Below are 144179 nucleotides of genomic sequence, written 5' to 3' on the forward strand. Positions count from 1 at the left end.
ATGTCACTATTTGTAGGATTATTTATACTTTTGTTACAATTGTAACTTTAAATACTTTATTTAAATCTGAGTTCCATGTTCAATCCAAAGTCCAGTGGTATCTTTTGCTTCCCTTTCTTTTTTTTTTTTTTTTTAGCAGCCTTGCTCTCTTCCACCTTTCCTCCCTTCCACATCCACACCCCATCCTTGGTGAACTCTTCTTTCTCACAGTCACAATACATGAATTTGTTTTGCAAACCTAAGCAAGTCTTACATGGTTTGTCCACTTTAAGGTAAAAAATAAACAAGATTTGAATTACATGACTATGTAAATATTGTTCACTACTGGCCAAAGAATAGACAAGGACTATATTTCCTTTTTATATGTTCCAATGTCACGAACCGTGGACGACGTAATGAAAATATTAGCAGGAATCATGTTTAAGACACTCTGAACTGTCTAAAAATCGCGCCACGTGTTAGTCTGCTTTATATTTGGAACAGAATTTACTTGTTTAGTCTTTTTCCCAGGTGTTTTTAATTGCTTTGTTTCCTACTACTTGCCTTTACGATATTTCAACATTTTTTTCTATCTTGCGATTATGTCATCATTTCCAGTGGTTCTCAAAAGTGTGGTCTGCAACACCCTGTGGTTCCTCAAGACACTTTTAGGGGCTTACAAGTCAAACCGGTTTTATAATGACACTTAGACAGTATTTGCCTTTTTCACTGTGTGCAAAAGCAACAGGTGGGTGACACTGCTGATGACAAACTACGCTAGGAATCAGTGTACTCGTCACCCCTGCACACTGGCAGGGCAAAACAGAAACAAAGAAACAGTGATTTAAACATGTCCTTGGATTCCCTGGTGGCACGGTGGATAAGAATCCACCTGCCAATGCAGGTGACACCGGATTCCTGGTCTGGAAAGATTCCATATGCCCAGGAGCAACCAAGCCAGTGTGCCACGGCTACTAAAGCCAGCGCCCTCTAGGACCCAGAAGGACGACTACCGAGCCCACACGCTGCAACTACAGAAGCCGGAAGCCTAGGGCCTGAGCTCTGCAGGGAGAGAAGCCACCTCAGAGACAAGTGCAGTGCAGAGTAGCCCCCACTCGCTGCATCTAGAGAAAGCCTGTGCAAAGCAACGAAGATCCAGCACAACGAAAAATAAATCAATAAATTAAAAAAAAAAAAAAAACCATGTCCTTGCTGATGCAATTAAAATTGTTAATTTCATTAAACCTCAACCCTGAGTGCACATCTTTTTAACATTCTGTGTGACAGGATGGGAGTGTTCTTCAAGCCTCACCTTTGCATTTTAAAGAACAATGGAAATCTTAAGAAAAAGCACTTTCATGATTGAGTTGTGAGCTTCACTTTCCACTTTTTTCATGGAAGTCATTTTGACATAAAAGAACAACCAACTACGGTTGCTCTGACTTTAGTACTTAGAGATATTTTCAAGAAACTGAAGTAAGTCTTCCAACTCGACAAAACATCTAGCTTTTGAATGAAAAATATCATCTTGGAAAATTTGTATAGGTCATCTTTAGTTTGACAGCATAATTCGGTGACAGTTATTTTCCAAATTACCACTGTATATCCTTCCAAAATCATACAAGGATAAAAGATTGATTCCAAGTGCAACCTGGATCAAAGTATTTTCAAACAGCTTTTTCAAGGTATAATTGACATACAACCAACTGTACATATTTAAAGTCCATTATTCACATATGTATGTATACATACATGGAACCATCACCATAATCAAGATAATGAACATATTTGTCACAACCGAAATTGCCTCACAGCATTTGTAATAATGCATACAGATGGTCCCTAACTTAATGAGGATTCAACTCATGATTTTTCAACTTTATAATGATTCTAAAAAGATATGCATCAATAGGAATGCTACTTCCAACTTTGAATTTTGGTCTTTTCCCATGCTTATGATATTGAAACTGTATGCCACTAAACCTCTGCTGAGTTTATGATTAACTCTCCATCCAAAACTTCACTTCTTTTCTTTCCCTAAACCCAATCCCCTCAAGACTGAGGAATATCAAAGAAAAGGGGGTATTGAAACCATGTACAAGCCCCTGTGGCCCTGTCCTTTAAGGTAAGAGGCTTTTGTTTTTGTCTCTCAGGCCTCTCCTGAAACATTCTGACTGGCTGACTCAAGAGTTAATGAGTTAATGACATAACTCAAGAGTTAATGCTTAAGAAATATGAAGATGTAGAATCAAAGAATAGTTAGGCTGGGAACCTGCTAACAATTTAGACTATCAATCCATCACACACAGTAGAATCACCCAACTCTTGGTTCCTTGAAACATATAAAGACCTGGCAAACATTCCTAAGTAGCTCTTACAGGAAGCAGATCCCCACCAGATGAACACTACTGACCACAAGAACACAGACCCTATTGTGTTTATGATCTTGGAGGGACAGCAGTGAGCAGGCCTGAAGAGATATCTTAGTTCCCTCCCCAGGGACTGAACATAGATAGGCTGGATGAAAACCCAGGAATCCTAGTCACCAGACCACCAGGGGCTAGAGCCTAGAAGCAAAGTGGCCTTAGTTCTTCCCCTCATTTGAAAGCAAGAATGTTTCAAGGACGCAAAAACTGTAAAAAAGGTACAAAGCTTATTATTAGAGATGTTGGTGATGGACAGGGAGGCCTGGCGTGCTGCGATTCATGGGGTCGCAAAGAGTCGAACACGACTGAGCGACTGAACTGAACTGAACTGATGGGAGAGCACACAGCAAAAGAGGTTGTTTATTTAAAATGGATGCAAAGCAGATAAACACCTCCAGAGAGAGAAAGGGTATGGGCCTCTTCTCTAATGAGGAGAAGAGCAGTCAAGTCAGAAGCTAGGCAGAGACACACATCTGGAGAGGAATATGGGTGTCCTAAGTGAGGAGGAGCGTGGCAAAAAAGTGACATAAATCACTTACATGGGGTAGTCCTTCCAGGTCTTTGTTTACCTTTAGTCAATTGTTTCTTTCTTCACACCTGACTAGCCCATGGACCCTCCCCAAGACGCATGCACAAATTTTTTCTAAAATGGATCCCACTGCAGAGGCCAATGGGTGCATGTACATACTTCCCTTTTCAACCCCCAAGAAGCCTTCCTGCACATGTGTAGACAGGGAAGAATTCCTTGACCTCGGGAGTGGGCACCTTATCTCTTTGCTTTAGCAGAGCCCAGTGTTTGCCACTAGATTTGTCCTTGGAGTCTCTGGGTGAGAACAGAGCTTGAATTTTACTCCCATTGACAAACAGCACTGTCTAGCCCAGTGAAGTGAAGTGAAGTGAAGTCGCTCAGTCGTGTCCGACTCTTTGCGACCCCATGGACTGTAGCCTATCAGGCTCCTCCATCCATGGGATTTTCCAGGCAAGAGTGCTGGAGTGGGTTGCCATTTCCTTCTCCAGGGGATCTTCCCGACCCAGGAATCGAACCTGGGTCTCCCGCATTGCAGGCAGATGCTTTACCATCTGAGCCACCAGGGAAGCCCGTCTAGCCCAGAGGCACACTATATCCTATGCCGGCTGTAACTACAAACTGGATGATGCTTGAAACTTCACCACGATGCCAATCCGAGGGCTGATCACAAGCTGATCACATACCCTGAGCCTCTTCCCCCATATTGTCTTTAAAACTACTTCCCTAAAGCCATCAAAGAGTTTGGCTCTTCTGAGCATGAGCTGCCCATTTTCCCTGCTTGACACTCTCTGATTAATTATGTACTTTCCTTCACTATAATCCAGTGTTAGCAGATTGGCTTTACTGTACATGGGTGAGTGGACTCGAGTTTGGGTTATTTTTCTTCTTTTTCTCCCTAATTAGGTATTGCTGGAGAATTCTTAACATAAATACAGCTTCGAAAGAAAGTAAAACTTTTGACATAATTATGGTTCTAGCAATTATTAGCAGAGGTTGCTATTACCATCTTTGTGAAGACATTTAATCATCCCATATAATTAATAAGGGTGCCAGTGAATTCATTCTAAATTTTTTGTAATCCTTATTAAATTGCCAGAGTATAGATACTGATATGAAAAAATTTTCAAGTGAACGCATTTCTAATTTCCAACAAAAATCTAAAGAGCATGCTTTTAATAACTCTTGCTGCAAACAAGTATTACATAACCGGTTTCTTCTTGATATAAAAATATAAATATCCTGAGAAACTTTGGATGAACTGAGATTCAACAGAGTATGACTTTCTGACTTTTACAGAACTTACTAATTTTTAAGAATCACCGCAAAGTACAAACCTATTTCAAAGCAAGTTAGAGGAAGCTGAAAGAAATACTGACATTGTGAACTCTGAAAATGGAGATACTTGGATGATTTCTGTTTTTAAGGCTTATGAGTTCTTAAAATAGGAAGGCCTGCTCCATAGATTTCACTGAGGCAAATTTGGCATAAACCCTGGCCTGCCTGGAAAAATTCCATTGTGCTAATGTATAAAGCAGAGTTAAAGGCCTGTCTCCTTGGCATAATATGGTCACATAGAAAAGGATGCATATGGCTCTAGTTTAAACAGTTCTTCCCCTCAAAGAGTTTCCTTGCTGCTTTGAGTACTAGAATTTTTCTCTGTAACTTTGCAAACACTTATTTAGAATAAGAAGACAATTTTTCTTTAAAAGGAATAGGCCCTAGAAGGTTTAGAAGGCAAATTCAATATGCCTAGAAAAATAATTAATAAAAATGCTGAATCCTAGAGCATACTCCAGTTTCTTACAAAAAATAAGATTTTTAATAAGCATTCTTGAATAAATAAACGTCAAAACATGCCACCTTGCCTTCAGAAGAGAAAACTCGTCTATACTATTTTGTCTCATGGACTTTCTCTGACTGCAAGGTTACTATTCAGTGCAGGACACATCACACCTCAGTGTATAAACTATGTCCATTATCTGAGCTGGAGACAGTAAACTCTCTTCATACCAAAAAGAACTTGCAATGGTGTTGTAGAAACAGGATATAAAAAGATGACTTAAAGGGAAATATAATAGTAAAGTCAATAAGAGTTACAGAAATTGAAAAGAGTGAGGTGGGAGATGAATCAGTTCAGTTCAGTCACTCAGTCATGTCTGACTCTTTGCGACCCCATGGACTACAGCATGCCAAATTTCCCTGTTCAACACCAACTCCTGGAGCTTGCTCAGACTCATGTCCATAGATTCTGTGATGCCATCCAACCATCTCATCCTCTGCCATCCCCTTCTGCTCCTGCCTTCATTCATCCCCAGCATCAGGGTCTTTTCCAGTGAGTCAGTTCTTCGCATCAGGTGGCCAAAGTATTGGAGTTTCAGCTTCAGCATCAGTCCTTTCAATGAATATTTAGGACTGATTTCCTTTAGGATGGACTGGTTGGATCTCCTTGCAGTCAAAGGGACTCTCAAGAGTCTTCTCCAACACCACAGTTCAAAAGCATCAATTCTTCAGCACTTAGCTTTCTTTATAGTCCAACTCTCACATCCATACATAACTACTGGAAAAACCATAGGTTTGACTAGATGGACCTTTGTTGGCAAAATAATATCTCTGCTTTTTAATACGCTGTCTAGGTTGGTCATAGCTTTTCTTCCAAGGAGCAAGCATCTTTTAATTCCATGACTGTAGTTGCCAACTGAAGTGATTTTGGAGCCAAAAAAAAAAAATAAAGTTTCTCACTGTTCCCCCATCTATTTGCCATGAAGTGATGGGACTGGATACCATGATCTAAGTTTCCTGAATGTTGAATTTTAAGGAACTTTTTCACTCTCCTCTTTCACTTTCATCAAGAGGTTCTTTAGCTCTTCTTCACTTTCTGCCATAAGGCTGGTGTCATCTGCATGTCTAAGGTTATGGATATTTCTTCTAGCAATCTTGATTCCAGCTTGTGCTCCATCCAGCCCAGCATTTTTCATGATATACTCTGCATATAAGTTAAATAAGCAGGGTGACAATACAGCCTTGACGTACTCCTTTCCTGATTTGGAACCAGTCTGTTGTTCCATGTCTAGTTCTAACTGTTGCTTCTAGACCTGCATACAGATTTCTCAGGACGCAGGTCAGGTGGTCTGTTATTCCCATCTCTTTAAGAATTTTCCACAGTTTGCTGTGATCCACACAACAAAGTTAAAGGCTTTGGCATAGTCAATAAAGCAGATGTTTTTCTGGTATTCTCTTGGTTTCTCAATGATCAAACGGATATTGGCAATAGAAGGTCGATATTTGGGTGAAAATACAAAGGGAATAAAATATGCTAATTGGGAATATGTGTCTGGAGACACACTCCTTTTGACAACCACTGGTCACTTTGATATTGTTTTGCCTTTTTTAGAATGTCATACATTTGTAATCATACATTATATAGCCTTTCAGAGCCACTCACCAATATGAATTTAAACTTCCTTTATATCTTTTTATGACTTCACAGTTCATTTATTCTTATCATTGAATAATATTTTATTGTATGGATATACAACACTTGGTTTATCCATTAACCTATCAAAGTAACCTCTTTAACCTCTAAGTTTTGGTACCTGTGAATAAAGCTGCCATAAACATTTTTGTGCAGGTTTTTATGTAGACTTAAAATTTCATGGGTTGGGTACATACTGAGGAGTTTGTGTTTGGATCATATGGTAACACTGTCTTCATAAGAAATTACCAAACTCTCTTTCAAAATGGTTATACTTTTGCATTCTCACCAGCAATAAACAACTCCTGTTGTTCTGCACTCTTGCCAAAATTTGGTATTCCCTTTTTAAAAATCTAATATATATATTCTAAGTCTAATGGTAGATAATATTGATACTATCTCATTATTTTACTTTTAAATTTCCTAATGACTTATAGTGTTGGAGAAGACTCTTAAAAGTCCCTTGGATAGCAAGGAGACCAAAGCAGTCAATCCTAAATGAAATCAACCCTGAATATTCATTAGAAGCACTGATGTTGAAGCTGAAGCTCCAATACTTTGGCCACCTGATGCAACAGCTGACTCACTGGAAAAGACCCTGATTCTGGGAAAGATTGAGGGCAGAAGGAGAAGGGGCCGACAGAGGAGGAGATGGTTGGATGGCATCACTGATTCAATGGACGTGAATTTGAGGAAACTCCAGGAGACTGTGAAGGACAAGGAAGCCAGGTGTATTACAGTCCATGGGGTTGCAAAGAATCAGACAGGACTTAGCAACTGAACAACAGCAATGATTTATGATGTTGGACATCTTTTTATATTTTTATTTGTCATCTGTATATCTTGTCAAGGGTCTTTTAATATATCTTACCCATTTTTAAAAAATTCAGATGCTTGCTTTCTTACTGTTAAATTTTATGATTTCTTTGTATGTTTTGGATAACAATCATTAACAGAAAAAAAGTCTTTATCAAGTATGTGTTTTGCAAATATTTTCTCCCAGGCTTTGACTTGTATTTTCTGTTTTAAAAGTGTCTTTCACAGAGCAAAAGTTTATAATTTAAAAAATACTGACATATCACATTTCTCTTTAATGGAGTACATTTTTGGTGTTCCATTTAAAAAGTTATTGCCAAACCCAACATTAAACAGATATTCTCTGAGGTTATCTTCTATAAAAGTTACAGTTTTGTATTTTATATTTAGGCCTATGACTTGAGTTAATCTTTGTGAAAGGTATAGGTCTATGTCTGATTAATTTTTAAAAATTGTACATGGATATCAAGTTGTTTCAGACTGAACCTGGGTCTCCTACATTGCAGGCAGACTCTCTACCTTCTGAGCCACCAGGGAAAGCCACATGAGGAGATTTAACGGGAAGTAAGTGCTTAATGGTTATGGGTTTGTTTTTTGGTTTTTTTTTTAGGGTGATAAAATGTTTTGGAAGTAGACAGAAATAGTGGCTGCACGACACTGTGAATTTACTAAATGCCGCTGGATTGGTCCTCTTTGAAAGGGTTAATTTTGTTATGTGAACTTTACCTCAAAAAAAATTTTTTTGAGCATCACTGTTTAAAGACATTAGGGAATGATCCAGGCAGGACTTGAAAAGGCCTTGTCCTGGGGAGAAAGGAAGTGAACTTTAGTGATTCTGCCATTTAGCACTGTTTCTGCATTAAACCATTTTGCTGACTCTAAGTATCAGCCAGAGGCTAAATAGTTTAAAGAAATGACTGACATAGAATCTCAGCAGAATTTTCAATAATTTGATGGGAGTAAGAGTGGCTGTAGCATGCAGGACAAAAGTTATAGTTTAGTTTCCAAAAATGAAGACAGGCTCAAACAACCTAGGATAAGGATGAATTAGAAATAAACCAGCCTCCATTTGCAGAGATGTGGATGGACCTACAGACTATCAGACAGTCAAGTAAGTCAAAAAGAGAAAAACAAGTATTGTATATGAATGCATACATATGGAATCTAGAAAAATGGTATAGATGATCTTCTTTACAAGGGAGAAATGGAGAAGACACACAGAATAAAACATGGATAACAAGAGTGGAAAGGGGAAGATAGGAAGAAGTGGGAGATTGGGATTGACCGATATACATTAGTCATACTATGTATAAAAATATATAACTAATGAGAACGGCCGAGTTTTCCAAATTTGCTGGCATATTGAATGCAGCACTTTCACAGCATCATCTTTCAGGATTTGAAACAGCTCAACTGGAATTCCATCACCTCCACTAGCTTTGTTCATAGTGATGCTTTCTAAAGCCCTCTTGACTTCACATTCCAAGACGTCTGGCTCTAGATTAGTGATCACATCATCATGATTATCTCGGTCATGAAAATCTTTTTTGTACAGTTCTTCTGTGTATTCTTGCCACCTCTTGTTAATATCTTCTGCTTCTGTTAGTTCCATACCATTTCTGTCCTTTATCGAGCCCACCTTTGCATGAAATGTTCCCTTGGTATCTCTAATTTTCTTGAAGAATAATGCTAAAGCTGAAGCTCCAGTACTTTGGCCACCTCATACGAAGAGTTGACTCATTGGAAAAGACTCTGATGCTGGGAGGGATTGTGGGCAGGAGGAGAAGGGGACGACCGAGGATGAGATGGCTGGATGGCATCACCGACTCGATGGACGTGAGTCTGAGTGAACTCTGGGAGATGGTGATGGACAGGGAGGCCTGGTGTGCTGCGATTCATGGGGTCGCGAGGAGTCAGACACGACTGAGCGACTGAACTGAACTGAACTGAACGAGAACTTACTATATAGCACACGGAGCTCTTCTCAATGTTCTGTGGTGACCTAAATGGGAAGGAAATCCAAAATAGAAAGGATATATATCTATATACACACACAACATTGTAAAACAACTATATTCATATAAAAATAATTAATTTGGAAAAGAAAAACAGATCAGCTCAAATAGACAAATTCAACTAAGAAAATACTTCATTCATAATTGAGTTAAGTTACGTGCTCCTACCCAGAAGAATGCTGGAAGCAAACCTGAATGAATCCTTTTTGGAGGAAGGTAAAATCATCTGGGTCTCTAATGAGTGTCTTGGTCAAGGTGATTAGAGCAAAGATGGAATGAAAGGGTTGGCTGTAACATGAAGTTCACTGAACTATCGACCATCACACTGAGTTTGAGAGCAGGGAAGGAATCAGAAGGAAGAGGCAGTTTTGATTCAGAATTACGATTTGACCATCTAGGAGGATGATAGTGGTATCAACTGAGTAGGATGTAATACAGGAGTCGGTGTAGGAAATTAAAGAGCTAATAAGTTTGGATGGCGATTTACTATGCTTTGAAATATCTGTGGATTTGTTCCAGGAGGAGATGTGCCCTGTTACAGGAAAAGTGTCTAGGAAAACAATATTTTTTACGCATCTGGACCTAACTCTTTGCATTTCCTGTCACCGGGCAGCCTGAATATACATGATGTGAATGCCACCTGTTAAAGTTCAACTGAAATAGCCTTGTGGTGAAAATCTAAGAAGTACAGATTGTCATGTTGGCAATGAACTGCTAAGAGCACAAAAGAAAAGTCAATTTATGAAAATGAAATGAAAGTATTACTTCACACATTTGAAACAGAATTCATAAACTTAGTCAATTTTTAAAACCTTTATCTCAATGTGTTGTGTTTTTTTTTTTCAATCAGCTGAGAACCTGATGCTACTGAAATATCAGTGTTTGCTGGAAATATATTCTCCTCTTCAGTCTGCAACTTTGCAAAAGACATTCTTGTCTCAATTCTGGGTTATACACAAAATTTTAATTATAGTATAAAACTGTATAACTAAAAGATGATCTACATTTTCAGTTGTTTGCAAATTTTCATCTAAATTGTATTTATCTGAACACACTAAATTCTGTTAGTTTCTTTCTCTCTTTCTTTCCCTGTCAGCATACTTCTCACAAAACTGCCTTTCCAAGGACTTACTTTCTTTCAATTGAGAAAACTGGTTTGTAAATCAGTTCTGGGCCTTAGAAGGAAACAACCAATGAATATTGATTAATCAATTTAGAAACATTATTAAAAGTAAAATATGAAATTATTGCATTCAATATAAACATATAAATATTTTATTTCAGTGAAGTGATCTAAAAAGAATGTCTACATTGGATACACAAGAAGAATGAATAAGAGGGGTTACAAAGCATTTCATGAGAGGAAAAGTTTATCCCTTTGTTTTGATAGAAAAAATCAAATAGTTGATTTGGGCAATTTTTAAAATTTGAATTATATCCATTTTCAGAAAAGTGGTGAAAGAGGATAAGAGCCAATCAATAACAATTGATCCAGGGTATCAGTTCATCTGCTTAGATTTCAGCTCACACTCATGCCCTGCTCTCAGAGAGCTCCTTATGGCAGAGCTCATATAAAGGTACTCCCAGACATTAAATGTCTATGATGACTCAAAGTACTCCCTGCAACTGCTTGCTGTAATGTCATAGGCAGGGATGCTCCTGAGTCGTCCATTCAGATGGAAGCCTGGTTTAATCCAATGAAAAGGACTGGGGCCAATAAAAGAAGGATGTGGGGTATTCTAACTATCTGATCTAAACCTCTAAAAAAATTTTTTTTTACAAACTTTTGGTTAACAATGAGCAAAGATAATATGAATTAATAGCAAAATTCAGACAGATGGAAAAACAGTGGAAACAATGACAGACTTTATTTTCTTTTTATTTTTTTTTTCAGACTTTATTTTCTTGGGCTCCAAAATAACTGCAGAGGGTGACTGCAGCCATGAAACTGAAAGAGGCTTGCTCCTTGGAAGGAAAGTTATGACCAACCTAGACAGCATATTAAAAAGCAGAGACATTATTTTGCCAACAAAGGTCCATCTAGTCAAAGCTATGGTTTTTCCAGAAGTCACGTATGGATGTGAGAGTTGGACTATAAAGAAAGCTGAGTGCTGAAGAATTGATGCTTTTGAACTGTGGTGTTGGAGAAGACTCTTGAGAGTCCCTTGAACTGAAAGGAGATCCAACCAGTTAATCCTAAAGGAAATCAGTCCCGAATATTGACTGGAAGGTCTGATGCTGAAGCTGAAACTCCGATCCTTTGGCCAGTCAGTTTAAGCTCAGTTCAGTTCAGTCGCTCATTTATGTCCAACTCTTTGCAACCCCATGGACTGCAGCACTGCAGGCTTTCCTGTTCAGCACTAACTCCTCAAGCTTGCTCAAACTCATGTCCACTGAGGCAATGATGCCATCCAACCATCTCATCCTCTGTCATCCCCTTCTCCTCTTGCCCTCAATCTTTCCCGGCATCAGGGTCTTTTCTAGTGAGTAAGTTCTTCACATCAGGTGGCCAAAGTATTGGAGTTTCAGCTTCAGCATCAGCCTTCTAATGAATATTCAGGACTGATTTCCTTTAGAATGGACTGGTTGGATCTCCTTGCAGTCCAAGGGACTCTCAAGAGTCTTCTCCAACACCACAGTTCAAAAGTACCAGTTCTTTGGTGCTCAGCTGTCTTTATAGTCCAACTCTCACATCCATACATGACCACTGGAAAAACCATAGCTTTGACTAGGCGGACCTTTGTTGGCAAAATAATGTCTCTGCTTTTTAATATGCTCTTTAGGTTGGTCATAACTTTTCGACCAAGGAGCAAGCGTCTTTCAATTTCATGACTGCAGTTGCCATCTGCCATGATTTTGGAGCCCAAGAAAATGAAGTATGTCACTGTTTCCACTGTTTCCCCATCTATTTGCAATGAAGTGATGGGACCAGATGTCATGATCTTAGTTTTCTGGATGTTGAGTTTTAAGTGAACTTTTTCACTCTACTCTTTTACTTTCATCAAGAGGCTCTTTAGTTCTTTGCTTTCTGCCATAAGGGTGGCATCACCTGCATATCTGAGGTTATTGATATTTCCCCTGGCAATTTTGATTCTAGCTTGTGCTTCATACAGCCCAGAATTTCTTATGATGTATTCTGCATAGAAGTTCAATAAGCAGTGTAACAATATACAGCCTTGATGTACTCCTTTCCTGATTTGGAACCAGTCTGTTGTTCCATGTCCAGTTCGAACTATTGCTTCTTGACTTGTATAGATTTTTCAGGAGGCAGGTCAGGTGGTTTGGTATTCCCATCTCTTGAAGAATTTTCCAGTTTGTTGTGATCCACACAGTCAAAGGCTTTAGCATAGTCAATAAAGCAGATTTTTTTTGGAACTCTCTTGCTTTTTTGATGATTCAGTGGATCTTGGCAATTTGACTTCTGGTTCCTCTGCTTTTTCTAAATCCAGCTTGACCATCTGGAAGTTCATAGTTCATGTATTGTTGAAGCCTGGCTTGGAGAATTTTGAGCATTACTTTACTAGCATGTGAGATGAGTGCAATTGTCTGGTAGTTTGAGCATTCTTTCGCATTGCCTTCCTTTGGGATTGGAGTGAAAACTGACCTTTTCCAGTCCTGTGACCACTGTTGAGTTTTCCAAATTTGCTGGCATATTGAGTGCAGCACTTTCACAGCATCATCTTTCAGGATTTGAAATTCAACTCGAATTCCATCACTTCCATTAGCTTTGATCATAGTGATGCTTTCTAATGTCCACTTGACTTCACATTCCAGGATGTCTGGCTCTAGGTGAGTGATCACACCATCGTAATTATCTGGGTCATGAAGATCTTTTTTTGTATAGTTCTTCTGTGTATTCTTTCCACCTCTTCTTAATATCTTCTGCTTCTGTTAGCTTCATACCAGAAGGAGGTTTAGGTACTGGTCAAAAGGATGGGTTGGCTTTGAATTGTTTCTAGAGCTACATTTCTTCTCTTCTCTCGTTTGTTTCTAATCCCTCAAAGAATTGGGTTGCAACCTGAATGACATCAAGAGACTTACCCAGCCATCCAACTACATTATCTTCCATTGCTTGTTTGTATCAGGGAGAAGACCTTCAACTAAGATAGAAATAAAAACTTTCTATGTTCTAGATTTGGAACTATGTATCTTTGGAATGCTTATATCTTTGGAATGTTTAAGTAAATCCTTCCACAAAAGTCTCAGAATCTGAGCACAGGGAAGAAGACCTAAAGAAAACATTCCTATTGGGCTCTGAATATCAGCTTTCAATCTCACCAATTTCTGACTAAAGAGCTACTAAAAAACAATCTTTTAGAAAAACTTATCGAATTTCAGCTAAGAATGGTAAATATTCCTGGCAGCACTGAACAATCCCATGGATGTAAGAAGCACCTTCAAAGAAAGTGAAGAACATACTACTTTCCTAAGATCCAGTGAAGGGAAAAGTATTAGTCATTCAATCATGTCCAACACTTTGCAACCCATGGACTGTAGCCCACCAGGCTCCTCTGTCCATGCGATTCTCCAGGCAAGAATACTGGAGTGGGTAGCCCTTCTCTTTGCCAGGGGATCGTCCCAATCCAGGGATCGATCCCAAGTCTCCTGCATTGTAGGCAGATTCTTTACCACCTGAGCCACTGAGGAGCCCCCTGAGATCCAGAGCCACACCCAAAAACAAACCAAAAGAAAGACTTAGACAATTTCCCTGAAAGTTGCCAACAGTTGGTAAGACCCTAGCCACAAATGGAGTGAAATCCAGACTTCTGTTCAGCCATTTTTTGGGGGTACTGAACCTGACAGTTAAGCTGCCCAAAGACGCAAAAGCCTGCATGCCCCAGTCCCCGGCAAAAAGTCAGATTCTTAGGACACAGACCAGGAAGCCAAATGGGAGGCAATAGTTGTCCCTGGAGAGGAAAGATCAATAACTGAAGAGTTGAAAGCAATTGAAAAGTCACAATTCAGAGATCCAATTTTACAAATTTTTTTTTTCTGGCCAACATGAAAGAAAGGGGGAATGTAAAATTTTGCCTTCCTCTCTCAGCCAGGCAAGAGGAGTAGAGATCTAGGAGAGCTTTGATAATAATTCTCACCCTTTTCCATCTTCTGTCAGTTTTCCTATTATCTTATCTACAGGCTCTGGGACAAGTAGGGTGTCCCAGAAAGCCTCTTCCTGTTCACTAGAAATTATTGAAGAGGAAAAAATCATTTCCCCCTCTATCCTTTATGGTGAATGTTTGGCTACAACCCCTTTCTCTTTGGGCTTCTAAGTGGCTTCACTGTAAAGAATCCACCTGCCAATGCAGGAGACGTGGGTACCATCCCTGAGTTGAGAAGATTCCCTGGAGTAAGAAATGGTAACCCACTCCAGTATTCTTGCCTGAAAAGTCCCATGGACAGAGGATCCTGGCAAGCTGCAGTCCATGGGGTTGCAGAGTCAGGAAGAACTTAGTGACTGAATATGTCCATGTACACACACGCCTTTTTCTCTAGAGCACCTGGTAAATAGATAAACTAACCTAGGTCCCATCACTTCAGTTCAGTTCAGTTCAGTCGCTCAGTCATGTCTGACTCTTTGTGACCCCATGAATCGCAGCACCCCAGGCCTCCCTGTCCATCACCAACTCCCTGAGTTCACTCAGACTCATGTCCATCGAGGCCGTGATGCCATCCAGCCATCTCATCCTCAGCCGTCCCCTTTTCCTCCTGCCCCCAATCCCTCCCAGCATCAGAGTCTTTTCCAAGGAGTCAACTCTTCGCATGAGGTGGCCAAAGTACTGGAGTTTCAGCTTTAGCATCAGTCCTTCCAAAGAACACCCAAGGCTGATCTCCTTCAGAGTGGACTGGTTGGATCTCCTCACAGTCCAAGGGACTCTCAAGAGTCTTCTCCAACACCACAGTTCAAAAGCACCAATTCTTTGGGGCTCAGCCTTCTTCACAGTCCAACTCTCACATCCATACATGACCACTGGAAAAACCATAGCCTTGACTAGACGGACCTTAGTTGGCAAAGTCATGTCTCTGCTTTTGAATATACTATCTAGGTTGGTCATAACTTTTCTTCCCATGAGTAAGCATCTTTTAATTTCATGGCTGCAATCACCATCTGCAGTGATTTTGGAGCCCCCAAAACTAAAGTCTGACACTGTTTCCACTGTTTCCGCGTCTATTTCCATGTAGTGATGGGAATGGACGCCATGATCTATGTTTTCTGAATGCTGAGCTTTAAGCCAACTTTTTCACTCTCTTCTTTCACTTTCATCAAGAGGCTTTTAGTTCCTCTTCATTTTCTGCCATAAGGGTGGTGTCATCTGCATATCTGAGGTGATTAATATTTCTCCCGGCAATCTTGATTCCAGCTTGTGTTTCTTCCAGGCCAGCATTTCTCATGATGTACTCTACGTATAAATTAAATAAGCAGGGTGACAATATACAGCCTTGACGTACTCCTTTTCCTATTTGGAACCAGTCTGTTGTTCCATGTCCAGTTCTAACTGTTGCTTCCTGACCTGCATACAGATTTCTCAAGAGGCAGGTCAGGTGGTCTGGTATTCCCATCTCTTTCAGAATTTTCCACAGTTTATTGTGATCCACACAGTCAAAGGCTTTGGCATAGTCAATAAAGCAGAAATAGATGTTTTTCTGGAACTCTCTTGCTATCACTTCATGGCAAATAGATGGGAAACAGTGGAAACAGTGGCTGACTTTATTTTCTGGGCTCCAAAATCGCTGCAGATGGTGATTGGATTCATGAAATTAAAAGACGCTTACTCCTTGGAAGGAAAGTTAAGACCAACCTAGATAGCATATTCAAAAGCAGAGACATTATTTTGCCAACTAAGGTCCATCTAGTCAAGGCTATATTTTTTCCTGTGGTCATGTATGGATGTGAGAGTTGAACTGTGAAGAAAGCTGAGTGCCAAAGAATTGGTGCTTTTGAACTGTGGTGTTGGAAAAGACTCTTGAGAGTCCCTTGGACTGCAAGGAGATCCAACCAGTCCATTCTAAAGGAGATCAGTCCTGGGTGTTCTTTGGAAGGACTGATGCTAAAGCTGAAACTCCAGTACTTCGGCCACCTCATGCGAAGAGTTGACTCACTGGAAAAGACCCTGATGCTGGGAGGGATTGGGGGCAGGAAGAGAAGGGGATGGCAGAGGATGAGATGGCTGGATGGCATCACCGACTCAATGGACATGAGTTTGGGTGAATTCCGGGAGTTGGTGATGGACAGGGAGGCCTGGGGTGCTGCGATTCATGGGGTCGCAAAGAGTTGGACACAACTGAGTGACTGAACTGAACTGAAAATATACATGATAGCCTATTCTCAAGGCATTGAGCTTTATGAGAATCCCCAGAACAGAAAATAATACTTGTCTCATTTCATGTTTATAGGAACATTGTTGTTGTGACCAGACCCTCATGGACAGCCACCATATTAAATGATTCCTACATCAAGAAGCCTGCAATGACCAGCTGCTCATGTCTCCATTCAGTATAAAAGAAGCCTGAACTGTAACTCGGGTAAAATGGCTACTTGGGACTAATCTACCACCTTGTCTGCTGACTTTCTGAATAAAGCTTCTATCAGTTCAGTTCAGTTCAGTCGCTCAGTCAGGGTCTTTTCAAATGAGTCAGTTCTTCACATCAGGTGGCCAAAGTATTGGAGTTTCAGCTTCAGCATCAGTCCTTCCAATGAATATTGCAGACTGATTAATTTTAGGATAGACTGGTTGGATCTCCTTGCAGTCCAAGGAACTCTCAAGAGTCTTCTTCAACACCACATGCTAAGTTGCTTCAGTTGTGTCAAACTCTTTGCAGCCTCATGGACCGTAATCCACCAAGCTCCACTATCCATGGGATTTTTCAGACAAGAGTATTGGAGTGGGTTGCCATTTCCTACTCCAGGGGATCTTCCCATCCCAGGGATGGAACCCACATCTCTTATGTCTCCTGCATTGGCAGGTGGGTTCTTTTTATCACTAGCACCACCTGGGAAGTCTTCAAGTTGCTCTTCTTCATCCAAACAACTTGTCTCTGTATTTAGTGGCCTGTCCTGTGGTGAGCAATTTGAGCTTGATGCACGCATGCTAAGCTGCTTCGTCCTGTCGGACTCTTTGGGACCCCATGAACTGTAGCCTGCCAGGCTCCTCTGTCCATGGGATTCTCTAGGCAAGAATACTGGAGTGGGTGGCCATGCCTCCTCCAGGGGATCTTCCCAACCCAGGGGTCAAATCTGCATCTTCTGCAACTCCTGCATTACAGGCTGATTCTTTATCTCTGAGCCACCAGGAAAGCCCTTCAAGCTTGGACTCAGTAATAAAACAGATAACTAAGCTAACTGGAATTGGATATAAGAAGAAGCTTCCTGCTTTAAGCCTCTAGACTCTTAAGAGACCCACTAGACTTATGGTAAAGGAAAGGCCTTTTAAACTTCCTGTTTATATCTCTATTAGATTTGGCTATAGTGACTGTGGCTGGAATTTCAGCTGAGATCTTTTGCTATGTAAATTTCAATATTTTGCTATACAGGTGACATTTCCTCTGTGATCAGTTAAGCTGATTAGCGAAATCCTTCTACTTAATATATCTGTTTTGTTGTTGTTGTTGTTTAGTTGCTATGTCCTATAGGAAGAGGCTATTTTTGGAGTGGTCAAAGCACAAGTTTTGGGGTTTAGATTTGACTATAAACCCCACTTAGTGGCATGTGGGTTTAGGCAAGATGCTTTAACTAGCTAAGCTTCAGTGATCTCATCTGTAGCCTAGGACAATACTGGACTCTAATAGGGTTGCTATCAGGATTAAATGATATAATGTATTAGTACAGTTCAGTATTAACCATATTGCAAAAGGGAAATAGATCACACATCATAAGCAATGACAAAGTTAGATTCTTATAATGATCATGACATTTTTTGTGTGTGTATTAGATACATTTATACCCGAACTTCAAAATTTGAGATGTTTTTCTATCTTATTTATATGAACTAGCACAGTATCAAATGAGTATGTCATTGTAAATCTATAGTCTAACTGTAAAAGCCTATAGTAATTCTATTTAAATAATATATTTAAGAAAAATAAATTGGTTATTTTGCCCCACAGGGGCCTAAAACATGCCAATGAGTCTATTTATTCTGATAATATAATAGGTTCCATTTAATTACCGTAAAATTTTAATTTTGACTAATTTTCCAAAATGTATTTACTTTGGAATTGGTAGTCATACTCTTCAGCTCACTGTTCCTCCTTCATATATTTTTCATAAAAAAATATAATTGGGACGTATTTCAGTGAGGAAATGTGTAACTTTGATGTAGTCTATATCATTTATTTAAATTAAAGCTTTATGCCATTGTTGATGGTGGAAGTAATTTGAAAGTTTTACAGCTTTGCTCTGCAATCTGACCTTTGCAACACCCCAAAAATGGAACACTTACATGTTATGCTTAAATTCCATTTTACAATATGCTTTGCCATTCTTTTTCAATATAGCATAGTCATTTTAGACAATTGTAAGCTTGACACCTGATTTCACTTTAACAGCACCTGCCTGGAGTATAATTAGCAGTCCATTTTTAAAAAAGGATTTCCATAGAGCACAGATGGCATTCCTCATACCAGACAAGCAATGATGTATGTTTGGAAACCAGCCAAAATGTCTGCAAAAAAATTGTGAGAATTTCAAGACAGGCATCTGAGCAAAAGGAAAATTTTCCCTTTTCTGTCCAAATGAACATCTGTTAAAGCCTATTCTCCTTAACTTTTCTTTCTAGTTTTTTTCTCATCCGACTTCACATATTTTTAGTACGATTTCAAAGACTATAACTACATTTTCGTTTTGAATTATGACACCCACAGACTGCCCCATTAGAAAGTGTTCCTGAGCGACATTTTAAACAAATTTAGATCTACAGGTATATCTTTGAATGGATGTCATGTCATTTCAGTCATGAATTAATTCAACCAATATTCTTGCTACAACTGAACCCTGCCCCACAGATTTAACAGAAGCTGATGGCTAACAGGAATTCTTGAGCTTGTCCTGCAGAGCAACAGATATAGTAACAGCCTGTAAAATCCCCTCTGCTCTTAAGAAGCCAGTGTTAGCTATTTTTCCTTTCTCTTTTCCTCTAATTGCCTACCAGCTCAGCTTCACGTAGCCCAGCTGTTCTATAAGAACTTGGAGTCAGCTCTTCTCCACCGTGAGCTGGCTAAGACCAGCTGGGACCGCTGATCCTAAAACTGACCTGAGTGGTGTCTCATGAGTGGCCTTTGGAAGGCAGAGGACTAGAAAACTCCACCCTCAGATCCTTCTGGGCACCTCTATTTAGAATATGCAGAGGCGAGCAACCCAATGCACCTGTGCAGATGACCTCATCTCTTTCTGCACGAATCATCTTTCCCCAATACTTTGGCCACTTCATGCAAAGAGTTGACTCATTGGAAAAGACTCTGATGCTGGGAGGGATTGGGGGCAGGAAGAGAAGGGGACAACAGAGGATGAGATGGCTGGATGGCATCACCGACTCGATCGACATGAGTTTGAGTAGACTCCGGTAGCTGGTGATGGACAGGGAGGCCTGGCGTGCTGCGATTCATGGGGTCGCAGAGTCGGGCACGACTGAGGGACTGAACTGAACTGAACTGAGGACACCCTGCTCATTCCATAAACATTCCAACCCTCTTGGCTTCAGGGAAGCAGAGCTAAGTCTTGTTTTCTGTTTCCGTGTTTGACTGCCTTGTATATAAACTCTTTCTCGATTGTAAACCTTGGTCTCTCAGCATTTGCCTTGTTGCGTGTAGGGCAAAGGAAACTAGTAACCTTGTCAGCTTAGGGGCGATGTTATATAATGGAGCAAATCATGCTCCCAGGTTGCCTGCCACCCGAGGATGTCACTTACTTCACAATTACCAAGCAGTTTTACAATGAACACTCTGGTCACAGGTGTTGACTATCTAATAATTTGAGGCAGGAGTGTCCTTTCTAATTCACGTGGATTCAGGGTATAGGCTGGTAGCCGGGCTTCCAAGGACAGTTGAAGGTGCTGGAGACAGAGTAATGAATCCAAAAAACAGTCCTTGCTCTCAGGAAGCCTGTAGTCAATAAGGGTGAAAACTCAGTAGATATTTACCTAACAGCTGAAAAACAAACAAACCAAACCAAACCTGGGGACACCCCTTGGCGGTCCAATGGCTAAAACTCTGTACTCCCGATGCAGAGGGCCCGGGTTCAATCCCTGGTCAGGGAGCTAGATCCCACATGCTGCAACTAAGAGTTCCCATGCCAGAACTAAGGAACTGGCCTGTTGCAAGGAAGATCCCTTGTGATGCAACTATGATCCATCACAGATAAATATTTTTTAAATAAAGAAAAAATAATACTATTTAAAGGGGTAGAATGTTGATGGGTGGTGCCATTTTATTTAAGATCAGGGATTGCCTATATAAGGAAGTGGAGGTCTAAAGGAAGTGAGGGAGTAAGTCTAAGACGTATGTGGTCAGAGCATTCCAGGCAGAGGGATTAGGGAATGCAGGCCTCAATGGGAGAAGCATGAACTCAGTGTGGTCAAGGGTAGGCAGGTAGCCAAGAGTGCTTGGAGCTGAGGCTGTGCAGAAAAAGTATTGGCAGACAAGTCACCAGTTTGTAGTCAGATTTGACTGTCTGGAGCCCAGGTAGAGGCTTTGGTATTGTATGCAAAATGGGGACATGGTCTGATTTGCCTTTTAAAAACATCTGCAAAGGTTTCATTATGGACTACAGCTTTCACTTGAAATTTTATATTTGCAAGAGTCTCCATGAGCCACTTATTAATCTTATTTGCATTTTAAAAGGACTGCAGTGTGGAGAATTGAATATAGCGAAATAATACAAATGAGAAGGACAACCATTTTCATGTGTTTAATTTCCCTAAATAGTTTGTAATTGACTTCAGCGTAGGACCACTGCATTCTTCTGTCTTTCTGCCCAGAGAAACACCTGTATCTTCAAATTCTGTTTGGAAAAGAGTAACTATTTTATAGGAACTTATTAGTGAAATGATTTTGTTTTAATTGTGAGTAAACTTTCTTTAAATAAGTTCATCAAAATTACTTTGAATATCTTTAAAAGTCACCTTTAAATTAATTTAAATAATTTGATTATTCATTGGAGAATGACAAAGGAAACTGTAGCTACCCTCAAATATCTAAAAGAAGTAAAAGGAACAAATTTTTTATGTGCTCTAATAAAGTTCCATGTAATGGTCTAACAAACTTAAAAAAAAATTATATTTTGAGTACGAAGCAGGAATAAAATAAATGATTAAAGTGAATTTCAATATATAGAGCATTAATGGTCATGTTCATCATTGGTTTTGCTACAGTTCTTGAAAAATCTGTTGGAAGAAATACAATGATAGTTGTGCATGTGCTTAGTCATGTCCAGCTCTTCCTGATTCCATGGACTGTAGCCCAGGCTCCTCTGTCCAGGCAAGAATACTGGACTGGGTTGCCATTTCCTTCCCCAGGGATCAAACCGGCATCTCTTGCATTGGTGGGTGGGCTCTTTACCACTGGGGCACCTAGGAAACCCATAATGATAGTAAAATACATAGAAATGATGAATAATAGATGTCAGCCAGCCCTCGTCAAGTGCTTCCTCTCTTAAAGACACCTTGACTGTCCTTACCTAGCACTCAAGGGATGTAAATAGGTTTCTGCATTAACCAAATGCAGTTAAGTATATAGAAGTGTGGACTGAGTAAATATATAGAAGTGTTAAATACACAGTCATTTCAAATGTGCTCTAAGATGAAGGAATATAGGAACAGAAATCAACAACAATATATAAAATGATGCCGCAGAGCACTACATGTAATTAGTATACACATATTTATTGACTGAGTGAATTGAATTGACTAATAATCAAATATTAACTAAGAAACCTTGGGAAAAAACAAAGAAAATTTAAGCCAAAATAGTTTTGAGTAAGTTCTTTGGTTTACAGTATCAGAAGGGTACCTAGGTTTCTCCATAAGGGTATTCTTTAATAATTTAAATTTTGCCATTAGGTTTAATATGCTTTAAAAAAAATTGAATGACGAATGAGAAATGATTTCTATTTGGCTCTCATAGCAACTTCTGTAATGCCTTGCAAGCACTAGGAAAATTTTAATAAATAATTTTATTTATTAAAAATTACAATTAATTATCACCAGTAATTTCATAAATAATGTTGGCAATCACACAGGCTCTTTAATATATCTGTAAGTCAGTTTTGATGGCTCTTTTTAAAAAATAATTAAAGATCAAGAAAAAGTTTTTCTTAAAATTACTGTTTCTTCTTCTTAGGGGCTCAGTTCACATTCCCCTCTCCTCCCTGTCTGTTTTCATTGCAATCAAGGAAAGTTTACTGCATTCGTACTTCTTAAAGGTATATTTTTAATCTTTGCAATTGTATCATCCAGTGTTTTATCAATGGCTATGTGACTCGCTTAGAAGACATGACTGGTAACTTCTAGAAGAACTTTTATTTCTAAAGTATTTCTCATTAGAAAATACTTGTCATTATGTAGAGTTTAAATTTTCCTATTTTTTAAGAGAGAAAAATGGTGTTTATTGTATATTTTCATAAGCATATTACTGCCAGTAGAGGGAGAAAATGTTTTAATGGAAATGTTGAGATTTGTTTTTGTTATTGCTATTTTCCTTAAGCCCAAAGTCTAAAAATTTTTAATAATAATTATATTTGTTAATATTAAGATATCATATGCACAGTCTCCTATTACATGGAACAGTGTAACTATTTTGTATTTAAAATGATGCTTTAATAAAGGCAAAAATATTGACTGTGATTTTTAATTTAAAATTTTAATTAAATTTTTAATGTTTAATTTTTAATTAAAATGTTTAATTTTTAATAAAGGTGAAAATTTTGACTTCCCTGGTGGCTCAGACAGTAAAGTCTCTGCCTACAATGTGAGAGACCTGGGTTTGATCCCTAGGTCGGGAAGATCCTCTGCAGAAGAAAATGGCAACCCATTTCAGTACTCTTGCCTGGAAAATCCCATGGACGAAGGAACCTGGTAGGCTACAGTCCATGGGACTGCAAAGAGTCGAACATGACTGAGTGACTTCACTTTCACTTTCACTGACTGTGAATAAAATAAAATATACATTCATTTGGTCTATGGTTTTTTATAAGAAATGAGGCTTTTTTCCTTATATTAATTACTGTTTTTGCAACTGAAATAGTAAAATTGAGAATTTTTCATTTCGTAATTTTATAGGCATCTAATATATGACAGAAAATTAATACATTTAATATGTAAAACCTTATCAATTCATTACAAAACAAACAGACCAATTAAAAAGTACTAGGGATCCAAGCAATGATTTTAAAAATATAATTGTCAATAAACACAATAAGATGTTCAACATTATTAGAAATTAAAAGCAAATTAAAACATGCTTTTCCTTCAGCTTAAAAGTAATAATAACTATGATGGTAATTATTGACATAAATATAGTGAAATAAGTGTAGTAGGTATGTAAGTGGATATTTTTAGGTGGGATATCAGCAATCTGTATAAAAATTCCTAACAACAAGCACACTTCCTTGTCCCAAATAACCTACATCGTATAAAATCACTTCATGGGAAAAATCAGATTTTGCAAAGAGGAATGTAAAAAGTAGTTCATTTCAATATTATGTAGGGAATACTTGGGGGGGCAGTAAATATTCACTATAAGGTATTTATGAAATATTGCATATGCATCCACTTAAGGGAATACTATTTAGGTATTAAATAAGCTTATATTATTAAAACCAAACCAAACAGTTTACAGAGCAGAGTGTATGCTATGTTTCAACTGTTACTCAAAATATACATTTTTACTGATAAATACTTTCTAAAATTTGTGTAATAAAAACTTTCTGTTACCTATGTATATTCGGAGAACACATGCACAGCATTTCTCCTCAGGAAACATCTACACATGATTTAAACATTGCTAAGTAAGCCTAAATCCAGTTAAAGAGGCCTGCACAATTTCATGTCACTAATACATTTTAGTAATCAGGGTAACAGTAAGAGTTCTGCTAGAGTCTTCATGAGGCTACCAGATAAGAGTGTGGTCACAATTAAGCACCATTTCATTTAATCAATCTGACCTGTGGTGGTCTGTTGTCAAACTGAACATTTCACAAGTCATTCCCACACTTACTTTATGTAATGTCCTTCAGGAGTATATTAAAACTGTGAACATGAACGTGAAGTCGCTCAGTCATGTCCGACTCTTTGAGAGTCCCCATGGACTGTAGCCTACCAAGCTCCTCTGTCCAAGGGATTTTCCAGGCAATAGTACTGGAGTGGATTGCCATTTTCTTCTCCAAGGGATCTTCCCAACCCAGGGATCGAACCTGGGTCTCCCGCATCATAGACAGACGCTTTACCATCTGAGCCACCAGGGATGTCTATTAAAACTGTGGTTGGGGTTATTTTAAATGAGTTTAGTTTTTTTTTTTTTTTTTTAAAGGCAAGCTTGGTTCTCAAGCCTCTGCAGAGGAACATATAGGCTAACAACCATACGTGAGTATGGGAAGTAGGAAGTAATTGGGGTCATATTAGTAATAGGGTAAAAATACGTGGATCAGTTTTTGGAAAAGCTTTGTAGTGTTTGTCCCTCTAAATCTTGTGGGAAAAATCACTCTAACTATGACTCCATACTATTTTCAGAGAAAGGTACTTTCATGCCATTATAAATTTCTATGGAGTTACAAAGTCTGCCACCGAATTATATGGAAAGGGCTATTATGTGAAAAGATACCATGGAAAGCTAGGATCCTAGTGGAGAATTAAAACAAGTGAAAGTTCTTTTAAATGCTGTCATTTCTGGAATAAATTAAACCTGATACTATGTGAGAATGTCTTAAGTTCCCTTACAGCAAGGATGTTGAGTTATTGTCTAGCAAACAGGCACCTCTTTTAAGACAACACAAAATATTCTAAAAAGACAGAGTTTTTCCAATTAAAATTAATCTAGCTTGCTTGCTTACCTATCAGTGTGCCGTTATTTTGCTCAAGTGTTCAAGCATCTTATGTGGTATACCATTTTAATACACTGTGAATAAAAATGATGTCCCCTTTTGGTCAGCCAGTGGCCTATCCTGTCTGGTGATTCTTAATGTTCTCTGTAGTCAAATTTCATTACATCATTTTAGAACAGCTCACAACTCCCTAATAAAGGCATGGTCCACAATACAAATGCTTCACATTTCCTAAATGTCATATCAATTCAGAATTACTTTTTCCTATTTCATTTATCATGCTAAATTGTAATTTCTATTTGGCCATAGTCCTTAACTTTCCTTTTAGCTACTCCTAAGCTGTACTTTCCTCTTATTTCTGGAAATTATTTTCCTGCTGAAATGAATTATTCTCCACTTTGTCCCTACAGAACTCAATTTAATTTTTATCTTTCCACTTCTCCAATTTGTCAAGATGCTTTGAATTTAAATTCTACAATAAGAAAGTCAATCCCCTCAAGTAGATGTCGTCGGTACAAATGTAATGTGTATTCATTCAAATAATTGATAGAAGAGTGTCTATTTTCTGCCTGGAAGATGTTAATCTGAGCCCTGCCCTCTCCAGTTAATTTAGAAATATTGTCAACTGCTATGATAAAATTTATTATGCAAAGGGAAAAATGTGATATAAATAATCAAATCATTTTATTTCTTGAATGCTTTGTATATATCATACTAGACTAAGCAAATTAAAATCAACCAAATGTATTTTTTATCAGTCTCACATTTCTAAAGCAGATGAAATCAAATAATAAGGTTTTGGGAAATTTCTACAGATTAGTGTTCTTTATTTTTATTTCTAATTAATCAGGGGGTAGGAGGAACTGCTGGATATTTCCAAGTATTTGTGGTTAAAATATGGGACACATGAAGAGCAGTATGTAGGTATCCAATGTATGCACAATCCGCATGATACCAAGCACATTAAGTCAGTATAGCCCTGGACTTCTTACATTGGTAATTTCCTCTAGGGCTGAGAATTCGGATTAGGTTATGGAGCTTATTTTCACATGAAAAACTCTGGGTATTTTTGTGTAAAAACAATCATTGGATGAATTCATGTCCATTATACATAAGCTTAAAAATATATGACTGGTTTCTCTCATTGTGGTGAATAATATTACTTTTCTCCTTTTATTTCATAAAACACAAATCTATTTGGCATACTCTTCAATTCAGGGAAATGGGCTTACCATATGCTTATTCTCAGATGCTTTTTTATTACACAAGGATTTTTTCATAATAAAAAATTTCAGAAATAAAAATGTAGATGATTCACTAATTATGATCATCTGCTTTTACACAAGTGCACATGAATTGGGGATTTTCTTAAGTATTTACATTAACGCTTGTAAACACAGGAAATCACAGTAGGAAGACCAAGATTATTTACAAAGGATCATTTATTTAACATTTTTTTTTTTTACAAAATACAAAAATTGTTGTTCGGCATGAATACATCATATATGAAAAAAATGTGTTTTTACTGAACTTAATTTGAAGACATTCAGAATTTTACCTTCTACAGACTTGAGGAATCAATTTTGTTTTGCAAGTTGTCTATTATCACCAATCGGGGGAAAACCCTTTTTCTTGTTAATTAAATCATATTCACAACAGGTAACATTTTATAGAAATAAAATCAGACAATGTCTGTCATACAAAAGCTCTTTCTGCAAGTAACTGATTTGCCTATGATCCTAAATTTTTTTTTCCAAGCTATAGATAGGAAGAATTGAGGAGCTAGGTAAGTTTTATAATAATGTATTAGCAGCAGTTGATAGAAAATGCAACATAAGATTTGTTTTGTCTGTGGTACAAGAATATTCCCTATCAGACTCTAATGTATTTTTCTCTACTTGAACACAAGTAAGCATGTGCTGATTGTTTCTGGGATGACAAAATGTATAAAAATACAAGAAGCTGGTTCTGTTTGTCATCGTGAGTGGCTATTTTTATCAGCTAATATGAATGCATTGCTAAACGTAGTGAAGACAGGAAAATGACTTAAGGGTAATATATACAGAGTTAAAATACATTTTTTTAACCCACTTAAGAATGATTTCAGGCACTGTGGCTGTTTGAGATAAAAATGGTTCATGGTTTATTCTTGAATAGTAATGTAATTGTCAGTGCAAGCGAGAGCAAATACCTGCCCACTGTCACACCCATGACCTCGGACATCTGCAATGTTCAAAGCCAATTCATCTTCTGCATCTTCACTCTGGAGGCACCTTCAATACAAATGCTTCATAGTTTGCTCTTGATAGCAATTTAATTTTCAGTGCAAGCAAAAGCAAACACAAAGGCTGCTCACTGTCATACACACGACCAACACCTCTGGAATATTCACCTCCATCTTCTCTGTGGAAGCATCCTTCTTAAGTGGCACTTAGTGTAAACCCTCTATAAATCATGAAAAACAGACTCGGGATGCCTGAACTTAATAATATTAAAAATCAAGGTCATAGTCCTTTCTCTGTGTAAACGATGTTCGAGTAAGGCTTGCCATCACCACATTTCTTTCCTGAGAATGGAGCTGGTCCCCTCTGTCTGTATCATAAGTGTGCATGCTCAGAGCTGTGGTCACTATCGTGGCTGTCTTCGTTTGCTAGCGAGTCCCCTGTTTGCTGGAGGGTGGCTGCACCGATTCCCGAGAGCTCTGAAGGGAGGAGTGTTCCCTTTTTCACATTGACCAGTTCCTTTTCTCGAGCGGCAGCGCCTTGCTGTCCTCCTTTTACCCTCTTCCACTTCATTCGCCTGTTCTGGAACCACACTTTCACCTTTAACAAAGAAAGGGAACAAGTGAAAGAAAGAAAGGGAAATGGACAAAATGTTTTCTTCCATTTCGGTCATAAATGGAAAAAAAAGGCTTTTCAAAAGCTTTTACAAATACACTGTGAAGTAATGAATATGAAAATAAGTCACCATTGAATTTAATCAAGGCCTATGTTCATAATAATTTTAAAACATTCAGAAGGTACCAAGTCCTGTATTTTGTATTTTATGACATCTGCTAAGTCACTTCAAAAGACCCTGATGCTTGGAAAGACTGAAGGCAGGAGGAGAAGGGAACAATAGAAGACAAGATGGTTGGATGGCCTCACTGATTCAATTGATGTGAGTTTGAGCAAGCTCCGGGAAATGGTGAAGGACAGGGAAGCCTGGCCAGCTGCAGTCTATGGGGTCGCAAAGATTGGGACACGACTGAGTGACTGAAGAACAACAAAGCAGCTTCAGTCGTGTCCAACTCTGTGTGACCCACAGGACCGGAGCCCTGCAAGCTCCTCTGTCCATGGGATCCTCCAGGCAAGAGTACTGAAGTGTGTGATCAAAACCCCATCATTTACATCTCCTGCACTAGCAGGCAGGGTCTTTACCACTAGCCCACCTGGGAAGCCCATTTTATGACACACCATGTAAAAGAATAGATGGGGAAAGTGCTGTATCATTTTAGGCTGTTCAAAGGTGTTTAGTTTATGAAGAGTTTCTGTGCATTAGAACGACCATTCAGTAATTGTTTTGGTCAAACAACACCCACTTTGCCCCCTCCCCCTGCTGTCAGTCCCTGGACCAATCTAAAATATACTCAGGGAGCCACTGATGAAGCTCCGTCTAGCACGCCATTCTGTGCCCCCGCGGTCCACTGCTTCACTCACAGAGCTTTATTTGGCCATTTCACCTCAGAGTGAGTCCATCTTCTTTTGAACTATGCTTTTGCTCCTCCCTTAATACTTTGATTTTACATTACAAATATGTGGTTCTGATTTCCTCAAAACAAGATCAAAAATTTTCCCTGGTACTGTTGTTTAATTGCTCAGTTGTGTTTGACTCTGTGACCACATGGACTGCAGCACACCAGGCTTCCCTGTCCTTCAACATCTCCCAGAGCTTGCTCAAACTCATGTCCACTGAGTCAATGATTCCCCCCAACCATCTCATCCTGTTGTCCCCTTCTCCTCCTGCCCTCAATCTTGTCCAGCATCAGGGTCTTTTTTCAATGAGTCAGTTCTTCGCATCAGGTGGCCAAAGTATTGGAGTTTCAGCTTCAGCATCAGGCCTTCCAATGAATATTCAGGGTTGAATTCCTTTAGGATTGACTGGTTTGATCTTGCTGTCCAAAATTTTCACTAATACTTGTTAAATGCTAATACTGAGTTTGTATATTATGTTAATCACATCAGCTTTGTAGAGATATATTTTCCTTCTAAAATCTTAATTGAAGTTACCTAATATATGGCATCTGGTCCCATGACTTCATGGGAAATAGATGGGGAAACAGTAGAAACAGTGTCAGACTTTATTTTGGGGGGTTCCAAAATCACTGCAGATGGTGACTGCAGCCATGAAATTAAAAGACGATTACTCCTTGGAAGGAAAGTTAAGACCAACCTAGATAGCATATTGAAAAGCAGAGACATTACTTTGCCAACAAAGGTCCGTCTAGTCAAGGCTATGGTTTTCCAGTGGTCATGTATGGATGTGAGACTTGGACTGTGAAGAAAGCTGAGTGCCAAAGAACTGATGCTTTTGAACTGTGGTGTTGGAGAAGACTCTTGAGAGTCCCTTGGACTGCAAGGAGATCCAACCAGTCCATTGGAAAGGAGATCAGCCCTGGGATTTCTTTGGAAGGACTGATGCTGAAGCTGAAACTCCAGTACTTTAGCCACCTCATGCGAAAAGTTGACTCATTGGAAAAGACTCTGATGCTGGGAGGGATTGGGGGCAGGAGGAGAAGGGGATGACAGAGGATGAGATGGCTAGATGGCATCACCGACTCAATGGACATGAGTTTGGGTGAATTCTGGGAGTTGGTGATGGACAGGGAGGCTTGCTGCGATTTATGGGGTTGCAAAGAGTAGGACACGACTGAGCGACTGAACTGAACTGAACTGAATATATGACAGAGTCTTCCCTGGTGGTTCAGATGGTAAAGCATCTGCAGTGTGGGAGACCCGGGTTGGATCCCTGGGTTGGGAAGATCTTCAGTGATTTAGCATGCATGCATATAATAAAACAAAAATTGTACGTATGCATTAAATGGCCATCCATGGCCACAACCGTAATAATGGCATCATTTCATTTTCTTGTTTAGGAAGAAATTAGTTCCTCTCCTATTGCACTTCTCATCTTTGTATATTCTTATTAAGCTAAGTAAGCTAAGTGTTCCTTTTACACTGCATTTCTCTGCCTACTCCACTCAAAGTTACCACAAGCCTGAACTTTGTGTTTATCATCCCTAAGCCTTTATTTGGGCTTCCTCGATGGCTCAGTGGGTAGAGAATCTGCCTGCAATGCAGGAGACAGGAACGTGGGTTTGATCCCTGGGTCAGCAAGATCCCCTGGAGGAGGAAATGGCAACCCACTCCAGTATTCCTGACTGGGATATCCCACGGACACAGGAGCCTGGTGGGCCACAGTGAAAAGTGTTGCAAACAGTCTGACACAACTGATCACACAGAGTACAAGCCTTTATTTGAAACAAGCAGAGACAACAGCTTTTTTCGCCACACATGGACCCTGAAAAGTACTGTTTAATTCTTCTTGTCTTTTAGGTTTATCAAAATGGAATGCTTTTAACCATAAGACATGTTTTTTTTCTTTTTTTAATATTGTCCCATTTTATTTGGTTTCTTTTTTTTTTTTCTTTTTTATTGAAGTACAGACCCTGATTCTGAGAAAGACTGAGGGCAGGAAGAGAAGGGGACGACAGAGGATGAGACGGCTGGATGGCATCACTGACTCGATGGACGTGAGTTTGAGTGAACTCTGGGAGTTGGTGATGGACAGGGAGGCCTGGCGTGCTGCGGTTCATGGGGTCACAAAGAGTCAGACATGATTGAGCAACTGAACTGACTGACAGATAGCTGTTTTACAATGTTGTATTTTTGCTGCTACATAGCAAAGTGACTCAGTTACACATTCTTTTTCATATTCTTTTCCATTATAGTTTATCACATGATATTGAATATAGTTCCCTGTGCTATACAGTAGGACCTTGTTGTTTATCTATACTATACATACCATTAACTCTAGGTTTCTTGCCTAATCCATGTTGATTCAAGACATGGTGTTCTTTTTTTTTTTTTTTTTTTAGTTTTTTATTTTTTAAATTTTAAAATCTTTAATTCTTACATGCGTTCCCAAACATGAACCCCCTCCCACCTCCCTCCCCATAACATCTCTCTGGGTCATCCCCATGCACCAGCCCCAAGCATGCTGCATCCTGCGTCAGACATAGACAAGACATGGTGTTCTTTTTTTATGATTGTGTGTGATTTCACTCTGTGAATATATCACTGTGTACCCACCCATTCCCCTGTTCATCGACACTTGAACTATTTTGTTTTTTCTTTTATAATTGATATTGTTATAAATATTCTTATAGTTATGCTGTGATAAATGTGTGATAGAACTTCTCTGAGTATACATCCAGGAGTTGCCATCAGTGGGCCACAGGGTATATGAATGTTGAATTTAATGTGATAATATAGAAAAATTATTTTCTAAAGTTACATTAATTTTCACAGTCCAAAGTGTAAGAGTTCTTATTGATCCACATCTTAGTGTCACTATTTGGATTTACAATTAGTTTTTTTCCAATATAATGAACATAAATGTTATCTCACCATGTTCTAATTTTCCATTTCCTGATTACTAACAAGGTAAAGCATCTTTAAGTGTTTACGGTCCATTTGTATCTCTTCTTTTGTGAAATGCCTCCACATCTGTGGGTTACAGTGAATGTTTTTTGATTTAATTTCATTCCTTATTTTGTTGTTCAGCTGCATTCCTTATGGCCTCATAAAATATGCTCCAGACGCTAACTTAATGCTTTGGGGTTATATGGCTGTTATTACAAGCTATCAGTTTACAGCGTGTCCTCTTCCTTTCCTTGGGTATCTTTTGATGATCAGAAACTCTAAAATTTATTATATTCAAATTTATCAAATGTTTCTGTTATGACTATCTTTTTCATGTCTTAATTAAAAATCTTTCTTCTGAGACCATTAAGATACTCTATGTCTTCTTTTAAAAAGTTTTAAGGTTTGCATTTCAAATCGAAGTAAGTGCTTAACTCTGACTATTGATTTTAGTATATACTGCAAAAACAATTTCTAAATTTACTTTATTCCAGTTGTATAATAAGTTGTTCCAAGACCACTTAACAAATAGTCCACCCTTTTCCCAGAAATTATTATTTTCAACACTGTCATATGTCAAGTTTCCACGCATGCATAGCTTTACTGATGTACTCGGCTGTTCTCTCCTTTTGACAAAACCATCATCTTAATTATTATAATTTCATAGGAAGTCTTCATATTTGACACAGTTCTGTTTTATTCTACTCCAGGAATATTTTGAATATTCTCCATTTTCATTTTATAAACAATCTCAATTTCTGTAAATTCAAAGTACTAAGAGAAGCTAAAGAGAAAGATACTATATTTCTAAAGATGTATTTATTTCAGTGGTCTTCAAATCACAATAAATCACAATACTCCATCAAAATTAATACAGTTTTCTCAGCTGCTGGCACGAAAACAATCTTTAAACCATGTCATTTCTCAATTCTGCATTTTCATTGTTCTATCAGACTATAATTGAAATCTTGTATTATACATTCCCTGGTTGCTCAGATGTTAAAGTGTCTGCCTCCAGTGCTGGAGACCTGAGTTCGATCCCTGGGTTGGGAAGATCCCCTGGAGAAGGAAATGGCAACCCACTCCAGTATTCTTGCCTGGAGAATCCCATGGACGGAGGAGCCTGGTAGGCTACAGTCCACGGGGTCACAAAGAATCGGACACGACTGAGTGACTTCACCTTACCTTATGCATATATTATCCACTTAATTATAAAAAAATAAGAAAATGTAGAAACTCAGAATTTGTACTAAAATAGATTGATTAAAAACAAGTGGATTGGTATTCTTGTATTATTGTTACTTAATAGCCAAATGATAAGTTGTGATTTTTAATCACATATCTACTTAGGGCTAAGCAACTATACCGATAGGTGCTACATATGCATTTTCCAAACACGAATTTTTATAGATGAGGAAGTTGAGACTTAAAGGTTAAACGACTTGGCTAAGAACACAAAATAGGTAAATGTGGTGCCAGAATTTAAACCTGGGGTTGGTTTGGCTTCAAATTGATCTTATTTTGTTTTGTTCCTGTTATATTTCAAGCTCATACTTTTTAAGCCTTCAGGTTAGAGAAGTAAAGCATATAAAGTATGTGAATGCCATCCATATGATTAGCATCATTCAGGTAATTCTACTCAATATAATTAGGTTTGTAAATATGACACTATCTTCCTGTACTGTAATTTAGGTAATTATACTACTCAATTTAATTACCACTGTAAGCTTGACATCGCATGTTTCATTAGATCTTTTCCACATGAATTGGGCTCTACTTCTGGCTTCACTTCTGTGTGAATTTGAGAAAATTATACTTCTCTCTGCCTCAATTTTCATATTTGTACTGTTGGAATAATGAGCCTTTCAAGATTCTCCATAGAGACATTTTCTCCGTGGACAAATCCAGATGGAAGAAACACATCATCATCATTGTCACTGAAGAGTGAAACATCCAGCCAAAATAATCTTGGCAGAAAATGGGAGGAATAGATTTTGTTAAATCTACACTTATTTCCTTTTTTAGGAGAAGGGGTGCAGTAATTCTGTAATACCAGTATAAAACCTGTTATGTGCAATTCTACATGAGAAAAATGTAAGAAGATGGTATGGATTTTAGAAACAGCATAGGCTATTTTGTGATGTTTCCTGTGTCTACCATGTGAAATTCTGCCATTTCATTTTCTTAAACAGACTAATGCAAGATTTCATTAGTTGCCTCAATAGTAGTTACGTAACCAATCATAAAGGGCTTCCCAAGGGGCTCAATGGGAAAGAATTCTGCCAGTGTGAGAGACGCAAGAGTCATGGGTTCAATCTCTGGATTAGGAAGATCCCCTGGAGGAGGATCTTGCACTAGTGGAATGGCTGTCCACTCCAGAATGTTTGCCTGGGGAGTCCCATGTGTATAGGAGCCTGATGGGCTACAGTCCATGGGGTCACAAGAGTCGAACAAGCCTAACTGAGCACACACACACATCATACATATATGTGGTTTATAGATATGTGCATGTAGGTGAAAGCATTTGATGATTATATAATAAATCTAATAATTCTAACACCTTTACGTATTTTCTCAAGGGATCAGGCTACATATTTCATATGGGAACTCCATGAATTTAGTAATGAAACAAAACAGCAATACATGCAATGATGAGTGCACCTTGTAAATTGTGAAGAAAAAGTACAGAAATTCAATAGTGAGTGTGTCCAGATGTATTTTCAAACATACTATGAAATATTGGGACAAATTAAAATAAGGAGAGGAAGATCTGGGGGAAAAGCATATATTTTTATACAAGCATCACAATATTAAAAACAAATCTATAAAAGTAATTTCAAACTATGTCAATATTGCCATTAGAATAACAACACCATGGTTTTATAAATAAAGAAGCTTTATAGTTTAATTTATTATCACTTAATAATCCAGTTTTGTTGACTAGATTGAAAAAATACTTTTGTAAGACAGCTAAAGAATAATCATTCAAATGCTTGACAATTTTTAAAATAAGAAAATTATTTTGATTAAAGTTTACAAGTTTGTTTCATATAAAAATCTGTATTTACAAACTAAGTACAGTTAAACTAATCTCATGCTTTCTTGGTGACTTGGAATCTCTATTTATTCACTCATTCATACACTCAGTATTATTGCATGCTTAGTAATAGGTAAGAGGAGTTAGACCAAGGAATGCATACAGATAAATAAGATATAATTCCAGCCCTCAAGGGCAGTTTGCTGACTGTATGTGAGGTCTTTGGCATATACTGAGATGCAGAAAGATTAGTTTCATCTTTTACAGAATATCCTTAAATTGCTTGCAGTTGTAGTTGGTGTCATTGCTAATCCCCTAATAAGAGATTCCCCGAATGGTCCATAAGATGGCATGAACTCTACCCCTACATTGAATGTCACACACTGCTTTGTTGCCACACAATTATTATAGAAAATGATTTTCTTCCTCTGGGAATCTCATGATGTTATTGCTACTGGCATCCTGTGTGCCTCTGCTTTTTTCGTCCTAGTAACCTAGAGTAGTACCTTAGGAGCTGGAACACTGTATCGTCAAATATTTTGCATACAACTAAAATAAATCTGCCCATCTTGGAGTATGATATATAAATTTTGCAAACCTTTATTGCTTTATTTGGGCTTAAAGTCAATTTATGTCATATCTGCAATTTCTTTGGAAATGCTGGTTAATTAATTTTTTATTATTCCTTTTTAAAAATTTGGCTCTAAGGCAAGATCCCATATAAAGTATATTTTGTTACATAGTATGATGAACAACTCAGATAAAAATTTCTCCCATAAAAATCTGAGTAATGAAAAAATACTATTTTTCATGAAATCGAAGTAGTATAAACTAGACTTGTAGACTCTCAATGACTGCATGAAGATAATATTTTTTCAACAAAATCTTCATAATAAAAGATAAAAATGAAATAGCAGCCTATAATATTAGTTGTAAACATTTAAGGTGCTCAGTTATAAACCTTGCTGTTCAGAATATCTGATTATTATGAAATCTCACTTTTTATCCCTTAGTTAATAAAGTATTTTGTATTCACATTGCCTGCATGATCAAACTACTATATAAATAAATATAAAAACATTTATTCACGTATCAGTAAAGAAAACAGCTCAGAGAATCTTATTGTCACTAATTTGCTTAAATGATGTATTTCAGAATCTAGAAATCTAATTTTTCCCTTTAATAAAAATACTGTAAGTCAGAATCATTCTTGATATTTGTTAAACATTCATTTTATCTCTTTAATTTATTCAGTCATTCACATATGGCCTTCTATGTATAAGTTCATTTGAGGGTTCACAATACATCAGGAGAACACAAATGAAATATGTATCTGGATTGTCATACAATTTCCTAAAATGGCCTGAGGCGAAATGCTGATAGAAAGTAGAATCTGCATGATGCTACAACCCATATTTATAGAATACCATAAATGTCTGTCTTTTGAAGAAACAATCATAACACATAACATCTGGATGAAAATAAATATTTCAGTGACATATCTAGATGTCTCTAAACATCTGGAATTTGTAGATTTAATATTCCAACTGTTTCTATTTGTATATGAACACTTGAAATACTGTAGACACTGTCTAACAAATATTTATTCACATCTTTAACATGTGAAAGCATGCAAAGGAGTAACTGTATAAATACAATTTGGAAATTTCATCACACCTGTGTGATTAAATTGATCATGGCTGCTGATGTAGTAAACCTAATGTAAACAGACTCTAGTAAGATATATCCAAGTAATTCAGTGGCAAAGTCAGTAGATGAGCTGAAGAATTAGAGCCCAGATTGCTCTCTAAGGTAGGGATGAAAAATGGGGGAAAAGAAAGCTTCCTTACTCTTCCTGCCTGAATAGATTTATATCTGGTTAAGAGAAGGAATCCCTTGGCTGTTTCCAAGAAGTTCATGGGAGCTGCCAGTGGGCTCTCCTGTTCGACAGCAGTGCAACATGGGGTTGGGAGGTAGTGTGCATGCATGTGTGTGTGTGTGTGTGTGTGTGTGTGTGTGTGTTTCTGGGGGGTGGGATTGGAGGGTGAAGGGGGTTAGAACATATTCCATGACTAGAGACTGAATTCCTGTGTAGAGGGCTGCCTCTCACCTTTCTCCTCTATTTTAAAACAATGTTTATTACCAGGAAATCACTTCCTGGCCTCTATAATTTTCGGTTTCAAAGGCTCTTTTTTTTTTTTTTTTTTTTGGTCCTTAGAATGCCTGAGAACCAGGTTCACTAATGTAGTCATAAAACATTTACTATTTCACATGTTTTTGGACAAACTGAATACACATTAGCCATTGGTAGTCATGGGCAAATAACATGTTGAACAAGAAATAAACTTTTTTTTAGGAAACAAATGAAATTCTCCATAATAAACAGTAATGCAATGAGTACTATTACAAGACAATCGTACGTATTACATTCTCCTTTCCCAAAATGCAGCCAGACTAATAATTCACACGATGAGCAAAATTCTTAGAGGACTGATTACTTTTATTTTGACCCTTTAGAAATGTAGCAGTACTAAATGCTAACAATTATACCTCTTTCTGTCAAACATGATGAAATTCAACTCAAATGACCCATTTATGAGTAAAAATTTACAGTGAAGTTTTACTACTCCTAATCCTATTTCTAGACAAGATTTAAAAAATGGATATGAGTTTTACTTAAGTGAAATCTTGTCACCTCAGTAGATCATGAACAAAAGACTTCAGCAAATCTGAGTGGAAATATCAAAACTAAATTAGGCACTTTTCTCCATTACTGTGTTCAAAATTTCCTAAATAGCAGTTTTGAATACATGGAATTTATGTATTCTGATCCACTGCTGGTACTTACCTTGTTTAAACTACTAAGATCAACTAGAATGATGGCCTTTGTTCTCAACATCTTGTCTAATCTCTGGCTTAAGGTTTAACAATAGCAACACATCACAACCAGTGCATACTATTTTAAGAAATGACCTCTTCCCTAGCCACTGTCTAATTCTGTGAAATATGTCAAATATAAATATTTGATTGAAACACATAAACTCATCATTCTTATAAGAACAGTACAACACAAGCAATTCTTAAGATTCAATCTAATTAAATATTCTGATTATTTCTTGACGAGCAAGTTTAGTATCAGAATATATGTAAGCCCTCATTGCACTTTTATTAGATTTAGGGGCTGTCTCCAAAATTATTCTAACAACTTGTAATGGCAATTGCTACTGTCATAAGAATATATATTGACACAAATGTATTCAGTAATTTCAGTAACTGGAAAAATTTGTTAAATAGAAAAACATCAGTCTTGCATAAAATCTATAAGTGCTAAAGAGAAATGAAGTTAAAATCCTAAATTGTCTATGTTTCTGAGGTTTTTCATGACAAGTCATAGAAATAAGGAGATAAACTTGTAGCAAGTCTCCTATAGCCAAATTCTCTAGAAACTGTCCTTTATTAGACTTGTGTTTATTCTTGTATAGATGTCATTGAACATATGCAGTGCTGTATATACATATTTAGACAACAGAACATCTCTTTAAAGTTGAACATATCAACATGAAAGTTGAATCGGCTCCTCAAAATTTTCAGGAACTTCTTAGTAAGGCTTTACCTTACATTATATGAAAAAAAAAAAAAGATTATATGACTGCAAGGATAATGTGAAAAAGGAGTGATCTTTCACAGCAGAAGATGTTTTTCTTTAACATTACACTTTAAATGATGATCTGTGTTGCAACACATGATATGTTTCAAAATGTTACTGTTGATTTGCTGATTAAATATAAATTAATTGTTTCTTTATTGAGCAATTCCCCAAATTAAAGCTTATTTTATATTCCACCATCAACTCATTCACTCTGTTCTATACCCCCACTTTTCTGGTCCGAGCCCAGTCATATTTAATCACTCAAAATAGCAGTCATACCATGGTGTAAGCGAAAGAAACATCTAACTGTTACTCTAGATGACTGTTAAAAACTAAAGATAGGAGGAAATATCTAAAATCATGGACTACACAAGAATACCTTGAATAGACAATATGTCTGACCTTGCAGATGTAAATTCTTAGCTAAATAACTAAAAGTACTCATATAAACGTATAGAAATTAACCTAAAAAGGAGAAGGGTTGTGTAAAATGCTCAGTACAAGACAAAACCACTATTTACTTGGCCCAGGAAAAATTCTCCTTCATAGTCATCCAAAAAATTGATGTCTATTTGGAAAACACTTGGCAATGAGCCATTTAATGATTTATGAGTAACAAACAAAACATAATCCCTCTCATTTCCACTAATGGAATGTGATCCAACTAGGTGGGATTTTTCCATTTATCTTGGCAGCAGAATCATTAATTCAGTCTGTTTATTCTGGTCAGTTAGCTTACAAATCTGCAACATCGCACAAAAAAATGATTTTGTGACATGGAAGAAGCTCTCATTCTTTCTATATCTGGCAGTGTTGACTCTATAAATATGTCCATTTTTGACACTCCTATAGTTTTATGCAACTGCCTTCCCTCTTCATCCCACTGTGAGATATTAAAACTTTGGCATGAGTTTTTTCCAAGTGCGTCTGGATGGATGAAAAAGCCAGAATAAGCTTGTCAAACTTAAAAATACCTTGGGACAGGAGGGTCTTTAGACTGACTGGCTCTTCAAAGTATTCCAAGTGACTCTGCCAATTAAGGATTATTAGCTGTTGATTGAGAACAGTATAGAAGAATACGTTGTACCTGTGAAGGTGTAAATTAGAAGCTGGAGGGTTACTACAGTGGTAACTGTTACACAAAACAGCATTGGGCTTTCCTGGTGGCTCAGACATTAAAAGAATCCACCTGCAATGCAGGAGACCTGGATTCAATCCCTGGATTGGGAAAATTCCCTGGAGGAGGGCATGGAAACCCCCACTCCAGTATTCTTGCCTGGAGAATCCCCATAGACAGTGGAGTCTGACAGGCTACAATCCATGGGGTCGAAAAGAGTCAGACACGACTGAGTGACTAAGCACATAATTAAAATATTTAAAACTTAACTTCGTCCCAGTGTCTCCACTTTTACTGAACATAAAACAATTTTATTTAAGTGCTAACATGGAATTACTTTGCAGGATAAGCCTCTTTTCTCTTTACCCTTCTTCTTCCTCTTTGGCCAGATGGAACTCAAAGGGGATAATAGATGTCCCCGACCTGTACAGGCATTGCCGTGTGGGAGACACAAACATAAAAGTCCAATTTCTTTGGAGATTGCAGAGTTGTTCCTCCAGATTTGAAAATTTGAGTCCTGAGTAATAGTCAAGGATTTAGCATATATTATTTTTTTCTAAAAGGAAATCTAATCATTATTTCAAATATTTAAATCACATGTATAGCCCATTGTAGAATATGTGGCAGGTATATTGATTGGGACATGAGTTTGAGCAAGCTCCGGGAGTTGGTGATGGACAGGGAAGCCTGGCATGCTATAGTTCATGGGGTTGCAAAGAGTCAGACACCACTGAATGACTGAACTGATGTTGCTTGGGTGATATAAACAAAGGAGCAGTATCTACAAGTAACATATCAGTTATACATACTTTATAGGCAACTATGTAAGTTTTCTAAATAAAAGTACATTTAAAACTGCTTCTGTTTATAAATTAAGTTTCATTTAGGAGAAAGTTATTTCTGTGAAATAATTTTGCTGCTCATGGAAATGATTCAATATTTGCTGCTTTTTCCCTTCACATTATATACAACATATCTGTTCTTTCTCTGTATTTGAATCTTGGAAGGCTTTTAAAAAATAGAGAAAAGATAGTTTAGGAGATTAAACATCCTATTAAAGTTTAGGGAAACACTGAACAATATGGGAGTAGATATAATATTCTTTGGTATATACATTTAAGTTACTTTAATAAATCCCATGTTATTTTAAAGTATGGAAAAAATATATCTTTCAGTAAAATGGAATTGAAAAATTACAAATCTAGAATTAGAATATTTTACAGGTGGAAACCCTATAAAGGGATGCTATTTAATATTTTAAATCAAGACATAGATTACATAGATAAGTATGAATGACATTAATGCAAAATCAAAGAAATGGAATAGCTGCATCTCAATTAAAAGAAGATGAATGAAAGGCTTCAATTGATAACTCTATGTTTATAATTTTAAAAGCCCAACCATGAGAAAATTAACTGAAAATATCTCCCTGGGATGAGAGGTATTTGTATTACAAAAGGATTAACTCACTAAGCCTTTCATAGCAAGGAAGATTTCCCCCTCTGAGTAATAGATTTGTTTTATAGTTTATGCTAAAAGTTCTTTCACATTCAGTGTAACATATAAACCTGAGTAAAAGAAAGAGAAGGTAGTTTTAATTTCCACTTTATGCCTTGGGGAGATTGTTACTTGTCTAAGAATACACAATTCCATCTGGCAAATACAGGGTTTTTGTTCTGATTTTTTCTCATAACAACTGAATTTTTCTTAGTAACAAAAACTACACACATAATTTTGATTTGGAATTTAGGTTCCACATATATCCATTATATCTTTTATTAACTTGACAAACTAATTAATAGAGATATAGGATTAAAAAAACTTCTGAATAATACCAAATTTGCAATTATTTGAAAACCTAATTATCTCAGGATTTACTTTTGTTGTTGTAATTTTTCCCTTTATGAGGCTATATTTGGATTGTTTCCCTAATGACCTCCAAAAATTTTTGCCTTCCTTCCATGTATCCACTCCCGTAGGTGGTGCTCTGTTACAGAGCTTGGTCATATGATTTGCTTTAGACAATGGGACATTAGGAAACATGATCTGAGCAGAGGCTTTGAACACCTACACACACTGATGTTTTTTCTCTAAATACTCCTGGGAATACTTCTACCACTATTTGAAGAATGTCAGGGAGCCTATTAGAAGATGAAATCACGCATGCAACAGAGAGAGAGACAAGCTGTCCCAGGTGAGGCTGCCTAGAACAACCAGTTCTTAGTCACCCACCAGCTGAACAGAGTTGCAAAAGGTCTCTAGGTAAGGCCAGAAGTAGAACTGTCCAACTGAGCTCAGATACAAATTTTTGATCCTCTAAACTTTGAGGAAATTAAGCGCTGGTTATTATTTAAAGCCATTAAGACTTTTAAGAGGTTTGTTACACAGCAAAGTCTAAGTGATACAGAATTTTAAAGAGATTCTTAAAAAAAGATTAAAACTGGGTATGTGTGTGTGTACAGTATGAAAAGTGAAGTGAAAGTTTTAGTCACTCAGTCGTGTTTGACTCTTTGAGACCCCATGGACTGTAGCCCACCAGGCTCCTCTGTTCATAAAATTCTTCAGGCAAGAATACTGGAATGGGCAGCCATTCCTATATCCAGGGGATATTCCCCACCCAGGGATCCAACCTGGGTTTCCTCCATTGCAGGCAGATTCTCTACCATCTGAGTCAGCACGGAAGCCCTGTGTATATAGTGTGTGTACATATACATATAATATAATTTTTCATATAATTGCTTATAATTCTTTTCCAAGAATGGCAAGTCAGGAAGAAAGAAGAAATACTCAAAATGCCTTCAAAATTTCCAAACAAAATTTACAGAATTCCTCCTAAAAAGAAATTCTTGCCCAAAGGGAAACCTCTACTCTATGATCAGATAATGACAGGGAACCATAGGACATCTCCAGCAAAGAAAGCACAGATTTTGACTTTTCTCTTAATTAAGAGCAGAGTTATAAATCCCACATTTCTGTAGATTACAAGCAAACTCTAGTTTCTTATTTCCTTTATGTATCACTTTAAATACAGTTACATTTCCTAGAATTCACATTCTCTTTACAAAAACATTAATGTGTAATTCCATCCCTCCATCATATTTTTTCTGTTCCCGGTTTTAAAAAAAAAAAAAAAGAGAGCAAAAAAGCAGATGTCTGATGATGTAGATTTTGGATCCTGCTTTCCATCATGCCAAATGTTGTACACTTATGGAGAGAACTTTGTATGTGAAGTTCAAGGGAAGGAAAATGTTGTGCTCCATAACTTAGGTACTAGTCATAATATTTAATAAAATATAAACTGCCAATAAATAGAACCACATAAAAGTGTTCCTCTGTATATTTTCACTACCCAAAATGATCCTACTAAAAGCTGAAATATAGAAATTAACAGAAGGAAAGCAAATGATTTAAGAAGTTGGATAAAATAACTTGCTCTCCTAAGATAGTATTCATTTGTCCACACCCTGTTGATATTTCTTTGGTTCCAATGGGATCCCTGGAGGAGGTGCACACAGTGAAAGAGGAAATGAGACTCTGCTCCTAAGAGTGCCAATCATAACTGCACTGTCCATAAAGATGTTTGCGTTTGCCTTTCAGGAATGTTTTTCTAAAGATTAGCAACTATTAACCATCAGTAGGCTAGATTCTTCTAGGGAAAATCAGAACCCATATATAAAAGAGTGCTCAGGGAAACTATTCGAGCAAATCATTTGCCATTCAAATAAAATCCAAGAAAGGATCTAAAATGTAATTAATTAAAATATTATTTATGTCTTATTAACTGGTGTTCACAGATCGCTAATCATTTCAAAGTTTCTCTAAATGAGTGGGTACCAGAATTTTTAATTTCTGAGACAAATACACTTTCAAAAGTATTTTGAGCAGTGGGGTAGATATTTACCAATGATGTATGTGCCCTTGTGCCTACCATGTCTCAGTGCCCTTAAATTTAAGTGGTACCATTGAATATTTCCAGACATTAGGGTGAAAATGAAAGCGACATGGGTCATTTCCAGGTGAAAACATTTAGAGGTCAATGCCTGAACCTCCAGCTCTTTCTTACCTCTTGCAGTTACCAAGGACACCACATGTCAGGATGCTAGAAGGTCAGACTGGGTCCTGAGTGATTATTTGGAAAGCTGGACTTGCAAAGTTAGTAGGGAGAGTGACCAAACAGTAAACTTTATGCTTATGTCATTCAGATTTGAGGGTTAATGTATTACTGTGACATAAACCCTATCCTGAGCAGTAAACGAAACTAACATGGGGTTTCCAAATTTCTAGTATGTGAAATAAGGAGATTTTAAAAATAAACAAGATGAATGGAGAGAGTAACATGGAAGCATATACACTGACTTATGTAAATAAACAGCCAATGGGAACTTGCTGTAGGACTCAGGGAACACACACTGGGGCTCTGTAACAACCTAGAGAGTGGGACAGGGTGGGAGGTGGAAGGGAGGTTAAAAAGGGAGGGGACATATGTACACCTATGGTTAATATATGTTGATGTATGACAGAAAGCAAACCAATATTGTAAAGCAATCATAAATCAATTAAAAATAAATGAATATAAAAAATAAACAAAAGTCCTCTCCATATGCCATCATTATATAAAAGACATAATACTTTAGAAACAAAAAATATAAGATACAATCACAGAACAAAGGATGATTCCATAAACTGAATAAACCCAGAGGGATGGGATGGGGAGGGAGGTGGGAGAGGGGTTCAGGATGGGGAACACATGTACCCCCGTGGCAGATTTATGTCAATGTGTGGCAAAACCAATACAATATTGTAAAGTAAAATAAATAGATATGACTATTTTATTCTTCAGGGAGCCCTTGGTAGCTCAGACAGTAAAAAGTCTGCCTGCAGTACGGGAGACCTGGGTTTGATCCCTGTGTTGGGAAGATCCTCTGGAGAAGGAAATGGCAACCCACTCCAATATTCTTGCCTGGAGAATCCCAAGGACATGGGATCGCAAAGAGTCAGACACGACTGAGTGACTTCACTTCACTTTATTTTATTCTTCCTTAATTATATCATTATGCTGGGCAAAAGCTTCATCATGAAAGAGAAAATTGATCTTCCCAATGATATTTGAGAATCACAGATCCAGATATCTAGAATTACAGATCATGATAACCACGCCACGGTGTGATCACTCACCTAGAGCCAGACATCCTAGAATGGAAGTGAAGTGGGCCTTAGGAAGCATCACTATGAACAAAGCTAGTCAAGGTGATGGAATTTCAGCTGAGCTATTTCAACTCCTAAAAGATGATGCTCTTAAGGTGCCAGCAAGTTTCGTAACTCAGCAGTGACCACAGGACTGGGAAAGATCAGTGTTCATTCCAATCCCAAAGAGAGGCAATGCCAAAGAATGCTCAAACTACTGCACAATTGCATTCATCTCACATGCTAGGAAACTAATGCTCAAAATTCTCCAAGCTAGGCCTCAACAATATGTGAACCAGGAACTTCCAGATGTTCAAGATGGATTTAGAAAAGGCAGAGGAACCAGAGATCAAATTGCCAACACCCATTAGATCAAATTCTAGAAAAACATTCACTTCTGCTTTATTGACTAAACCAAAGCCTTTGTCTGTGTGGATCACAGCAAACTGGAAAATTCTTCAAGAGATGGGACTACCAGACCCTGTCTCCTGAGAAATCTATATGCAGGTCAAGAAGCAACAGTAAGAATCGGGCATAGAACAACAGACTGGTTCCAAATTGGGAAAGGAGTACGTCAAGACTATATATCATCGCCTTGTTTATTTAACTTCTATGCATCGTAAGAAATTCTGGGCTGTATGAAGCACAAGCTGGAATCAAGATGGCCAGGAGAAATATCAAAACCCCAGATATGCAGATGATACCACGCTTATGGCAGAAAGTGAAAAGGAACTAAAGAACCTCTTGATGAAAGTGAAAGGGGAGAGTGAAAAAGCTGACTTAAAACTCAACATTAAAAAATCAAAGATCATGGTATCCAGTCCCATCCCTTCACGGCAAATGGATGGGGAAACAATGGAAACAGTGAGAGAATTTATCTTCTTGGGCTCCAAAATCACTGCAGATGGTGACTGCAGCCATAGTAAAAGATGCTGGATCCTCGGAAGAAAAGCTATGACCAACCTAGACAGCATATTAAAAAGCAGAGACATTACTTTGCCAACAAAGGTCCGCATAGTCAAAGCTATGGTTTTTCCAGTACTCCTGTATGGATGTTAAGAGTTGGATCGTAAAGAAAGCTGAGCAACGAAGAACTGATGCTTTTGAGCTGTGGTGTTGCAGAAGACCAGAGAAGGCAAAGGTACCCCACTCCAGTACTCTTGCTTGGAAGAGTCAGACACGACTGAACGACTTCACTTTCACTTTTCACTTTCATGCATTGGAGAAGGACATAGCAACCTACTCCAGTGTTCTTGCCTGGAGAATCCCAGGGATGGGGGAGCCTGGTGGGCTGCCGTCTAAGGGGTCGCATAGGGTCAGACATGACTGAAGCGACTTAGCAGCAGCAGCAGCAGCAGTTGGAGAAGACTCTTGAGAGTCTTGGACTGCAAGGAGATCCAACCAGTCAATCCTAAAGGAGATCAGTCCTGAATATTCATTAGAAGGACTGAAGCTGAAGCTGAAATTCCAATACTTTGGCCACCTGATGGAAGAACTGACTCATTTGAAAAGACCCTGAAGTTGGGAAAGACTGAAGGCAGGAGGAGAAGGGGACAGCAGAGGATGGGATGGTTGGATGGCATCACCGACTGGGTGGACATGAGTTTGAGTAAACTCCAGGAGTTGGTGATGGACAGGGAGGCCTTGAGTGCTGCAGTCCATGGGGTCACAAAGAGTCTTAGACTACTGACAGACTGAATTGAACTGATCTAGATATTTTTTAAATGGTGAGAGAAGACTGTTGACCCAAAGCAACTAAAAATATATAATGACAATGTCCAACATTACCTGTCTTTCAGTGAGATCCAGATTCACTGCTATCTCATATCGCCTCAGTCTGGTCAGATAATTATGATGGGCAAATTCTGCTTCAAGTTCTCTGATTTGCTCTTTGGTAAAAGCTGTTCTTTCCTTTCTGGGTTTGCTGTTGACTTCTGACTTGTAATTTCCTTCCTGGGAGTCTGGTGAAAAAAAGTAAAAGAATTAGATTTAGTTCATTCACTCAAACACATTCAATCATTTAATTTAGAACAGAAACATTTACTGAATAACTACTTTTCCAGGTACTCTATTAAACACAGTAAAAATAGAGAGAAACCAAAGACAGTAAGATTTATCTTGACAGGGTGAGATAAATTGCATTTTTTTCCTATGCGCCCTGAGGTGACTCACAGCCTAACTGGGGCTGTGTCTAGTTTTCTTCTTTTGAAATATCAATATACACACAAAAAATTAACTGTTCTTAATATGCTTCCCTGGTGGCACAAATGGTAAAGAATCTGCCTTCAATGCAGAAAACACTGGTTCAGTCCCTAGGTTGGGAAGACCCACTGGAGAAGGGAATGACAACCCACTCCAATACTTGCCTGAGAATTCCAAGGACAGAGGAGCCTGGCAGGCCCCAGTCAGTGGAGTTGCAAAGAGTCAGACATGACTAAGTGACTAACACTTTCACTTAATATGCTATTGTAATATTAATAACAAGAAAAAACAAAGCCTCTCTATTAAACAAGTTGTTATCTAAAACTATTCAGACACAAGATTTCTTCTAATAAGTTTTTCAACATAAATTCTTGACTTCTAAGTTTAATTGAACAGATGATCCTAAAAATAGTGGTGACTCAGTATGTGATTATTTGAGAAATTCAAATTTAGCAACTAGACCACAAAAGTCAGTTCAAGCTCGGACTAAGCATGCATAAGTGTGTATACTTAAGTGTGTGAGTGTGTGTATGAGTGTGTCTGTGTGAATTTATTGCCTTTTTAATTTTTATTGAAGTGCAATCTCCTTAAAGGCAATAACAATGCTCTATTCTTGCATAATTCTTAGGGCAAAGTGGAATCTATAAATAAAATTTTGCTCATTTAACTCAAAATATGAAAAGAATTTTAAATGATTTTTCACTATATATGAGATAAACATAAGATGCATAACATCTAACATAGCTAGCCAAACACAACATCTTATAATGTCCTATAAAAATGATAATTTATAGTATATCATGGCATTTTTTCCCCTAAGAGTTCAAGACATAATTAACGTAGACTATTTTCTTTATCAGACTTCCCCTGTGGCTCAGCAGTAAAGAATCTTCCTGCAATGCAGAAGATGGGGGTTCGATCCCTGGGTCAGAAAGATCCCTTGGAGAAGGAGCAACCCAGTCCAGTTTTCTTGCCTGGGAAACTGCAAGGTCAGAAAAGCCTGGCAGGCTACAATTCATGGGGTTGCAAAAGAGCTGAACATGACCAAGTGACTAAACAACAAAATCAAATCTTACTTGTCCATATAATATCCCTGATATGTAGGTTAGAAGATATTCTTAATACTCATGCATATCTATAGTGAAAAAAATTCCACATATACCAAGTAATATATAATCATACCAGCTCTAATAATTCATGTCAAATTTATCCTCAGTGAAATATAAACATAATCAAGATAAAGTAGCATGTCTGTATACTCTCGAAAATTCAGTTTTCTAGTTATTTTTGAGCATCTACATATAAATACTAATGCTTTAATCACACAGGGATACAATGAACTCTTCTATGAAGCCAAATGAGATAAATGATATAGAAAAAATAATGGATCAATCGTATTACCATCAGATTACCTAAAAGGGGACATTTTTTTAAAAACTGACAAATGTAGTAAGGTAAAGCTTTATGATTTCCTAAAGGAAATCAGTCCTGAATATTCACTGGAAGGACTGATGCTGAAGCTGAAACTCCAATACTTTGCCACCTGATGTGAAGAACTGACTCATTTGAAAAGACCCTGACACTGGGAAAGACTGAAGGCAGGAGAAGGGGACAACAGAGGATGAGATGGTTCGATGGCATCACCGACTCAATGGACATGAGTCTGAGTAAACTCAGAGTTGGTGATGGACAGGGAGGCCTCGCATGCTGCAGTCCATGGGGTTGCAAAGAGTCGGACAGGACTGACTGACTGAACTGAACTGAACAGCTTTATGAAGGGTCTTTTAAAGCAATATTTGCTTCTTCATCTAATGATACTTAAATATGCTATGGGCAAAGATGTTGGGTTTTTTTTTAGTGCTCTTTTCCTGTCTGGCTGAGGGAAGTCTAACTGAAGTTAAGAGGGGCCTGCATAATGGAAATCCACTAGACAAGGTGGCCTAAGCTAAACAGTTTTGATTTGATTCTTACCAGGATCAAAGCTGGCCAAATGCAAAGTTTTCTAGGTCTAAGTAGCAGCCCTGGGTTGGAAAGATCCCCTGGAGAAGAAAATGGCAACCCATTCCAATATTCTTGCCTGGAAAATTCCATGGACCAAGGAGCCTGGCAGGCTACAGTCCATGGGGTCGCAAAGAGTCTGATATGACTGAGCGACTAACACACACACACACAAGTAAGCAGCAGTGGCAAGAGGTCAAGACTTTGGCATGCAGGACCATTATTTTTTCTCTGCGGATCATGGGCGTGCTTCACTGAGTGGTACGGTGGCGCTGTCGGAAATTCTTCAGACTCATAGATCGCATTTCTGGGCTTGTCACATAACCCTATACTGACTGGCTCCCTACCTTAGCAGGGCAGGCAAGCTTTATCCAGTGTGAAAAGTGGTTTGCGACATGTCAGACACAGGCTGACTGTATTTTACTCTAAGCTACTGGGACCGGATGAGTTAGTTATTATGTGATGTGTGAGCTCTCAGGTCGGCTGTGTTTACACAATGCCAATTTACCTGGCTCTAAGTGGAACCTGCTGTCCATAATCCACTCTTCTAGCTACAGATTTGCAAACTTTCACATCTTCCGTGCATTTTGCTACTCTGGTAACGTGTGAACAAAACTTTCCGATGATTGCTTTCTTTTTTTTCCCCCTTAACTTTTCCATGGGCTGTTCTGGCAGAAGCAAACTCAGTCACAGCCCAGAATATTCAGATAGGTCCCTCTCACAAGGATGCTTGTTCTCACGTGAATCAAAAGTATTTTCGCCAATTTGGAGCCACATTCAGTTTGAAATCTGTGGCTAATTATTCTTTATGAGGGGACAATGCTTTACTCCCTTCAGTAATATAAGTCTGGAAACTGACAGCAAAGCCAGAGCATTTTTTCTCATGAGCAATTCAATTTGAATGATTCATGGTTAACACATTCCCTTATATAAGCATGAATGAACAAACTCACATTGAGGAAAGCCTATTAAGTGGTGTTTATTTTTGAAACCAATTTCTTTTAACTTCTCAGTATTCAACAGTACTTCAAAAATACCACAGACACACACAAACATACAAAACTTGGGCCAGTACTTGGAAGAAGGGTTACATGCAGTGTATCTATCTATATGCATGCCCCCTGAAACTAGAAATATACAAGAAGATGGTTTATACACCCCATGACTGAATTTGAACAAAAGTCTGGCTATAATTCAACATTTATATCCAAAAGCAACTTAACCAAGTGCCTGAATTCCAAATCTAAGTAGCTCACAAAGTGAAATCCAATGACTAAAACCACATGAATTCTGCACAGTTACATTTACAATGATCACCCAGGAATCATTACATTGTAATTTACATGACAAAGAGTGGGTATGTGCATCTTGACTTCATTACCTAAAAGAGACTGTCAATGCAATTTAAGTAGAATAGGACCAATGTCAATTAATTCTGTGGGCACTTACACTCTTGGATCTATGATTCTGTTGTGGTTTCCACCCATGATGCTCCCACTTTTTCCTTCCTATTAAAAACATGCTCCTTGGGATTGCATTTCTGGATTTCTATAATCTTGAATTTCAAACATCTTTTTGGACGTTTCTTGCCTGCACTTTCCAAAGTCCATCATTTGCTGACCCTTCAGCTCCTTCTGCCTTCACCTGACTACCTCTTCCTTGGTGGAAAATGGGTGGGAGCCTTGGATGAGGCTTTTGGCAAATGGCAATTTAGCTTCCATCTGTTTCCCAGCTGTTTCAACTGAGGCAAAACTCCCTCCGTTTTCTTCAGCCTCTCCCATATCCTACGCCAAATGGTAGGTGTTGAGGGAGGGGAGTCTGGAAACTGCCTTCCTTTCTTCCCTACAACCACAAACAAAATGTCACCATCTGTACAGTACATTGCAGTGTAAAATATTACAATTGTTATTTCTCGTCTCAGATACTTTAATGCACATGTGGGCGCACTCTCACACTCCCTCGTCGCTTGGAGGAAATGTTGACTTATGTGTTCAGGTAGAGCTGGCAGCCCCAGATCTCTAACCTTTTGCTCCCTGGGACTATGCTAATGGACGAAGTCTGCTATACTTCCGTGGAGGATAAAAATTGCCCTCCAAGGATCGTTTCTGTCTAGCATTTAGAACTTCTCCACATGTGACTTTTTATTTCCCCTAGTGCAAGAGGATGCCAAAAGATAATAATGTTTTATGGAAGACAAGTAATGTAAGGGCTAGGTTTGTTCACTAGTGGCACAGAATACCTCTTAGCAAAAGAGAAATAATAAAAGTCTGATTGAGTATATTTTTGGCTACCCTGAGTCAACTTATTAACTCGTTTAAATGAAGAACATAATTTACCAATGTCTGTAAAAATATCAAAATGTAAAGGAATGCTCTTATAGCTCAGACTAAAATGAATCCTTATTTCATATTCTGAAGAAAGAATGAATGTTAAGCCATAGTCTATAGTTCTTTGCAACTTTTTGTATTAATGTTTTGTAGGCTATTCAAAATGAGAGATGCTCTGCTATTAACAAAGCTCCACAAATAGCAGATATTGGAAGCTAATAATTATATTTACAGAGACATAAGAATTGTGGATAGAGGTAGGGAACTTAATAGAATAATCCTATTGATGCTAGTAATTTTCACATTTAAACGGGAAATCGCCTGTCTTATGAGAAACTTATCCAACTTGCTACTCAAGAGTTTTAATGAGTGGGCATTTCAAACTTTCCAGGGGTTTTTTTCAGGGTAAGCGATCTTCCCCAGGGGTTTTTTAATCCTCTAGCTGATTCACTCTCCAGATCTGAGAACCACAGCCATGCTAAGCTTCTATTACTAATGAATGCGTCTCATACATTAAGTGAAAAGAAAAAGGGGGGGAGGTTGAAAATTACTGTGCTAAATCTAGAATAGAAATTAGCATTGAAACTATCCACTATTTCTTACAGCACTGATATGAAAAATCTATAGCCATTATAACAGTTTCTCTTTACTTATGAAGAAGTGAAAGTGAAAGTCACTCAGTCGTGTCAGACTCTTTATAACCACATGAACTGTATAGTCCAAGGAATTCTCCAGGCCCAAATACTGGAGTGGGTGATCTTTCCCTTCTCCAGGGGATCTTCCCAACCCAGGGATGGAACCCAGGTCTCCTGCATTGTAAGTGGATTCTTTACCAAGCCTAATTATCAAAGATTAAAAAAAAAGAAATTTCTATTTTTGATAACAGTTTAGTTTTGATAATAGTAATAGTTGTATTTAACATGCAAAAGTCATCCTATGGGCTGGACCAGTGATTATCAACTGGTGGATATACTCTTTCATCATCCAGTCTCCCTGCTCATTGCCTCCTTGATTATTCATGGGGTTGTCTAGCTATGCTTTCAGGAATGAAATAAGTCAGATAAATCTCACATTATGAAACAGAAGATATATTTATTTTTCTAACATTTGTGTTGCCAATTGTATGTTTTGAACAGATAATTTTTAAAGAACATCCTATTTATTTCTGTTAAAGGCATTTAGGCTTTTACTTGCTAGGAGATAATTGAAAGATTAACCATATATAGCTGAAACTTTTATGAAATAGAATAGTTACTATTATATTACAGTAAATTTTAGTTTACAGATTTGACTTTTTTCCAATACATTTGGGGCATGTTTTGTACAACTAATTCTGAAAGTGAGAAGAATCAAAATTCAGTATATATGACCATGTCAATATTTAGCAGTAGCTACCCACATAAACAAGTATTACAACTGACAACATTACACAATCATCCAAAATTACATGATGTAATTGCATAAAGGGAAAGAATATGAAGACCTGAGATACTTTTTAAAATCTGTACACTTTTAGATTACATTTTAGAATGAGAGAAAAAGAGAGACTGATAATACCATAGAATTATTCTTAAATTGTTACCTATTTAATAACTTACTATGAATATGGATATAAATAATATGAAAACAAATATCTCAGAATTTCCTTAAAAATAGGTTATTTGGGTCTCTAAAGTCATCCATACCTTATATGTAGATGATTTCTCACAGTAGGTAATAATCTTACCTTAGCATTGCATTGCATTCCTAGAATAAACTGGCAGATACTACAACTAAGTCCTTCTCTTTGCTTCCTTCTTCCTCCATAATTTTAAGATAACAGCTGCTGCTGCTGCTAAGTCGCTTCAGTCGTGTCCGACTCTGTGCGACCCCATGGATGGCAGCCCACCAGGCTCCCCAGTCGCTGGGATTCTCCAGGCAAGAACACTGGAGTGGGTTGCCATTTCCTCCTCCAATGCATGAGAGCGAAAAGTGAAAGTGAAGTCGCTCAGTAGCAGTTAAAGGAATTTTAGCCAATTTAAATCAGATATGGGCATTTGAACAGTCTTACTTCTAATCCATGAATACGAATGCCTTTCCATTTATTTGTGTTTTCTTCAATTTCTCTCATCAATATCCTAAGTTTTTCATGTACAGGTCTTTCACCTTTTTGATTAAATTTATTCTTAAATACTTTATTCTTTTTGATATGATTGTAAATGAGGTTGTTTGTTTTCTTGAGTTCTCTTTCTGATAACTTATTACTAGTGTATATCACTGCTCTGCGGTAGCCTAAATGAGTGCCATGCTGCGCTAAGTCGCTTCAGTCGCGTCCGACTCTTTGCGACCCCATGGACTGTAGCCCATCAGGCTCCTCTGTTCATGGGAATCTCCAGGCAAGAATACTGGAGTGGGTTGTTGTGCCCTTCTCCAGGGGATCTTTCCGACTCAGGGATTGAACCCATGTCTCCTGTGGCTCCCGCATTGTAGGTGAATTCTTTATTGCTGAGCCACCTGGGAAGCCCAACCTAAATGAGAAGGAAGTCCTAAAAAAGACAGGATATATTTGCCATAGAGCAGAAACTAATACAACATTGTAAAGTCACTATACTCCAACAAAATTTAACTTAGAAATGCAACATATGTTTCGTATATTAATTTTGTGTCCTGCAACTTCCCTGAATTTATTTGTTAGTTCCAACAGTACTTTGGTAGAGTCCTTGGGGGTTTTCCATATACAGTATCAGGTCATCTGAAATAGTGACAGTTTTCACTTCTTTTGGTCCCATGCAATACTTGGGGTATACTTAAACTAAAATGCTATTCATTGTTTATCTGGATTTTAAATTAAACTGGGAGTCCTGTGCAATATCCGACAACACTAAAGTGGAGCTGGGGCTTGCTCTAGCATCTGGTGAGTAGAAGGCAGGGATGCTGCTAAACATCTTACAATGCCCAGGATAGCCATCACCACCCATTTATCTTGAATGGGTTCGTATTTCCCTGCATATAAATATAGTAAGAATTATCCAGTCCAAAATCTCAGTAGTGCTAAGGGTAGGAATTATGAACTATGTGCAGTCTGTTCCTTCACTTGGTATACCATTTAATCTCTTGGGTTTTAAATTTTAAAATCCTAACACTGATTTGGTACTTTTTTATCTGAATGTGTATAACCATGGCATTATAGAAATAAATTGGAGTTAATATTACTTGTCTTCATCTGCCATCAATTACGTGATAGACGTGTGCTTTGAAAAATTAGTTAATATAAAGCAATATTTAGTGGCACTTTCTGTTTTGTTTTTTTTTTTTAAGCTGAGGGTCATTCAAATTTTTATAACAGATGAAGGCCCCTTAGGGTTATCATGGAAATCACAATCCATGATTTCAGCATGAAAATCAAAGATCCAGAAGAGATTCAAAAAATTAGGTGCTTAGCATTGGGAATATGAAGATGAATTAAGGCAAATATCTTACTGTTAAATTACCTAGAGTCTAGAATCCAGAGGTGCAAAGCAGACATGAAGATAAATAAAAAGCTCAATAATTTATAAGAGTTACTGCTATAAAAATATATTAAAGTCACTTGCCAAAAAATATACAGTGAATTGCCAAAAGAAAAAAAAGGGCTCAGAACAACAGTGTAAGTACAATCCCTTACACCCTTAGAAGATACAGACTTGTCTTCTATAATATAAAATAAACTTTATGGAAGTTCTGTTGTTGTATGTCCGAGGGATTTATCAAGCTGCTAGCAGAATTGGTGCTGAGTTTTCTGGGCCCTCATTGCAAAAACTGTATGGTGCTGTCCAATATAAAAAGGGATCTCAGTGCTTTTTGCCCCATTGACAGATGTAAATTAGAGATGTCACAATTCTTCCGGCCACCGTCAAGTTACCTAGATTTCTGATTTCTGAAAAGCACTTCTTTCCTTCCTCATCCTCTCAGGGACACAGTAAGACCATGTAACTCCAAGTCATTTGCTGACATAAGAGCCGAACAGGAGGTGAATGGGGAGTGGATCTGGAGGTTTGCACCTGCTTGCTCACCCCCAATTACTAAATAAATGAGAACAATGCTGCTGCTGCTGCTCTTAAGTCGCTTCAGTCATGTCCGACTCTGTGCGACCCCATGGACTGCAGCCCACCAGGCTCCTCCGTCCATGAGAACAATAGTTGACATCAAACATTTATATTCTAGTAGGGGAAATAAGGGTTTCCCTGTTAGCTCAGACAGTAAAGACTCTGCCTGCAATGCAGGAGACTTGGATTTGATCCCTGGGTTGGGAAGATCACCTGGAGAAGGGAACGGCTACCCACTCCAGTATTCTTGCCTGTAGAATTCCATAGACAGAGGAGCCTTGCAGGCTACAACTGAGTGACTTTCACTTTCCCTTTCAGAAGAAATAAATAGCAGCAGAATGTGGTAAGCATTGTATTTAAGAAACAAGATCATTTCTTGGGATCCCAGAGGAGCGGTGCACTTTTAGACTAATAAGATGGGGGAAAATATAATGGAAAGCTGTATGTCAAAAACTCTTCCCTAAGGCTCCTGCTCCCATTGAAGGTACAATGTTAATTCTTGTGAAAGCCATTGCTATCAAGTGCAATCCAAGTAGGTGCATGAGCCTGATTCTGTTGCATTCCCTTGTTCTAGGATGTAGCTAGAGGCACAAAATTAGTTCTGGGCTTCTGTAACTAAGCCTAGAAGTGTATAGCAAAATTGGAGAAAATTACATTTACCCTGAAGACGTGTGCTGATTTTGTTTTTGTGTTAAATACCTGAATTTGGTGCATGCTAACTCACTTCAGTCGTGTCTGACTCTTTGCAACCTCATGGACTATAGCCTGCCAGGCTCCTCTATCCTTGGAATTCTCCAGGCACGAATACTGGAGTGGGTTGCCATGCCCTCCTCCAGAGGATCTTCCTGACTCAAGTATCGAACCCGTGTCTCTTGCATTTGCAAGTGGGCTCTTTACCACTAGCACAACCTGGAAAGCTCTTCAATTTGGTGTGAGAACTAAATCTATGTTAGATTTGACTCAAGATAAGTTGCATTATATTTCCATTTAGTATGTCTTTGGATTCTTTTGAAATTTTTAGCAAAAATACTGTCTTTATTAAATATATTTGGAATTTACAATGTCAATCATATTAGTTTCATCAAAGTTTATTAGTTCTTTGATATTTCACCCTGTATTTATGCCACAAAGGAAGAACCATTTGATTGCACCTTACTATCAGACAGGGCTATACAGTAAATAAATAATTGAAAAGGCAAGGTAGTGAATTTAAAATAAAATCAACTGTTCACATCTCATTACTTAAAAACAAAGGGACTCCATTTAGAAGAAGTTGTAAGGTAAAACTGGATTCATATATTGACAGGCACAAAAAGTGGGAACTGAAATGAGTTATTGCTGATATCTATTATATTTTATTTTTATTAATATACTTTTACTGAGGAAAACAGACATAATATTATAGCAGTTTCAGATATACAACATAGTGATTCAGCATATATATATATATATATATATATATATATATATATACACACACACTGTGGAATGATTCCTACAATGATTCTAGTTATTTTCTGTAACCACACAATTTTAATACAATATTATTGACTTTATTCCCATATTTTACATCCCCAGGACTTGTTTATTTTATAACCAGAAGTTTGTACTTGTTGATCTCCTTCACCCATTCCGTGGACCCCAGACCTATGACTTCCCTCTGGCAAACACCAATATGTTCTCTGTATCTGTGAGATAACATATTCATAAATGCAAGTTATACATCTCTCTCTAGGGATGACCAACTTGAATCAGAAGTTACTGTAAATGCCTTATGTATAAACAACACCACCTTTATACCACAGCCAAGCCTTTTTCTCTTCCCAGCCAATGACTAGACTGCTCATGAAGTGTTTTTCTTAATTCCATGTTTCAATGATACATTAAAGCCCATAAGAGCTATGATAAATTCATTATTTTAGTAAATATATATCATTAAATTAATGAAGTTGGCTTAATTAATAAATCTTGAATTAAAATGCATGTATTTTAGAACTTGAACAGATTCCCACAAATCTTTTAGTTCCACTTCCTGTAGTTATGGAGGAGAAATAAAAAGACTCAGAATGACTAAATGTCCTCATCAGAGATCACATACTATTAGGTGATGTTTTTAGGGCTCAAGTGTCATTCAGCTATAGAAAGAGACACGAAAGCATTCTTTCAGATCCCTAAATATCCTTACCTATTGCATGGCCTCTTCACAAGAACAAGGATTCAAGAAACATCATTATTTAATTGTGATGTTAAATATAGCTATCCCTTCCCAGGTATCACTAGTGGTAAAGACTCTGCCTACCAGCGTAGGAGATGTAAGAGACATGGGTTCAATCCCTGAGTCGGGAAGATCCTCTGGAGAAGGACAAGGCACTCCAGTACTCTTGCCTGCAGGATCCATGGACAGAGAAGCCTGGTGGCCTACGGTCTATAGAGTCACAAAGAGTCAAACGCAACTGAACCACTGAATCGACTTAGAACAAACATGGCTGTGAAAACTACGCAGAATATTTATGACCCAAGATGCCAAATGAGCAGATGTGAAGAGCACAGTTTCTGCCATTTGTCTGCTTATTCAACCATGAACTTGCCTTTTCCTCATATTTAACACAGAATTAAAGTGAACAGGATTAAATTAAGTAAATCACTTAGCACCGTAACTGCATACTCTAGGCACTGCAAGCTCTAGCGATTATTAGTGGGGACTGGGCTCTAAGAACCTCAGCAACTGAAAATGATAGATTCGATAGAATTAGGAGTTAGACATTTTTTTCAAGCATATGAAAATTTAGTTCTAGAAACAAGTCTACCCAAAACCCAGGAAGTTTAGGATTTACACAGTAACTAGCAGAGTTTTATTTTACATTGAAAACTGGACAAATCTTTAAAGGGACTTTTGGCTAGTCTACATATGAAGCTGCAGGTTAGTTGTGATATTTCCAATGAAATTGTTGAGATGACACTTCACAAGGCCCAGTGGGATAACTATGAATTTTTGTCTCCTCTGAAGGTTAAAAACTGGAGTCAAATTATGTGTGCGTGTGTGTGTGTGTGTGTGTGTGTGTGTGTGTATAACTGTGTGTGCTTCTTCTCCTGCAAAGAATCCTAGTAGCCAGGTATATAGTTTTAGGTAAAGAAGAGTCATTTTCTGCCTTGATATCTGAGTACATAAAATGTATAACTAACATTCTTAAATGGGTTAAAAAATAAGATCATGTGTTTACTGAACAACATTATGAACCCATTATATTGTCCACTCACAACTTTCTTCATATAGAAAGTTTGAGAAGTAAATCACATAAGTATTTTTTAACCACAATAGTAATTATAGAAATAATTATATGGGAATATTAATAGCAAATGACTTATAAACTGATTTGCTTTAATTTCCAAGTATAAAAAACAGATATAAAATATTAAGTAATAGATAACAGTAATAAAATAAAAAAGATTGAAAAATCCCAATCAACTCAGGATTCTAGCCCAGGCACCAAGCAGTAGTTGGTTTCCTCTTGATTGCTGCTGGTAGAGTTCAGTGCTTTGTGATGTATTTCTCTACTGCAGCTGTCTTGGCAAGAAGGAAAACCATCTCAGGGTAACCAATCTGTATTAAGTCAATTTGTGACTGCTTCCATAAAGGAATTTTCCCAATTGGGATAAGGCTAAGAATTTAGGACTTACATTCAAGGAACATTACTTATATACACTCAACAGGCAGAATTCTGTTTGCACTAGAGTAGTACATGCTTTCTAAAAAAATAAAAAATACAATAAAAATAAAATCAGTGCTCTGTGATTAAGTCAACTTGTGATTTAGTAATTTTCCAAAATACAATGAAAAATTCTGATGCGAGTATGTTTGAACATAATAATATTAAAAAGACAAGGAAGTGCTGCTGAAGGTTCCCAACATATACAACTCATATATCATCATCTTTCTCCCCATAATTATTACCAGTATTTACTATCTAATATGTATTTTGAGCTGGGAAAACCTGCAACAAAATTTACTTTGAAAAATATCTGAAACATGAGCTCTAACCAAAAAGATGAAACAATTTAAAAGAGTTTCTGATGGTAACATGTGAAGAACTACTGGGTTATGCGATAAAGAATATGTACACAAAGTTGGTTGCTGACAGAGACCAGTGAAACCAGAATAGCTGCAATGAATAAGAAAAAAAGATGAGAGTCTATTTACTATATAAACGTTATTCTGAGAGATGAGGAAGAGATTGACATCAGAGACACTGGATATAGAGTTACACATTTTGGACAAAAGAAGGCAGGAATGATGGTCAGGTCTGGGATCTGCTGGTCTGTGAAGAAAGGAGTATTAGAAATTAACAATCTTGTTGAGCTCTGAGGCTCAATAATAAAGCGGCATTTGCATACCAATTTATGCTATAATCCATCTCTGAATCAGGCTGTTACTGCTACTGCTAAGTCACTTCAGTCGTGTTCGACTCTGTGCGACCCCATAGACGGCAGCCCACCAGGCTCCCCCGTCCCTGGGATTCTCCAGGCAAGAACACTGGAGTGGGTTGCCATTTCCTTCTCCAATGCATGAAAATGAAAAGTGAAAGGGAAGTCGCTCAGTCATGTCCGACTCTTAGCGACCCCATAGCCTACCAGGCTCCTCCATCCATGGGATTTTCCAGGCAAGAGTACTGGAGTGGGGTGCCATTGCCTTCTCCGCTGAATCAGGCATCCATAGCCAAATACTATATGATGAGAGTGTGGTTTGTTAGACATAAACATGAAAAGCTCATTATGTAATGTGCTCGGACATAGAACAATATGACATAGTGCTTATCCTAAGGTAGATTACAGACAAGTTGGGGATGAAATCGGCTTAAGATAAATCCACAGGTAATTAAAAGTAATCATTTTGGGTATACTATCATGGCAGTTTGATGTTTGCTGTCAAAAGTTGGTATTTTGGAAAGCATAATCTGTGCTTTTGTTAAGAGTAACTTGTGAGAAATACCTGGATAATATTATTATTTGTCCCTTTCATGGGGGGGGAGCAATTTTAGAAAGATACATATGTATATTTGCATATTAACTTGTGATAAACATCTACCCATGGAGCCTTCCTTTATTCCCACCTGTGGCATAAAACATTTTGTCAAGCCTTAAGAATTGCTAACTACATAAGGAGCTTCTAAAATTTTACTGTGTGTATGTGCGTGTGTACTAAGTTTCATCTGATTCTTTGTAACCCTTTGGACCTTAGCCTGCCAGGATCCTCTGTCCATGGGATTTTTCCAGCAAGAAATACTGAAGTGGGTTGCCATTTCCCCGTCCAGGGGATCTTTCCGACACAGGGATCAAACTTGCGTCTCCTGTGTCTCCTACATTGCAAGCAGTTTTTTTTTGTTGTTGTTTTTTTTTACCAGCTGAGCCACTGGGGAAGCCCCAAAATACTTTTTAGAAGTCCTAAATGAAATTACACTTATACAGAAACTTAAGAACTTAAATGCAATTATCTATGCATTCAGAATATTTTCAAGACTAACGTGAAGGTAACACAGTTAAGAATTTCACTAGGAAATTCACTTTCACTGAAGTCTGAAAAATAAAAATGATCATAATTACTTTTTATATTAGATTTGCAAAATTTTCTACACTTATTTTGAATGTCTACAAAGACAGCATATAAATGATATAAGATAAATTCTGTGACAAAGTAAAGATTTCATCTGGGTCCTGCGGACAATTCATGGCTTGTAATTTTACACTGAGTTAAGGCATTCTGTCAAAACTCAGAATTTAATAATTTTCTTACATGTCACAGAGCAGAGCTCATAATTTTTGGAATGAAAGTTAGGTATTAAATAGCATTCAGTATTTCACTACTATGTGGAGGGAGAGGGGCTTGAAGTATAAACATGTTTGTTGTACTTAATACTTGTGGGTCAACACCTGTGTTGTACAACAGGAGTATAAAATTTACTCCTAAAATGTAATTTTCCAACACCCACACACATATAAAGTGTATCCTCTGCTTTCTTGCAATAATTTTCAATCAGTGGAAAAAAGTCTTAATCGTATACATTTTAAAAACTTTTGCATTGATTAAACAGAATTATGATTATAATTAAAGGTATGTACATTTTACAGTTTTACATATTATTTATAAATTTTATATATTTAGGAAGGAAGAATGACCGAGAGAAAGTAGCAGGAGCTTTGAAACCAGCCAATCTGAATTAGAAATCCACTATAGCTAGTTACAACCTGTGTGGTCGTAAGTCTTTTGAAATTCAGAGTCCCCATTTACAGAATTCACATATGATTGCTGCACAGAGGAAAATGAGCAAATTTACAGTGTGTATATCTGAGATGTATTATGAATCCAATAATATACACCTATTATTAATAACATTATTAAACTTAAAATGTATCATGAGATTTAACTGAAATTTTACTAAATCACATTTATTAGTCTTTTAATTTTATTTGAATCACTTAGCTGTCACTTCCCACCTAACTTCTAGTTAAATACATCTTGATTTGTTTTTTAAAAATGATATTGATTTCAAAAGAAGGTAATAATATTTTCTAGCTCTTTCAACCAGCATACATTTTAAAAGACCCAGCTGTGCTCATAATTTCTTTGGCCAATCAACAAGGTTTAATTATGTTTCCTTTTTAAAAATAAATGGGTTTTGCAAGTCTGTATGATTTTATTTCTTTCATACTTCGTTTTTACAGTTTTGCTACTAAAAACTGTAGTCAAAATTAAAGCGTACATTTTTCCTGAGTGTAATTAAATGTCATTGTCTTTTCTTTTTTTTTTTTCAAAGTGGTGGTGGTTTAGTCGCTAAGTCATGTCTAACCCTTGCAGTCCCATGGACCTGTCAGGCTCCTCTGTCCATGGGATTCTTCGGGCAAAAATACTGGTGTGGGTTGCCATTTCCTTCTCCAGGGGATCTTCCCAACCCAGGGATCAAACCCAGGTCTCCTGCATTGCAGGCAGATGATCTACCAACTGAGCTATGAGGGAAGACCTCATATTTTCAAAGTAAGCCCCCCCAAAAGTGTATATATGTTTGTGTGTGCGCATAGATATATATTTATACTCTAGATATTTAAACTATTTTGTTTTATCTAGTCATCATTTTCTGCATAAGCAAATTTTGGCAGATATGTGAAGCATGTCTAGATTTTTAAAATTTCAATTATTTATGCAATATTTGAATCCTCTTTTTGAATGATTGCAAATGAATTTTATCCAATTTACCACTTTCATGTTGTATATATTCTTACCATAGGGTGATGTCAACTAGCTCTGAAACCTCCTGAAAATTTAACATTGCCTTTCTAGAGCTACTACTAACTGGCTCTCTAGCACACTGTTGTGACACCTCACTATTCCATAAAGCTAGATTCTGGTATTTAGAAGCTGTCATAAGAGCACGGATAAGAGTCAGACACGACTGAGCGACTTCACTTTCATGCATTGGACAAGGAAATGGTAACCCACTCCAGTGTTCTTGCCTGGAGAATCCCAGGGACGGGGGAGCCTGGTGGGCTGCCGTCTCTGGGGTCGCACAGAGTTGGACATGACTGAAGTGACTTAGCAGCAGCAGCAGCAGCAGCAGCAGCAACCATCTATAGTTAGAACCTTCTAGAAAAGAAAGAGTAGGTTTATCTATTCTTAGTCTAATCTAACATAATTCTTCTGGCTATGGTGATCTGGCAATTCATCAAGACAGGTAAATCACAAAGGCTAAGCTCATGTCACTGTGACAGAGAAAGAGCTAGAAGTTGCTATAAATCTTTCATCCTGTGCAACACACAGGGAGCTGATGCTAATCATAGATTACTGAGGTATGCAGCAACGGCCACCACATCTGAGTGTTTTGTTGTTTAAATGAAACAATAGCTGTGCCAAATCCAAAGCACAGAATGAAAGATGTAAAGAAGAAAAAGACCGTTTTCAACACCTGAGTAATGGAAACTACAAGCACAGACAACTAAAAGTACTGAAAACTAAAAAACCTCCAAATTTACTGCCATTGAAATAATAACTTCATTTAAAGATGGATGTTGATATTTTCTCTTAAAGAAATTTCCACATTGAAATTACTTAAGCAACTTGTGACCTAAAACAAAGAAAAATATAAACAATTGTTTGGAAGACAACAGAGTATCTAAAATGTCAGGACTGGCAAGAAAGGAAAAAAAAAAAAAAACCATTTCTTCACTGCTTTCTTGGTTATCATGCTATTTTAAGTAGCAGAAAATGTAAGTAAACCGTACAGTGTACCTAGTTTCTAGAAAGAGTTGGCTTACAAATAGCAAACAGAAGGAAAATAAATAAGCTTTGCAGTATTCTGAGACATAGGTATGTGTATTTTTGTGGCCTGTGCATTTTGCTCCACATATATTAAGTGTGTGCTTATAGATATGTACTTGCGGCAGTACTAAGGGAAAATTTTCCTATTTTTAAGCATATATTTAATTACAACATCAAATTACACTTATTCCATAATGACTGCTTTTTAAAAAAAAATACTGTAAATTAAAAAGAATGTGCTTATAATTAAGCTCCATGTGAGTAGCCACACAATAAATGTCAATTAATCTACACGAAACACCAAGTTTTCTGGCAATAGCTTTGGAAATGGAAATGGCAGTACATTTGATGTGAAAATCTCAGTGGTGTGAAAGAAACCCTGTTCATTTATTTAATAGTTGTAATCCTTTTATTTTCAATTTACTGCCAGCCTCGTAGATTTATTAAATGAACACATGAGATAATATACATGAAAGTACTTTATAAACATCCCCATAAATAAATAGAACGTTCTACCTGGGAGAAAATTTCTATAGCACTTTGAAAATATATTTTTACAATATAATTGTATTTCTTCCTCCCTAGCGACTTCACTTTTCACTTTCATGCATTGGAGAAGGAAATGGCAACCCACTCCAGTGTTCTTGCCTGGAAAATCCCAGGGACAGGGGAGCCTGGTGGGCTGCCTTCTATGGGGTTGCACAGAGTCGGACACCACTGAAGTGACTTAGCAGCAGTAGCAGACACTAAATAAAGTGATACTGATTTTCTATTACTGTCTCATTCAAATACCTGTACATTTCCTTCTGTCAACTCTGGAATACACTATTTCTCAACGGAAGAAGAGACTATCTTTGCAACACAGAAAAGTTTTCCACTTGAGTTTGAAGTATGTCAAACTCAGTAAAACCCATGATATGAAAGATGTAGGCTGTTAGAAATACTGTACTGAAGTGTTTATAATTTAATTGCTTATTATATTACAGAGCTCCTAGTGTGCTTAATTAGCTATAAAGCAATGACTTATTAAAATAAAATACTCCATGGAACCTAAGTTTTTTCTAATGAAAAGAGAACGCTCCATAATTCATAATTACAGTTAAACATCAATTTGAGAAAAGCACTAGCGTTTTTCACTTAAATAAATCACACTGACCTAAAATTAACAACCAGATTGTCTGTCTGTCTGTCTGCTCAGTCATGCTCGACTCTTTGAGACCCCCAGACTGTAGCTGGCCAGGCTCCTCTGTCCATGGCATTTTCCAGGCAAGAATACTGAGTTGTTTGCCATTTCCTCATCCAGGGGCAGGAATCTAACCTACCTTTCGGTGTCTCCTGCACTGGCAGATTCTTTACCACTAACGCCACCTGGGAAGACCTAATATCCATATTTGTGGCTTAGTAAATGTTTTATTGACTCTGTACTGGTCTTCCTTTCTAGGATAATAATTGATTTTAATAAGTGTTTTCTCTTTATTAATAGCTCATTATCGTCAAGGAACTGTACTGAATATGATGTGTATATCTCAAAATGTATTTGCCACACTAAATACAACTTACATGCAGTTTTAACTACACATTCTCTGTATTTACATAGACAAGTATACACAACCAAGAAACAAATGTAACAAATATATTTATTATGTGAAACAAACCCTAGCTAAAGCTAAAATTGTCTAATGTTAATAAATAAGTCTAATAGAAAAAGTTGTTTTAGGTATTACAATAGTTCTATAAGAAGAAAGGTTTTATTAGCTTAAGTAAAGTCTCTGCTGAGAAAAATAAACCATCATACAATTTCCTTAAACCTATGATAACTTGAATATACATGAAATGAGTTTTAGAAGAATAGTTTCACTGCCCGATTTTACCGATAATTCAGATTTGCCTCATGAACTCATCATAACAGTATCTTGCTGAGGCCTCTGTGCTTTCCACATTAAAGTGGTAAGACATTTCCAGACATATGGCTCAAAGATATGTTTTAGTAAATGCTATCGCTAAGTTCAACAAGCACCAAGATTCTGCTTATTATGGAAAAGTCTACTTTGATGGTTCAATTTCTTTGTCTTCTCATGTTACACTATTTCCTTTCCTCAGCAATTGTATGCATTAACACAGCAAAAGCTCAAGGATCATGATCTAGCTTCTAAAATGTAAAGACAGGAAGCTCAATTTTATGGAACATGAAACTAAAGCTGCTGTGAACAGTCATTATATTCTAGTGGCAACTCTACAAGATTTAAACATTATAATTGCTTTTAATAGCAAAAAAGAACTACAAACCATGGAAAGTTTATTATTGCTATTTTCCTGAAATGGCTAGAACGTAATTTCTCATTTTAAAAGATGACCATTAACAAAACAAGACGACTTTTAAATTTTAGTTAACTGAAAAGAACAATCACTTTTTCGAGGATTAGTATGCCTACATTAGCTCATCTTCTTTCAAAGACTTGACTTCAGAACTTTCTTTCAGTTTTAAATTCCTCAATTTACAAATCATGTTTTGGAGGGTTCACAAGACAAACTCAAATAATGGAAACATAATAATCTCAGAAGAATTTCCTTTATCCATTCATTGAAGTGGGAAAATATGGCCTTGGAAATGTTGAATGTTAACATGTTGATCCTATCATGCTAGAGATATTCCCAAAGGATTCAAATCCATCCTTATGACATGTGTTTTTTAATTAAGTTAATACAGATTTGGAAAAAATATCAAGACTAGGCAAGCTTTGTCTTTCATATCTAAAAAGCCTTCAAGACCTAATGTAATATTTTCTTTTCTGAATTATCATTAGCAGCATGAATAATAAATGTTTACAAAGTACAGCTACTTTAAAAGTTGACTTAAATAGCATTATTTAATTAAATAACAAGACAATTAAGAACCATATAATGTAGTGGGGGATTTCTTTCTTTTCTTTAAAAATGTAACCCACTACACATAAAAAAAATAATTTGATGCTTCTGTAAATGAGGAAAAAAATAAAAGTAGGAAAGTGAAGATCACAGAAAATAAATGTGATCACACAGAAAATAAATGATAGATTTCCTTTGGAAGTTTTAAGATAGCCCTCTTTTGGAGGCTGTGTAATCACGGCTGTACTAGAGCGGGAAGGATAGCGGGCCAGAGAAGGGGATCTGTGTCCTTTATTGTTACCATTAAAGTCATACATAAAACTGTCTCCACATTCCATAAAAATGCCATGGTGCTTCAGGAAAAATATAGACCTGAGACAATAGTTTATTTTGGCTGCAACTAAAGTTCCAGAACTGAAGAGTTACTGCCAGAAATAGGAACCAGCTTTGAGAAGAATTTAACTGAACTAGGATGCTAAGAAAGTGCTGCAGCCTTAATGCCCTAGTGCTTTAGGATATGAATCAAGGGTCCTTTGTTAAGAAGCTTGCGGCATAATTAATCATCCAAAGGAAGTGAAGAGGTTTGAGGTTGCAGCCCAGTTACCCAGGGAATTCCCTTTTCCTCTGGCACCCACTTGCTAGCACAGCTATAAAACAGGAGCAGAAATGTCTCACTCTGGGAATGATTAATAAGAGCCGATTTACATGAAATCGAGTTGTTCTCTAGCTAAGCCTCAGCTGACCTGGGTTCTAGGGAGGCCCTCCGACAACTCCCTGAATAACCAAAGAAAGTCACCCTGTCTGGGCTTCCTCATCTCTGTTCCCCTTATTCTCTCCTCCCAAAACAAAGAATTCTCCAAAAGTCTATGCTTCATCCGCTATCTTCCATTATGAATTTTCATATCTTAACAGTTCTCCATCTTCAAGCTGTCAATTACCATATAAATTCCACTCAAAGAATATTTATTGAAGACGTACTAACTGGTAAGTAATAGATCATGTAACTTCATTACGTTACTGAGCAACTAAGCACACACACATAGAGGAAGTATATGTCATATTTCATCTATAAATACCAAAATCAGACCCTCAAAATGAATCAGTCACTTATTGTGTGTGTATGTGTGTGTGTGTGTGTGTGTGTGTGTGTGTGTGTGTTGGGTGAAGATATTAAGAAAAGGGATATTTTTAAAAATTTAAAAACGATTCAAAACATCAAAGAACAGGCTTAGTGCCAGAACAGAGATACAAACACCCATGGTAAATCAAACAAGAAACAAAATCACATGAAATTGAAGAATCATGGAAGTTTCATGAACAGATTATATTTATGCTAGTATTTTAAAATACAGCAGGGCTTCTACAGTGGGAGGTGGCAGAAGACACCTTTCCAGGTAACAGGGAAATTAAGAGTAAAAAGTAAGGTTAGAGACTGACAGTGAGTACAAACTATAGGAAGTACCCAGAGTATACGTACATGTGGACTAGATGACAAAATCACCCTCAAAAAATAGGTTGAGGACATGTGGTGCCTTGAGTGACAGGCTGAGTTAGTAATGTGTTTTTGAAAGAAAAAAAAAACAACAAAAAAAGTTCTATCACAGTGGGAAAGAAGGGGATATAGCAGAAGTGCAGGTGCCGAGCTCATGGGCTCACAGGACAAGGAAAGATGGAGCAGGACACCATGCTGCTGACGAGCCATCTGGAACGCAGGGCAGGCTTTAGTTCAGCAGAGAGCCTGCTATGTCATGGAAAAGTAAAAGAAAAGGCTTTCAAATTGAGACACCACCATAGAGACTACGGGCTTCCCCGACAGCTCAGACAGTAAAGAGTCTGCCTGCAATGTGGGAGACATGGTTTTGATCCCTGGGTTGGGAAGATCCCCTGGAGGAGGGCATGGCAACCCACTCCAGTATTCTTGCCTGGAGAATCCCATGGACAGAGGAGTCTGGCAGGCTACAGTCCACAGGGCTGCAAAGAGTGGGGCACAACTGAAGCGACTTAGCAAGCACACGTGAGTCACCAGATTCCTGTTAAGTTCTCAGAACTAAACTAGCTATCTTTTCTAAACTGTCAGTGACACAACAGTTTTCTCAATTCCAGGTTCAAAATCCTTAAAGGATTGTGATTCCGTTTTTCTTCATTCCACACAACCCACTAGTCACATGCTTTGTGTAATTTTCCTCTGAGAAGGCAAATAACGCTCTGAGTCAGGTTTGGCATTTCACACTGATTACCACAACAACCAATTAGCTTAACACACTAGATAAGTATCTGAATTTGCTTTTACTCTGCCTATAAAACTATGTTCCTATTTTGTCAAGCTAGGGACCATATGTTCAAATGATACTGATCTCAGTATTCTATCCCAAGAACATTTTAAACTAGTTCCATCTCTTGTGAATGCAATTATTCATAAGACATTTGCTGAATGCTTCCTATGTGCCAGTAACTGTGCTGGGGACAGTAGAGAACAGGAAGATGAGTAAAAATTCTTCCTGCCCCTGAGGAGTTCACAGCATTGGGGAGGGTTGGGCCGCAGAGGGTGGAGAGAGAGAGGGAGATGGAGAGGAAAAACAAAAAAATAAAAAATGGATGCCAATTATACTCTTCTTTGTACTTTATTGTAGTTATAAACTTTGAAATACAAAATCAATCATTCTGAAAAAAATAAGACAATACAGTGAAGAGGGTAGGGCATAGGTATTTCCACAGTGATCTGAAAAGAGAAGAGAAGCGTTCAGTCTGTTTGATTTTAGTTAAGCGGGAGCCCATAGAAGGCAGAGGTGAGCCAAATTTGGAAATGGGGAAGAGTTTGCCTAAAGAGAAACTGAGAATTACATTAGGATCAGAGTGGACAAAGGACTGAGAAGGAGGACGTTGAATGTGCTAGGAACACTCTCAAAGTGCTAGAAATGAGTATGTGAGGAAAGAGGGGATTTGAGACCAGGCCCTGTGAGAGACTTTAATTTTTATGCTGAGTGTTTTCCCTTAATGAAAGCCACTAATGGTTTTAAAACAGCGGGAGTAAAAGATTTGTTTTGAATGTCTAATTTCGGTATTTATAAATGAAATATGACATACATGTCCTCTACGTGTGTGTATGCATGTACGCTCACTCATGTATGATGCTTTGGAACCATATGAACTGTAGCCCACCAGGCTCCTCTGTCCATAGGATTTTCCAGGCAAGGATACTGGAGTGGATTGCTGCTTCCTCCTCCAGGGGATCTTCCTGACCCAGGGATTGAGCCCACATCTGTGAAAATCTTCATGCTCCTGTTCAGAGCAATGAAAATCAGGGATGATTTAATACACCCCCATTAATGGTAGTGTGTGGTAGGCACTGAACAAAAACCAATCAATTAATTTTACCATGAATTTGGTGATCAAAGATGGTAAGTTATTGTCTCTGGTAAAATTCCAATACAATATCATTTCTAATCACTAAAAAAGAGAAATTATTTAAGAATATAATGTAATTTTACACATTCTTGATGTTGATATAATAGTAATGGCTACCTTAAGTTGTGCTTAGTAAGTACCAGGCTGTATTCTAAGCACCTACATTTATTGATTTAATTAATCCTTCAAGAACAAAGAAACTGAGGCACAGAGAGCTCCAATAACACATGCAAGGTCACATGGCCAACAAGGCCAAAGCTAGGGTTTAATCCTGATGATTCTTCCTCCAGATTCTGTGCATTTAGCCATTGTACAAAACAATCCTGTCCAAATACTCCATTTTGAACCCATATCAAAAGAGGTCCTACTGAAAGAAATGCAAAATAAAGAGGAGAAAAAAAAAAACACATGAGCAACATCTAGTGACTTAAACCTTTCCCATATAAAAACTCCAAAGCCAAACAGTTTCAAAATTCTCAAGGTTTTCAATTACAGAGGACCACACTGTTAATAAACTGACATGATTACTAGGTAATTTTGCTGCCCCAACATAAGGCCACTAGACACTAACAAGCATATCTTGGGAAGAAGGAATGATCTAGAATCCATCCACTGATAAACTCAGCAGGTTTTCAGTCTTAGATTCTGCCAACAAGAGACCTAAACAGCTTGCAAAATACTATGTTTAGCAGTGTGATGTCTCAATCCCTGGGTCAGGAAGATCCTCTGGAAGTGGAAATGGCAACCCACTCCAGTATTCTTGCCTGGGAAATCCCATGGACAGGAGCCTGGTGGGCTATAGTCCAAACGGTTGCAAAAAGTCAGACACGACTAAGTGTGCCTGCATGGGTGCATTTACTATTAAGTATGATGATAGGATATCAGGCTTTCACTTTGAACATAAAGGCATCTCAGCAATTGATTCATTTTCTTTTGATTTTTTCTGAAAATTTGTTTTCAAATGCAGTTTTTTTTTTTTTTTCTTTTTAACTGCTTAAAAGAAACTATGGTAGGTGAAACTAGTTGTAACAGGGTATTCTTAGGATGGCTCTTTAGAACCTTGCCACTCATTGTAAAACTCCTATGGAATTACTCATGTTCCCCAAATACTCTCACTAAGCAATTTACAATATTTTCAACAAAATGTATGTGGCATAAAAGCATAGAACTTATGTTGTGACATCTTTTGTAAACACCAGTCATGTAAGCACAACTTCTATCCTCAGCCAAAAGAAGTAGCTCCTATTTGGAAAGCAGCACTGACAACTCCTCTTTGGAAAAGAAAATATATACCGTGAATATAAACTGTATCATGGCCTGTATAAAAAGTTAAATAAACATATTTTTTAATATAATAAGATATCCTAAAGAACTCCTAAGCCACTGTGATGTTTTATTAAATTAACTGATTACTGATTCACATTCAGGCATAAATAACACTAGGAAATTCCACGTAGTCTTTACCCAGTTTTGCCAAATGGTAATCCTGCAAAAGTAGAGCACAGAATCACAATCAGGATGTTGGCACTGAAACAATCAAGATTCAGAATATTTCCATCTCGCATATTACTCTTTTGCAGCCACACCCAATGCTCTCTGGGCTCCATCCCCTCTTTATTTCTAGCAACCAATAATCTGGCCAACTGCTGCGAAGAGCTGACTTATTGAAAAAGACCCTGATGCTGATAAAGACTGAGGGCAGGAGGAGAAGGGGGAGACAGAGGAGATGGTTAGATGGCATCACTAACTCAATGGACATGAGTCTGAGCAAGCTCCAGGAGATGGTGAAGCATCTAGAGATGGACATGAGTTTGAGCAAGCTCCAGGAGATGGTGAAGGACAGGGAAGCAGCGTGAGCTGCATTCCATGGGGTTGCAAAGAGTTGGAGACGACGACTTAGTGAATAAACAACAAATCTCCTCTATTTCTATAAATTTGCCTTTCAAGTATATTATATAATTGAAATAATACAATATATAACCTTTGGGATTGACTGTTTCATTCACCATCATTCTCTGTAGATTTATCCAACTAGGTGAAATTCATCAATACCTCCTCTTTAAGTGCCGACCCTTTTAATAGGGGCTTTCACAGAGCAAAAGTTTTTTCACTTGAGTACAGCAGTTGCTGTATTGAAGTATTTTGCTCTGTGAGGCTACCCCTTTTCTGAACCTTTGCCCAGAGACAGCAGACTTTTGTCAGAGCTATTTTTTTGTTTGTTTGTGTTTGTTGCGGTTTTGAGATTGTTGTCTTCTTCAACTCCATACGTGGGACAGAGAAGGCAAATGCCAACTCAGGGACCTGAATATCATGTCATTTCTTGGTGTCAAAGTCTCTAGCCATTCTGCCTTCCTTTCTCGACCTTTCAGAATCTTCTGAGGTTTGTTTTTATCTACAGAGTCCAGTATTTTCAGCTGTACTTAATGGAAGGAATTGACAAAACTGCATCTAGTGTATCTTTCTGGAAAGAAGCCCCCAAATTTACTTTTAATCTATGAACTTATTTAGAAACGATGTATGCAACGTTATTTTTAAATGTGAGTGGTATAGAAGCCATAAAATTGCGTCTTTTCTGCCAACAATTTCCGTGTGTTTATTTTCAAGTATAGGGATTAGTAGTAGGAGAAAAGGAAAAGAGCTCTTACTCTCCTGCGTGGAATGCAGATTTCATACTTATGTCTGTTAGCTGTCAAAGGATGAATAATGTCTAGACTCAGAATTTTTAATTCGGAGTAAAGCGAATCAAGTTTATTTATTTTTAGAAGTTTTGTGCAGTTTAGGCCTTTCATTCTCTTTCTACAGTTGATTCAGGTATTTATTTTACACTTTCATCAAATACTTAAAATAGAAGCTCTGTGTCAGATGCTATGCTGTGCACACTTGAAGCTCATGGCTCAATTTCTGCCATTAAGGTTAGGAGATATGGGTTAATACATAATTTTAATGCAAATAATTAATTCAAAAATAAAGGGTGCGCAATACGGTACAAGACTATTGAGAGGAAGGGAGTAAATACTGTTTCTAGGCTGAGTTAAGGATGACTTGAAGGAGGAAGTGACTTCTAGGGTGAGTCCTAAAGAATGAGTGGAATTTCTGTAGATGTAGAAATATGAGTATTTCAAAGAAAACAGCAAGAACCAAAGTTTACAAACAAACAAGAGCACAGAATACCCTTCCCTTCGGAAAGTAATGCTCTTCTGGGACTGAAGCCTAGCACATGCAGAATGCTGAAATGATGGTGAAAAAACATTGGCAAGACACTGTGGGCTGGAAGTGTATTATATTAATTTGAGGGTTGTAATCAGGGCAGGATTAGGTTGCTGTGACTTTTGAGCAAGAACCTGACCTTATTCTTTAGATTCTCCTCATCCTTCTGACCCTACCCTTTTGCCCCAAGGATTTCTCAACTTAGGCAGTAGTGACCTTTGGACCAGGTAATTCTTTGTTGTGGGCACTGTCCTATGCATTGGGAGATGTTTAGTAGTATCCTCGGCTGCTAAGAGATACCAATAACATTTCACCTTCCTTCAAGTTGTGACAGCTATATTTCTCTCTGTATTGCCAACTGACTCCTTGAGGATAAAAATGAGCCTGGTTTGAAAACAACTAATTCCATTGTACAGGAGACAGGGATCAAGACCATCTCCATGAAAAAGAAATGCAAAACAAGCAAAATGGCTGTCTGAGGAGGCCTCACAAATAGCTGTGAAAAGAGAAGCAAAAAGCAAAGGAGAAAAGGAAACATATAAGCATCTGAATGCAGAGTTCCAAAGAACAGCAAGGAGAGATAAAAAAGCCTTCCTCAGCGATCAACACAAAGAAATAGAGGAAAACAACAGAATGGGACAGACTAGAGATCTTTTCAAGAAAATTAGAGATACCAAGGGAACACTTCATGCAAAGATGGGCTTGATAAAGGACAGAAATGGTATGGACCTAACAGAAGCAGAAGATATTAAGAAGAGGTGGCAAGAATACATAGGAGAACTGTACAAAAGAGATCTTCATGACCCAGATAATCATGATGATGTGATCACTCACCTAGAGCCAGACATCCTGGAATGTGAAGTCAAGTGGCTCTTAGGAAGCATCACTACGAACAAAGCAAGTGGAGGTGATGGAATTCCAGTGGAGCTATTTCAAATCCTGAAAGATGATGCTGTGAAAGTGCTGGGCTCAATATGCCAGCGAATTTGGAAAACTCAGTGGTGGCCTCAGGACCAGAAAAGGTCAGTTTTCATTCCAATCCCAAAGAAAGGCAATGCCAAAGAATGCTCCAACTACCGCACAATTGCACTCATCTCACATGCTAGTAAAGTAATGTTCAAAATTCTCCAAGCCAGTCTTCAACAATACATGAACCATGAACTTCCAGATATTCAAGCTGGTTTTAGAAAAGGCAGAGGAACCAGAGATCAAATTGCCAACATCTGCTGGATCACTGAAAAAGCAAGAGAGTTCCAGAAAAACATCTATTTCTGCTTTCTTGACTATGCCAAAGCCTTTGACTGTGTGGATCACAATAAACTGTGGAGAATTCTGAAAGAGATGGGAATGCCAGACCACCTGACCTGCCTCTTGAGAAACCTATATGCAGGTCAGGAAGCAACAGTTAGAAGTGGACATGGAACAACAGACTGGTTCCAAATAGGAAAAGGAGTACATCAAGGCTGTATATTGTCACCCTGCTTATTTAACTTATATACAAGTGCATCATGAGAATCGCTGGGCTGGAAGAAGCAAAAGCTGGAATCAAGATGGCAGGAGAAATATCAATAACCTCAGATATGCAGATGATACCACCCTTTTGGCAGAAAGTGAAGAGGAACTAAAAAGCCTCCTGATGAAAGTGAAAGAGGAGAGTTAAAGAGTTGGCTTAGGCTCAACATTCAGAAAACGAAGATCATGGCATCTGGTCCCATCACTTCATGGGAAATAGATGGGGAAACAGTGGAAACAGTGTCAGACCTTATTTTTTAGGGCTCCAAAATCACTGCAGATGGTGATTGGATTCATGAATTTAAAAGATGCTTACTCCTTGGAAGGAAAGTTATGACCAACCTAGATAGCATATTGAAAAGCAGAGACATTACTTTGCCAACAAAGGTCCATCTAGTTAAGGCTATGGTTTTCCAGTGATCATGTATGGATGTGAGAGTTGGACTGTGAAGAAAGCTGAGCACTGAAGAACTGATGCTTCTGAACTGTGGTAATGGAGAAGACTCTTGAGAGAATCCCCTGGACTGCAAGCAGACCCAACCAGTCCATTCTGTAGGAGATGAGTCCTGGGTGTTGTTTGGAAGGACTGATGCTAAAGCTGAAACTCCAATACTTTGGCTACCTCGTGTGAAGTGTTGATTCATTGGGAAAGACTCTGATGCTTGGAGGGATTGGGGGCAGGAGGAGAAGGGGACCACAGAGGATGAGATGGCTGGATGGCATCACCAACTTGATGGACATGAGTTTGAGTGAACTCCAGGAGTTGGTGATGGACAGGGAGGCCTGGCATGCTGCAGTTCATGGAGTCACAAAGAGCTGGACACAACTGAGCGACTGAACTGAATCCCATTTTAAAGTTCTAGTACCGTGCCTGATACATTGTCAGTACTCACTGAAGAATACTTAAATCAATGTTCATACTTGCGTCTTAAAAATGAGTAAGGAAACATTGGGATAAACTGGAAAGGAATTATTTTTAGGTACTGGTGGAAAAAAACAGAATTTTTAAGCTAAGAAATTAGATTAAGGAATAGATAAGCAATTGCTCAGAATGTAAAATTGATAGCCTTTGTTAACTAATATAGGAATGATTCTCCTATAGTAAGTGGTTTATCTTCTTTCCTTATCAGACTTTCAAATCTGTAGCTGAGATTTTGGAACTAAGCTATTAACATGATTTGAGAGAGGAATATTCAAATTATTTCAATTTTACTCTTAATTGATGAGTACATTAACACATTCATTAAATTGACTCGGTCAAATAGGCACCTACATAATATATATGGGACCTGGGCTTTAGACTTTTCCCTTTAAAATCAACCACGAGCTCAATTGTTCAGTTGTATCCAACTCTTTGTGACCCCATGGACTGTAGCCCAACAGGTTCCTCTGTCCATAGGATTTCCCAGGCAAGAATAGTGGAGTGGGTTGCCATTTCCTTCTCCACAGGATCTTCCTGACCCAAGGATCAAACCCCTGTCTCTTGAATCCCCTGCACTGGTAGGCGGATTTTTTACCACTGAGCCACCTTGGAAGCCCCATTTTTCTTTCTTTTTTTTTTTTTTTTAAGTACAGCACTTTGCCAATGGGAGGCACTCAATATGCACATTATAAATGACCAAACGACTATACAACTCAGGGAGATGTATCAATCATCCTAAAAATATGATCAACCATTTCAAAGTGGCTTCCTTGAATGGGTTTTCCATTTATAGCTGAGCAAACACACATGGTTCCCTGTGTAACACAGAATGCATTTACTATATGGCTGCCAACGATTAGGGCAGTGCTCTATAGCCACAAAAGTTGTTCTCTAAAAGAAGCTAATGTCACAAAACCTGAGCCTATGGTTTTGGCATCATTAGCACTCTATCCACTTCAGCTAACTGACAAATTTTACAGTAACAGATAATGACTGGCTGGGGTAGCAGATATAGGTGCTACTACCACCGTAATTATATTTAATCATATAATATGAGATAGCACTATGCAATGGAAAGAGTCACATTCAATGCAGTAAAATCAAATAATCTTGTAGTTAGAATTTTGCATACTTAACCATTTCATATTTATTTTAGGCAAAACAGTCCTTACACCCTGGAATTAAAATGGATAGCATGACTGCCTCCACACTAAACTTCAGTAGCCTCTTGTTTGGTGTTGACTAAGGAAATCTGGAACGGAAAATCAACACCACTACTGCTATTTGCCTTTTGGATTATTTTTGAAAAGGAAAAGTAAAGTCAACCAAAGACTATTATTTAGAAAATTCTATATCTAGCAACTTTGAGTTCTTCAAGAAAGAGTGCCATATTAATACATAATACTCATTCCTTAAGGAAAGGCTTGACTTTTAGTGTTCTTCAGTTCTCCAGTTTCTTAAATTAAAAGCAATTAAGCAGACATGGAAAGAAATCTTGAATCAACTCTATAATCGATAAGGTGGATATATTAGATCGTTCCTACAGCATGAGGAGAATATCAGCTGTACAATATTCCAATGAGAGTTTAACTGTCAGCAGAACAGAACTGGAGAATGATACTGGATTCAAAATAAAGGAGTAAAGATAGGATTGGAAATTAAACATATTTTGTAGTTGCCAGGCAATATAATTTTTCAAGGTTGAGTAATGCATTAATTCCCTATAGGAATAAGCAGACTTTTAGTTTCCATAGTCTTATAAGCCAAATTTTGATATTTTTGGCTTAAAACAATTGGAGCAAGCCCCCATTCCTTCAACATTTTTCCACATCCTATTTAATATCCACACAGCGCAGGAACTGAGTATTTTTGGTCATTTATTTGTATTTCATCCTGAGATTTATAAAGAATGAAATGACTCCAAGAGATTTATGATTTAATGTCCTGCATATGAAAATATAAAAACACAGTTCCATTAAACCAATCAATAATTCCTATAATTAGAAAGTAATAGCCTAACAGACAATGAATTCTTCACCTTCTGGAGGTGAAGGTATTATCTTCTAAAAGGTAATATCAATACCGCATGAGTAGAAGCCCTAGAATTAAAAGGCCTCTATACCTTCTTATCAAATAATTTGAGAAATATAAATTACTCAAGCCTTGGATATACTCACGCAGTGTTCATTTCCACATTTATAAATAACCAAAAGCTAAACTTGTGGATAGAAAATCAACTTTCCTATTGCAATTCTCAATAAATGAGATTGCACAGAGCATAGTGGTATGGCACTCTTTCATAGCTAGAAACTGTGTTTTGTTTAAAAGTATCAGGACTCTCTGAAAACCAATGTAATTTTAAATTTATTGATAACAAGGTGATAAGTAGAAAGATTCAATTTTAAAAACAATGAAATGAAAGAAGAACTCTCATCTTGGTGCCAAATCTGCTTGATGTCAATCAAGAGAAATGTCTACAGTAACCTTAAAAATACCTGATTGGCATAGCACTAAATTTATTTCTAAAAGGTAAAATAAATGTGCACGTTTTCTGGAGGCAGAGCCATTATAAATAACTGCACAGTGTGCTGCTGCTGCTGCTAAGTCGCTTCAGTCATGTCCGACTCTGTGTGACCCCAGAGATGGCAGCCCACTAGGCTCCCCTCATCCCCGGGATTCTCCAGGCAAGAACACTGGAGTGGGTTTCCATTTCCTTCTCCAGTGCATGAAAGTGAAACGTGAAAGAGAAGTTGCTCAGTCATGTCCAACTCTTCGCGACCCCATGGACTGCAGCCTACCAGGCTCCCCAGTCCATGGGATTTTCCAGGCAAGAGTCCTGGAGTGGGGTGCCACTGCCTTCTCCGTGGGCATCCTTAAATTAGTCGCAGATTAGTGGGAGGAAGGCAATGAGAAGAGTGAGAAGCCTGAGCAATGGCACAATTTCAGTCACTGGGCTATTGGCACACACAAAGCAACTCACTGTCTTGACAGGCCCAGTTATACTATTGGCCCTTATCTATTTGAAATCTGTGTGTATGTATTTATATGTATGTATGCATCTACCTATCTATCTCCTACCTGAGTTAAGAGGTTACTCAACCTTGAAATAAATGTTTTTAGTTCAAACAAAAAAATGTAATCTGGATCAAGCGTGTCTTGCTGCTTCTTTTTTTCTCTTTCAGTATTATAATTGCTAAAACAAATATCAACCACAGCAATTTGTGCTCACAGAGCTACACATAAATGACACAAATTAAAAGAGATTTGTTGTTACTGGGACTTCCTTGGTGGTCCAATGGTTATGAATTCACTTTGCCATGCAGAGGACGAGGGTTTGATCCCCGGTTGGGGATCTAATATCCCACAGGCTGCAGGCGACTGAGTCCACGTCCTAACTACTAAACCCATGTGCCACAGCAAGAGAGCCCCTGCTGCAATGAAAGACCTGGCTGCTGCTGCTGCTGCTAAGTCGCTTCCGTCATATCCGACTCTTAGTGATCCCATGGACTGTAGCCTACCAGGCTCCTCCGTCCCTGGGATTCTCCAGGCAAGAATACTGGAGAGGGCAGCTCTCAGCAAAGATCACATGTGATACAGCTAAGACCCTATGCAGCCAAATACATAAATACTCTTTTTTAAAAGAGAGAAATTTGCTGTTCCTGAGACTAATTTCTTGACTATAAATAATGAACACAAAATTTAAGGGAAATAGCAATGTATAACCCTTTTAAATTTAATCTGTAAATACACTTGGGTTTTCTTATCTCCTTTGTATTTTATTTGCTTTTTGATCTCTCTAAGGAGCTCTAAAATTTTGCTTCTTTTGTTCTGCCTCTCACGTGACTTCATATTTTCCTAGTGATTTCCTTGTTAGACTCCATGTGCATTTACTTTAAAGAAACGCATTCATTTTGACTGAGATAAACAAGAATAAAATACAGGTCTGGATTTCTCTGAAATGAAATACACAAGCAAACAAACAGAAACGCCCTCAGTGATGGATGCCTGATGTTTACTCTTTAACCAAGACCCTGACTTTCTAATATACATTCTTACACAAGGATCAATTGCCATTTGATTTAAAGTAGAAAATAAAATAGTCTAAAGAAAAAATAACAATAGGGCCAATTCAGTTGAGGGTCATGGACCTCCAGATTCCTCAATTCTCCTCTTCTGATTTCCTAGGATTCCACAGTTCATGCTTTCAACTTATGAAGTTTTCAAGGGCCTTACAGAGTTTATTCTTGGCTTCATCTCTGCACTTCTGCTGAACATCAGGTCTGAAGTTTGTTTGAATTCCTGCTCTGTGGAGACCTGCTGGACTTTCTAGCAGGTGTGAAGACCCCATGGCTCCTTCTGTTGCATCTCATTTCCACTTATTAAATACTTTATCTTGGAGGATGAAGCAAAAGTGACTTTCGTGTTTCCTGGCAGTCTCCTGCTTCAAAGAACTTAATAGTGATTTGTTTATTTCGAAGGAAATGGAGACCAGTCAGTGATGACAGATTTATTAGTTAAGTGGACATCACACACAAAAAATCCTTTTCTTACAGTTCAGGCTTTCTTCTAAGTACACTCTGAATGTTGAAGACAGTGTCATACACTTTGGCAAATCAAACCCATGTGATTCAATAATAGTCAAATTTGTGAATTGATATGACTTTTTCCACATACATTTCCAGAATAACTTAGAGAAAAGAAAATGAGCAAAGAAAGCTAATATTACCCTAAACTAAGAGGGGAAAAAAGCACCCTGATGAATTGGTAACAATGCATATGTTTTGGAGGATAACTAAAGGAATATTAAAGCAAAATGTGATGAAATAAAAGGATTCAAATAAGACGTCTGGAACTGAGAAAGAGCACTTGAACCACTGCTGCTGCTGCTGCTGCTGCTGCTGCTGCTGCTGCTGCTGCTGCTGCTGCTGCTGAGTCGCTTCAGTCGTGTTCGACTCTGTGCGACCCCATAGAGGGCAGCCCACGAGGCTCCTCTGTCCCTGGGATTCTCCAGGCAAGAACACTGGAGTCGGCTGCCATTTCCTTCTCTAATGCATGAAAGTGAAAAGTGAAAGTGAAGTTGCTCAGTCGTGCCCGACTCTTAGCGACCCCATGGACTGCAGCCTGCCAGGCTCCTCCGTCCATGGGATTTTCCAGGCAAGAGTACTGCAGTGGGTAGCCACTGCCTTCTCCGCTTGAAACACTGGGAAACCCTCAAATGCCAGGTCAGGAAGTCAATTCAAGTATAACAACACTATAGATTTAATTCTTACATTAACCACTGATAAAATATATAGTAATATTTAAAGTTTCAGGGTAAATATGAAGAATAGGCATCAACTTCAGAATGGCCCAAGTTGTTCTTCTTCCATGAATGACAAATTTTACCAGGAAATAAATGTCAAGTAAGGCAGATACTGGGATCCCATTGATGGAAATTCTATTCCTTCTAGATTCAAGTAAAAGAAATCAGCTGACTAACACATAGTATTTATTCAAAACAAAAATAGACAGTGGTAATTAAATGGTAATATTGCCAGTCTGGAGAAGATTATAGCAATAAGAAAAAGTTACTGAGTTGGAAGTTGTTAGCCCCAGCTCTGCATACATAATTTTAGGGGTGCCACTTTCTGAGCCTCAGTTTTCTCATCTTTGCTCACAAAGGTCTGTATAGTCAAAGCTCTGGCTTTTCCACTCGTCACGTATGGATGTGAGAGTCAGCACATAATGAAGGCTGAGCACTGAGGAATCAATGCTTTCAAACTGTGGTGCTGGAGGAGACCCTGGAGAGTCTCTTGGACAGCAAGGAGATCGAACCAGTCAATCTTAAAGGAAATCAACCCTAAACATTCAATGAAAGGACTGATGCTGAAGCTGAAACTACAATACTTTGGCCACCTGATGCAAAGAGCTGACTCTTTGGAAAAGACCCCAAAGCTGGGAAAGGTTAAGGGCAGGAGAAGAAGGTGACAACAGAGGATGAGATGGTTGGATGGCATCATCGACTCAATGGACATGAGTTTGAACAAACTCTGAGTGATGGTGAAGGATAGGGAAGCCTGGCATGCTGCAGTCCATGGGGTCACAAAGAGTCAGACACAATTAAACAACCAAACAACAACAAGACTGAAAGGATGGTTTTGATAAATTCTATAATCCCTTCCAAGTCTAACATTCTGTGAAGTTACTGAATACGGTCTGCAGGGAAGTCTTTAGCGCTTTCAAGATAAAGATGGAGAGAAATGCCAAGAAGCCCAAAGAAGGAAAACCAAGGAAGGACCAAAAGTCATTTCACATGTTCACAATATTCTACTAAAGTGAGCCTTTGAAATATGGGACAGCTAACAGTATCACAGTCCTGCCTAAAAATGTATTCTACAATGTCCTCCATGGACTTAATCCTTTCTTGCCTTATTAAGATAACATTAATATCCTGCCAAATATACTCCCAAATATATAGTCAGCCAGCTAGCAAAATCTTATACCTTTCACTGTGATTTTATCAAACAACGTCCTGGGAATAAAATTTTTGAATTGTAAAATCTAGCTATCTACAATCAATTACTACCTCTTGGTGCATAAAACAAAGGAATCCTTGAATCATAAAAATTAAGGATTTGGTTAAGAATGTCCTAGGGGCAGGTTTTGTGCATGATCCCAGGGGCCCAAAACCTGCTTTGCTTTTCATAGCTCATTATTCATATTTTTCTCCCAGGATGATTTGATCCAGGTCATTGTTTAATAGATTTTCATATGCTCATAACTTCAGAGGGAGAAGTTAAGAAGGGAGAAGGAACAAGGGAGATGCATACATTTTCAGAAACCTTCCTGGACTTCTCCAAATATTTTCATCATCTTTGCTACACTATTATTTCTTCTATCATATTGTTGCATCTGGTTGTTTCCATCATTGCCTTCCATGCTATGTTGTGGAACCTTCCAGAAGCCTCAAGGTGTTCTATTCACCTGAGTGTACCCACAGCACAGAACTAAGTCCCTAGCACAGAGTACCCATTTAGCAAATTATGTCTGAGTTTGTGAATTATGAGGCTACTGAAATACCTAAGGCATTGTGTGTGTCCTGTGTATTTCTGGGACCAGGGGGAGGATAGGCTATAATTTCATACTAATTACCATTTATTTTGTGTCTCTGTGGTGCAATCAGTTATCATGTTCAGCTGTTAACTGAAAGATTGACGGTTCGAGCCCACCCAGGGATGCATCTCACACTTTTGGGGTCCCTATGGCTCTGCAGTAAAGAATCTGCCTGCCAATGCAGGAGAACCAGGTTCTATCCCAGAGTCAGGAAGACCCCCTGGAGGTGAAAATAGCAACTCACTCTAGTATTATGCCTGGAGAATCCCATGGACAGAGGAACCCAGCAGGCTACAGTTCATGAGGTGGCAAAAAAGTAGGACATGACTTAGTGACTAAACAACACCACCACCATTTATTCAGTCATCCTGATGAATGTGAAAATGACTCTGAGTCATTTTTTTTTAAAGGAATTCAGCTTTATCTAAAATACTAATACAGCTTCCTTACCAGGCACTAGAAAATGAATTGTAATTATACTAGAAAAGGTAAAATGAGAATTTTTTGCATTTTGTTTTTAGTATTATAAGAAGGGTAGAGAAAATATGAAAGTATTTATGTCTGATCACAATAAACTGTGGAAAGTTCTAAAAGAGATGGGAATACCAGACCACCTGACCTGCCTTTTGAGAAACCTATATGCAGGTCAGGAAGCAACAGTTAGAACTGGACATGGAATAACAGATTGGTTCCAAATAGGAAAAGGAGTATGTCAAGGCTGTATATTGTCACCCTGCTTATTTAACTTATATGCAGAGTACATTATGAGAAACGCTGGGCTAGAAGAAGCACAAGCTGGAATCAATTGCCGCGAGAAATATCAATAACCTCAGATATGCAGATGACACCACCCTTATGGCAGAAAGTGAAGAGGAACTAAAAAGCTTCTTGATGAAAGTGAAAGAGGAGAATGAAAAAGTTGGCTTAAAGCTCAACATTCAGCAAACAAAGATCATGGCATCTGGTCCCATCACTTCATGGGAAATAGAAGGGGAAACAGTGGAAACAGTGTCAGACTTTATTTTGGGGGGCTCCAAAATCACTGCAGATGGTGATTCGATTCATGAAATTAAAAGATGCCTACTCCTTGGAAGAAAAGTTATGACCAACCTAGATAGCATATTAAAAAACAGAGATATTACTTTGCCAACAATGGTCCGTCTAGTGAAGGCTATGGTTTTTCCAGTGGTCATGTTGGACTGTGAAGAAAGCTGAGCGCCAAAGAATTGATGCTTTTGAACAGTGGTGTTGGAGAAGACTCTTGAGAGTCCCTTGGACTGCAAGGAGATCCAACCAGTCCATTCTGAAGGAGATCAGCCCTAGGATTTCTTTGGAAGGAATGCTGCTAAAGCTGAAACTCCAGTACTTTGGCCACCTCATGTGAAGAGTTGACTCATTGGTAAAGAGTCTGATGCTGAGAGGGATTGGGGGCAGGAGGAGAAGGGGATGACAGAGGATGAGATGGCTGGATGGCATCACTGACTCAATGGACATGAATCTGAGTGAACTCTGGGAGTTGGTGATGGATAGGGAGGCCTGGTGTGCTGCAATTCATGGGGTCGCAAAGAGTTGGAGACGACTGAGCGACTGAACTGAACTGAACTGAGACAGATACGAGACACAGAAGTGAGGCACAACTACCTCATGAAGAAAATCCCTTTCTCTGTGACTCTTATTTAAAGCAGTCTCTCTCTCATTCAGCACCTCTTTAGGACACAGTTAAATTGTGGAGCCTCTTTATTCCATCCACTTTGAATAACATATTTAAATTTTCCGTAGGTTTATTTTGACTTTCTCACAACCTGAATTTTCAAGGTAAAACCATCCAACTTGGAAATCACCTATTTCTACTGGGTACTAACATCCATTCAACTACCTTATTGCATTTAACTAGCATACTTTAATTAGAGATGTTTTATTAAAAAAAAAAGAGAGAGAGAGAGAGAGAGAGAGATGCTTTGCCTGTGCAGACTATTTATTCTAACTGGTTTTTATAAAAAATACAACCCATCATTACTGTGTCCATGGTAAAAGCACACTGTTTTTTAAACTGGGGGAAAAAGTTTAAAAAAAAATGCTATTAGTAATAGAGATTACCACATCCACACATTTGCACACCAATGGCCACCAACATCTTATGAGCAAATTTTCAATATAAAAGCAAACTCATAAATTTCACTCACTGAAAATTACTAAAATGTTTTCCTTACTCGTCTTCCACACTGCCAATAAAACTTTATTACAAATTACATTTGGTCTGGCCTGATTCTGTTCCAAAACCTCTCAAAAAACAATGAGAGTTGCCTGGACACTTACATATGCTTGGCCCAGTACTGTAATGTGTGTGTTTGTTTTTTTTTCGCGTTTCTAAGATGGTCTGAACACAATTGCTAATGTTTTTCTATACTTTCCTACATGAACATACACTCTCAACTCATAAATTCTAATGTGAAATTATCCCGTGGTATCCTGGCTTAATATGTAGTGTTAATATTGCCTTTTCTCCCACAGATCACTAGCAGTTCAAGTATCAATTAGTTACCAATCAATCTCTGTTAAAAATGAATCCACTGATGAATAGTCCTGCTTTCCACATATTCAGAACTCTGCGGTTGGCAGCTTCATTGTGTAATGTATGGCTGCAGCCAAGCAGACCCAGATGGTTCACAGGACAGCTGTGAGTCTCCTTATACTTCACTTTTCCTTGCATGTGCTCTTTTCAAACGCCAAGATGAATACTTTATCCTCATTTTCTTCCCCCCAAAAGTCTTGCCTAATATGCTCTTTCAGTTTGTCAGCTACCTGACTTGAAATTCTGGAATTCATACCAGGGACTGTAAAAGATCAGATCTTATGAGAGGCTTTGAAAGTCAATAACTCTTTGTCATTAATTGCCACTGTCTGATTCTATTAAGTTTTCGTACTTTCCCCCTGGAAAATCTAGCCTAATTCCTGGCATGTTCCCCACCCTTTCCCAGAAAAATGTTCTCCTCCCTATTCCTCAAGAGGCCTTCTGAAGAATCTCCCTAGTTGACCTTACATTTTTTAATATGCTTTCATTGTTTGTCTTCCCACTTCCAAAATTCTATTATTTTTTACATTTACATTCATCATATGTTGTAATTTGCTTCTTTAATTCTTCATTTACTTCATTTTAATTTACCACTGAACAGTTGAATTGATTACTCTTTCAGTAGCTGAACAGAGTAGTAAAGCTGTCTAGATGCACTGTTCAATTAGACTTTTTAACAGATCAAAATGTTCTATGTCTGCACTGTTCAATACATTAGCCAGTGTCCATATATGGCTAGTGAGTATTTGGAATGTGTTTACTAATACAAAGGAACTGATTTTTAAATTTAATTAATTTTAATTAATCAAAGTTTAAATAGTCTTATATGGCTAGTACTACCATACTACACAGCACAGGAGAGTAATATGATTATTGGTGATAAACACAGATATACGAATGGGCATTTCTAGTAATTTTGTAATCTTTTATTGAGCAACCATGTCTAACAATGCTCTCCATGTGAAGGAAAGGATAAGATTTAGAATACAGAGTCTCTGCTTCTCATAAAATTTTCAACCTAGAAACAAGAATGTTCCATTGGTAGTTCTCAGTCTTGGCTATAAGCTAGAATCACTTGAGAGCTTTTTAAAAGTATCAATGTTCAGATGAAATAACAAGCTACCTGAAATATGTTTCAAAGTAATTGGGACAAGGTAAGGGAGGAATGGAATGGCATAAATGAGTTAAGATATGCCATGTGGTGACATATATTGAACATGATGGGCACCTGAGTGTTCATTATATTATTATCTCTACTCTTTTATAATTTTCTATTATAAAAGTTTTTTAATTCCAGATCTACTCGAGAGTAACATAATCATAATCTATGAAGTATTAGAATTTTTTGAGAGTTCCCAGACCATTCCAATGTAACATGAGTATTGAGAGTTACTGGTCTGACTAAATTAACCTTATGCATGTGTGTGTGCTAAGTTCCTTCAGTCATGTCCAGCTCTTTGCCACCCTATGGACTGTAGCCCACCAGGTTTCTCTGTCCATGGGATTCTCCAGGCAAGAACACTGGAGTGGGTTGCCACGCCCTCCTGCAGGGGATCTTCCCGAGCCAGGGATCAAACCCTGTCTCTTACATCTCCTGCATTGGCAGGTTGGTTCTTTACCAATCGTGCCACCTGGGAAGCCCTAAGTTAAGCTTATGATACCAAGTTATCAAAAAGGTCCAGAAGCATGTAAAATCTGAGAGTTATTTTTGAGTTGAATGAATTACTAAAATAGAATCAGTGTCAGAGTCACGGATAATAGAATCTTAAAAAATTATTACAATGTTTTGCAATATGGATTAATTTTACCTTTTTATAGAAATAAATGCTAATTTACTTGGACAAGTAGTCCGGTTGCAAACTTTCTTTTCATGAGACAGTTCATGTGATACACGACTAAACTCAAAACAAGTGAGATGATTTTTATTTAGCTTTCCCATTCCTCTGTCACTGTCCTTTTCCTTAATAGCCAGGCCACCTCATGTGTGGTCATTTGTCAGTGTCTTGGATCCAAATTCTCTAATCACATACCATTGTGTGATCTGGTTAACCAGTTATACTCAAAGCAGAATGATACAGACTGAGGCATCATAGATTGAATCAGCATCACTATATCAGGGTGCTCAGAAAAGGGACCTTACATTTGTTTTTTAAAATTCAGTCTACTTGAAAAATTAGAAAATAATCTATCTTCTTTTTCAAATCACCAACTATCTGTGCCACTATTCAATACTACAATATATGGATTAATACTCCATATTTTCCCCAGTTGCCTGCTAATTTCAAGTTCAATTTAATTTTTTGGCTTTGTTAAACAGATATTTTAAGTACTATGATTACTTGGCTGTATTTAATGTGCAAAAGCTCAACAATTCATAGCATAGCTGCACAGAAGGTTCAGAGAATCTCACATCTTACTCGCAAATAATGGAATGAGAAATTCCTATGTATTAGTTAACAGGAAATTGGCTTGATAATCACTGAATTATCAAAAATAAATGCATCTTACCTCTTAAAAGGTGGATGATTTTTGATGATTTATAAAGTTTCTAACAAAGGTATGTTTCTATGCCCCATCAGTTCACAAACGGCAAATATATGCCATGTCATCAAAGGTATTTCACTTTAGAAAGCATCCATAAAAATCATTCAGAAACAAATACAGATAATTACTTCAAGTCGATATTCATTCAACTCCCTTATGGACTGGCCAACAATCTTCTGAATTTGCCAACTACTAGAGTCCTGGAACTGAGAATTTCAGAAAACCCCTCATACAGACAATTCATTCAATATTACTGAAAATGGGATCTACCAAGCACTTCTGTGCACCTATCCTAATGCAAAATGCCACATTAAAAGATAAAGCAGGCAGACTTTTTCTTTGTGGATACATGTAATGCAAATCACAGACTAGAGACATGTGGAACAGGAACAGCAACGAGAACCATGAGGCAAAATTCAACTGTGCTGCTATGCAGTATACAGACATTAAGGTGGTAAGAGAAATGCAACCATTAACTTAAGAGTAGTGTTGACCTGGGAAGTTGTCACAAGCTGTATTTCAATGAAAATAGTAAATATGTATAGAAAAAAGATCTTATAGGCGGCTGCTGCTGCTGCTAAGTCGCTTCAGTCATGTCTGACTCTGTACGACCCCATAGACGGCAGCCCACCAGGCTCCCCCATCCCTGGGATTCTCTAGGCAAGAATACTGGAGTGGGTTGCCATTTCCTTCTCCAATGCATGAAAGTGAAAAGTCAAAGTGAAGTCGCTCAGTCGTGTCTGACTCTTCACGACCCCATGGACTGCAGCCTACCAGGCTCCTCCGTCCATGGGATTTTCCAGGCTACAGGATCAAAATTAAAAATAAATCTGGCAGGCAGCACAGAGCTAAATACACACGCACATGCATAAATATACACAGGAGTACAATAGAACTGGTGAAATCCGAGTAAGATTAGCAAATTTTATCAAGATCATTTTCTGGTTATATTATTGTATTATAATATTAACCCTGGGGAATACTAAGTAAAGCACATTGAGATCCTTCTTTATTATTTCTTATAACTATATGTGATTATGCAATTTTCTCAAAATAATAAACTTCTAAAAAGAGGCAGACATAAACAAGTTTATTGAGGAAATACTGGTTTTAAAAAAACAAAAGCAGAATCAGTATCAGACCAATTGGCCCAGCTGGTCAATAAAGCCTTAAATGACTGGGTTGGGAGACTGTTAGATGGAATCCAATTAACATATATCCCTAAATCCTAAGCAAACAAAATAAACATTGGATGGTAAGTAATATTAGCATGTCTCGACAAACAGAAGATGCAGAAAATCTTGTGGGAAAGATTCTTGAATGAAACTATGACTATATGTATTTAGGTACTCACATTAGGAATTATCAGAAGATAGTCTTAAACCAACTAAAGACTGTATTTCGAAGACTAAATGAAAGATGACTTTGACAGAAAAAAAACTGATCTAAGTGTATCTATCTGATTATGTATATATTATGTGTATGAGATTATGTTACATTTAATTGCAGGTGATACATAATTTATATTAGATATATATGATATTAAACAAAACGTGACTGCACACAAGAAGCAGTGCAAGTAAAATCTAGTGTTGTATCATTGGCAACTACTGGCCACTCCATGCATACTCATCAAAGCCTATAATTAAACATTCGTACTGTAAGTATAGAATACTTTCAGTTTAATGCAGAATTTCAAGAAGAGGAATGGCAAAGTCCGATTATTATTATTTGTTGAATAAAGGATTTCATTAGGGAAGAATGAACAGAAGTAAATACACTGAGAAGAGAGAGGTGCATCAGAAATCCTGGGGGCAGGGGAACAAAATTAAGTGCAAGAAACATCAAAGTAGGAATATGAAGAAAATATGGAATGGTAAGCAACAGAATGGATTTGGGCTTAGCTGTGCAGGAAAAAGCAGCATGACTGAGTTTTGAAGTTAAGTCTGCTGGAAAAGGAGTGGAAAATCATCAAACTAGGTAGGAGAATAATTATTTATTTTATTTTGGAAACAGAGTTGTGTGTAAACAAAAAAGGGTAAAAAATTTTCTCGGAAGAACCAACTGTGTATTTTATGTTTAATTTTGTTTTTCAGAGTCTAGTAAGAACCAAGGATCTGGAATTACCATGTGAGTTCAGTGTTAGAGAGTGTTCCAGAGGTTATGGTTCTCTGCACTGGGGATAAGCAGATGGGTCTGGTGTTTACAGACTGTGGGGAAGACGAGTGTGGGCAGAATCAGAGGAGAAACAGGGAAGGTATGCCTGCTTAGCAAAGGCAAAAAATGGCCAATTATTAACATTCCTTAGCATATTCTGGGCAAAAAGATTGCATTCAATTAAAAAATAAGATCAATACTTATTTTAAAATGAAGTTAGATTTAAGACTTGAGACAAGGGAAAGTCATGTGGTGTCTACTTGTAGTTATTTATGACTTTCAATACAAAATGCAAATATAGGTAAAGTCCAGCTAAATAAAATCTATTAAACATTAAACATTAAACATTAAACATTTTTAAACAGGAAACAGAGTCTTCAGTGCACAAATGGCTACCCAAAATATGATTCCATTTACATACATACCTATTACTTATAAACATCATATAACAAAGTTCATCGGCACATCCAGTTCAGTTCAGTTCAGTCGCTCAGTCGTGTCCAACTCTTTGCGACCCCATGAATCGCAGCACGCCAGCACCCCCCCCCCCCTGTCCATTACCAACTCCCGGAGCTCACTCAGACTCCCGTCCATCGAGTCGGTGATGCCATCCAGCCATCTCATCCTCGGTCGTCCCCTTTTCCTCCTGCCCCCAATCCCTCCCAGCATCAAAGTCTTTTCCAATGAGTCCACGAATTAAGCTTTAGTATGCTATGGTTCATTGTATGAAGTATCAAAAATATACAAGGATAATGGTAACTCATAGCAAGAACTATGCCATCAGAAAACTAAGAAGCTAAAAAAGGATCACAGTATTCATATTCATAAAACAGTGAATAATGACCGAGGTAATCATAAATTCAGATTCAGAGACAGGCAGCTTACACGCAGGTAAAGCATTTTGTCAAATACACTTTTATTAGCTCAAAAGCAGTAGCCAACATTTTAAATGATGCTGTAATTTACTTTTATTGGGAAAACTAAAAACTTAAGGTTTCAAAATAGGATAGATTTCCCTTTTAAGGGCACTAGGCTGAAGTCAGGATATGGAAGTTCAGCTGGCACTACTTGGATGAACTGACAGACATTACTTCACTTCTCTGGGTGCACTCTCTCATCAAAAAATACACTCATTGAACTGGGTGGTGGCTCGGGTCTCTTCCAGTGCCTTGATAATTCTAATCATCTGTTGAAGCATTATAGATTATAAGTCAGTAAGAAGACTGACAAATCAAGCCTACCCTGAAAGCCAAAAGGAGCGAAATAGCTGATGCAGTCAGCCCTTTCTTGTCGCCTCTGTGCATTACTGAACATTTAATGTTTTGTTCTTCTCCGTGTACCTGCTCTCTGCCCTTCCACGATCTAGAAGAGAAGCAATCACTAGTCCTTTGAGACTCTCATTTTAGGAATTAAACTGCTGTCAGTCTAACAACTTTGAGAGTTAGCTCTGGACATTTAGAATTTTAATACAGTATCTGATTCCACTATTTATTCAGAGGCAACTGCCACAGACCATCATATATAATAATATAAAATTTCTCTGAAATATATTTCTGAATTTTCCCACATTAAACTCAGGCCTAGAAGAGGTGAGCAAGCTGTATAGAATGAAACTAGCTAATCCCCCACAACTTTCAACTTGGGGCGAGTTCTGCACTCTATTGCCTCAACCTAAGCAATAGTTCTCAACAATTTACTAGATATAAGTAAATTCACAAACAAACAAATATTTGCTTTGAAAAAAGAACTTACCACCATTATAAAACTGTCCTTTTGTATTTAATGTGAGATATAATACAGCTTTAGGGGTTTTTTTTAAGTATTTGCATATTTGTCATTCATGAGGGTCTCCGAATGGAACCACTCAAAGTAACAACAGGCTTATTAACATTAACATATTGTAATATGTAATATTAACAATATGTAAGTTCTCAAAGCAATGAACTTTATAGCTCAGCAGAAAAATGTTCTGTCCAACTTCCTAGTTAACAACGGCAACAGAGACCTGACATTTCACGGTCATATTTAAAAAACCTTTTGGTTTAAGTTCTGTTCCCTCTTGACTAAATACCTCTTTGTACCTTCCTCTTGAAAACAAGTGTTTGATGGAGAAGTGAAGACATTTGAGAAAGGTTAAGAGATATCCAGTCAAAAAAGGCAATGGAATGAGAATCTTAGGGGTTATTAAGTGAAGGCCTCTTGAGTTTCTCATAAAGGTTGGTTTAAAACTCACTCTGCCTTTCAGGAAAATGGCACACGATGGATATACAATTCTAAGGATAGTTGAAGATTATTTAAAATAATCTTTCAGGCAAGTAACATTTCCTACAGCAATATTACTAGTAAAACACAAATAAACAGGCAACATAAGACAGAGATTGTTTTTTGACGGTGAATACCCACAACAGAATTGTACCTACATTGATAGAAGACAAAAACAACAATACTTACTGAGCCAGACACTGTCTTAAGTACTTTATGTTTATTGACTCACTTTAATTTTTAGGAAACTACACTACAGAGACTTGGGAAATAGATGGAGAAATAGTGGAAACAGTGTCAGACTTTATTTTTGGGGGGCTCCAAAATCACTGCAGATGGTGACTGCAGCCATGAAATTAAAAGACGCTTACTCCTTGGAAGAAAAGTTATGACCAACCTAGATAGTATATTCAAAAGCAGAGATATTACTCTGCTGACTAAGGTCCATCTAGTCAAGGCTATGGTTTTTCCAGTAGTCATGTATGGATGTGAGAGTTGGACTGTGAAGAAGGCTGAGCGCTGAAGAACTGATGCTTTTGAACTGTGGTGTTGGAAAAGACTCTTGAGAGTCCCTTGGCCTGCAAGGAGATCCAACCAGTCCATTCTGAAGGAGATCAGCCCTGGGATTTCTTTTGGAAGGAATGATGCTAAAGCTGACGCTCCAGTACTTTGGCCACCTCATGCAAAGAGTTGACTCATTGGAAAAGACTCTGATGCTGGGAGGGATTGGGGGCAGGAGGAGAAGAGGACGACCGAGGATGAGATGGCTGGATGACATCACTGACTCGATGGACACGAGTCTGAGTGAACTCGGGGAGTTGGTGATGGACAGGGAGGCCTGGCGTGCTGCGATTCATGGGATCGCAAAGTCGGACACGACTGAGCAACTGAACTGAACTGAACTGAACACTACAGAGAAGTTAAATCATAGTTAGCAAGAGACAGAGGCAAAACAACTCTTGACATTTCTCTTCTGTGGCCTGCGTTCCTTTAGGTTGCTATCTAAGGATTTTATCCACCAAGACCTGAGTGATCTGCTTGTCTATCTTGATTGTGGTGATGGTTTAGTTGCTCAGTTGTGTCCATCTTTTTGTGACCCCATTGACTGTAGCCTGCCAGGCTCCTCTATCCATGCAATCTCCCAGGCAAGAATACTGGAACTGCCTAGAAGGGAATTGTCATTCCCTTCTCCAAGAGCTCTTCCTGACCCAGGGATCAAACCCATGTCTCCTGCACTGGAGGCAGATTCCTTACCGGCTGAGCCAACAGGGAAGCCCCATCTTCTGAATACACCCTGACAAAGGGATGCAACAGAAGCAGATTGGAATGCATGAAGGGAGGCTATTGCAAGACATTTGAGATGGGCTGCAAATTCCACCTAAGGTCCCAACTTTGCTGGAAGGCTTCTGTTCTGCCGCTCTCACTGGATTCCAGTGTAAAAGCTCCCTCTCTTCGCCCTATCATGTATAGAGGTGCTAATATTTTCCAGTTGTGGGCAGACCCTGGGTAGTCTCCATCCTGTTGCTTCCCAACACACTGCCCACCATCAGATAGTCAGCATCAAACTCTCTTCAATCATCCCTATGAGTGTGCCCCCAATTTTCCTAAGAGGATGACAAAGAAATTACATAAATACTTTGTGATCTATCAACTACTGACTAAAACTGTAAAAAAAAAAAAAAAGTGCTGTTCCTTCTTATTTTCCCAAATATTTGGGTATCCAAGAAAAAATGTGGTGCTCTTCTTCTAGGAACAAAGGATAATTAGGGAAGAAAAGGCATGCAGGATTCCTTGAATTTTGAAGGCGTACATTCAAAAGATCATAATCTTGGAAATGCATGTGGCAGCAGCCCCTAAATTTAGGTGTCTAACAGCTGGTTTTCATGCCATTTTGGTCTTTCTTAGCAATTTACATCTAGATGCTCTCTAGTTTAATATATCCACACCCGTTTATACTACAAATAAGGAGAAAAAAAAATCCAAAGTAAACATAGCATCTAGTTGGGGAGACTTACATTGTCAGGCAGAAAAATACCTGAAAATTCATTTTATTTTTGAAAAATATTAAAGAAGAGAGATATCACTTAATGTCAATCCATGCAATTAGGAGTAAATCTCTCTTTGTATGGTTCTTAAAAGGTGAAAGCCATTCAATAAATTACTGGCATCCTAAAAAAAATCAAAGCTACTTTTCATCAATTTAGCTCCCACTAAGTTTTTGATGGCACAATTCTATTTTCCTGAACTGTGGGTTCTCACTACCACAATAAAATCAATCATTTGTAAAATTTACTTGGTATTCATTATTTCTTTGATGAGAGTCACTGCCCATTTTACACCTTTTTTTTTTTTTTTAACTAATAATATACTTCAGTTTAATTTGCTACTTTTTCAGGAGGCTAAGAATCGAAAAGTTTTCTATGCAGTCCAGAAAGTTGTAAGAAGCCGCCTCTACAGACACTGAATGTATTTCGCCAGTACACTTGCAAATAACTATCATTTACAAAAATAAGTTTTTATTTGGGTGTCACTTCTGGCAGAGCATTAAAGCTGTATTTTCAAAGAGCAAAATTCTCAGCCTTTAAAATTCTACTGGCATCCACCAACCGAAGCTGGACCCTCCACTAGGTTTCCACACAGTCTGAGAGAGAGATGACTTCATCTTAATCATTTTCTTGCCCACAGTCATGTAAGATAACTAGGATTTTTAATTTTTTTTCTTGTAGCATTATGGAAATCTCTTGAACTGTAGGCAAAATAAAGAGCCAGAGGAAGAGAAAGACAAAAGAAAAACTGCAGGGAGTTGGCAGATTTGATTTTATGAGTATCATCGATTATCAGGTTCAGTCTTTAGGACTCTCCACATAGCCGTATATATGCTCCAAGTTTAATATTTTATTTTGTAACTGCAACATTTAACATCACATTATACTCTTTAATATGGATACTTTCGTTCAGATGATCTGGTATGAAGAAATTAAATTTGAGATTCTATTAGTGTATATACATACATTTATATAAATAGATTATTTTAAAATGTGCTTTAAGTGTAGCCACCATGTGCGAGTTCAGCATCTTCCCTGTCTTTTATGCCATTAACCTTTCTACTAAAATACAGTAGGGACTAAAAACTATAAAAACGAAACATCTTATATTTACAATTTCAACCAATATAGGCTATCCAGCTTCAAGAAACATACCTAAAACATCTTAGAAAGAAGACGTACCAAAAAAAAAAAAAAAAAACCCAACCACAATGCTAGGATGTTTAAATACATTTGAAATATTCTAATTAAATTGATTCTAAGAGCAATGATTTCTGAATTTGTCTTTAAACAAAACCCTAATGTTTTTCACTACCACGAGTTATTACCTACTAAACTTACATCTGCTGTAAAAGTAAAAACTCCAAGGCTGTAAGAATTAAGTCACCAAAAAATACAAGTATTTTAGAATTAAAAAATGTTAAGGAGATGCTAACTTTGAAAAGTACCATGACTATGGTATTAGATAAGCTGAAGTTCCAATTTCTTAATTTTTAAATCTATATAGGATAAGACAGTAATTATTTTTGAAAGAATTTTCTTCACATAAACCCCTTCCAAAAATGTATACACATTAATACATATTTTACCTGATTTTTCTTTTTCATAGGTGCATGGAAGAGATCAAAAAACATATCATACAATAATTTCAGAGCCCTAAAAAATCAATATTCTAATACACCGTATCAAATATGCAGACAGTAATGTAATACATTCAGAAACATTATATTGCTGTGGAAAATGTGACAGTATAAAAAGTTTTTCATGAATAAGCGGATTTTAATTATCTAATTCATATTCCAAATATAGACGAGTATTAATAATTGACCCATTTAATCCCAAATGAATGTATATTTTCCCCAGGTAATCTTTAGTTAATTTAATAAAAAAATATTTTTAAAGATTTTAAAGAGAAACATTTACTCTGAAGTATGAAAAGGTCTGAAACACCCGAACAAAAAGCAACATCTGAATTTTATACAGATTAATAGATACATTATGTATTATTTGTATCCTAAAATACTATCTAACACAATTTATTAAAGAGAAAACAAATTCCTTACCCTACTATAATGTAAGTAAAAAATCATCAGAGAAAAGGTGCTCCAATTTAAATTAATTCTATCTCTACATAGGTAATGCAAATTGAAGTCTGAGACCCAAAGTGACCTTTACTATTTTAAGTTTTACTTCACCAGAGCAATAAAACATTCTAAAAGGTTTTTTGCAATTGGATTTTGAACTTCACTGATGACTATGATTTAGAAGTAGTGTGGAGAATAAGGCAGTGTTGCAATTCATATTTCTTTATTATTGTGTCACTTCATCTCTACATGAGGGTTTCAGTTTGATACAACTATTCTGAGGAAAAAATCATAAAAGTATCATAACAAAAATAGGAAGTGTTAGTGTTTGATTTTCTTTACAGCCTTAACAAAAGCTTATTATTGATAAGTAAATCATATTAATGACTAAAACACAGAAAAGAAGTCACAACAATAAAATGTGTTTTGCCGTTTGAATAAAAATACAATTTCTACTTTGTGCACTTTGGCCTTGGTTTGTGTTTTATACCATTTTTTCTAATTTAACCATTGAAATCAGTCACCAATGCAATAATCCAGGATATGTAATTTAGCTGGTTACTCGATATTTAATCCTTCTTATTTTATGACTATAATCAAGGGGGAAAATTCTACTGCTGATAGTCTTACTTGATATATTTTCTAACATATTTTCCTCACAAAATTTTTATTATAAAAAACAATATGGCAAAATTACAAGAAAATGAGAAATAAATCATCCACAACTATTAACTCAACAAATATTAGTTAAGGAATTCCTGTGTGTATTTTACTTTGTAATATTTTTCACCCTTATCATTTATCACTCATAAATGTTTGTAATAATCATAGCAATTCTTGGAAAAAAAACATGGTCTGAAATTTTAAGAACAAATTACTGAAGTGGACATGGTCTAAAACTACATTATTGTATTATATAGGTTTTTTATTTGAAATGAAAATCTAAAAAGCCATCACATTTTCTGTGTGCTTCTGGCTGCCATTTTTAATCCAGTAAATTAATGAAATTGCCCAGCATATATATATTTAAATGTAGTAAATGAATAAAACTGGCATCGTTACCAGACCAAATACATAAATAGGTTTACATGTGGAGATTTTTTTTTAACAGAAGTTAGTCATTAATTCACCCATAGGTTATTTTTTTAAAAGTTAATTCCTTTACTAAATATAGCAATAGTTTGCCAAATTTCTCTGAATCTAAGGTAAGGGGTTGTCCCTTTCGTTATTTTATTTTTGTTTAAAATTAATTAGACCTTACAATAAATAACTTGTGATAAATTCCAATCCTGTGATGAAGGATCTATGTTTTGAAACACAGACAAACAAGGTAATGGTTAAAATAAATTTTTTGGTTTATTAGTGGCGATCAGCTTACAGTGTACCAACATAATGGTTTCCATTGAAGATTACTGTGAACAAAGATTAAAACTTAAAATGCATGATGGAGGGCTTTTAACTCAAATCAAAGTATTAGCAGTGCCATGCATTATGTTTGATGCTGTTCCTTTCAAATAACTATAAATAAAGGTATTTACAGAGAAATGGAAACTTTTTCAGGATTTATTTGCATTCTTCCTTCCATCATTGCTGAATTTCCACAATAAAGCACCTTAATTCTGAAGGAATTAATGCTCTTGACTTTTGAGTGTAATCATTTTGCAAACACTCATGTAGGTCAATGGCACTCAGAATTCTTTTATGTCAGGACATTGTTTTAAATATTCACATCTAAAATCAATCTACTACTCTAGAAAATGACTGAAAATGGTTACTTTTTAAATTTCATAGATTTGAGGCATTTAATTTGTTCAATACAAATACTGGCCTATAACCATCCGCATCCAATAGACTGCATTTTAAATTCTAAAGCAAATGCTGAAAGTCATGATCCAGTCACACAGAAATGAATAATAATGTAACTTCTTTTCTTTCAGAAAACATGATGATAGAATTTCTTAAAAAAAGTACAATATAATACCAGAGGTATGGCAAGTAAGATATTATTCTGTATTTAATTTCCAGCATATTATCCTAATCCTTGCCTATCAATCTGCAGTGCCAGACATAATTTGACAACACATATTTTATGGTCTTGTAGCTATAATAAAATACTTACAGTTTTATAAGAATCCAATATGATTCAAAGTCTTGTAAAATTGACACCCCCAAATCACTCCTTTTTGATATAATTTTGATTTTTTATAAAATATGCACTTATATTTATTCAATAAATTTGAACAGAAGATACTCATACATTTACACTTTATATTACCTGCATTAAAAACTAAAACTAGATTAATTTATTTTGATCTACTAACTGAAAAGTAGGCAGTTTATACTTATTACTATGTTGCTTGGTGAACAATCACAGGTAACTGAAGTGAAGTAATTCACAGTATTTATAGACTTTTTTTTCAGAATCACCTGTTTTGTATAGATTGCTTTAAGTACAGTTGTAAAGTTTTGATTTCTAAGAGTTCTTTTGAAGATGTGGCAGATGTTGGCTTTGATAATAATGCCGGAAAGCATAGCAGGTTCAAAGCTGCAAATATGCTTAACATATATAAAAGATAGTGGGGTTTTCTATTAAACGTTGTTGTTTCCAATTGTTGATAAAGTGCAGTGGAATTCTAAAGTCCATAAATATTTGCTTCTAGACCCTTAAGCTTCTTGAGTTTGTGTATGCGTGTGTTCATGTGTTTCTGAGAGGTGAAACACATACAAATGCACACTGAAAAATGTTAACTAGTATAGTTTCAGCATCATCATGGATAAAAATTGGGGTTGTTTTTCAGTATTTTCCAGTGCTTAAAATTCCATTAGAATTTCACATAGTCAATACACACATACATACAATCCGTGAGATGCAAGCACACAGAATTTTGGTTCCGATTTTGTCCTGGATTTATGTACTACGTTTACTCTCAACTAGAAATACATACTAATTATACATTGTCTGACAACATAAAAATGGCCTCTGTAATGCATGGTGTGAGTTTTGTCAAATATAATTTTAAAATTTGAAGAGTGTCAACATTATGTTAATTCAACATTTTTGGAAATATTGAAACATTAAAACTGTGCTCTAAGCAATTAGAGATATATGTGCTAATAATATGTCAGAATTACATTGACTTTCTACTTTGCTTTAATTTCTGCTAGATCAAGATACCCTTATAATAATATGAAATGAAATAGCTGTGAGCATAAATTATAAAAGACCAAATACAACATCATTCCAATAAAAAATGGTACCTTGAATTTAAATTCACTTAAAGAATACAACAAATATTATCTAAAATAGTAAATCTGGCAATTTGAACTTTATTTTCAAAGATTGTACATATATTCAACAAGAAATTAAAAATATATTTCCTTTTAGACAGTGAAGAGTTGTTTCAAAATATCCCATCAAAGAAAAAATTCATTCTAACTTCCCAATGATTCTACCCTTGGTGATGATTAACTGTATTTCCCATTCAAGATGTAATCTATTAATATTTTATGTATCTGATGAAAACTTTTGTTTTTCCAGGACTTTAATGACTAACTTCAACATGAAAAGATAAACTTATTTTGTTATATGGTTATTTCCCACCAAAGGACGGTAGCAGTATTAATATAACCAATTTTCTTAAGAAAGTCACTATTAAAATAACTGAAGGGAGTCAGTTCTTGGATCTCACTTTCTTGATTTCTCCTTGATCAAAGTAACATAGGCCTATATGAAAATTCAGCTTGTCCTAAGAAACTTAGGTGCGTTTGTTCAGTTGAAGAAGCATATGAAACAATCCATGATATAGGTTTCTCACTGCAGAAAGTACAAGGAATAGTAAGAGCCTCTGGTAAATTGCAAAAGCGTCCCTGGCTAACCTGTACTCAGATCTAATCCCAGAAAAGTTACATTGATATCAAATGCTGATCCTATAAAAGGATGACTGCATTCTAAAAATGACTTGTTTTCTAATGAAGATGGAAGCCTTCTTGCTATATTAACTTTTTCACTCTGTCTGAAGAGTGTCTCACTTAGGGTTAGTAAAAACCATTAAAAATGAATGATACTGCTGGCAACCTTTTTGGATATCAACTATTTTGTGATGGAGCATTAGAAGTTCACCCTGACGTTGGAATGTAAACGTGAGATTCTAAGTTTGAGATAGAAGAACCCATTCCGTACTCACTGAAGAATAATTGATACCACTGCTGAAAAAGAACATGAAATATGCGGCTCAATCACTGTCATTCATGTGAAATCTAATCTAAATTATTATAAAGGATAGACATTATCCAGTCTTTCAAATCAGTACCTGGAATTATCTTCCAGGGCTCTTAAAACCAATGCCGCAAAGAAAGAAAATACGTAAATATTATATTAAATAAACAACAGCTTGCAAAAAGATGGGACGCAGGTTGCGTCGTAGCTACTGAAGAAAGCTCATACCCTCCTTATAAAGCATCTTTTAACAATTTCTTTAGGACAGAGACAGGTAAGGGCTTTGACAGTTGACTGCAAAGCTTTAGTTTCTCTGGATTGCTAAAGTTTAGTTGGCTGCGGGTGCCTTCAAGCATTCGCGTTTGGTTAAGATTCCCCTTTCGCTACGCGGTTCAAGATATCCTCGCGTAGATCAGCGCCTCCTACGCACACCCACTTGTAGCAGCGCTACCCTGGTTGCTGTTAAGTTTCCCAATCCTTGTTTCGGATAGTACTCAACTGGAGGAGGATTTTACTTTCCACTTTTGAAACTCAGATTTTCTTTTTGGTTAGCATTACATGAATACAACTACAATAAAGAATCGTCTTTCGTCAAGGGTCTGAGCGTATATTTAGTTGCCATTCTCTGACACATTCCTTAAAATCCTCTGAATTCCTAGACAATATCTTCTTCCCCCAAGAAAGAGAAATTTTACCATTTGGAATAGGGTGCTATTTAAAGAACTCTGAAATCAGAATTAAAAAAAAAAAAACTAAACTAAAACTTTTTCTCATGTGCTCTGCCAAGTTCCACTGCAAGTTCCAAATGTTGTGCAATAATTTGGAAATCCAGTTAACGATGGGAAAAATCGAGCCATTCAGAGTCGGGAAAAGTCAAGGAAAGGCACCCGCACGCACGCCCAGCGGACGCTGCATCCCAGGGTGCATTCCTCTCCCCATCGCTCAGATGGAAGGTCACGCTTCGCAATCGATTTCACATACTTGTCACTTGTCCTTTTTTTCTCAACCCTCTGGTAAACTAGTTTGAATCTTGGAGAGCTTAACGCACTTGGCTGCAGTGCTGCCCTCGGAGAAACACGTGCCCCCAAATAAAAGGACCAAAGCAGCCTCGCCGAATTTGGCGGCGAGGAGCCAGAGAGGAAAAGACCTGTCCCATAACGCCCGCCGCCTCACTCTAGTAGGAGAATCTTCCCATCTCCCCGCCCCCTTTCGCCGAGGGTGCCCGGCGCGCCCTTACCTGAGCTATCGCTTTTCCTCTTGCTGCCACTTCTCTTCTCCGCCTCCGCGGGTGACAGCGCCTGGCGGCCGTAGTCCCCTGGCGGGCACGCGGCCCCGGTCGGGGTGCTGGAGCCCAAGCTGGAAGAGTTGGAACACAGGACCGGCGGGCTGCTCCCCAGCTCCGGGGGCCCTCCCGAGTCCGGCTGGAGGCAGAGGCTGTGCCGAGCCGCGCTCGGCGGGGAGGACATCTGCGGGAGGTGCCAGTTGGTTTGCAGAGCTTGGTGCTGCTGCTGCTGGTGGTGGTGGTGGTGATGGTGGTGGTGGTGGTGGTGCCCCCTGTGATGCTGGCTGGCAAACATGCCCTCCTCGTTGGGGTATCCCGCGATTATGCAAGACGAGGAAGAAGTGGAGAGCTCGGGGTAGGACATGTGGTCAGATCTTCCATGGAGGGCGAGAGAGGATTGGGAGAACGGGTGCAAGCCTTGCGCGGTGGCGTGAGGGCTGCGCAGGCAGCCAAAGAGCGGGTGTTCCATAGCATGCAAGTCTCGGGTTCCAGGCAGAAGACTTCACGACGGTTCCAAACGCCACCACCCTCTGTCACTTTTCACTGGAAACCGTGTGACTTTTCCCCCTCCCAAAGCAATAGCCGCCCGCGTTTCGTCAGAGCTCGGATAATCCTGGTCCTGAGCCCTAGCGGCCAGTCTCCTTTACATATAAACACTCGGACCTCGAGAAGCTTCCCTCTGAGCTACTCAGATGTCAAGAGCAGGAGAGGTTGAAGCCAAAAGAAGGTGGTCCCAGAGAACTGCTTTCAGGGGGAAACGGCTCTGAGAGGTTATAAATAGAGTGTAATGTGAGCTGGGGGCTGGCTTAGGAGCCCAGTGCTGACCACATGCAAACTCCCTCCAAAACTCCCGCTCAGTTCGCGCAATGCGCTCCCAGTTCCACTTCCTATCGCCGGCTGGACGCATGCAGCGCGTCCACGCCCTCCCGCCGCTGCCAACAGCCTGGACTGCAAGCGGCAAGCCGGGCGCCTAAACCAGAGCCCCGGCGGGCAGCGGCTGCCCTTCCCGCTCCGCCGGCCGGGGCGCGCCGTGGCGCCCGCCAGCTCCAACCCCACAGCCAGTGTCCCACCTGCTCACTTCTCTCCTGAAAGGTGTCTTGTCAATGCCACTTGGGCACTGTCACCTGCAGAAAAACAGGGTGTGCCTAAATGTGGAGAAGCACGAAAGGTGGAGGATAAGGAAAAGAATCAGAGCTAGTTTGGCGCGCACTCAGATTAAGGTTTTCCAAATTCGCATCAACTCGTGTCATGGGCTCAGTGGCGTTTCTAGCTTTTTTATACAGCTGGTGTCTGTGGGTGGGTTGTTAGAGCGCTGAGACGCCAGATTCGAGGATGCAGGAAAAGTTCCCCACGGGCGAGAAAGGGCCGCAAGGAACGAGACTTGATAGGGTGGAAGAAAGCATGGGGCCGTGACGGTCGCAGACGCTCTGCTTCTGGCATCCTCACCTGCGGTCCCAGGTGGGGTCTCTTCCCCTGCTTTCCTCAAATGTCCTCCCCCACACCGCTCTCGATTTCCGGGTCCCACTTCCATTTCCTTGCCACTTGTCCGCCCAGAAAAACTTTTCCTGGATCAGGAGTATTCTAAAGCGATTTCACCCTAGTCACAAGCGATGTGTATATTGAATGTACATTTCCAGTACTCTCCCTCAGGAGCCAGCCCCCTGTCACCTCGTTTCCCTCCAGAAATCCATCTCTCTTCCGCTCAAAAAAATCAATCAGCTCATTGCACCCCTTTCACTCCCACGCCGCCATGGTTCCATTTACCAAACAAATATTACACTTTGGTATCGCTTAAAGTTCGGATCTCCCTGGTTACAATTTTGCATCCTAGAAAATGACTTAGAAAACTTGCCACCAGTGAATTAATGCGAGCGACGGCTGGGCTTTCATACTACCACATGCTTAAAGGGCGACACTGTCTGCTAGGGGCCAAGTCGTTTACACAAGGCACGCACGCTGGCCGAGCATAATGAGCTGCGGGAACAGTTGAGCCTTGCCTAGGACTTGTCGCATCAGGAGAATATCGGCGCTCACCTATCCCTCCCGGGACCCCAAATTTGCCACCAGGAGCGTCGCCGTCTTACTTTCATTGTCTCAGGTGTCCAGAGGACAGGGGGTCAGGTCTTGGAAGTTGTTAATGGGATTATTGGGGACAGCAAACTGGGCCAGGCATCTGGTTTGAATTAGGAAAATGTATTGATTAATCTTTGAGAAATGTCACCAGGGTAGAACTTTTTCCCTAGTCCTGTCCCTCAGGCTTCAGCCTGACCATCTCCTTTTTCTTTCAAGTATCCTGGAGAATAGTGGCTTTGCAATAAACCTTTATATCCGTGTGAAAGTTCGAATTGTTTTCCAATGCTCAGAGGTGAGATGGGGTGGGAGTGATCAGGAATTCTGAGATTTGTTAGCGCTGCTTTCTTTAACGGAAATTGAGCCCTATTTTGAGGGAAATTAGTTTTGCAGACTTCGTTAAAAAAAAAAAAAAAAAAAGGTTAAAACTTTTGTTCACCAGCTGCTCAACTTTTCAGTCTGGGTTTGAGCTGGAACCTGCTGCAAGCGTTTGACGGTAAGGCTTTCTTTGCCGATATGTTTTGGGAATCTAATATTGTTTTAGACTTCGAAAGGGGGTGTTCTTCACGTAGCACGTTTCTAAGGGTTTTAAGCGCTCCCAGGATGGCGTCCAGGGCTTAGATCTTGAAGAATGTTTCTTCCTGCCACTCCCCACGCCCTTGGCTCTTAAAGGATAAAAAAGGAAGGGATGTATTCTTCTAATATCGTCGGAATATTTTTTGAATTTTCATTGTGTTTATGGTTTCAATATGTGCTCTGATATTAAAAGTTAAAGTACAAAGAGCAACACTAAACTTCCCAAACTCGGGTAGCTCCTCTATGGATTCTGGATGAAAGCATTAAAGACTTTATCCAAGAAAAATTTAGGCAAGCACCTCCATAGACAGTCACTAGAAATATTTATATAATACTGTCTACTAAACGTATTGTGGAAAATGTCAGACAGGACTAATTAAAGATACACTTGATCTGCACACATCAATAAAAAACATCCATAAAGGTCCTTTTGGTTTGCATTACAGTGGTTTAGAGGGAGAGACACAATTGAGAAATGAATGGATTTGAATTTAACCAGTGTGTTTCAGGCAACCAGCAAACACACATAAGTTTTCATCTCCAGGAGCTGCCACTTCTTGAACCTGCCCTGTGACTGTGCTGGGGGTTTTTCTCACTCACTGTGTCAGATGTTAACAACATGTCCAGAAATTTCTCCACAACCTGCCTCAGTCAGTCAGCTGAGTGTAAGACTAAAAGTCTGGTAAAGAAAAATTAGAAAAGGTTAAAAATGAGAGAAGTCTCTTTGAAAGGCACACAATTAAAAGAAACCTAGCAGAAAAGGTCTTGTTAAGTGAAGACTCAAAACATCTATCAGTTAACATGAAGTCCTGATATCTAATAAAAAGTATAAGGAAAATGTTATTTGAAAGAGAAAATGTGTGGTTCAAAGGAAAAAAAAAGTGGAAAAGGAAGTCTGGATGTATTCCAGAATCAAATATGACTGGTCTATTTTATCTGAATTTCTAAATATATGTTAATTATTCCATAAAGCTTTTTTTTTTTCCTTCAAATTTTTCATTCTCAGAACATTTGGAATAACAAAAAATATTAACTTATTTTTTAGGCCATAGAGAATTTTTTAATGTGATAATAACATGAAATAAAATGAAATAACATAAAATCTTTAGCATTTCCTATAATAGCTGTATCAATGTCTACATCTATAAAAACCAACATTGAAAGATGCTTTTTACCTCTAATGGCTACTTATAGGGAGAATGGTAAAAATCACCAAACTTAGTAGAGAATTTCAATAGCTTTCATTTAAAACTATGTACAGTATAGTATTTATCCTATATTTACAATTACTTGAATTTCTCTAAAAAACATTTAATATTTTATACAAGATTTTGATATAAAGCATTCAACAAGAGGTTGAATGTATGAAAAATGTAACCTGCTCATCTTTTGCAGGAAACATGATCAAAATTATTTTAGACATGTGCCATGCTGTTTAAATTTCATAAATGTGTATATCTATTATTTCTTCTGCTAAATGAAATGGTATTCAATAATAAAGGCAGAGGTATTTTTAAATTAAGAATGAGGAGAGAACTTAAGCAATCTGAAAAATTTATTTTTATATTTTAAGACTCACGATGATTCTTTTGAGTTGCCATTTTTGTATGTTTGTGACATGAAGTATGATGGGAATAAAAAAACTTAAAAATGATCCTTAGCTACAGATATTATAAAACTTTATTTTGAATTTTACCTTCTGGATAAAATTACCTTGGTAACATATAGTCATGATATATGCATTTAAGTACGGAAAATTACAGTGAAACCGGAATATGTCTCTGAAAGTTTTGTTGAGAATATAAATATTATTTCTGTTATATTTCTCCAAGAAATAAAGGATTAGTTCTTTTGAAATAAAGAATTTTTAAAATATATTAAAATATGCTAAGTACCCAGTGGTAATTTATGTGATTTATGATGCACTCCAGTTTTTAAAAACTTAAGAACTGCCTTTCTCCAGGAATTATGCATTATAAAATTTAAGTGCATGGCTACTGCATGTTATTTAGTGATTCTCTATATTTTACTGATTTTTAAAATAAGTTACTGTTTTTACACAATAGTAATTAGTGATTTCACAATAAAATCTGTTATGTTTCTACATATACTAGGAGATATGAGTACCTATTCATTACTCTGAGAGTATGATAACGTTCAACATATTTTGTTTTTCTATTTTCTCTCTCTTCCTACATTTAGATTTATTATTTCTTTTAGAATTTGATGGTTTTCTTCAAGTACCACATAGTAAAAAATGTGCTGAAAAATAGCATGGAATATAGATTGACTGATAATAGTAAATTTATAAGATTTGAGTAAAAATTCAAAATATATGCAATCTTCCCTGATGCCAGTTGCTTTCCATATATACTTCATGACATTCTAATTATCTTATTTGCAGGGGGGACAATGACTGCCTCTCAAGTTTGAAAAACTTCTCTTTGCCCATCTTAAATCAAATATTATTCAACAAAGTTACTTTAAAATGATGCCTATGAGGAATAATTCCATTCAATGGCTACATTTTCATCTGCACTCCAGTTGTACGTTATTTTGATTGATAAAGGATGCATCTTAAATTTTTATAGTTGAAAACTGCCTCCTTCACATATCTAACTACCGATGTAGAGGCACAGGAATGCAAGACAGTTCCATAATGAAATGCTATATATTACATTATATATTCTATACCATCAAACTCATAAGCATTAAATCTCTATCCATCCACATTTTAAGGAAAATAAACCATTTATTTCTCCCATGCCATAAAAAGCAATGCTATAGTTTTAAGTGGACTGAATTTAGAACAAGTTCATAAATCTTGGGGAACAAAAATTCAAACGAAACTAAACAGGCAAATTTTAGGTAAACCTTTAAGTCTTCTGTTTCAGGTTTTCCGACTTGAAGAGTTTAACATGACTAATATAATTTTGGCGCCATGGTGGGTTATTCTTATGTGTTTTCGTCTTTCGTGCATCAATTTGTAGCATGTTTTATTCCTAAAGCATTGCTTTCATTGTGAGCCTGGGTTTATGCTTTGTATCACTAAAAAACTCTGTGTTTTAGTTGTGCTGGTATAGCTTCCCTAAAATATTTAACTGCGCACTCCAATTTTATATAATTCAGACTTGGCAGAGAAAGACTAGCTGCTTTTGATATCAACATTTTTGTTTATATTAAAAAAAGGGAAAATTCTTTGCTTACCAAACAAAATGGAAAGTGAAGGCCAAATACAAATATTTTGTTGTCTTACAACAACATATTTTTAAGGGTATAATATTAGTACTTTGATTCAGTTTAGATTCATAAAAGATTTTGAGAAACGACCTGGAGTATTTTTATACAATGTAGTGAACATATGAAAATGGATCAAGACAAGAGTGAAAATGACTAAATGATGACTATCTGCTAATGCCTTAGTTGACCTAAGAAATTAGAAGGATGATTGGAGGACAAAGTCAAGGGAAAACCAGAGATAGTATTTAGCAGGGGAAAAGAGGGAGAAATAAGATATGCGTAAATATATAGAAAATAATTCTATGTTTGTAATTCATAAGCCACATACATTTATAATAATGGTAAAAGGATCCCAGGTACATGTTTTAGTTTAACTGGAATTTTAAAAATGAGTAATCAGAAAGGTTTATGTTTAAACAAATAGATGCCACTTAGATTTTTGACAAAAGTAATAATAATAAAAATACCGCTTGAGAAAGAGTTTCAAGTCATTGCACAAGCATAATGTGAAATGTTGGTAGCAACTTAGTCAATGCCTAGAAATGTGCAAGCTACTGAATGTCTGAGGTTCCGAATAATCGGTGCCTTCTCAGCTTAAAACTCTGTAACCCGAAACTCATTGTAGTCCATCGTTTGCTAAATTCTATTTATTTTTTAAATGATATTTTTGCTAAGTTGGGGTAATAGTGTATTGGAAGGGAATAAGCTGGCTTTCAACAGCTTTTAGTGACTGAGGGGCAGGGCAAAATAATGTACTGGGCTAACTGCATCCTAAACACTTCAAAGTACAAGGGAACCCAGTAGAATAAAGCACAAACTACAACTCAGAAGGAATATCATCTCTGAGCCCCAGGGCTCAGGTTAGGACAGTTCCTTCTACCATCAGCCAACAGTTGATTTACCAGCAAGGAAACCGGTGGTCAAAGTAAAGCTTTTTGCATACTGCGTGAGTGTCTAACTACCAGTTGAAAACTCTTCAACACAGAGCAGCTATACAAGATAATACTCCCTGCTTGGAATTCATTTTGCATGAACCTTGGCTTATAACCTCAGAATTGCAAGTATTGCTTTGGTCAGATTTCTAAAGGTTAATTCTTGAAGGCATGAGTAATAATGGATAGGAAAATAGTCATGATTGAAAAAGTCAAAACAATCTTGGAAAACTTTCTGATAAAATACAGTAAATCTTACTAGGGATCTTGAAAGTGGGCTGCGTGAGCAGTGGGAAACCTGAACAGTTCTTTTCTTTAATCCAGAGCACCTGTAGCAATCTGCAGCAGCATTTCTGCAGTAACTTAAGAGGATTCCATGTACAGGTTAGAGTAAGTGTCCATGAAGATATAGTCAATTTAAATAAATTTGACCCATTATCAAATACAGTAACACATCCACTTGCTGCAAGCAACTTTATGAAGATTTCCCTGATATAGTAAATATAGAGAAATAAATATAGCTCAACTCTGACTTTCTAGGATAACTGTTGCTTTTTTTTTTTTTTCAAACAGTTACCATCTGTGGGCCAGTAGTCCCTGTCAGTTGCTTATGAGAGGCTTGGTTTCCTCCAAGTTTTGTTCTTAGTCACCTCCTGTATCCTGTATGATGCAGTTAATGATGTGATTTGATCAGAGTAAAAAGCTGAGTTGCTTTGGATTATTAAGATCAGATTTTCTAAAGTACACGGCCTACCCATCATCCAATAGACCCTGCCAAGGCAGATGGCTCAGGCCCAAGTGGCATCACTTGGAATTATTCAGTTTTGAAGATAAGCACATAACTATGAAACTCCACAAAAATCTCCACTGTTGCATGTATGGTGACAAAGCTGAATGAGTAACTTTTAAAAATATATAAAGAAGCACATAGAGGCTTGTAAACATTACGTGCTGTAAATCTGAGGTTGTTGAATTAGCTGTTGGTGCTCCTCTTTCTGTAATAATACAAAAGATTTGTTAATCCATGTAAATAGTTCTGTTATGAAGATATTATTTTTATTAAATAGTTAGCAATCACTATCATGAGGCATTTGTGACCAGATGGAACCAAATCTAACCCTTCGACTGCAAGGAAATCAAACCAGTCAGTCCTAAAGGAAATCAACTTGAATATTCATCGGAAGGACTGATGCTGATGCTGAAGCTCCAATACTTTGACCACCTGATGTGAAGAGCCCACTCATAGGAAAAGACCCTGATGCTGAGAAAGATTGAAGGCAAAAGGAGAAGGGGATGGCAGAGGATGAGATGGTTAGAAAACATCACCTACTCAGTGCACATGAATCTGAGCAAACTCTGGGAGATAGTGAAGGAAGGGAAGTCTGGCATACTGCAGTCTACAGGGTCACAAAGAGCTGGACATGACTTAGCGACTAAACAACAACATAACCGAGTCATGACTAAAACAAAAAAAATGGGTATCTTTGCACTGTAGTAGCAATGGCAGTGGTCATAATTGCTAAATTTCAACTTCAGGTTCAGTTCAGTTCAGTTCAGTCACTCAGTCGTGTCCGACTCTTTGCGACCCCCTGAATCGCAGCACGCCAGGCCTCCCTGTCCATCACCAACTCCTGGAGTTCACTCAGACTCACGTCCATCAAGTCAGTGATGCCATCCAGCCATCTCATCCTCTGTCGTCCCCTTCTCCTCCTGCCCCCAATCCCTCCCAGCATCAGAGTCTTTTCCAATGAGTCAGCTCTTCGCATGAGGTGGCCAAAGTACTGGAGCTTCAGCTTTAGCATCATTCCTTCCAAAGAAATCCCAGGGCTGATCTCCTTCAGAATGGACTGGTTGGATCTCCTTGCAGGCCAAGGGACTCTCAAGAGTCTTCTCCAACACCACAGTTCAAAAGCATCAATTCTTCGGCACTCAGCTTTCTTCACAGTCCAACTCTCACATCCATACATGACTACTGGAAAAACCATAGCCTTGACTAGACAGACCTTAGTCGTCAAAGTAATGTCTCTGCTTTTGAATATACTATCTAGGTTGGTCATAACTTTTCTTCCAACTTCAGGTTAACAAGTCCCATATCAGTTTGTCTTTGAACAGATCGTTGCCAATCCAGTTTCTCAAATCAGAAGCAGGAACCCATGCTTGACAAGCCCCTCCATTCTCGCCTGTCTATATGCAATCAGTCATCAGGCAGAGTAGTCTGACTATACTTCTTCAATGTTCATGAACTTCACCCTTCTCTCCATCACTAATGCTGTTACCTTATTGGGGGGCTTCGCTGTTCTTACTTGGATGACATGGAGCTCTTCATTGTAATATACTTGCTAAGAGCATCAGCACATCTCCAAAAGCCCGAAGGAGAATGGGTGTGAATCTTAAGTCTGTCATTTTCTGACTCTTGTCAGTGCATTCGTTAACTCAAAAGAATACTACAATGAGTGAACTCAACAATGTTGTGAGTGTGCCTAATACAGTGTCTAACGTAAGCTTGATACACATGGAATAAATTTAAGCTGAATCTAGAGCTGCACTGTTAAATATAGCTTCCTGTGGTTATTGAGCATTTGAGATGTGTCTAGTCTAAATAAAGATGTACTTCAAGATTAAAATGCACATCAGATTTCAAAAACTTCACGTGAAATGAATAAACTTTCATACTGATTACATGTTAAAATTACATGTTAAAATGATATTTGCTGGATATACTGGTCTAAATAAAGTATATTATTATAATCAATTCTCTTTTTCCTTTTTTAATGTAGCTACTAGAGTATCTAAAATGACTAATGTGGCTTAAGTAAGATTTCTCTTGGACAGTGCTGATCTAGAGAATGTAATTTAACTTTTTTTTTTCTTTTATTCTCTCTCTCACAAATAGGTACCAAATTACAAGTATATATACACATATCTGTCAAAATGATGTAAGACCTGAAATCTCTCTGTAAGTTGATCCTCTTGACCCCATGATTAGGAGCTTCACAATGTGGTACCACACCTGGAAATCTCCAGAACAAGATCTCAAGGAAACACAGGAAATTCCTGGAGTGGCAAAACATCCTATTTGAAGATATTCAATTATTCCTCTGTGCATCAGGAGCATCGCCATGACTTAACTATTCACATGCTTGAAAGAGTTTGTTTAACAAGAGCCTTTGCAGGAAAATAAAAAGAGCCAGGTATATTATTGATGATGGACTAGACAATGCCGTCATGGTGAGTTAACCTCTACATCCTATTCCCTGGGCCAAAGTTTAGTTCTTATTCCTGCAAATTCTGATGCAAGATGGTTGGCTCTCCAGGCAGATACTGACTTCGTGAATTAGGCATCTCAACATGTTCCTCCAAAACAAAACTCCACAGCAGGGGAAGATGGAAGTGGAGGGTCACACACCTGGTCTTATATACTTGGATCCAAGGTGATATGTGTCATTTTTACTCACAGCTTGTAGGCCAGAGCAAAGCCTAACAGACCTGCCAGGGGCATGGAAAAAATTCTGGAGTACATGGTGGACTGGTGAACAGTAAATGTGTCTGCCACATCAGGCTTTGGTAGACTTCAAATTTGTCCCTTACATGCCTAATTCACACTACTAACTGTATATTCCTGAGTCTTTCTGGAATCTTATGGTAATGTGTTTCAAGTACAGTGTCTGGCACAAAGTACTCAATAAATATACTCAGCAAACACTTAGACCTATAAGTTTCACTGTGTCTTTGGGCTTTAGGATTGTAGTTGCTGTATCAAATCAGGAAAGTATAACTGTTGCATCTCTAACTGCAAAGAAAATTAACTGATGAAAATGCTCAGCCCAGCTTCAATTGTGTTTTGGTTTTTATAGGTTTTGCTCTGTTTCTTTGTTCCAGAGTAGAAGTGCATACCTAACTGTCATGGGAATTAGGACAACAGTTGTGTCCACACACAATGAGAGAGTGGTTCAAATTCTTGACGAAATTTGTCTTCAAGCATCTGCACTTGTGCTGGGACACCAATCTCTGCATGTGAATTAGAGTCATTCCCTGTCAGATACTATGTTTTATTTTCAATCAGTATTGTCCATTCTGTAATGGTTCATTGCGTAGAGTTGAAGATGACATTTTGGGCTGTGTCTTGTATTTGTCGCTTACTGGCATTTTGATTGTGGTCAGGTTAATTAACTTCTTGTGTCTAGGTTTTCTCATTTTTAAAGAAAGATGTTGATTTCTATAGTTTCCTGTTGGCAAACTAGCAAGTCCATGTAAGTCTACACTTAATACTAAGTCTACTATATCAGGGAAAGATACTGTTATCATAGTGATAATTTTTATTATTGTCTATCCTAAAGATCTTATTCTGTCTAAAAAGAAGTCCTTATAAAAATCTTTAAAAGTATTCACCTATATATATGTGTGTGTGTGTATATATATATATATATATATGTGTGTGTGTGTATATATATATATATTCATTCATTCCACTTCCCCCTCAATTAACACTCTTAACATCTTGAAACATCTTGACCTAGGACAAGATTCCATGCATGTTTGTTGAATGAGTAAATGATATACTAACAAAAAAAAAAGTAACTTTATTCTCAACATTTTATACATAAATGATCATACATTTACTTTGCATGCATTTCACTTTTCACTTGCTTCAAAATATGATTTTAAAAAACCTCCTGGCATATAAAACCTAGAAATAGGGCTGAGTGACAAAAAACTCTTCAATATGGCCAAAAGAACTATTAAGTTCTAAGGAAGAAGCTATATAATATTGCTTAACTATAGTACTTTAGAATACACTTATATGTAGTACTTGGCACATTTTATTTTAGGTTTTACTGCATCCAGACTTTGCTTTAAAGATAATTAATTTCTCTTTAATAGCATATGTTTAGTGAAATAATAACAACTGGACAAATCCTACCTTCAAATGTGTTGAAACATGCAACCCCTTGAACTCCAAATAAATAGAGATTTTAACGGTGAAGCAAAATCCTCCCCCAAACAAATAACATTATAGAATTTAAGATTTAACATTTATGCATGAATTACGCTTCATTTATATATTAAGTATATATAAAGTATACTAAAAGTAAGCTAATTATTACACAGGTAATGATCAGGACTTTCTATATTATCTATTCCTGAAAAATGTCAGATAGCTGTATTAGATATACATGAACCTAGTTTTATTATATGACTACAATTTCTATTTTTTAATTGAATCTCTTTGTAGTTCTGGAAAGGTTTACTGTTGATTTACAGTCAAACTTGATATTAACAAAATAAATTAACACAAAGAAAGGAAAACTTCCTAGAGCAGTTGTTTCAGAACCCTAAATAACAGAAGGACCTTCTCTTTTTTAACAAAATAAATTCATTATAGAACCAACTCTCTGAAGTGAACAATAAGAAGCAGAGCAGTCATGATGGACTCAGATAAAGGGACTCTGGTAGCACATGCCTGCGGTTCTGCCTTTTCCTCACCTACCTGCCACAGGTTTATGGGTGTAACCTACAAAGAATGAAAGGAGCTAGGTACACAATCTGAAAACCACTAATCTCTCTCATGTATACAATCCACCTGGTAAAATGACCTCTGAAATGCCATACCTGTGTTTTCCTGATCCACTGATGTATTCGATAGGCATACTTCTGGAGTAAACCTTTGAGTCATATTATTTTCTTCTATTTTTGTCTTCAAGTGTCTAGTAATCAGCCCTTCAGATTTTCTATTAAAAATATGTATATATAGATTGTCAAACTTTGCAACTGTAGAAATATTTTAGTGGAGAAGATTTTAGTGTAATAACCCCGTATTTATTGAGCGTCAAAATTAGAAGAAAAAAGCTATATGAGGCATATTTCCATAAGATCTGAACAGCACAATGTTATTAAGCAGAATCCAAAAAGGATCTAATCTGTATAGAATTCAGTGCCAGAAAAACAGATTGCCAGACTGAAAACGGGGCAAATAACACGAAATTTTAAATTGTCAAAGAAAAAATACATGTGATCAAGAAATAGAAAATAATGCAAGCTACTTGTAATCAAAATACAGGTTAAAGGATATATTATTTTCCTCCTACCAAATTGACAAAGTTTAAAAACAAGTTATTTAAAAACAAGTGACAAAGGATTTAGGAAAATAATGACACATACACTATGGGTAAGAGTATAATTAAAAAAGATTACTGAGACAAAACCAGCATCAAATGTTAACTTTTGATGTGGAAATGTCAGATAATTATATATTCAAAGTCATCACAAATATCAAAAATTTGTGTGAAATTATCTGAAGTGATATTCATTATATGAAAAATGTATATCTAATAATGAAATTGATCAAATGCTTTATGTTAAATCATTATGAAAAATATAGTTGAACTATTAAAAATCATGTTCTAAAGTAACAAGAAAGAATACAGAAAATCAGTTATAATTCTAAGAAAAAAAGGCTACAAACATGGCAAACAATCCAAAAACGATCACAACATACATCTTTTGTTTTGTATATTTTATGTATTTGTTATGTATATTATTTTCTTTCACTCACTATGTATATTATAAATTCACATATAATTGGTATCATTCAGTCAGTCATCAATTCAGTTGCTCAGTCATGTCCGACTATTTGTGACTCCATGGACTGCAGCACGCAAGGCTTCCCTGTCCAACACCAACTCCTGGAGCTTGCTAAAACTTATGTCCATCGAATCTGTGATGCTATCCAACCGTCTCATCCTTCATCATCCCCTTCTCCTGCCTTCAATCATTCCCAGCATCAGGGACTTTTCCAAGGAGTCAGTTCTTCGCATCAGTCCAAGGTATTGGAGCTTCAGCTTCAGCATCAGTCCTTCAAATGAATATTCAGGACTGATTTCCTTTAGGATGGACGGGTTGGGTCTCCTTGCAGTCCAAGGGACTCTCAAGTCTTCTCCAACACCACAGTTCAAAAGCATTAATTCTTCAGTGCTCAGCTTTCTTTATAGTCCAACTCTCACATCTATACATGACTACTGGAAAAACCATAGCTTTGAGTAGATGGACCTTTGTTAGCAAAGTAATGTCTCTGCTTTTTAATATGCTGTTTAGCTTGATCATAGCTTTTCTTCCAAGGAGCAAGCATCTTTTAAATTCATGAATCCAATCACCATCTGCAGTGATTTTGGAGCCCCCCAAAAATTGTCTGTCACTATTTCCATTGTTTTCCCATCTCTTTGCCATGAAGTGATGGGAATGGATGCCATGATCTACATTTTTTTAATGGTGAGTTTTAAGCCAAATTTTTCACTCTCTTCTTTCACTTTCATCCTCTTCTTTCACTTTCATCAAGAGGCTCTTCCATTCTTCTTCACTTTCTGCCTTAGGGTGGTGTCATCTGCATATCTGAGGTTATTGATATTTCTCCCGGAAATCTTGATTCCAGCTTGTGCTTCTTCCAGCTTGGCATTTCGCATGATGTACTCTCCACATAAGTTAAATAAGCAGGGTGACAATATACAGCCTTGATGTACTCCTTTTCCTATTTGGAACCAATCTGTTGTTCCATGTCCAGTTCTAACTGTTGCTTCCTGACCTGCATATAGGTTTCTCAAAAGGCAGGTCAGGTGGTCTGTATTCCCATCTCTTTCAGGGTTTTCCACAGTGTATTGTGATCCACACAGTCAAAGGCTTTGGCATGGGCAATAAAGCAGAAATAGATGTTTTCCTGGAACTCTCTTGCTTTTTCGATGATCCAGTGGATGTTGGCAATTTGACCTCTGGTTCCTCTGCCTTTTCTAAAACCAGCTTGGACACCTGAAAGTTCACGGTTCACATATTGCTGAAGCCTGCCTTGGAGAATTTTGAGATGACTTTACTAGCGTGTGAGATGAGTGCAATTGTGCAGTAGTTTGAGCATTCTTTGGCATTGCCTTTCTTTGAGACTGGAATGAAAACTGACCTTTTCCGGTCCTGTGGCCACTGCTGAGTTTTCCAAATTTGCTGGCGTATTGAGCGCAGCACTTTCACAGCATCATCTTTCAGGATTTGAAATAGCTCCACTGGAATTCCATCACCTCCGCTAGCTTTGTTCATAGTGATGCTTCCTAAGGGCCACTTGACTTCACATTCCACGATGTCTGGCTCTAAGTGAGTGATCACACCATCGTGATTATCTTGGTTGTGAAGATCTTTTTGTACAGTTCTTTTGTGTATTCTTGCCACCTCTCCTTAATATCTTCTGCTTCTGTTAGGTCCAGACCATTTCTGTCCTTTATTGAGCCCATCTTTGCATGAAATGTTCCCTTGGTATCTCTAATTTTCTTGAAGAGATCTCTAGTCTTTCCCATTCTGTTCTTTTCCTCTATTTCTTTGCATTGATTGCTGAGGAAGACTTTCTTATCTCTTCTTGCTATTCTTTGGAACTCTGCATTTAGATGCCTATATCTTTCCTTTTCTGCTTTACTTTTCACCTCTCTTCTCTTCACAGCTATTTGTAAGGCCTCCCCAGACAGCCATTTTGCTTTTTTGCATTTCTTTTCCATGGGGATGGTCTTGATCCCTGTCTCCTATACAATGTCACGAACCTCAGTCCATAGTTCATCAGGCACTCTATCTATCAGATCTAGGCCCTTAAATCTATTTCTCACTTCCACTGTATAATCATAAGGGATTTGATTTAGGTCATACCTGAATGGTCTAATGGTTTTCCCTACTTTCTTCAATTTAAGTCTGAATTTGGAAATAAAGAGTTCATGATCTGAGCCACAGTCAGCTCCTGGTCTTGTTTTTGTTGACTGTATAGAGCTTCTCCATCTTTGGCTGCAAAGAAAATATAATCAATCTGATTTCGTTGTTGACCATCTGGTGATGTCCATGTGTAGACTCTTCTCTTGTGTTTTTGGAAGAGGGTGTTTGCTATGACCAGTGTGTTTTCTTGGCAAAACTCTATTAGTCTTTGCCCTGCTTCATTCTGTATTCCAAGGCCAAATTTGCCTGTTACTTCAGGTGTTTCTTGACTCCCTACTTTTGCATTCCAGTCCCCTATAATGAAAAGGATATCTTTTTTGGGTGTTAGTTCTAAAAGGGCTTGTAGGTCTTCATAGAACCGTTCAGCTTCTTCAGCATTACTAGTTGGAGCATAGACTTGGATTACTGTGATATTGAATGGTTTGTCTTGGAAATGAACAGAGTTCATTGTGTCGTTTTTGAGATGCATCCAAGTACTCCATTTCGGACTCCTTTGTTGACCATGATGGCTACTCCATTTCTTCTAAGGGATTCCTGCCCGCGGTAGTAGATATAATGGTCATCTGAGTTAAATTCATTCATTACAGTCCATTGCGTTATCCCTTAGGATCTGCAATAGCTCAATGTAATTCTGTCACCTCTACTAGCTCTGTTCTTAGTGATGCTTCCTAAGGGCCACTTGACTTCACATTCCAGGATGTCTGGCTCTAGATGAGTGAGCACACCATCGTGGTTACTTGGGTCATGAAGATAATTTTGTGTAGTTCTGTGTATTCTTGCCACCTCTTCTTAATATCGTCTGTTAGGTTCATACCATTTCTGTTCTTTCTTGTGCCCATCTTTGCATGAAATGTTCCCTTGGTATCTCTAATTTTCTTGGAAGAAATCTCTAGCCTTCCCATTCTGTTGTTTCCCTCTATTTCTTTGCATTCATCACTTAGGGAGTCTTTCCTATCTCTCCTTGTTATTCTTTGAAACTCTGCATTAAAATGGGTATATCTTTCCTTTTCTCCTTTGCCTTTCACTTACTTTCTCAGCTATGTGTAAGGCCTCCTCAAACGACCATTTGCCTTTTGGCATTTCTTTTTCTTGGGGATTGTCTTGATTACTGCTTTCTTGATTAATGTCAAGAACCTCTGTCCATAGTTTTTCAGGCACTCTATCAAATCTAATCCCTTGAGTCTATTTCTCACTTCCACTGTTTAATTGAAAGGGATTTGATTTAGGTCATACCTGAATGGTCTAGTGGTTTTCCCTACTTTTTTCAATTTAAGTCTGAATTTGGCAATAAGGAGTTCATGATCTGAGCCACAGTCAGCTCCTGGTCTTATTTGTGCTGACTGTATAGAGCTTCTCCATCTTTGGCTGCAAAGAATATAATCAATCTGATTTCGGTATTGACTATCTGTTGATGTCCATGTGTAGAGTCTTCTCTTGTGTTGCTGGAAGAGGGTATTTGCTATGACCAGTGTGTTTTCTTGGCAAAACTCTATTAGCCTTTGCCCTGCTTCATTTTATGCTCCAAGGCCAAATCTTCCTGTTACTCCAGGTATCTCCTAACTTCCTACTCTAGTATCAGTAGGTATACTCAAAACGACAGCAGTTTAATGAATTATTTCTGGTTGGTGAGATTAGTAGGTATTTGTATTATTTCTTCAAATGTTTCAAAGTTGTTTAGTAATTTTGCTTAATGAAGGTATGTCACTTTTATAATCAAGAAAACATTATTATTTCTATATAATTAAAAGATGTCTGACGAAGCAAAAAAAGTCTCTGTGGTTTGAGAGTGCCGAATCCTAACCACTAGACCACCAGGAATGAAGAAAAAGTCTCTGTGGTTTGAATAAACATTTTTATTTAAGAAATGCATAGAAATAATTATATAATTATTGACTGGCTAGAAGCTTGTTTCAAATACAATGATTATCTTTGCTATGTCATTCCTTAGAAACTACTGTTCCTCTTTCTAAATAGCGTCCATCACTCTAAAACTGTTTTATCTCCAATTTAGAGCTGCTAATCTGAATCAATTCAAATGAGAAAAGGTTCAGTTGTCTGCCTCTACAGTACAGTGAAGCATATGGAATGCATTACACCGAAGACTGAGAGATCACCCTGGCTGCATGGCAGGGTCTGGAGTATAAGCCAAGGTGTTGTCTTGGACAAATATAGTCCTTAATGGTTTGAGTTATAGTAAATTTGAAACCGATTCTTCTCCAACGTGTGAAAACAGAGACTGAGTTAGGGAATTTTTTTTTTTCTTTTTTTGGCAATGGCAATGTTTAATCTTTAGTGGGGGTCAGAACAGTAGAAGGTGTTCTCATATTAAGGTATGACGAGGAAAAGTTCAGAATATCACATGACGCCTCCCATTGTCTAAGATGCATGAACTGCCATAGTGTTAAGGCAGAAGTTCACAGAGCTCCAGTGTCTTGAGATTTTCAGACACACTGTAGAGCTCAAACCGCTGCCTATTCTCCAGCTGATATCATTTTGGGAAATATGTTGTTTAACTAACTGTGAAAATAGCACATTCAAATTTCTAACATGTAACCAAAGGAGTTTTCTTTCGTTACTCAGTCGTGAATGTATGGCACAAGAAAACACAGCTTAATATCCATGTGCAGTGAGGAAACACCCCCTCTCTCCCTTTTCCTCTCCTTCCTCTCCCTACCTGCTCCCTCTCTAGCATATGACTTAGGTACTGTTATTGGTATCTTTATTATTAATATAACCCTGGCATCATCAGAGTTTAAGCGAGGCTGGAAATTCTTTGAAATGTAAAATGAACAACAAAAATTAGGGCTGGAAGAGAATTTAGAACTCATCTAGTTTAATCTTCTGTTTAAAGAAGAATACAAAGGTATTGATGACTTGTGAATGACCCATAAGGTCTTAAGTTAAATTAGTTGTAATTTACTAATGGACTGTGACAAAATTTAAATCCCATATAGTTAACAAATCTAATACAACATTTTAAAACAGCACTGATATTTGCTATTATTGGATTATTATCAACTTTAAGCTCCAATTACAGGGGCTTTGTGATAAAAAATCCACCCACAAATCCAAGAGACATGGGTTTAATCCCTGGGCCCGGAAGATCCCCTGGAGAAGGGAATGGTAATTTGTTCCAGTGTTCTTATCTGGAAAATCCCATGGACAGGGTTGCCTGGCAGGATATGGTCTGTGGGATCTCAAAGAGTTGGACATGACTAAGCACTCATACATGCAAAGATCTGAAGAGGTCTATCTCATTTTTAGTTATATTTTGTTTAACTGAGGAGGAATACATATGAATATACATGATATTAACAAATATATGAATCCTCAAATGCTAGATTAAATTCCTTTACAAATGATAGCATGCTTTTATATTGTGCAAAAATTTTTATTGAAGTATAACATATATAAAGAAAATAACGCATATTTTGGTGAGAAAATTGTTTTAAGAATTTCCTTAAGATCATAGACCCAATATCATTCTTTAGCCTTAAATGTACTGATGGAAAAATGAGAAACATCAATTGAAATGTTCATTACTCATCATGACATTCTCTCCAGAGCCCGTGAGAGCTTCATCCAGTCAGGCCACAAATGGCAGTCAAAGCAACATGATTCCTCAGCTGGCACTTGTTTATGCTGAGGGCTTAAATGTGACCGCGGTCCCTGAAGAACTGTGATATCATGTAACATTGCCATGGCAGCCAAACTCATTTACAAGGGCATATATACAACAACATGAGCCATATGATGTGTGTATAAAGGAATTTTATCTGGAATAATGAAAGTATATTACTGAAGCAATTGCAACATATTGCTTAATTACCATTGGTATCAGTTAAGTTCAGTCATGTCTGACTCTTTGCCACCCCATGGACTGCAGCACAACAGGCTTCCCTGTCCATCACCAACTCCCGGAGCTTATGAGTCAATGATGCCATCCAACCATCCATCCTCTGTCGTCCCCTTTTCCTCCAGCCTTCAGTCATTCCCAGCATCAGGGGCTTTTCCAATGACTCAGTTCTTTGCATCAGGTAGCGGAAGTACTGGAGTTTTGGCTTCAGCAGCAGTCCTTCCTATGAATATTCAGGACTGTTTTCCTTTAGGATGGACTGGTTGGATCTTCTTGCAGTCCAAGGGACTCTCAAGAGTCTTCTTCAACACCACAGTTCAAAAGCATCAATTCTTCAGTGCTCAGTTTTCTTTATAGTCCAACTCTCACATCCATACATGACTACTGGGAAAACCATAGCTTTCTAGTTCTAGGCAGAACTTTGTTGGCAAAGTAATGTCTCTGCTTTTTAATATGCTGTCACAGGGAGGCCTGGTGTGCTGCAGTCTATGGGGTCGCAGAGAGTCAGACACGACTGAGCGACTGAACTGAACTGAACTAGGTTGGTCATAGCTTTTCTTCCAAGGAGCAAGCATCTTTTAATTTCATGGCTGCAGTCACCATCTGCAGTGATTCTGGAGCCCCCAAAAATAAAGTCTCTCACTGTTTCCATTGTTTCCCCTATTTGCCATGAAGTGATGGGACCAAATGCCATGATATTTGATTTTTAAATGTTGAGTTTTAAGCCAACGTTTTCACTCTCCTCTTTCACTTTCATCAAGAGGCTCTTTAGTTCTTCACTTTCTGCCATAAGGGTGGTGTCATCTGCATATCTGAGGTTATTGATATTTCTCATGGCAATCTCGATTCCAGTTTGTGCTTCATCCAACTCAGCATTTCACATTTAAGCATCCCTAATTGTCTTCTTCCCTAATGTTATTACTGCATATTTTACCTCTAAAATGCTAATTTTTCACTACCATGCTTGTCAGTTGGAGAAAACTTCAAAGCAAAATGTGTTTATGTTTGATTAAATTACAGAGTTAATTTGGCTATTTGTAATGTGACTCATAATTTCTAAGTGGTTTCATTTAACACATACTTACAATCTTGGAAGAACTAATCTGATGATTGAGAAAAATGGACTGCCCTAATTCATAGCAAAATATATGTGAGAAATTATATTATTTTATCGTCCTCTTAAATTTTTAAAGATTTTTTTTGTCTAACAAATGCTAACTAAAAGCAATTGTTCATAAAATTCTTCTTGCAAAATACATATTACCAAGATACTATTATGATTTACCTTTAGGAAAAATGAATAGCAAATAATTTCTACTGGTGATAAATACATCTTAAAGTCATATCATCTACTATAGCATCAACATTATTATACTTTAACAGAATATCTTCATACTAAAATAAACCATATGTAAGCAACCATTTTCTCATAAAATAATTTTGCAATGTAAAAGGGAGAGTTTGACCCATGATTTCTGTATATATTTTACTGTAAAATAATGAAAAATCCAAGAAGTTTGGCAAAAATTGCAGTTTTAAGGAAGAAAAGAAGCTCAAGATTCCATTGGCTTAAAAGTGTGTTAGAGAAAAACATATTATTTTATATTTTATATCTGATAAATCTCATAGTGTATTTCTGTTTTTGAGTTTTTTTTGTTCTAATAAAAAAAATTTATTATATTTTATACAATTTCAGCTGTAGGTAATAGGAATATTTTAAAAAATACACCTGACACAAGGATGGGAATATTTGGCTCTACAATAGTCTATATATTTCACTTTTAATAGGTCAGATATGGCTTGGATCCAAAGGTGAGTGCAATAAATTTACACTATAAAATTTGCCAGCAGCTCAGCATTTCCAAATGAGGTGTCAAGAATATGAATATACACCATTTGTTTATTTTTCAAAACTTAAGACTATGTTGCTATCAGATAATAAGTCTTTACTGAAAACTTAAACAAGTGTGACATTTAAGTGCATGTTCTACATGGGCTGCAGAATCAGACAAGCCAAGAATTCAATGTCGGCTCCACTGTTTACTGTCAAATGACTGAAAGTTAACCTCTGAACCTCAGTGTCCTTCCTAAAGCGATCACTCGTATTAGATTAAAAGAGATTGAGCGTAGGAAAGATTTGTATAATATTTGGACTTTATTAGTCAGTCATGAAATTTTAGTTCTCCTCCTTTATTTTTATATTATCATTATAAGTTACATTTATTCATCAAAATAACGACAGTGAAAACAGTGATTTTTACCGATGTGTTACATATACAGTCATGTAGTCACTCAGTATTTTCACAGGTGTATCTAATTTAATTACCTAATTTAAAATCTCATTTTGCAAGACTTCAGCTCTTAAAAGTACGTGTGTATACATGCTTATGTGAATGTACCCAAGATTTTCAAAGTGTTTCTTAATAAAAATATTTTCCCCTCTACTTTACGCATGTTAATATGAACATTCATAGAATGAGCTACAAAATTCAGACTAGACCAAAAAGATGCTAGCATTTTTAGAAATTTATGTTTTTTATGAATGCATGCTAAGTTGCCTCAGTCATGTCTAACCCTTTGTGACCCTGTGGACTGCAGCCCACCAGGCTCCTCTGTCCTTGGGATTCTTCAGGCAAGAATACTGGAGTGGATTGCTATGCCCTCCTCCAGGGAATCTTCCCAACCCAGGGATCAAACCTGAATCTCTTACGTCTCCTGGATTGGCAGGCACATTCTTTACCACTAGTGCCACCTGGGAAGCCCATTTTTAGATGGCTACAAATGTTTTCTTAGCATCATAGACTTTGGTGATGATATAACCAGTAAATAACATTAACCATGTGCTATAAAAAGAAACTACACTTTTAATCAAAACATGTAAATATTAAGCAAGAATAGTTAATCAAAATAAAAAAATCATTTTCTATGTTTACGAAGACAAGTATCACTAATTTAACTCAGACAGAATGTACTTACAAAGCATGCATATTCCACCATTGTGCTATGCTCAATCACTCAGTAATGTCCGACTCTTTGGGAGTCCATGGATTGTAGCCTGCCAGGCTTCTCTGTTCACGAGATTTTCCTGGTAAGAATACTGCCATATTTTTCCTCCAGGGGATTGTCCTGACCCAGGGATTGAAGTGATGTCTCCAGTGTCTCCTACACTGGCAGGCAGATTCTTTACCACTGATTCACCTGGGAAGCCCATACATTCTACCATTATGTTTAGTGAAAATGAAAACCATCCACTTAATTTTAATAATTGAATTCTATAGTGGAAAAATACAGATGAAAAAATGTACAGATAAAAAAATATTTTTATGAAAAAATACATAAAAGCTCAACAAATGTCATTGTTGTTCAGTTGCCCAGTTGTCTCTAATTCTTTGCAACCTGGTAGACTGCAGCACGCCAGGCCTCCCTATCTCTCACCATATCCCAGAGTTATCCCAGAGTTTGCCCAAGTTCATGTCCATTGCATTGGTGATGCCATCCAGCCATCTCATGCTCTGACTTGAAATAAAAATAAATTTCTATCATTTAAAAACAGGAATTAGTGCTTATTTCAGTAGGCACTAAAGGATGCAAAGATCCTTATATTTGCCACATTTGGTTGCTTTGATTCTGGACTGAAAGGGTTAAGTAAAACTTTAGAGATGTTTTTCTTCTGCTTCACCTTTTCCCATTTGCTCTCCTTTTTCATTTTAAATATGTTATATGCAAATAATTGCTCATTGTGAACTAAAACATTTCCATTTTAAACACTCTTCTAGCTTTACTAGAAAATTGTTAGCAACTCAATAATTCAGCTAAGCCAGACATGAAAAAAGCCCAAACAGCCCCAAAGAAGTGCTCATCAGAAAGGTAATATTTTACAAGTATAGTCAGATTCCTGTCCTAAGAAATTTGTTGTATTTTTAGTAAGACAAGATTTATACACAGGAGCAAGCTAAATAATAACACAAGAATACATTAAAAAACAGATATTCTTCTATAGTTTATGAATATTAAAAAAAAGGCTTTATGTATTAGAACTGCAAAGGTTCTAACGGGCTTCCCTAGTGGTTCAGTGGTAAAGAAATCGCCTGCCAATGCAGGAGCCACAGGAGACGCAAGTTAGATCCCTGGGTTGGCAAGATTCCCTGGAAGAGGAAATGGCAACCCACCCCAGGATTCTTGCCAAGATAATCCCATGGACAGAGGAGCCTGGCGGGCTACAGTTCATGGGGTTGCAAAGAGATGGACACGGCTGAACATACACCTATGCAAAGGTTCTATAGGAAGATAAAACAGCATAAATTTTAAAGAAGTTTGACATTTCATTTAGGGGAATGCTTGTATGTTGTTTGGACAGCAAGTTAGATCAGTAAGAGTAGTCAACTGATTACTTTTTAGGATCAAGAAAGTAGTTATTAATAATCATGGTGTCCATACTTTTGGGACTAGGAGAATGTTGTTGTAGTTGACAGAATCAGAAACATCAAAAAAGCATTTCACTTAGAGAGGAGGGTAGTGAGGTTTATATTAAATACAAGGTATTTGAGCTGATTATTGCTTTCTGAATAGATCCCTTTATTAGATGAACTGGAGTATGCATTAAAGATAAGTATAAAAGTGAGGCTTAGCTGCCAAGTGTTCACTGATACTCTGATGATGAATGGTTTTCTGACAGTATAGGAGGTAACAATACAAAAATACCCATTCAGCCTTGATAGTCTCACGGAGAGAAAGAAAAGAACTCAAAGCCATATGGAAGGCTTATCAGATGAAATATTAGAGAGGTTTGTAGCAAACACAACAGATATTCAGAAAGCCAAGGGAAAAGAAAGATTTTATGAATGGGTGATGGCTAGTTTCAAATAGAGTAGAGTTACTGGAAAATCCCATGGACGGAGGAGCCTGGTAGGCTGCAGTCCATGGGGTCGCAAAGGGTCGGACATGACTGAGCAACTTCACTTTCACTTTTCCCTTTCATGCATTGGAGAAGGAAATGGCAACCCACTCCAGTGTTCTTGCCTGGAGAATCCCAGGGATGGGCAGAGCCTGGTAGGCTGCCATCTATGGGGTTGCACAGAGTCGGACATGACTGAAGCGATTTAGCAGCAGCAGCAGCAGAGTTACTGTGGAAGATAATATTTGAGAAAAGATTCAGAGAAGAATACAGTTAATAGCACAGTGAATGTTTCTGCAGAATATCCCTGGATCTTGAATGCAAAGGAAAGAAGGGAATGCAGCATTTTTCAAAAATTTGTAAATCACTCAGAAAAAAGAAAATAGTGCAATTATCTAAAAGACGGGCAAAAGCAGTGGCAGTGTTTTTTTTCCCCTCACAAAGAAACAATTTTTGAGATGTAGGAGGAAAGAAGCTGATTATGTTGTCATTACTCACTACATGTCAATATTGATTGAGTGGGTAATTAATTAAGCATTAGTTGGAAACGGTAAAGTTAAGTAAAAAATAATACTTCTTGGAAGTCAGAGAGGGTGACTACAAGTAAGGAGTTTATTTAAATGAAGAGAAAGATAGAAGTATGCTACTTGTAAAATATATTTTAAAAGTCGTATCTTTTCTAAATTTGGGATGGGATTGTGGAGTTTTAATAAATTAACACTTTGATATTACAGAATATTTATTAAAGAATAATAAAAATTAATAAATAATAAGAAATACTGTTTGGAGGCTTTGGTTTACCTTTTCCATGTAAATTTTTCTTTCAACCTTACTGCTTAAGGATGCTGAAATTTGATATACAGTATTCTGCTTATGTGGAGAAGGAAATGGCAACCCACTCCAGTGTTCTTGCCTGGAGAATCCCAGGAATGGGGGAGCCTGGTGGGCTGCTGTCTATGGGGTCGCACAGAGTTGGACACGACTGAAGTGACTTAGCAATTCTGCTTATGGGGCTTCCCAGGTTGCCCTAGTGATAAAGAACCCTCCTGCCAATGCAGGAGGCCCAATAGATGTGGATTCAGTCCCTAGGTGGGGAAGATCCCCTGGAGGAGGAAATAGCAACCCACTCCAGTATTCTTGCCTAATGAATTCCATGGACAGAGGAGCCTGATAGAGACTACAGTCCATGGGCTTGCAAAGAGTTGGACACGACTTAGCAATGTAATAATGTAATCAAAATATGAGTTTCAACATTCTGACCAATAAGAACTTGGTAAGGAAAGACAACTAAGCAACTCTCTCATTAGGACCTCCGAAAGTGTTAAACATGCCACTTTTGGACATTATCAGAAGAAAGTACTTTGGACTTCAGGTCAGAATTCTGAAGACTCACACTTTCACACAAATTTATAACTTGTTTTGTCAATCTAAAATTACACTTCATCACTCTATGAAATGATCAAGAATTGACCATTAGGTTCAATAAACTTAAGCTTAGCTCTCCTGTTTGCTTAAACTGAAGCTAGCATATTTTCTCAATAGATCTTAGAGGAAATGGGAAGACACATTTTGGATCTTTGAATTCTTGCATAGCACATATAGGTCACTTTCTTTCTTACTTTATTTTGAACTACAAACCACTCTCTTGAAAGACATATTAATCTACAGCTTCAATCAACAATAAAGTAAGTGATAATAATTTAAATGCTTACAGAAATCATCCAAAAAGTAGGAAAAGATATTTAACACAGATTTAAGTTTCTTCTGGGAAATGATCTCAGAATTACAAATATTAGATATCTAATTAGGTTGCTGTAAAGAAGTCGTTTAGAAATTACTTACAAGTAGGGAATGATTAAGTTGTGAGATCAAGAATATGCATTTTTAGGAAAAGCAAAATAATGTTTTAATATTTTGCAAATGTTTTGTGGTACATAAAAAAGCAAAATTTCATGAAAAACAATTTTGCAGTTTTTAACAGTTCTATGTCTCAAAAGCATAGAAAGTGAGTATCATGTACTTTTGAAAACTATCTTGAAAGATTAGAAAAGTAGTCCCTGTATGTATAAATGCTCTGGGTTCAAATGTATATTAAAAGTGCAAAAATATTCATGTAAATGCATTCCTAGGGCTGTTATAACAAACTACAACAAATTAAGTGGTGTAAAACAGCAGAAATTTATTCTCCCAGAGTTCTGAAGACTAGTAGTCTGAAATCTACTACTGAAATCAGAAGTCACAGGCCCTTTGAAAGCACTAGGGAAGGATCCTTTGTTGCTTCTTCCTACCTTCTGGTAGGAGCCAGCAACCGTTGATGGTCTTAGGTTGCAGATACATCACTCAAGCCTCCATCATTATGTGGCTTTGTTCACTGTGTCTCTTTTTTTCTTATAAGGAGACCAGTCATATTGGATTCAGAGCTCACTCTAATCTAGTATGACCTCATTTTAACCAATAACATCTGTAAATAACCTATTTTCAAATAAGATCATATTCTAAGGTACCAGGTAGACATGAATTTTGGAAGGATACCAATCAATCTAATAGCAAATGAAAGCATTCTGTAAAAGTGGAAAGTGGAAAAATAGCAATATTTCTAAATCACATTTTATATATGGTTTAATTTAAGCATGTTTTTGAAAACAGATTGAATAATATAGACAGAAATTCAGTCACATCTTTAGGTTCCACTTCTAATTCAAGTTCTCTTGTTAATTCCACCACATCTTCAGTTACTTCCTCCATTGAAGTCTTAAAGTCATCCATGATGGTTGGAATCAGTTTCTTTTAAACTCCTGTTGATGTTGATATTTTGACCCCTTCACATGAATCATGAATGGCCTTAATGACATCTAGAATGGTGAATGCTTTCTGGAAGGTTTTCAATTTACTCTGCCAGAATCCATCAGAGGAAAGGAATTATGTATGAAATTTCTTTAAAAAAATGTATTTCTTAAATAATAAGACATGAAAGTCAAAATTATGTCTTGATCCATGGGCTGCAGAATGGATGTTGTGTTAGCAGGCGTAAAAACAACATTAATCTCATTATACATCTCCCTTAGAGCTGTCGGGTGACCAGGCACACTGACAATACTGACAATATTTTGAAAGAATTTTTTTTTTTCCCCTGAGCAGTAGGTCTCAATTGTGGGCTTATAAATATTTAGTAAACCAAGGTTTAAATACATGTCCTGTCATCCAGGTTTTGTTGTTCCATTTATAGAGCACAGGCAGAGAGTAGATTTAGCATAATCCTTAAGAGTCCTAGGACTTTCAGAATGGTAAATGTGTACTGGCTTCTACTTAAAAGTTACCCACTGCATTAGGCCCTAATAAGAAAGTCAGTTCATTGTTTGACACTTTGAAGTCAGGTGTTGACTTCTCTCTAGCTATGGAAGTCTCAGAGGGCATCTTCTTCTAACAGACAACTGTTTGCTCAGTCTACCTTGAAAAATCTGTTGTTTAGTGTAGGCTACCTTCATTAGTTATCCTAACTAGACCTTCTGGATAATTTGCTTCGGCATCTACATCAGCACATGTTGTTTCACCTTGCACTTTGAGACTATGGAGATGGCTTCTTTCCTTAAACCTCATGAATGAACCTCTGCTGCTGCTGCTGCTGCTAAGTCGCTTCAGTCGTTTCCGACTCTCTGCGACCCCATAGACAGCAGCCCACCAGGCTCCCCCGTCCCTGGGATTCTCCAGGCAAGAACACTGGAGTGGGTTGCCATTTCCTTCTCCAATGCATGAAAGTGAAAAGTGAAAGTGATGCTTCACACTTTTCTTCTGAAGCTTACTCTCTACCCTCATAGAATTGAAGAGAGTTAGAGTCCTTCTCTGTATCAGGCTTGGCCTAAAAGGGAATGTTTTAGCTGGTTTTATTTTCTATCCAGACCACTAAAACTTTCTCTTGTTGTTTAGTCGCTAAGTTGTATCCGACTCTTTGTGACCCTATGGACTGTAGCCCACCAGGCTCCTCAGTCCGTAGGATTTCCCAAGAAAGAATATTGGAATATTTCCAACTCCAGGGGAGCTTCCCAACCTAGGGATTGAACTCGCTTCTAATGCATTGGCAGGCGGATTCTTTACCATTGAACCGCCAGAGAAGCCTAAAACTTTCTTTATACAGGCAATAAGGCTGTTTCACTCTCTAAATCATTCATGTGTTCACTGGAGTAGCACTTTTCATTTCTTTCAATGACTTTCTTTTTGCATTTGCAACCTGGCTAATTGTTTGGTGCAAGAGGTTTAGCTGTCAATCTATAATGACTTTTGACATATCTTCCTCACTAAGTTTAATCATTTCTGGCTTTTGACTTAATGCGAGAGACATGATTCTTCCTTTCACTTGAACAGTTGGAGGCCCTTTTTACTAGTTGGCCTAATTTCAACACTGTTGTGTCTCAGGGATTATGTAGGCCCGAGGGGAGGGAGAAAGACCGGGAACAGCCAGTTGGTGAAGCAGTCAGACACGTATACTTATTAAGTTTGTTGTCATTTGGGCATAGTTCATGGCACTCCCAATTACAATCGCAACATTAAAGATCGTTGGTGATAGATCACCATAAGCAATATAATAATGATGGAAAAGCTTGAGATATTATGAGAATTACCAAAATGTGACACAATGACACAAAGGGAGAAAATGCTGTTGGAAGAATGGCACCAACAGACTTGCTTGATGCAGGGTTGCCACAAGTCTTCAATTTGTAGGAAACGACAGTATCAGCAAAGTACAAGGAAGTAAGGCATGATAAAACAAAGTGTGCCATATTTATTCTCAAGGAATTTACCAGAGATGTTGATACTTTGCCCAAGTGTGCAGAGTTTTTGGAGACAAGGACTATGCTAATGTCTAATACTTTCAAACTGCAATCTGTGCATTTATGATAAAGTCTTCGTTGATTTTCTACTTTCTCTAAGTACTTTCAGCTTTTGTAATTGATATTATGGAACTGAAAGTGTTTCACAATAGGTGTTTCGGTTAACCTTATCTCCATAGATTCCTATGGGAAGCAGCAGATTAATACATTTGGGAGCCAAGGGTTTAAGACCCTAGAACTGTAGCCTGGCTTTACTAAATTCTGTTCTATGACCTTGGGCATGATATTTTATCGCTCTGCACCTCAGAGTCTTCATCTGGAAAATGAAAAAGTATCAGAAGTATCATGGGAGTGAGAATTTAATGAAGTCGTCTTCATCAGGTAAACAAAGAAGTACCAGGCAGGCAGAGAGTAAGTCCTCAGTAATCGTCAGCCATTGTTTTGTATCTCCTATTGCCCCTCAAGCATTAAGCATGCAATAAGCATCCTTTGCATACTTTTTCCTTTGTAACAGTTCTTTGAAATATCTGATTTGATTTATAAGCTGCCTTGTGTTGAGTGCATAATTTAACTTGAAAATTAATTGAAATATTATATTCCAAGTGTTATTTTAGTAAATTTGAAGTCCCCGATTAACAGTTCTTGAAGAGATGGAAATACACATAATTTACAATTTTTTTTTTTAAACTTGGCTTTTAGGCACATTCTTTCAGATGTACCAATTTTAGCTCTGCTACTCAAATGGTATTAAATTCAAAAGTGTAGTAACATGATAGATACAAGGTCTTGGGCTGGATTTCAAAAACACCATCTAATTCCACTGTGTTGGTAATGCTAAATAAAAGTCAATATTTAATTGTGTGAGATATGTGCAATATAAAGATATGGAATATAAAACTATGAAAACTAATTTATGAGAAGAAATATACCAATGAAGTAATGCTATCTGTATTTCATTAACTAAAGGTAATGAAAGTTCCTATGAGGGAGAATTCCTGTTTAAATGAAAATTGCATGAGAAATAAAAGTTGGGGATGGAGGTTATTGAAAAATATACACAATATTTTTACACCCTTTGAAATAAAAATGTATCTAAGATGAACTATATAGCTGGATTCTCTATCAGAGTTCACATACTTATAACAAGTAAAAATAAGTAAAAGGCATTTCACTTCTATTTACCATACATGCTCAACAGAAAAATTTCAGAGTCTACTCTCCTTGAAATTCCAATGAGATTTATACAATGCATTTTATTGGCTGCATGAAATGCTCTGATTTACAATTTAGAATTGTTGATCCTTATTTTATACACAGAGTAACTAGAAAACTTGAATAACTTTATTCCTGTAGTATTTGCTCTGCCAAAGTTAAGTTCATGATGAAAACCAGGACCAACCAGGCAGTGTTTCATACTCATCTCAAGCCTTTCTCATTTAGACAGTCAAATATTTCTAAGAAATAGTTTATTCTAGAATCTTCCATGTCTCTTAGTCATAAAACTCTACCAGTTGTCAAGTCTTATCAGTCTTAAATCCTGTCTTCTAAATATTCCTTTTCTTCCATAATCATCTCTATTGCGCAGTTTTGTAAAATAACTTCCATGTTCTTTTGATTCTAGTATAGGCATCATCAAACCAAACTACATACTTATAGCCTGAAGAATAAAATCCAGATTTGTTTATAAGATTTTTTTTATACATACATAAAGCACACTCAAAATGCCTGACATATAGAAAGATCCCATTTTAAGGTAGAACAGTGATATTTTCTTCTTTAAAATCCCCTTCCTAAATTGCCACAATACTTCTTGTCTTCAAAATAAAAAATCTTTTGCCCTGATTGACTGATACAATGAGTTTGCTGCTAGAAAGCTAGACTCCAAGTGGCTTAACATGAAGGCTATTTTGAATTTCAAATCATGTGAAGTTTAGAGGAAGGGGGGGCTTTGGGCTCCAGGTACCTCAGAGGTCAAGCCCTGCTTCTCAGGGTTTTTGGCTCTACCTGTGTCGGTTAATTATTCTCAGTCTGACTCCTCTCATGTTTGCAAGAGAGATTCCCGTGGTACCTGTAGAACACAAGTCTCACCCTGCTTGGAAAAAAAAGGGTTTCTCTTTTCCATGGAGAAGGAAATGGCAACCCACTCCAGTATTCTTGCCTGGAAAATCCCATGGATGGAGGAGCCTGGTGTGCTACAGTTCATGGGGTCGCAAAGAGTCGGACACGACTGAGTGACTTGACTCACTCACTCATTTTCCATGGAGCAAGGAAGTTTCTCTGTGATTTCCTATTTAGACCCGTTACTCCTAGGCCAATTATTAGAGAAAGACTGAAATTACTGATAGGTGTACCACTATCTAGGCTTCCCAGGTGGCACTAGTGGTAAAGAACCTGCCTGCCAAAGCTGTTGACTTAAGAGAAGTGAGTTTGATCCCTGGGTCGGGAAGATCCCCTGGAGGAGGGTATGGCAACACACTCCAGTATTCTTGCCTGGAGAATCCCACTGACAGAGGGGCCTGGAGGGTACAGTCCATTGGGTCACAAAGAGCTGGACATGAAGCAACTTAGCCTTCGCATATCACTATCTGGAGTATAATGACTATTAAAGAGTCAATCAATCGTATTTTCTTCATATAACATATCTAACTTTTAGATGTTATAGTCCCGGTTTGCCTATACATAGTCTAAATGCTAATCACAACAAACTACCTCAGGTTTCCTAAACGTTATGCTCTTCCTTCCCATTAGGTACTTTCCCACTTTTGCATTCTTTAAAGGTTAACTCAAGTCCCAACTTTTCTGGATACATTTCCTAATTCTACCAGGCTGACTTAAGAACACCTTTCTTATGATCTTGATTACCTCAGCACAGTATTTCACAATCTCTTGCACATTCAGATTACCTGGAGGATAATTTCAAAATACTGATGGCTGGAGAACATGCTCAAATACTCAAATATCCTGATTCAGTTGGTTTGGGAGGGAACCTGTGCATGGGAAATATTTTAAAACTTCTCAGTGATTCTAATGTGAAGTCATGGTTGAGAATCCTGCTCTAGCATATCACTTGCCCTCTGTGATAATTGTTACAAATTTGTTTTTCTCTTCTTGGCTGTGAGCTTTTGTGGATAGGACTAGATTTTCAACTTTGCAGCTCAAGCACCTGAGAAAGTGTCTGATACAAAGTCAGTACTCAAAATCAGTTGATGAAAAAAAAGGCTGAGTTTTGAAATACAATCATTTCAATTCAACTTAGAGGTGATTAGCTGAACCTTCTACTGTGTGCTGGACTCTATTGGAGATGCTGGTGTACACAAGTAAGCAACTGAGTGTCAGCCTTTAAGGAAACTTAATTCAAAGGGGTGCTCAGAAATGAGCATACTGATAGTAGCTTTTTAAATTACTCCACAAGAATAACCAATAATCTCAAATGACATCAACGTGTCATTCTTTCCTTCAATCATACTCATTACTAAAAGTTACTAAATGCAAAATTTTTAAAAATAAGGTTTTAGCCTTTATGCAAAGGCTAACTATAAATAGTTCCCTTTCATTTTTTTCTTTATTTAAATATTTAATATATATGTTTATATTTTTATCTTAGCTCCAAAATAAATATACCAAAAAAAAAGCCTCTAATAAGTCTTACTTTGGTTCAATATTCAAGCAAAGGCAGGTGTTCACTAAATAGAATGTGAAAATTAAAAGCAGTCTAACTGCAGAAAACCCTTTGAGCCACAAGTTTAAAAATTTTAATGGTTTTACAATCTTCTCAAACTGTCAATGGAAAAAAGTGGCTTGACATTGAACACATACCAAGTCAGTAGCATAACTATTTTACAATGTCTGATTGGCCATTGAGAAAATAGTTTAAAATTCAATCCATGTGATGGAAATGCCACTTAGAAAAAGACCATTCATATTGCAGAGCTGCAGGAAAATTGTGGTTGTAACAGTTCCCTTTTCATTCAGCAACAAGATTCTTAAAGAATTACAAATGGAATGGTTCCTAGAATATTACATATTGGGTATTAGTAATATAAATTTTACCATCATAAACTTCATCATTAGTAAGAAGGAAAAAAAATATTATTTTTCCATCCTATGGGTTAAAATGATTCCTCACATTAAATGAAGATTCTCAGGTTAATTTATGGGTTACCCTTTGGCAATGTCCATTCATAAATCCACTAGGATATTTGTACAGTAATTTAACTGAAATATACTGAACACTAGTTGTTCCTGTTTCTCACAGTAGATGTGGTTTTCCTAGTCATCCGTCCAACTTCCATGAGTATTAGTCGTAGAGTCTGAATTCTATTTGGAAGTCTATGAGTAGATACAGATGCATTAGTGATTATAGGTTGCTGAAACAGAATTGGTTGCTTCATAGGGTTTATATGCTGAATAACCCTCTATGCCCCTTCTGTAAAAATAAATTAATATAATAAGGAACTAAATAAAATGGTGAATTTTAAAATTCAATATATGCAAGGAAAATTGTTATGAAAAGCTAAGTAGACTTAACCACATTTAGATCAGATTCATCTCATATATCTCAGTACTAGACAGTTCCGAGGCCTGTAACCTTTCAACTTTTGTGTTAATTTCAGCTACATGTGAATTGCCTAGTTTTGAGAAATCCAAACTAACTGATTTTCTTTTATGCCTATTTTCTTATCTACTTTTGGGCTTTTTGTTTTTGATTATTAAAAGCAGTTTCCAAAATGAAAAGGGGCAAAGAAAGAAAGCATTACAAGTCAAACAGGATTCGCCATATCTTAGTTATTGGCTCTGTTAATAATTTTAGTAGAAGGTTAAAATTAGTGGATAAAATTAAAAATTCAGATAATTTGTGAATTTCTAAGATCTCTTTTATCCATTTCCTGACCATTGCTCATATCAGCAATTAGTCCTATCAGATAATTGTCTGTTTATATAAAATGAATTCATATAAAATTCTATAAAATAAAATTAAACATTAAAGTCTACTTTAATAATTATATGTTGATAAGTAATAAAAAATTCCTGTGAAGTACTGAGAAATTTTCAAAGACAAAAGAGTTATGAGGTGATGTCCTTAAAGTACTCTGAGACCTGGAAAGGAAGCTAATTTATAGTTACATTCGTTTTCTGATATAATTTCAATTTACTTAGTTCCTTAAAGAAAACGTACCACTACGGTTTCATTTTGCTTTTTAAATGGACTTTTTTAGGTTTACAGAAAAATTAAGCCGAAAATTACAGAGCTCCCATTTAACCCTTGCTTTCACATCCGGAGCTTCCCCCACTATCAACACGCCCCACTAGAGTGGTACGTTTATTATAACTGGTGAACATACATTGACGCATCATTATCACCCAAAGTCCATAATTTACCTTAGGACTCACTCCTGGTGTTGTACATACTATGGGCTTTTACAAATGTGTAGTGACATCTGTACACCATTACAGAATAGTTTCTAGAATAGTCTAGAATAGTTTCACTCTCCTAGAAATCCTCTGTGCAATGCCTGCCCATCCCTCGCTTCACATAACCCTGGCAATTTCTTCTGTCTTCATAGTCTGTCCTTTCTAGAATGTCATATAGTTGGAGTTATACAGCACAGCATCTTTTCAGATTGGCTTCTTCCACTTAATATGCATTTAAATTTCTTCCATGTCTTTTCATGTTTTGGTAGCTCATTTCTTTCGGGCACTGAAAAATATTCCAGTGTCTGGACAAAGCACAGTTTATGTATCCACTCACCAATGAAGGGCATATTGGTTACTTCTGAGTTTTGGCAATTATAAATAAAACTGCTATAAACATTTGTGTGCAGGTTTTTGTACAGACATAATTTTCCAACTCATTTCAGTAAATACCAAGTAGTGTGATTGTTGGATCATATGGTACCATGTTTAGTCTTCCAAAATGGCTAAACCAGTTCGCAATGGTTGCTTCACATTCTTGTCAGGATTTGGTGTTGGCAGAGTTTGGATTTTGCCATTATGTTATATAGTTGTAACTCATTGTTCTGACTTTCAATTTCAAATGATATAATGTGGAGGGCCTTTTCACATGCTTATTTGCCATCTTCTTTATATATAAAATGTTAGGGCTTGCGATGCATGCATGCTTAGTTGCTCAGTCATGTCTGACTCTTAGCAATCCTTTGGGCTATAGCCTACCAGGCTCCTCTGACCACAGAATTTTCCTGACAAGAATACTGGAGTGGGTTGTCATTTCCTTCTCCAGGGCATCTTCCTGACCCAGGAATCGAACCTGGATCTTCTGTGTCTGCTGCGTTGCAGGTGGGTTCCTTTACCTGATGAGCCATTGGGAAAACTGCAGGCTTCTTTGGACTTCCCAGGTGGCACTAGTGGTATTTTCTTTGGGGAGATGTTGGCTCAGGTTTCTGACCTATTTTTTAGTTGGCTTGTTTACTTTCTTAGAGTTTTAAGAGTTCTTTGTATATTTCAGATCACACTATTTTATCAGATACGTCTTTGGCAAATATTTTCTTAGATTGTCTTATCTTACTCTTTTGACATTTTCATTCACAGAGAAGAATATTTTTTTTCTTTAAATTATAATGAAGCCCAACTTCTGAAGTCTTTGTTTCCTGAATCATGCATTTGGAACTGAAACTAAACAGTCATCAACATACTCAAGGCCATCAAGATATTCTCCTTTTATCTTCCAGGAATTTTTTAAATTTACATTTCATACATTTAGTTCTCTAACTAAATTTTTTGCAAAGCAGGTAAGATCTATGTCTAGATTCATTTTTCTGCATGTGGACGTTCAGCTGTATTAAGGTTTTAAGGTTTTAATGTTTGTATTGTGATCTGTGTATTTGTGATAACATCATTTAAAATTTCATCATATTTATTTACAAATATATTGTAAAGTTAACCTTTAGGAGTAGCTATTAAGGCAAAATAATAAATAATTATAAGCACAGCATTTATGAAATGACTATTCCTTATAAAGGCATGTGACAAATAAGTAATATAATACTGCTACAGAAATCAGCAGGGACATTGAAAACATTTCCCTATTATATTTTAAATTAAATCTTACAAAATTATATTTTCCTGAAGAAATAGTGAACACTGATTTCACTATCCACTTGGGTAGTAATAGAAATCATTTATTAGATTAATTCATAAGCCAAACCTCATTCATAATATTAAACCTAAGCCAAAAGAAATGCCATCTGTAAACAGGATTGGTATAGTTCCTGTTTGAAAAACCTACGTCATTGCTTTATATAAATGGTGGGAGAAAGGAAAAGCAAGGATGATAAACATCTTACATGTTCATTCAACCTCTAATTTTAACAGTTTATATGGCAACCACTATATCCCCATTTCAAACATTACTGCTAAAACATATTCTAAGCATAGAAGCTTGCTTTAGAAGTTAATTATTCCACCTTTAACAGTGAAAATGAATGCACAGTTACCACAAAAAGATGTGTGGCTTAAAGGGATTTTAAAAGTGATTGTCTGTTATTGTGAAATATTAAATGTCTTTTCCTCAACAGACAATATCCTTTTTATTGTGCACTATTAAAATCAATTGTTGAAAAGTCAAAAGCAGTGGTGTGTGTGTGTATGTATATGCATATGTATGCTATTTTTTCACATATATGATAAAGTAAATAGAGAACTTTTTTTCAGCACTTTGAGAATTACATATTTACACCTCTTCCTAAATCAGGCACAACAAGATGGTGTTAAAAGTGATGAAAAATACCCAGAAATGAGGGGAACAGAAATCACTGACAAAAATTTATGTGATATAGAGAAGAGAGTTAAATAAGTGTGTAAAGAAGTTAAATCAATCAAGTTTTTCTTGGATATAGCTCCATGCACACACTATTTCAATAACTTGTTCTTTTGGGGGGTATAAAAGAACAAATTTTGTTTTTTCTCTTAGGTATGTTATTAAAATAAGCAGATTTCCCCTTTCTCTTTCCTCTCAATTTCTGATCCATTTTGCAATCCCCCACTGATTCCATGTCAGCATGGTCTGTTTTTGACTAGACAAATAGTACACAGATTTATTCCTACAGAAACAAGCTCTGGTAAAATCATAGAATGTCTGCTTAAAAAATACCCAAAAGTTAACTGCATGCTTTCCACTGGCCAGAAATAACTCACAGCAAATGAATCCACAAACCGGTCAATGGAATATTATAACCCTCTTAGGGGAGCCATTGTACTATGAGAGAAATTTGAAGCAGTGAATCAGCCATTACTACACACACACACACACACACACACACACACACACACACAGTGTATAGTATTAACTATGGTAACAAAAAGACTGTAGATCTGTAAAAAATTTCCACTTGAAGCACATAATGCTATCTTAATATTTCTTTCATTTACACTGTAACATGGTGATAACTTTTTAATTTTTACTTATTACTGTTGCAACACTGAGGAAGATCTGGATTGCAATAATTTCAAAATAAGAATGGGCTGGTGTTAGACGTGTACCTAAGAAGATATAAAATTTCTTAGATATAAATTGGCATGGATTGAAAAATTGGTAATATGGGATAAGTGTCGCTTAAACTAAATTTTAGAACTTATTTCAGGGGAATAAATCTCACAGTTTCAGTGCCTATAGGGATTCTATATTTCTGAGATTAACTGTAAGAACTAATTTGATGAATTTTTCACTAAAATCACTTTGTAAATTGGTTTCAAAGCTAGGGTTGCAAGTGTGGAAAGTAAATATGGAAATAGAAACTTTTAGAAGTAAAACTAAAATGTGCCACACGGAGAATATCATTAATTTTTCAAGCCATGATGTTTGACCATTGTTATATCATGGATCTGCCAATGCGTAGATTCATCGTGTCATGGTGACATGTTGTGTTACAATTTTTGTGTTATTTTTGGAAGCTCATTTTGAAACTCTGTGATCCTACTGGGAAGAGATCTAATGTGCCTGAAAACAAAGGAATGCAATTTTTAAGGAAATAAATGTACAATGAAAAGTAGAGACACACTCTCAATTTGCGTCAATCCAATTTAAATATGTCCCTTAAATCTACGTCATAAAGAATTAAGAGTATTCCTTCCAGCCTAGGGAGTTGGAAAATCTTTTCCCCTTCCGAAGTGATATTCCAGGGGATTTCCTGATCCTTCTACTCTGTTATACTTGATTGCTTTCTATTTCATCACCTCAAAATCTGATGTTGCTTAGACTATCTATACACTTATACAAACATGCACACGCGAACTACAATGACTGTATTGTTTTCTCTTTCGTCCTTGTCGTGTTTCCTACTTCACATAAATTCTGGGCTAGGCACATTTCTCACTTCATCTGACTTCTGGGCTGGTTACATTTCTTCACCTCCATTCTGAGTAAGGGCAGGATTTTACATGTCAGGATTGACCATGAAAAGACCATGATGGCGAGGAAAGCATACCCTTGCTTTCCACCCCTCCTGAGAATACAGATGTCATTCTCCTTCAGAGGTGATGCTTCAAGGGCTGTAAGGAAGTGATCAGATTCACTGCCCATTTGAGTGGCTCTGAGTACACAGGATCCTCCACAGGAATCTCAAGTTTTCTGCACATTTTACAACTATTATTGCTCTGTGTTTGTATATCTCTACATTATTAATGGGGAAGACAAACAGGGAAAAAGAGAAAGGAATCACAAGGAGATATAAATGGAGAGCCTTTTACACAGTCTCCTAAGACAGCTTTCCTTCCAAGCCGTATTGCCACTTCCTTGGTCCTTTCAGACCCCTTGTCCCACACATGGAACCACAAACGGTTCATGAAATGCAAAATATTGCAACTATGGCAACCCACTCCAGTATTCTCGCCTAGAGAACTCCATGGACAGAAGAGCCTGGTGGGCTATACAGTCCATGGGGTTGCAAAGAGTTGGACATGATTAACACACACAATTTCAGTTGCATGGCTGGGGTGTGACTGTGGCATCTCAGGGCAGGATTGTGACTGAGTTCTCCTTGTGTTTAATATTTTTTGTGATTTGGTACAAGGTTATTCTCTATGTACAATATATAGGCTAAACAAATACTGTGGGTCAGGTTAGAAATGCAACCAGCCCTGACAACACTGGTTTTTATTCATTTGCTCAATAAATATCCATTAAGCACTATAAGGATGTATTCAAATTTGCAAGCTAATGAGAATATGAGGATCATAAATTTCTTAAATTGGCAATTATCTGGAATTAAACTGTGTATGCTGAAGTTTTTCCTTTTGTCCTTTTCTTGAAGATGTTACAGAATAAGTTTTATTACTTAATTACCACTAGAGATTTAATGATTTCTCCAGTTAGATGTCTTAGGGTAAGGTAGGGGAAGGTTTTTTACTTTCAAAACATGGGTAACTTATACCCTAATTTTTAAAAGAAATGAAAGATTGTCTGCCCCTCTCTGTCTTTCTACCTATCTATATAAACAAATAGATATGTATATCAGTTCAGTTCAGTCACTCAGTCATGTCCGACTCTGCAACCCCATGAATTGCAGCACGCCAGGCCTCCTTGTCCATCACCAACTCCCAGAGTTTACTCAAACTCATGTCCATTGAGTCGGTGATGTCATCCAACCATCTCATCCTCTGTCATCCCTTCTCCTCCTGCCCTCAATCTTTCCTAGCATTGGGATCTTTTCCAGTGAGTTAGTTCTTTGCATCAGGTGGCCAAAGTATTGGAGTTTCAGCTTCAGCATCAGTCCTTCTGATAATTATTCAGGACTGATTTCCTTTAGGATGGACTGGTTGGATCTCCTTGTAGTTCAAGGGACTCTCAAGAGTCTTCTCCAACACCACAGTTCAAAAGCATCAGTTCTTCAGCGCTCAGCTTTCTTTATAGTCCAACTCTCACATCCATACATGACTACTGGAAAAACCATAGGTTTGACTAGATGGACCTTTGTTGGCAAAGTAATCTCTCTGCTTTTTAATATGCTGTCTAGGTTGGTCATAACTTTTCTTCCAAAGAGCAAGCATCTTTTAATTTCATGTATATGTATATGCAGAGATCTTTATATATATATACATATATATGTATATATATATAAACACACTTAGATATACATTTTCTCTATATAGAGACAAATGTATATAGTTATAGATATCTATACTTATATCTAATATTTATCTAATACCTAATGTATGTCATAACTTCTGTGTAGAAATATCTATAGAAAAACTTTCATTTATTAATAATTAGGATATTTTTGAGTCCAGTCTCAGGTACGGAGAAATAAGAGGCATTTTATTGCTACTCATACAAAGTCAATTTCACATCTATAATAACTACTACATGATATTTTAAAATCTCTATATTATCACAGATAATATCACCCGGTGCTTCCCAGGTGGTGCTAGTGGTAAAGAACCTGCTTACCAATGCAGGAGACATAAGAGACGAGGTTCGACCCCTGGGTTGGGAACATCCCCTGGAGGAGGGCATGGCAACCCACTCCAGTATTCTTGCCTGGGAATCCTGTGGACAGAGGAGCCTAGCGGGCTACAGTCCACAGTGCTGCAAAGACTTGGACACGACTGGAGACTTAGCATGCATGCATGGATATTATCACAAAAATAGATTAAATTATTTAATTTACTATTACTTTATTTAATAATTTTTTTATCAGTGTGTATTTTAAATTAAGACACTCATGAAGACTGAGTTGATTTTAAGAAGGACTGAATGGATGAAGAAAAACAGACTTCCCTGGTGGCTCAGTGGTAAAGAATCCATTTGCGATGTAGGAAACCTGGGTTTGATCCCTGTGTTGGGAAGTTCCCCTAGAGAAGAAAAGAACATCCCACTCCAGTAGTCTTGCCTGGGAAATCCCATGGACAGAGGAGCCTGGCAGACTACAGTCCATGGGGTCACAAGAGCCAGACACGACTTAGCAACTAAACCACCAGTACTACCAATACTGATATAGTTGAAGGTATATAGTCAGGCACTTAGAAGTACTAAGGAGAATTTCTACTTCTTGTTAAATTCCAGTCAACAATTTGGGATTTTCAATTTTGAATATCTGAATATATAATATCTTAGTACATAAGTTTGTTTCAAAGACATTTTGACATTTCGCATAACATTTAAAAATTTTTATATTTTAATATTGTGTTTCATACACTGAATCACAAAAAAAGATTTCCCTGAATCAATTAGGTGAAAATAAAAGCCTTTTATTTTAATAGACCATATGTACAAGATTATCTTCTAAATTGGAGGTATTTAACATAGACCAGCCTATGATTCGGAGAAGGCAATGGCACCCCACTCCAGTACTCTTGCCTGGAAAATCCCATGGACGGAGGAGCTTGGCAGGCTGCAGTCCATGGGGTCGCTGAGAATTGGACACGACTGAGCGACTTCACTTTCACTTTTCACTTTCATGCATTGGAGAAGAAATGGCAACCCATTCCAGCGTTCTTGCCTGAAGAATCCCAGGGATGGTGGAGCCTGGTGGGCTGCCATCTATGGGGTCGCACAGAGTCGGACATGACTGCTACAGCAGTAGCAGTAGCAGCCTGTGATTGGCAAAGTAACAATCTAGCTATAACCTAACTGTAACTACATGCATATAGTAATAACAAGCTCTTTTCCTGACGATGATAGTTACTTGCAGTTTCTAAATGACTGCATTTTCCCCTTTTAATTTCATTTATTCAGTGACATATTTCCAGTTATCTTTTCCATTAAGTATTTTCCATAATTTTAACTTTCATATGATTCTTAGCAGTGAATATGAACCATTTCACACTACAAAACATTTCTTTCAATGTAGCAGATGTTAAGGATGACATATTTAACTCAGTTGCACCTATACATGGAATAATACATTTTGAGCATTTGGGTTAAAGTTGGAAATAAAGGTAATCTACAGAAGGAATGAAAATATTTTAATAACATTATTTAGTTTAGATGATAAAAATACGTTTACATTGTCCCTTTTGGTATTTTCATATTTTTGGCAAGAAATAAATACTTAGAGATCTCCTGGAATTGAATTTTAAAAATTAAGATGTTAAACTACTTTTAAAA

General features: G+C 37.3%; 1 protein-coding gene, 1 long non-coding RNA gene and 1 other non-coding gene across 3 annotated transcripts; 1 reads left to right on the forward strand and 2 right to left on the reverse strand.

Moving 5' to 3' along the window:
- Positions 1-24616: 24616 nt before the first annotated feature.
- On the reverse strand, positions 24617-24688 carry TRNAH-AUG (transfer RNA histidin (anticodon AUG)). The gene has a single exon. It is a non-coding gene; the product is annotated as a tRNA-His (tRNA).
- Positions 24689-26688: 2000 nt separating this feature from the next.
- Positions 26689-102744, reverse strand: MEOX2 (mesenchyme homeobox 2). Its single transcript, XM_004007766.5, has 3 exons — positions 101951-102744; positions 46723-46895; positions 26689-28086 (listed from the first exon to the last, which is right to left on the reverse strand). The coding sequence occupies exons 1-3, from the start codon at positions 102462-102464 to the stop codon at positions 27862-27864; spliced, it is 912 nt and encodes a 303-aa protein (XP_004007815.2). The 5' UTR covers positions 102465-102744; the 3' UTR covers positions 26689-27861.
- Positions 102745-104521: 1777 nt separating this feature from the next.
- LOC105612556 (uncharacterized) lies at positions 104522-119312 on the forward strand. The gene is made up of 2 exons (XR_001039696.5): positions 104522-104561; positions 111707-119312. It is a non-coding gene; the product is annotated as an uncharacterized LOC105612556 (long non-coding RNA).
- The last annotated feature ends 24867 nt before the right edge of the window (positions 119313-144179 follow it).

Source organism: Ovis aries, chromosome 4, assembly GCF_016772045.2.
Source record: "Ovis aries strain OAR_USU_Benz2616 breed Rambouillet chromosome 4, ARS-UI_Ramb_v3.0, whole genome shotgun sequence".
Lineage (NCBI taxonomy): Eukaryota > Metazoa > Chordata > Mammalia > Artiodactyla > Bovidae > Ovis > Ovis aries.

Bases quoted from the DNA above. Each gene is read 5' to 3' on its own strand.
- MEOX2 (XM_004007766.5), bottom strand. From the start codon at position 102,464: ATGGAACACCCGCTCTTTGGCTGCCTGCGCAGCCCTCACGCCACCGCG. The intron at 46,896-101,950 runs GTAAGGGCGCGC...TTTTTTCACCAG, and splicing joins GAGGAAAAGCGATAGCTCAG to ACTCCCAGGAAGGAAATTAC. The intron at 28,087-46,722 runs GTAATGTTGGAC...TCTTTGTTAAAG, and splicing joins TGGATCTCACTGAAAGACAG to GTGAAAGTGTGGTTCCAGAA.